We start from the raw sequence: 131,462 nt of genomic DNA, 5'->3' as shown, positions 1-131,462 counted from the left end.
GTCCCACTATCACCTTGCAGGAACTCTGTTCACTTTCAGCAAGGTGCCTGAACCCTTGGTGCCCTGGCTCTCCCCACTTCCCCAAAGGGGCCTACTTCTAGGGTCCCTCCACGCCCCCACCCCATTCCTGGACTTCCTCTTCCGCCTCCCTCCAGCATGCTTCACAGTTAAGTCCCAGCCAGCTTGGCCTTGGGCAAGGCCTGGCCCCTTGCTGGGACTCAGCGTTCCTGTCCCTGTGATGAGGGTGGGCCCTAGATGTCCTCAGAATGTCCTCCCTGCCCAAATATTACATCAACTCTCTGTTCCCACTTTAGTAGTTTAGTGTTTGTTTTTTAGTTCCAGGGCTCAAACCCAGAGCCTTGTGCGTGCTAGGCAAGTGTGCTACCTTGGAGCTACAGGCTCAGGCCCACTTTATTGTTTCATAGGGGTCATTTCCTCTCCTTCTCCTTTCAAAGATGCCTCAAACTCTCTTCCTCTAACAAACTCTTCTTGACCAAACCCACGAACACTGTCTTTCGTGCTCAGGTCTGTTGGCACCATGTAGATCTACACGGATGCTGGTGGGCTTATCCTCCTTTTATCCTCATTGCTCAAAATACCACCCAAATTTTCACAGCCTAAGTAAAAACAGCTTAGACAGAAACAGTTGGTGCTTCTCCGAAGACCTCCGATTGCCCCCAACTCTGCCTGTAACCAGACCTCTCCCAAACCAGACTATCTTGAAATTCCATCTGCCTATGGCTTGCATGGGTGTGTCTGGGTTTCTAGTGTCTGGCCTTTCCTGCCTGCATGGAAGAGAATGCGCCTTCACAGGTGTGCTTTGCTGGATTAATAATATACTTGGTGACCAAGTCATTCTTTCATAATTATTGAGATCTGTTGTGCACAGGCAGGGCACACATAAACACCCCAATAGATGGATGAAGAGACTAAGCCCTCATGTGGTTTTAACACCTTGCACACAGTTAGCCAAGCGAGACCTCCACCACATTTGTGTATCTTCCTGCCTTGCCCCAGCTGCTTAGGTCACTGACTCTGACCTGCTTCGGACGCCAGTTTAAGTCTTAATCTGTTCCAGAGTCAGCGCTGTGAATTGTGGCCCACAGCTGGCCAGGGAGCCAGAATAAGCAGATTTGACTTCTAATCTGATTCATCCAGCTGGTTCAGAGAGCTGCCAAGATGAGGGAATTTGTTGTGCTCCTGCCATGCCTCTTTTCCGCTGGCCACCACAGCTGTCCTCTCACCCCTCTCCACGTGCACCCTCCCTTCTCTGGGAGCCCCCAGGCCGGTTCCCAGGAGGATGTGAGCCAGGGACAGGCAGGCTGTTTTTCCTCCTCGGCATTGTTCTGTCCCTGTCCATTGTGCATGCTGGGAGCAGAAGTCATCAAGTTGCCTGGCAGACTCCCAGCAGAGCTGGGGAAAGTTCCGGGAGGGGACTGACCCATTAGGGATGGTTGAAGCTTTTCAAGAACATTTTGGCCAGACCCACCTGGGAGAGCCTAGAAGGAAAACCGTGGAGATTTTTGGCTCCCTAGGAGCCAGCTTTGAGATTAGAAGGCCCAGGAACCTTGACAGATCATGGCCTACCAAGCCCATCTTGCAGACTAGGCCCGACACCACTTGGCTTGGGAAAACCAAGTGGAAGAGACCCTGAAGGGGAAAGGCCGGTGGATAGATACTCAGCCAGTTGTCAGGAAGCCAAATTTACATTGTCCTTTGTTTAGGATACCTGAGCTTCCCCAGCTTAGATGGCTCATGCCTGAGGATGGAAAAGGACTCAGTCACCTTTAAAGCTTCACTGAATTCATCCCAGGAGGAAATGAAAACAGAAGTTCAAACCTGTTTTGAAACAGTTCAACATGCACGGTGGGTGGGCTGAGTAATACTCTGAATCTTTCCTTGCCACCAGGCTGGGTGTGCCTGGGGCCACTTCCTAGTGCCAGGTGCTTTGCATACATCTGACTGAACCCACTTGGAGATTAGATCACAGCCCAACCAGTGAACCTGCTCAGTGCCTCGCTTCTTACGGTCACCTCAAAGAGGGTAAGCATGTTCTAAACCACACCACTGCTTGTAAGCAGAGCTGAAAGTTGAACTCAAGTCCTGGACCCTCTAAAGACCACTTCCTGCTGAGTGGGATAGTGCACACCTGTAATCCCAGCACTCAGGAGGCTGGGGTAGGAGGATTGAGACCAGTCTGGGCTACAAAGTGAGTTCAAGGCCAGCCTGAACTGCATAGCAACTCTGTCTCAAAAAGACAAAAAAAAAAAAAAAAAAAAAAAAAGGCAAAGTCCACTTCCTACAATAGAAATCCTCAAACACTGCATTACACATGTCTGGGGTGCTGGATGAGGGTACAGATTTCTGGGACCTGTCCCCTCTCCTCTATGCTAATCCTATTAATGGAGGGCAGAGAGGAACCAGTATTGTTACCAAGTTACACAAGTGATTCTAATGTGATTGGGTCACAGGAGAAACTTGCCTTGGGATAAGTTTTAAAACCTTCAACCCAAGAAAAGCAACCTATTCAGGAATCATGACAGCCCCAGGCCACTGCCAGCTCTTAGTAGGTGTCACAGAAGGAGCAGCCACAGCCTGAACCACAGAAGGCAGAAACAATCAACTTGCAGCCCAGAAATCCCCTCCTGTGCATCTGAACATTTTAAAGCCCCAAGAGAGAAGGCTGAACCATGAAATCGGAAACAAAAAGATGCATGTTCAACTAGAGATGTTTAGGATCCCTGCAACCAGTAAGGGCCGGGATGAACATCTCCAAGATGGCGCATGAGCATGAGTGTCTGAGGGTTTACTGTGAATTCATGGCTCTGGGCCCGACTTTGGGCCTCCAGAGTCACAGACTCAGGAAATAGAATCAGCATTTTAAGTGCTCTTCCCCAGGCAATCCTGAAGTATGGTAGGACTGGGGAAGAAAGAGCTGGCACAGGGTAGCTTTGGGTGGAGATCCTGGTAGGAGCCCAGACCCACAGCATTTGCCAAGAACCACCGAGGTGCAGGTGGCTGTGGCTGTGTGGAAGGAGAACCACATGTGGTCACAGGGCTCTGGGTTTCAGTGCTGATTTGGGCCCTCTGTGGTCAGGGGTGAGTGACTTAACCTCCCTGAGCCGAGGTGACACATGCCTAGTGGGGACCACGTGGCCCACCTGTCATATCACCTCCATGAGTGCTATACTCTACAAGCAGGGCTCCCAGCAGCCCCTTCAGCTCAGACCCCTTCACTGTGTTGGGGGGTTAAGTGTTCTGAATTAAGACCCTGGACTCAGATGGGTATCAGGGATCAGGTTGTGACACAGGTCACTGCGGACAAGAAAGTCTTGTGATTGGATGTGTGGAGGGTTCAAATTCCCACTACAGCATTTGCTAGCTGAGCCACCATGAGTCACTTCACCTCTCTGTGCCTCTGTTTCCTATTCATAAAATAAAGATATAATCAATGGACCCATTTTCTTGGCCCAGGGAATGTCTGGTGTATAATTAAGTACTCATCAGCCACGATGCTTTTAATGGAAGAGTTTCGAGTGTAGGGAAGTCCTTAAGAAGCCCTGCCTGTGTCTGTCCTGCAGTGGCTGCTGTGTCCAAAGCTGACCCTGGTCCCTGATCTGGAGGTGACCCTGGAATGGAATCTGACGCCTTGGACTGCCATTTCTCCTCCTGGTAATCTCCCTGGAGTAAGGCTCCCTGGAGAAGAGGGTTCAGTAGTCCAACTGGGGAAGCATCTCTATTCGTGCCTTAAGCCAGAGTTCCTGTTTCCTTGTGCATAAAGGGCAGTGCTTGAAGCGAAGGGGCTGGCACAGGTGTTGAATCAGTGGAGAACCGGCAAAGGAACCGAATTCTCTGCCTGCTCTGTTCTTCCCTGTGAGCTGCTGAGAATCTGGGAGCCACCACCTCCTCCTTCCAAACTGGTGCGGGGGCCCAGCCGCAGCCACTGCCCTACTTCTGTCCCCTCCCCTTCTGCTCTGTGTCCCTCTGAATGGCGAGTGGGAAGAGGGGGAAGGGTCCTGGGAGGGATGTGGAAGTCTCCTAGCCCCGCTTTCTCCAAGGGACCCTAAGAAAAGACCCCAGTTCCTCAGGCGTCCTTAGGGAGTCCCTTCCCTTCAGACTAGGTCACTGCTGGAAGACGCAGCTCTAGGAAGACCACCGCTAAGGGCCTGGGGCCTGGCCAGTGTAAAGTGCCTGCTTACTGCGTGCTGAGTTCCCTCCCTGCTGGTGCACACACTGCAGGAACCCAGGAGGATGGGAAGCAGGTGGCTGCCTGGGCACTGATTCTGTTGGCAGGGGGACGGCACCTGGGGTGGACAATGAATGCCGAATTGAATTTCTGCAGGACTGGGGAGAAGCACCCAGGACCTGCTCAGGGAATGAGAGTTTGTCCAAGTAAGGGAAGGCGGGGAACCATGGCAGAGGCCAGGGAGATGCAAGCAGGGTCCCCCCCAGCACCCAGCAGACACCGGCTTGCGGCACATGCAGCAGGGGGACAGATTAGTTACTGCCTGTTAGAAGCAGTGTATATTTATCATGAAATATAGAGAGGAAACAATGAAAAGAATAAAGAAGGAAATTTACATCATTCATCTCTAACTACCCATAAATAATTACTGTTAATGAACATTTCAATGTTTTGATTTCAGAGTGTCTGGAAAAAGATACCTTTTTTTAAAAAGTACACACACAGAGAAACACAAAGTACACATAGCCTGGTGTGGTGACATGTGCCTGGATTCCTAGCTACTCAGGAGCCTTAAGACCATTTCAACTGGGAGTTCAAGACCAGCCTGGGCAACATAGTGAGACCCCATCTCAAAAGTGAACATGATAGAGCTGGGATACAGCTAGCATAAGCACCCGCTTGTGGGAGGGGTTTGGTTTGATCACTAGAACCACTCACACGAGTACATGCAACTTAGACACAAGGTGTAATGTATACACACACACAGATGCACACACACACGCACACACAGAGTGTTTTTGTGGGTAGTGCTGAGGATCAAACCCAGGGCTTGAAGGTGCAGCACAAATATCCTACCACTGAACTGCAAAAGCATATTAATACAGAAAACGCCTATCTTATATTAATGCTATGCTAGTTGATTACCCCTACCTTGAAAGTCCAAAATCTGAAATGACCCAAAATCCAGAACTCTGGAGCAGTAACATAACATTGCATGTGGAAAATTCCACACCCTACCTCCTGTGACAAGTTGAAGTCAAAGATTCAGGTGCACTAAAAATGAGTAAAGCTACCTTCAGGCTAGAGGTGGAGCACAGGGACAGAACATATGTTCAGCACATACAAGAACTGAGTTTAATTCCCAGCATCCAAAAACAAAAACATCTTTAGGCTATGTGTATAAAGTATGTGTTTCATACGCTTATGTATGAAACATAAATGAATGTCAAACAGATCAGGATCCCTTCCACAAGATATCTCATAGTTAAACAGACTGGCTGATTTCCAGACAGATAGATATTTTAACATCTGAAATCTGTCTGGGAGTGGTGGCACACACTTATAATCCCAGCACTCTGGGAGGCCGAGGCAAGAGGATCACAAATTCAAGTTCAGCTTGGGCGACCTAGTGACTTAGTGAGACCCTGTCTCAAAATAAAAAATAAAAAAAGGGTTGGGGATGCGGCTCAGTGTGAAGGCCTTGGTGTCAATCCCTGGTATCACTAAAAAAGAGAAGAAGAAAAAAAATACCGGAAATTTTTAATACTTCTGTTCCAAACATTTCATCTAAAGCATATTCTGCCTATATTAGAATATATTCTCAATTCAGAACAAATATAGATTAACATACAGGTTACTTTAAAATTACATATAGAAACTAAATTGAGGAAACACAAAGGGGGGGTTTAAGTTTCTCTTATTAATTTAAATAGAAAATAATCATTTGCTCCACAATTCGAAAGGTACACAGCATAGGTAGTAAAAATGTCCCCTTTGCTTTGTTTTCACCTCTAGTTTTCTTCTTGGACCTAAAGGAACATTATTGCAACATTCTGGGAATTTTGATGGGTGCGGTGGAGACAAGGTCTCACTATGTAGTGCAGGCTTGGCCTCCCAATATCAGGAGGCTGATGCAAGATTGTTGTGAGTCTGAGTCCAGCCTGGGCTCAGTAGTGAGTTCAAGATCAGCCTGAACTACATGGTGAGACCCTGTCTCAACAAAACAAAAAACATTCCAGAAATTCTATGCATAGACAGGAAGGGAGATGTATATTATTTTTCCTCTTTTATAGAAATGTTATGTAAATAGCCACCATTTATTCTGTACCCTTCCATTTTTACTTAATCTTAGATTTTATTTCTTATCAACTTACACATCTCTCTCATTTTTTTTTTTTTTATCGGTACCAGGGATCAAACTCATGACTGCCTGCTTGCAAGGCAGGCACTTTTGCCACTGAGCTAAATCCCCAGCCCCTAGCTCTCTCATTTTTATAGCTATATAATGGTCCACTATATGAGGGAATGTATTTTAACTTATTGAATATGTCCCTACAAATAGACATTTGGGTTGTCTACAAACTTGTACCGTTGTAAGCAATGCCAAAAGTAGTTAAATCTGTGCATGTCATTTTGCACACATAAAACTTCTTGAACAGAACACCCTAGAAGGAAATCTATAACTTAAAGGTAAACATGGTTATAATTTTGCTGCGTTTCCCAAGTAGCCCTTCACACAGCTGATACTTACTGCTGTAGAATAGCCCTGTTGTGCTGGGAAGGAGGATCAAAATCAGGTCTGAATTTGAGGCCTGTGGAAGCAGATTAGGGCAGGGGAAGCTGCCGTGGCTGGACAGAGAAACTTGCCTGCAGCCCTCCGTGCTCCAGAGCCACTGGGCCGAGGCAGCTGACGATGGCTGGAAGCTTTGCATTCTAAGAACACGTAGGGTTTAATGAATTGGCATTTGGAGGTGAAGACACAACAGTCTCTCACAGAGATGACCAAGAAAGCCACCCCTGAAATGAGGAACTTTGGTGAAGACACAGATGAATCAAAAGCAGGGCACAGAGGAGGGAGACGCCCCCATTTCCCAAAGGAGAGAGATTTAGAGTGCTGATGATACTCTCCTGTGTCAGGAGCATGCCCTTCACCCGGGAAAGGGGAGGAAGACACAGCTGAGGGGATGCAGGCTTCCATTTGAGGTCAGACTGTTGCAACGCACCTCAGCCCTGTCTTTTCCTCTGCCCCCCACTAGAGTTATAATAAAAATGAAGAAAAGTGGTCTTGGGATTTAGCTTAGTGGCACAAGCACCTGCCCGGCAAGTGTGAGGTTGTGAGTTCGATCCCCAATACCAAAAGAAAAAAAAAAGAAGAAGAAGAAAAGTACATTCCTTTAAAGCTGGAGGAGATGGGGCAGTGATAAACCACTGATAAAGATTTTTAGCACGTATGCGTTACATGGAACACAATCCCCAAGCAGCACACAGGGCAGCCAGGGATCCAGGCCTAGCTGGAGGCTCAATGGGCGGAAGAAGTGACTTCCCCTCCTAGTACAGAGCTCCCCACCTCCCGTGGTGTTGCTTCCTGGCCCAAATGAAGTAAAGTCTGCCAATTGGCCAGCCTAGCTCCTCTTAAATACATAACCAAAAGATCATCAGACACTTGAAAAAAGCCTTTAGCATGAAGAGCAAAGAAACGTAAGTCAGAATAGAAGGCTATATAAAAAAATAGAAGTAAGCGAGGAATATACTTTTCTTTCCACAGTCCACACCTGTAATACCAGCATTCAGGAGGCTGAAGCCAGAGGATCACTACAAGTTTGAGGCCAGCCTGGCTTCAATCCCTAATATCATTAAAAAGAGAGGGAGAGGGAGTTCAAGGCCAGTCTAAACTGCATAGCAAGAGCCTGTTTCAAAAAACAAATGAATGAACAAATGAAAGAAAATATGGGGGCTGGGGATTTAGCTCAGCGGCACAAGCACCTGCCTTGCAAGCAGGCGGTCGTGAGTTCGATCCCTGGTACCGATAAAAATGAAAAAGACACAAAAAAGAAAGAAAATATGGAACAAGAAATAAAAGTAGAAATGGAAATAATTTAGAAAAGAAGAGATAAAAGAAAAGCATTTTAAGGTCAGGAAAAAGGCAGGGAAATGGTACACTGGTGGCCAGATTAAGCAGGGGGAGCACAGTGGAGACCCCCCACAAGACAGGGCCTGCCACTTGTCCAGGGGACGATGACGAGGGGTGTATTGGACCCCATTGCCACTGATTTTAGCTGCTTCTCCACTACCACATCTTCAAATTCCCTTGCATTAAATCTGAGAAGTCCAGGACTCAGGAGACTGAGGCAGGAGGATAGCCGTGAGTTTGAAGCCAGCCTGGATTACATAGTGAGTGCAAAACCAGCCTGAACTGCATAGAGAAATCTTGTCTCAAAACAAAAACAAGAGAAATCTCCTGATGGCCAGGTTCTTGCACTTGGCTCTGTGCAGGGCCTTGGTCCTTGTTCCACGGCTGCTTGTTCTGCACACTTGACCTGATGCACTGGCCAGCATGAACCATGGCCATCTTGCCTTGGGACTTCCCACAACACAGCACAGCACCTTGGGAACAACAGTCCAGGATCAGAGGTGCGGGCATCAGCTGCAAAGTGTGGTCTGGAAGTCGCTTGGGGAAATCACACATCAACAGGCCAGGCGGGCTGTATGCACATGGGGCTTTTATGAGGGAAGGCACTTCGTGGGTTTAATTGAAGGTAGGAAAAGATTTTTTGTTATATTTTTATTTCACTTTATGTTTTGAGATGAGTTCTTATTTGTTGTCAGCAGGATTTGAAGTCCAGAGCTCAAGTGACCCTTCGGCCTTAAGCTTCTGATTGGCAGGTACCATCCCTGCACCAGCTTGGAAAGCTTGGAATAATTGTTATCATCAGGGAAATCTGAGAAAATAATGAATGTCCGTGAGAAAACAACAATGGCACATAGTAAGAAGAAAAAAATAGAGGAAGAGGAAAGGGCAGGGAAAACAGAAGGAGGAAAGAGAAAAGCAATTCAAAACACTGAAAAATCACCAAAAGGAAATCAACAAAGGATATTGTGTGTGGCTGCGCAATAAATATTTACACTGTCACGTGTAGCACTGTGGATTGGATTTAAACTTTTAGAGCCAACCTGTAGGCAAAGCATAGAAGACATGGTTATAGTTAGAAAATGAAAATACAACGTTATCAATATTGAGGTGGTTTTTGTTTTTTATTTTTGTTTTGAGACAAGGTCTCACTATGTAGTGCAGGCTGGCCTCAAACTCACAGAAATTCTCCTGCCTCAGCCTCCCAAGTGGAGAGGGATGACAGGCATGCCTGGAGACGCCAAGCATTTAAAGGAAGCCAGAACTTGGGAAAGGAAGGCATGAAGGGAAAAAGTGATGGTGATATTCATATCCTACAAGATGGGAAAACACAGCTACCATCAATAGCCAGTGGAGTGAAAAATAAAGATGTAAATATGTCCCTTAAAGCAACAAAGGTAATCAACAGATTTGTTTTTATCTTACTAAATAAAAACAGCTATGTAATCATATTGGGTGTAGGTGGGGAGGGTTGTTTGGACAATATATAATCCTCATTTTTCATAGCTATAAATCAAGAGAGAATGTTTGAACTTGAAAAACAAAGAAAGTAGCATAAGCATGTTATGCAGAGATCTGGACACTGCTCCCAGAATAAAAAGCTAAAAGAGTTAGGAGCAGTTGTCTCTTGAAAGCAAGCGTGGAGGTGGGTAGGGATGAAGTAGGAGATTCATCTCTGTATGCTTCTCTGTTCTGGACTATTTTTAGCCATGTGCATGTATTATTTTGATGGAGGAAAATGTAGGTGCCTCACAAGACAGAGGAGAAGGTAGATGGCATGAGCTCTTAGAGCTGCAGAAGAGTCTGGGGGCCAGAGTCAGAAGAATTAGACCCCAGGGTCAGGAAAGACCTTACAGATAGGACAGAAAAGCCAGATATTCATAGGGACACTGGGCATGAGCACATGTTCTGATTTTTACAAGGAGACAGAATGTATTTCTGGAAACTATAGACCAAGTGCCTCAATATAGAATCCTGGCAAACTTCTAGCACAGATTATTAAACAGATGGCTTGGGAGTGCTTTGTGATTTATTTTTATTTATAGTCTGCCTCATACCAAAAAGAGGCCTTTGCAGTGGCTTGCAGAAATATGTACAAGAGAAAAAATTAGTGAGGAAAGGGACTCAAAAAAACTAAGTGAGGAGTTACTATATGATTCAATAAACTCCTCCTAGGTATATGCCAAAGAAAACTATAAAAACTTGCATATGGGTGTTCACAGCAGCATAATTCATAACAGTCAAACAGTGGGAGCCCAAATGTCTATCAACCAATAAACAGTTTCGACACAATGTGGTACATCCATACAATGGAATACTATTCAGCTATAAAAAGGAACGGAGGCATTGATACTTGCTACCACATCAGATGAACCTTGAAAACATGATGCTGAGTGCAAGAAGTTAAAAGTCACACAGCATATGATTGCATTTATATGAAATTTCCAGAACATGCAAATCCAGGAGACAGCAAGTAGGGCAAGGGGGAGAGGGAATGGAGAGTGACTGCTAATGGTGTGGAGTTTCCTTTCAGGGTGATGGAAGTGTTCTGGAATTGGTAGTGGTGAAGGATCATAAAGTCTGGCAAAAATGCTAAAAACTACTAGATTGTAATTAATCCTAATTAACCACTAAGAAGGGAAAGAGGATTTTTAAAAAGAGAGTGGAAAGGAAAAATAGAAGCAGGGAGGGGAAGGAGGGTTGAAGGGAGGGGAGGGAAATGAAAAAAAATTTAAGACATAGCGTGCACAGATACAAATTCTATGTAATTAATAGGATCATTATGTGTGGCAAGTACACACTGATAAAAATAAATATTTTTTAAAAATAAATGTTTTTTTCAAAAGTAAAATATTTAAAAATTTTGTTTTTTTCAAAAATAAAATTTTTAAAAATTTTAAGGGTGAATTATGGTATATGAATGAATCAAAAAGCAGTATAACAACAAAAAAAGGTGAAGCGGGAGGATGAGAAGCACAGAGAACAAAGAAGAAACGAGTGAATGCAAAACACATATATCATAAAATTCTACACAGGTGGAAGCACAGACCATGACTTGGACCATGAGCTTACCAGCAGCTTCTACAAGCTTAGAAAGGGAGGTGAGTGGAACAGAGCCCAGGGTCGGTAAGCTAATCCAGGACCACTGCCACGGTGGTCTCCACATGTCCTCAGGCTGATGGCCAGTAGGAACCTCTCCTGTGCACTTATTAAAGGGGGGCCTCCTGACAATGACTTGCCCTGTAACTCCAGGAACACATCACTTGTCTGTGTCCCAGGGACGCTCAAACCCCAAGCATAACTCAGTGAAGACACTTGCTATCTTGGTGGTGCAGGATAGGGAAGCCGTTGTCTGGGAAGCAAATGAGAATTCTCTGGAAACTTGTTTACCTGTACAATCGCTCACCTTGGGCGCATTTGCAAAATACCAGCAGAAGACTCTACCAATCAGAGATTCTTTTTAACATTTCCAAATGGTTTCAATATACAGCCAAGTTTTAGGAGTCCTGGTTAAATAGGCAAATTGTACGTCATTCCTGGAATCTCCCATGAATATTATTCTTGCCTCAGAGTTTTGTAATTCAAGTTTCATGTAATTAAATGTGTATTTTCACAGATAATGTTTTCCAAATAATTACTTATGATGGGCAGATGTTGTGCCAGCCCCGTCCCCTGGAGGATGAGTGTGTGACCCAAACTTTGTCCTCAGTCTGTCTTATAGACAACTCAGCTGGCCATTGCAAGGGAAGGCAGAAAGTGAGAATGTCACCAACTAGTGTGGGTCCCTAGCTGCATGTCAGACATGGGTGTTTTTCAGCCATTTCTCTATCACTGACCACCTCCAGCAACATCTATCCTTTTTTTCAGGGCCTTCTAAAATTGAGGGTCCTTGTATGGACCACCAAGATCTTACTCATCAGTTGAGGGTTCTTTTGCTCAAATCCTATAGAAATCATGAACTGTCAGCACATATCCCTTTTAGTGTTAATAGCCCTGAGCTTTGACCCTAGTGGCTATGGGCTCGTAGTGTCTGTGGTCTTCCCCAGGCTCAGAGAAAGCAGCTACTGCCAGGCATCAGGAGCTCTTCTATCACTGGAATGGCAACTCCCATACTTTTCCATTGCTCTCAGTTGTTTCTGTGGCTGCAACCTGGCTTCAGAGTTATCAACCCAGCTAGCTGGCTGCTTTTGGTGCCAACAACCTTTGATGTTAGCAACTGTTAGTATACCAGTTTTTTTTGTTTGTTTGTTTGTTTTTGTCTTTTTCCTTTTTATTGGAACCAGGGATCAAACTCACAACTGCCTGCTTGCAAGACAGACGCTTATGCCGCTGAGCTAAATCCCCAGCCCCAGTACACCAGTTCTGCATGCTCTTCTCTAGATAGCAATCATGAATAGGCAAAACAATACCTTCCAAAGAGGCTTTATTAGAACTTATGCTACAGCAGAAGGGAAAATGGTGCAGGGACTGACCTACTAAGGATATGGAAAGGTTGCTTATATGGGAACCTTGAAGACCTGATGGAGGAGGGCTGTGGAGTCATCCTTAGGAGCTGCAGGGTAAAGTCATTTGGAAAAGGTCTGTGGCCAGAGTTTGCCACAACTAAAGCAAATGTTGCCCAGAAAAGTCATCATACCTGGGCTGGCATTGGAGGTGCTGGGAAAGAAAAATAATTAGTACCTTTATGGCAGGGTTGGGCCTTCCCCCCTCTCAAGGTGTAAAGGGAACACGAGGCAGGCACCTGAGTTGCCAGTGTTGGTGGGCAGGGACGCCCAGCAGAATGAATGCTTACCTGGGCCCTGAAAAGTTAATCAGGAAAAAGGCAGCTGGCAGAATGTTCCAGAATGTTCCACCATGTTCCATGGTGTTCAGTGTTATCCTCAATGACTCGGATGACCATTAGTAACATTGCATACAAGTGTGAGGTGACTCCCAACAGCAGGAGGGACAGCACTCTGCTAGAATAAGCCAGGCCTGGTGGCTCACAGCTGTTATTCCAGCACCTGGGAGGTGGAGGGAGGAGGATCATGAGTTCAAGCCAGTCTGGGCTACATAGTGGAATCAAGGTCAACATGAACTACACGGTGAGACCCTGTCTTTAAAAAGAATGAAATAAAATAAAACTACAGGTAGAACTCCTGTATGATATAGCCATTCCATGCCTGAATACATATCCAAAGGAGAGGAAATCAGTAAGTTGAAGAGAGAGCTACACTCACGTGTTTACTGAGGCACCATCACAACAGCCAAGTTATGGAACCAATCTGGGTGTTCATCAAGAGATGAATAGATAAAAAGTACAGTAAACATACACAGTGGAGTATGTTCGGCCATAAAAATGAAATCTTGGCATTTGTGGCAATTTGAATGGAACCGGAGGACACAATGTTCTGCAAAACAGGTCAGGCATGAGGGACACTGGATGGTCTCACTTCCAAGTGAAAAATAAAAAGGCAATGTGGCGCTAGGGAGATGGCTCAGTGGTAGAGGGCTTGCCTGCTCTGTGCAAGGACCAGGGATCAAGAGTAGTAACTGAGGCTGGGGATTTAGCTCAGCGGCATAAGTGTCTGCCTTGCAAGCAGGTAGTCGTGAGTTCGATCCCTGGTGCCGATAAAAAGGAAAAAGACAAAAATAAATAAATAAAGAGTAGTAACTGAAAAGAGAAAAAACTGATCTCATAGAAATAGAGTAGAATAGTGATTGCCAGAGGTTGAGAAGTGTGGGTGGATGTGAACGAAAGAGGGTGGTTAACAGCTAGGTGGGAGGAATAACTTCTAATATTCTGTAGCATAGTAGTGATACCACCCGGTAGAGCCAGCAGATGGATTCGGGCTGTCATGTACAGCGAGCAAAGAACTGCAAGTGTCCATCTGATGGTAAAAGAAAAAAAGCTGCTACATTTCTTCAAGATAATGGCAAGAGTCTGCTCAGGTGGGAGCAGTCTGTGCCAACAGAAATAAGAATGTGGCACGAACAGAAAAGTGGTGTTGGGATGACAAGAAAATAGAAAGCACATAGATAAACCAGGCTTTAGGATTTTAAGAGATTTGCACACAAACCAGACCCTTTGGGCTCTGGATAAGATCTGACCAAAATGATTGACAAGGCGCTCTCAACACCATACCTATCCCGGTATCCTCTCTGATTAAATTATCCACGAGATGCAGTCCATGTGTATGAACCCTTAACAAGGCTTGAGTGAGGAAAAGTTTACTTGAAGGAGCCAGTTTGGGCTGGGAGACTGTATATGCTCTGGCCTGGAGCTATGCAGATTTTTCTGCACCTTTGTTATTTTATTTCTGCTTCACTGAAGACCGTGGAAAGGAGAAATAGGATATTGGCCAAATTCAGGTGGGTAGAGGGGGAGTGGTCTTCCAGTTTCGGTTGTGTACCTGTACTTCCCCCAGCCCAGTCACCTGGTCCCCCCAAATTGTTAAGAGGTGTGGAAGGAGGAAAGTCTGTGTTTCATGGCTACTTCCTGTTGAATACAGGCCCTGGCCCTACCTCCACAGAGACAAAGAAACTCTTGCCCTATCTGATCTAAGGGGTCAAGGGAGCCACGTTCATCCTCTGAGGATTTCTTGATGAGGCAGGATCATGAAGGCAGGTTTTGATCCTGGGCGTGGACCGTTCCCAGTAGTTTTATCTGTCAAACAAGAAGAAACAAATTTGACTAAGAGATTAACTATGTGAGATCTAAACAGTAAGGTTTCAAGAAGCATTAATAAAGCTCACATCCAGGACAGTAAACAAGAACCCCAATTCCAGATATTTGGTCAGGAGACTCATGATTCAGATGATTCCTGATGGATCTTAGAAACATGGTCAGCCAGTTTCTGTGTTGTGTCTCTCACTGTTTCAGAACGATGTTCTTCTTCTGGAGGCAAGCATAACCCTTTGTTTCAGGAAATAAGAGATCTGGTCTCCTCTAGGATTGTGTGGCTCTCACTGTGAGCGAGCCTGCTTGCTCTTGAAGGATGGCCATAGTCTGAGCAAGCTGTCTCAGCTCTGCCAAGTTCTTAGGTAGTTGTTGATGATAGGAGGAAGATGTGATCAGCTTTAAGGTTTTGTGTAAGGAACTACTGTTTATTAGCTCCATTAGAGGTAGTTTTTGAATCATCCAAGGGGCTTCTAAAACAAGCAAGAAATGAAACCCAAAAGAAGTCATGGTGTAACTTAGGGCAAGGACCTTCAGTATAGCAAAAAAGAGTAGCTACACAATTTTCTTAGAGGAAACAAAAGTGTTTATTTATTTGGTTCAACAGGCTGGTCATTTTGGGGTTGGGGTTTTTGGTTTTTTTCTGAAAAGAAACTTGAAGTTGCCCATTGGTTCCCAGGTATGCACAGTTGGTGTTTTCTGTTTTCTAGTGTCTCAGGTGGGATTATAGGAATGCACTACCACGCCTGGCTCCCTGCTTCTTTCTTAAGGTAACATTATCTTCTATGAGGTTGTAGATTGGGGTCCTTCAGCTGAACGATGACTGGAATGACACTGACAACCCTCACCAGGGTATCATCATACCATGCTTAGAGATCAACTCCTAGTAGAGACATCAGGCCCCATGGGTTCAGGATGGCCAGTTCCCTAGCAAGTAGGACACAGGTTGCAAGAGATTTGAAGGACAGAGTGGCCCTGAGTAGCAAGAATATATCTCTTCCAGTTACTAGGATGGAGCACTCTAGTATCACCATAAAGGCAGCTTGGAAAAGAAAATTTTCCAACTGGCAGTTTAGAGTTGACTGTCTAACTCCTTCAAGGCCCACAACACCTTAGAAACTAGCCAAAAACTCACCTCAGGGCCAGGGATTTAGCTCAGTGGCATAAGCGCCTGCTTTCCAAGCATGCGGTTGTGAGTTCAATCTCAGGTACCAAAAAACAAAACAAACTCACCGTAGTAAGAAATTAGGGTAACATTAGGGGCTGGAGATACAGTTCAGCAGCACAAGCACCAGCCTGGCAAATGCAGGGTCCTAAATTTGATTAGAAACCGGGCATGGTGGTGCATACCTGTAATCCCCATACTCAGGAAGCTAAAGAAAGGGGATCACTGTGAGTTTGAGGCCAGTTTGGGCTACCAAGTGAGTTCAAGTCCAGTCTGAACTGCCAAACTGCATAGTGAGATATGTCTCAAAAAAAAAAAAAAAAAAAAAAAAAAGGAAAGAAAGAAAGTAATTAGAATTAAATAGGACAGTCTGGTATTACAAAGGAATATAATCTGTTAGCTCACTACTTCTAGATTCTCGAAGGCTCCTGTTAAGACATTAAGAATATGGGGCTTGTGCAGAAGCCATGAAGGCTGCCTTGGGCACCAAGCACTCTTCCCTAGCCACCAAGGTGTTGTTGGATGACTTCATCTCCATGGAATGAGGGCAGTCCCCCCTCTACTGCCAAGGGTCTTCTGTGCTCTGATCGGCCTGACAAGGCTTCAGTGGCTTTCAAGGACATGCCTTTGTCCAGTGTGCTGGTCACTTGCACTTAAAGCACTCTGACTTGCTTCTGTCATTCTGGATTACCTCGGTTTTCCCTTGGTGCCACAGGCTTTATCCTGAGCCTTATCTGTTAGGGTGACCTATCCTGAAGATAAGGCTTTAGGCTGCCTCTTTTCCTGTCCTCTTCTTCCTCATGTTTTTATTATTAAAGACCGAACTAGCAGGGGCTGGGGATTTAGCTCAGTGGCATAAGCGCCTGCCTTGCAAGCAGGCAGTCGTGAATTCGATCCCTGGTACTGATAAAAAGGAAAAAAGACAAAAAAAAAAAAAAAAAGACTGAACTAGCTATATCAACCAGTGACTTATGCCAGCTTGCGGCCCCAGTTAGAATTTCTGGAGCTTCCTCCTAATATCTGGAGCTGACCGACTAACTAGTGTAACCTTTTCTGAACCCAGGTCTAAATCAGTGTGTTTACAATGTGCCTCTTCAAGCTGGATTTAGAAAGCAACTGGATTTTCATCAGGGCCTTGACTGTTAATCCTGAATTTATTGTGATTGAAAGGCTTGGATATCCCAGGCACATGCCCTCCAAGATGGCCCATAGATAGAGCCTCCATTCAGCTTTCCAACCTCAGTGTGGTCATCTCACTTAGGCCCCTCTTGAGTCCAAACAATGCATCAACTTGCTGATTATCAGCAGTTGAAGCTGTAAAGTCTTCATTATTCGTCTGTCTTGTAGGTCATATAATCCTTTTTTTTTTTTCACTGTAGCCGGAAACCAGGATGAACCAGGCCAGATCATACTTACATAAACCATCAGCAAACTTTTAAGAGTCCTCGAAAAATCTACCCAGTTTCTTTTTGGATTGCTGAATATCCATAACTGAAATAGGAACTTGTTGAGAAGGCATTTAAACAGGAAGGGGGGGGGGGTGGATGAGGTATGCCCCAAAATGGATTTTGTGGGTAGGAGGAGTTGTGAGAAATCTAACAGGCCTACCCCTAGGTCAAATTCCCATCCTATTGTAGGGACCTTACAGGGCACCTCCTGGTGATTTCTAAGCCATTCAACTCCAGGATGGACGTGACCTGGTAGAGCTGAACTCCTTGGGATTTGGTCATAGAAGCCTTAGAGTATCTTTCCCTGAGATACTCATGAGAATCTTATGGGGCATCCTCTGGGTCTGACCTTGTCCAGATACTGTCACGTGCTCCCTGAGAAAGTAGGACTTCTTAGGAGCCAGGAGTATCTGGCCTTGTGGGCACCAATGCCATTTCCTTTTGAACCCCCTATCTCCTGCTATGACCATACTCCACCTTCTGGACAAGGAGTTTGGAGCTGGGATGTCCTAGTGGTTGAACATCCCAAGCCAATACAAAATCACCTAACATAACAATATCTCTGTCTAAAGAGGGAGGATTAGGGGCTTTCTTTAAGAACTCCCCAAAAACCTGATAATTTTTCTGCATTCTTGCTAGATCAAATCACCAAAAGGACAACACGTCTGGTGACAAAAGGAAAATCTGCACAGTGCAGCAACCCTAAGTTACACACTCATTTAGATGGGGACATAAACTTGCAGCCGGCTGTCACAACAAAAGCAAAACCACGTAGAATGGAGAGAGAACTAGCACTAGTATTAGAGGAGAGATGCTAGGAAGGGACAGCTCTGGTGTCCAGAAGGCAGCCTCTGCCTCGGTCACCTCTGTTGCAGCTACTGGTGTGGAAACTGCATTTTTAAAATGACCACGAGCTTTTCTTTCTGTTCTCTAGAACAAACTGTTCACTTAATGCCTGAACATGTTAAGATACGTGAGGTTTTGTGGTTTTTGTTTTTATTTTCTGTGGCACTGGAGACCGAACCCAGGGCCTTTGAACTGAGCTACATTCCTAGCCCTTTTTATTTTTAAATCCAAGACAGGGTCTTGCTAAGTCGCTAAACTGCCCAACCTGGGTTTGAACTTGCAATGTTCTGGCCTCAGTCTCTCAGTGTTGGGATGGCAGGAGTCCACCATCACACTCAGCCTAGTGATATATGTAAGTCTAATTTCAATAAAGAGTAAACAAAAAATTATTGTATGTCATGGGGCTGAGTCAGAGTGGGTCCTCAAGAAATAGTAGTCAGAATCTTCAACACAAAGCAGGCAGACAAGCCCTGCTGCTCACAACTTGGGACGCTGGGGGCTGTACCTGGGGCCACCAGAAAGGGTCCCTGACCTTCAGAGCAGAGTGTGCTAGCAGGACAAACAGGGGAGGAGAACCACTTGGGGCTGAGGAATAGTTGGAGGAAACTGAGATGATAATGCTGGGAACAAAGAACACGGAGTGTTTTCAAACAGCAAATGGCTCTCTGTAGAGAGGGAATTAGACTGTTTCTTTGTAGTTCTAAAACAGTAATTCTCAAATCTTAGCTGCCTCTGAATCCCAGGAGAGCTGTTTAAACACAAATTACAGAGCCTCACTCCCAGAATTTCTGACTCAGCAGGTCTGGGGCAAGACCCAGAGTCTACATTTCTGAGGAGTTCTTGAACAGCCTTCTGCTGTGGTCCAGGGAGGAACTTGGTAGCCCCTGCCTTAGTGGGCCAAGCGCAGGACAGCCGCTTGTGTCGCTGTTACTAATAACAACAGTGAGAAGTGACGGGGAACAGGGAGCAGACCTTGCCAGCTCCTTCCTGCTTGCTGCGGACACATTCATGTGAGAGAAGCAGGACTCCCCCCACTTTAGCAAGGCGCAAAGCTGTTTCCCTCAGGACTCACTGCAGGCCTCAAGCACGCTTGGGCTGAGACTGAACAGCTCCCTGCAGGGATGTTGGAAATATTGTCTCTCTTTGTGAGTGAGAAATGCTGCTAAATAATTTTAGAGAATCTTCTGGACTCTCCTGGGTTAGCCTCAGCAGGCAATTTAAGCACTAGCACACCTTATTAAACACCAACGAAAAGCCAGGTATTATGCAGGAAGACGCTTCTGGGTTGCCTCACTGCCCCCTGCTCTTCCTGTCTTCCGTGGGCATCTGCAGTGACCACTCCCCTCACCTTCCAGGAGGCTGAAGATCCGGATATTTGGTAAAGGAGGCTCACTGTACACACACCTATCACTGCTCTGTTTGCATTCACGTACGGTCGAGTACTCAGGATATCCAGGTACACACAGTCCTTAGCACTAAGCTATCTGCAGTCCACCCCATGCCAATCTCATACAGAACCTGCCGATCTAGCTGAGAAGACAAAAATCCCAAGGTGGGGAGGGGTGGCGTCAGGTCCCCAAATGGTCTGAGAAACTGCAGGATGTGCTTGTTGACCTTGAACTGGAGATGCCACTGTCTTGCTCCTGCCTGGCCTCCTGAGAGTACAGGCACGGAGCTACAAGGGCCCTGGGGACAGAAGGTAGTCCTATGGCCCCTGAGAGGATGCTGCCAGCCAAGATAATGAGCTCATGTCCTAGTGCCTCCCCTCTAGGTTAGTAATAATCAGATCTTTTCTCTTTTTAATGTAATGTTTTCTAGTCTAACAGAAAAAAATAGGAAAAACAAAATTAGGCCAGGGATATAACTCAATGAATGGTACAAGTGCCTGCCTGGCAAGCGCGAGATCCTCAGTTCGATTCCCAGTACCAAAAAAAAAAAAAAAAAAGTACAGCTGGCTTTTGTACTTAAGGAATTCCCAAAGCAGAGATGCACGTGTGCATTTCCAGCATGTAGATTACCAGAAGACAGTGGGAGACCAGCCATCAGTCAATTGCTTATCAACTTCCATGTATAAGCTCAGAATTTTAGGCCAGTGCAACCCCCGAGCAAGGAGCCAGAAATCTGGGCACATCAGCAGTAAACAACCTCATGGGTTTTGCCTTGGAAAAGAGACAATAGACAGATGAACCCCAGGACATGTCACCAGTTGCTAGAGAACCCCTCACTTTACAGATCTAGGGTTGGGCCGTCCCACCCTTGGGGGTCTCAGACTGCTTTCCAGAGCTTGTGAGAGATGGGGACAAGTCCCTCTCTATTTAGAAGAAGGAAATCAGAGAGTAGTTAAGGGAGCATCCAAGGCTGTTGTGTTTTATTTGTTTTTACAGTACTGGGCGTGGGACCGAGGGCCTTGCGCATGTTGAGTGGCTGAACTGCGTCACCCGCCACCACCCCATGTTCTGTCTGTCTTATTTAGGAATGCCACACAGTGCCTCGCTGAGAAGCCAGGGCCCCTCCTGAGCTGCAACATGAGCCCCAAGAATAGACACTTGAAAGCACAGCAGGAAGGAAAACTAGGGCAACCTCTGCCCTTGGGGAGCTTGTTTTAATTGGGAGATAAGATATGTAAATGTAAAACCAGAAGTAATTGTAAAGGTTCTGTGCAAATAATCTCTGTTCACCCGATATTTACCCAGGACTTGCTGCTGGTCGGTTAGTGCTGATGTGTGGCCCTGGGTAGGAGTGGAAGCCAGAGCAGTGACAAATGCTCCCAGGAAGTCACGGGGTAGCTAGGGAGGGAGATGGCTGAAGGAGGAACTGTTGCCAGACTATGAGAGGCCAAGAGGCAGGTCAGGGTCTCTCTGGCACGGAGGTGGGGGGTGGGGGTGGGGGGGTGAGAGGTGGGGGAGTATGAGGGGGGGTTTGAAAGAATTTACTGGGGAAAGTTCACAGAGAAGTGTGAAGTGTGAAATAAAAAGTAAGTAGAATGAAAGTAACTTTTGAAGAGTGTTTTAAAATGGAGTCCGCAAGTTCAAGGCCAGCTTGAGTTACATAGGGAGCTCAAAGCTAGCCTGAACTCCATAGCGAGACCCTGTCTCCAAAAAACCAAATAAAATTAAAAATTTTTTAAAAAATAAATAAAATAAAACGGAGTCAAGGGCCCTTAAGACACCAGGGCCTACACATCCTGCTGTCTGGGAAAGTAAATTCTTAAACAGGGCCACAGGAATGAGAACCTTTGAACGAGACCAAGACCTGCAAAACTACTTACGCTTTTTATTGGAGGCCACGGCTGTAACAAGCCTCACAGGGACAACTGACCTTTACCCCGAGAGCCCAGTGATCAACCGTGAATAGCCCAAGGATGTGTGCAGCTCCCAGCAGGACAGCACCCCTTCCCCACTCACCTGTTCTTCATGTAACTGGTGGGACTTTCTTTGTCCTCAGTTTCCCCTTCCCCATAAGAATCCTGCACAAAGTGTGAGCCTCTTAAGAGCACTCAGTCAGAGCTGTCTGATAATGTGTTTTCCTAAACAACAATTCTTGGACTCCCAAATAAAGTTATTTCAATTTTGGGTTTTAAGTTGATCAGAAATAGGTGGGCAGTGTGTGTGTGTGTGTGTGTGTGTGTGTGTGTGTGTGTGAGAGAGAGAGAGAGAGAGAGAGAGAGAGAGAATATGTAAGACTTTCCCCTATGGTCTCTTCCAGGTCCAGCTCCTCGGTCACATGCTCCTTTCATCCATTCCAGGCTGATCCCGACACCTCTCCGGGCTCTCAAACCTTCCCCATCACTGAACACACCTCATTCTTGCACTGGACTCTTCCTTGCTTCTCTCAACCCAAGGCCTCGCACAGTGCCAGCACCCAAAATGTCTTAGACAATAAAATAGCTGAGTATTGTATTCACAGTGCAGTGCCTCACATCATTTTTGCTTACTTTTTTTTTACTACTTTATCTCAGTATAACTTACAATAAAATGCCGAAATCTCAAGCGTACAGACTAGTACATTTTTACATGTTTATGTGTGAGTTAATGTAGGGCTGAGGGAAGATTCTCATCTTTCCTCTGAAAGTTTGCTCGAATAAACTGACAAAGATTAACTAGGAAGCTGGAAATTAAAAAAAAAAAAACTAGGAAGTTGGCATAGTGGCACACACCTGTGATCCAAGGTATTTGGGAGGCTAAGGCAGGAGGATCACGCTGGGCAACTCAGTGAGCCTGTCTCAAAATGTTATAAAAGGGTTGGGGACATCCCTCAATATTTTCTGGGTTCAATCCCAAGTACTGAAAAAAATTAAATGGCAGAAAAGATGTATAAATTTACTAATATACAAAAGGGGGAAAATCATAGGAGTATTTTTACCCACATGATTAATGTTATTCACTAATACAGAAGGAGGAGAATGGAGTATTCAGCCTGTTTTAAACTATTTTGAGGGCTTGTAAATGCTGGTTAGGGTAACAGATGGTCCTAGAGACAATCTCTTGGAGTTTGAGGGACATTATCTTGTCTTAGACGTCATCCACATACGCAGCATTCCATTTCTGAGATGGATGATGAGATTTCAGGGTAACAATGGAAGGCAACTGAGTTTCCCTTTTCAGTCTGGCTCTAATGCTGTTAAAGAATTTCATGGAGCCCAGTTCCTACGCTTGAGGGAAGGGGCAGGAAAGGCTGCAGGGGGAGCTGGAGTGTAGCTCAGTGGTAGAGTACATGCTTAGCATGCATGAAGGTCTTCGTGCAAGTCCCAGCACTTAAATACATAAATAAAAGCAAGAAAGGTTACAGCAGGCTTGACTTTAAAATTGGTTTTAAGTCTTCTTAATTTTCATTACAAGTTGCTCGGCATGCCAAGAAAAAGAAATGCACCACTTTAGAGGTATTGTCTGAGTCTCAATGGTAATCACCACCCAGATCAAACTATAAATGCTTCCACCACCCTGGACACTAAGGACTGCCTCCCTGTTCCCAGGTCACTGTCACTGTGGCAGAGAAATTGAGCCAGTAGCATGATGTACCTGGAGGACACCCTGCAAACTTCTGAAAGAACTTCCTGTTTCCAGCTAGGAAAGACAAACCTGCGACAAGGCCATCACCCAACGTGAAGGGTTTACCATGTCTAGAGCAGCAGATGTGTTCTGTATAGGCCTCGGGGAACAGTTTCAGGAAAAACATCTGTGTAGCACAGGACCTTCCTAGCACCCCAGCTGACCCACATTGGAAGCAGGCTTCCCACAAAGGGCAAGTAAGGACTGCAGTGTCCACCAAGAGCAGGACTGGAAGCAGTACAGCCAAGGACCGAGGGGGACTCAACTGGAGGTTGTTCTCCCAACTGTGGTTCTGGAATTCTGTGACAGTAGCAACAAGGACTCAAAAAAAAAAAAAAAAAATGTGATTATGGTCTCTTTTTCCAGATGATGACTTTTTACTTTATTACAAGCACTGTGCAGGCCGACCCTTAGCACCACTCAGCAAGCCCTTATCATCGTGGACCTGGAGCTGTCCTCCTGGTGCAGTGGATGGAGCAGATGCCTGCGTGCCTGTCAGGCAGGACCAGCCTTCGAAAGAGAAGTTGGTTGCTTCCACCTCCCACCAAGCTGTCTTGTGAGCACCAAAATCTCTCCTCAGTCCTCCCTGCTCTGGTCACCCGGGATGGCAAGTGAGCATGGCGTTGTGGCTCCTGCTGAGGTGACATTATAGGGCCTTACTGCTCTGTCTGTAAGGGCCAGGGCAGGAGCCAGGCAGCAGCCAGCAGCTTGTGGCCTCCTGGGGGAAGGAACAGCCTGGGCTGTAAGTGTTAGGGTCTTGGAAGGACTGGCCAGGAGCCTGAGCAACCCTGCGCCCCAGCCCTGAGGGTAGGGTTTTCCAGAAAGAACTCCAGAGTTTTGTCTTCTATTTTCTCTCCTTTTCCGCTTCCTCTTCCCACTCCTTCCTTTCCCTTCCTCCTCTTCCTCCTCTTCTCTTATTTTTTTCCCTGGAGGATTCCTCTACAATTCCTCCCTGGTATCTGGGACGTCTCCAGGTGATTTCCCTTCCCTCCCCGGGCCTCAGAAGGTGAGATGGGGTCGGGACCCAGCCACGACTTTCTTCTGCTTCCCGCAGCAGAAGAGATGGGGGTGCTGAGGAACGAACGGCGCGCGGGGACTTGGCTGGAGAGGATGCCAAGTTTCTGGGGTTTCGTTCTGAAGGATGGTGCACTTAACCCCTTGGGGTTCCGGCGGCAGCCCTGGGCACGCTCCCAAGAGCCTGGGAATCTTGTTTCTACGAAGTCTAGCAGAGCCCGGGGCTCCCGGGAGAGGGTCCACGCGCCGCCCACCCCGGGCGGTGCGGGAGACCGGCGGGAGAGGGGGCGGGAGGCGCCGGCGCGGGCTCCGCAGCCGCGGGGGCGGGGGCGAGCAGCTGTCTCCCCGAGCGGAGGGCGCCCCCAGCCCCGCTGCGCTCTGGCCGGGGGCGGGGCCGGCCCGCCGCCCCGCCCCGCCCCGCCCCGCCCTCCCGCGCGCCTCCCTCCCCGCGAGCCGCCTGCCTCCCCGGCCCCGCCGGCCTCCGCGGGTGGCGCGGCACTGGGCACCCGGCTCGCTCCGAGCCAGCAGCCGAGCCCGCCAGCCCGCCGAGGCCATGGGCTGCGACGGCCGCGTGTCCGAGCTGCTCCGCCGCCACCTGCAGCCCACGCTCACCTACTGGAGCGTCTTCTTCAGCTTCGGCCTGTGCATCGCCTTTCTTGGGCCCACGCTGCTGGACCTGCGCTGCCAGACGCACAGCTCGCTGCCCCAGATCTCCTGGGTCTTCTTCTCACAGCAGCTCTGCCTCCTACTGGGCAGCGCTCTCGGGGGCATCTTCAAGAGGACGTGAGTGCCCCCACCCCCTCCTCACATCTCCCCTCCCGAGAGCTGCCGCTGCTACTCGTACCCAGCTCCTCCCTGAAAACTCTCTTAGGGACTGAAGGTGACTTCTGAATTATTTATTTGGCTTTACTCACCCCAGTGAGAAGGTAAAACCAGTTCCCACCGCTCCCCACCTCCACCCTCACAGCCTACGGGTTGGCATAGGTGGGGGAGTTTGCAAGGGTGGGGGGACCCTTCTGTACAGCCATCCGAGGTTTGTCATACCCTGACTGCCAGGGGCAGAGTTGGCAGCAAGGTGGAAAGGGTGGGGGTGCCAGCTTAGGGGCAGTGCTGGGTGCCAGGGCTGGCTTGTGGTTTCACCAGTTGCCCCGGGGGTGGCACCACTCCTAACTTGCTCTGCATCAGTGACACAGGCTGTCCCTTTGCCTAGGTGGCCACAGGGCTGGTGGGGTCAGTGTAGTGTTGCTCCTGAGCGAATGAGGACAGGTTCTTCTGTCTCAGAGACACACAGGACCTAGTGGCTAGGGCCAGTAGGGAAGCACAGAGCCTGCCATCATAGGTGGGTCAGGTGAGCTTTGGTTCCTGGTGCCCAGGTTCCCCCTCCAGCCATATCACTGTTCTCCTGGCTTCCGCTGAAGGACCAAGCTCTGGACTGTCCCTGGCATGGTGCCCAGCAATGCCCCCTTTTGATACCACTTGCAGAGCCTTATTCCATGGCTCCCTAGGCATGACCACCTCTGTAGGTCCTTCTGGAGGGACAGCGCGGAAACAGAGACCCAGCACCAGGGACTGGATGACTTGCACTCAGAGGCTGCTGCGAGATTTCCCAAGTCCCAGCTCCTAGTTGAGTATTTCCTGGACAGTAGGGACTCAAGCAAGCAGGTGGTCCAAGGACAAAACTAGTTTGCTATCCCAGAGGAAGGGGGAAGGGGCCGCGATCTGAGTCAAGACTTCTTGGCCTCTCACTTGCTCCTAGGTGGACTCAGGAGTCTGAGTATTCACATGCACCTCCTTTTCCAAGTCCCTGGAGAGAGGCAGAGGGACCACCCCCCAACCCCACCATAAGGGAGTGATTATCCTCACTTCTCCAAACCCTCCTGTAACCCAGAAATTTCCCTCTCAGCAAGCTAATCTTGTGTACAGCGTTGTTTCTATGGGTCTGGAACAAGGTCCAGTGTGCACTAGTTAGAAAACCTCAAGAAAAAGCTCAAGATCCATTCTGCCTAGAGATTTCAACAGAAATAAAGGAAGTAACTCTCCATACCAGTGACATTTTATGTGTTGTATTACGTTTCAGTCCGTAGACCTACAGAAGCTCTCTTACCTGGAACTTTTTAAGAACACGTAGTGAAAGCAAATAGGAAAGAGGACAAAGAGAATCCCAGGTGACAGGTTGGCAGGCCTGGCTTTGTGCAGTGAGCAGAGATGGACAGCCGGCTGGGCCATCTCTTCCTGGCTAGCTTTCTGCGTCCCTCTAGGCTCTGCGTAGGCAGCTGAGAGGGTCCTGCAGCAGGAAACCGACTCGCAGAAAAGCCCAGTGATAATGCTAACAGGAATAACTGGGGTGCACTCCCTCTCAGCCAGGCACTATTCTTAGTACTGTACTTGCACCGACCCATTTCGTCTTTACCACAGCCCTTCAGAGAAGCACTAGTAACTCCATGTGTACATAAGGAAGCCAGAGCACAGGGAGGTTAAGAAATTTGCCCCACATCACACTCTTATTGAGAAGAGGCTTGCCAGGAGTGAAGCTAGGCATTTGTCTGGAAAACCGAATCCCTTGGCCATGGCTCTTACTTTATGAGTAGTCAGATTCCGCTCTGCAGATGAGGCACAAGCAGGAGGTGAGTAATCCAGTGATATTCACAGCTGAGTTGGCTAAGATGCCAACTCTGGGCTTCTGTGGTTTCCTGCTGGGATCCTCCAGGGTAGTCTGTGTCCTATGGATAGTTCAGGTTTAGGTTCTGAACTTTGGTCTCCCCACCTTCAAGCAGACTGTCACAAAGAACCTGTTCCCTAGGCGAAGAGCAAAGAAGATTCTCCATGGAAATAGGGGTGGAGGGAGTGGGTGCCCAGGAAGGGCCCTGAGTGTGGGCAAACAGTGTCCCACCACCTGTTTACCTTGGGTAGCTGTCAGTGCCGTCCTGCAACCCTGGACAAACAGAACCCCTGCCAGCCGCGTCACCTGCCTTGGGAGCTTGCTGCTGTGGGCCTCACCTGTCTCTGGTGACATGTTAATCCCCCCGCTAGTAAGTGCTTTTCAGCTTACATGATTACCAGCCAGTGTGCCAGGCTGGCATCCTGAGTGAGGGATTGGTTTAACAAATCTTCAAGGGCCAGCTGTTGTGAAGGCGTGGGGGGAGTGCCGGATGACACATCCCAGGGAGTTGGGCAGTGCCTCTTTCTCTAGGGTTCTGCAAGGCCAAAGGGGCCTTCTGGATGCTTCCATTGATTAGGCATGGAGGGACAACTTGGATGTGAGAATGGGTGGGTGCACTGGGGACCCACGCCCTTCCTCTGTGGCACCCCTCTCCAAGGCTTCTAGCAAACCCACACCTTGAAAGAGGCCACTAGGTATGGGTCTAGAGGGAGCAGTAGGGCACAACTATAGCCAAAAGAATTCGAGCTACACCTTCCGTAGGAAAATCTTGCTGAGCTCAAGGAGGAAATCTTTCAGAGTAGAGAAACAAATAGCCACCTGCTTGGCAGGATAAATAAGTCAGACAGGAAAGGGGAAAGAGTGGTTAGACAAGAGGTGACAGATTTTTTTCTGGCTTCTTGGGGACCTGTCTAACCACCCCGGGCAGTTGTGAGACCCCCTTTATCTAAGTGGCATCTGAGCGGATAAGTGACCCGCGACAGCTTCCCCGTGTCTCTCAGCCTCCCCTGTGTGCACCACCTGAACCAAAGACTAGTTAAGGGCTTTTCTTTTCCTTCTTCACTCTTTCCTTATTTACTTTCTTCCCCTCAAATTACGTCTAGTTGGTAAGTCCTGCCCTGCCCAAGACCCAGCTGTGACTTCCTCCTGCCCCTGTGTCAACCCCAGTCTTCATATCTGGTTCCCAGGTCACTTTCAGACTTGCAAGTTAATGCTTTCCATCATGCCTGGACACAGGGCAAGCCAGTTCCTCTCTCTGAGCTGGGCTCTGGCTGGCCTGACTTCTGCAAAGCCTCTGCCTGTCCATTCAGAAGCTTTCTACCTGAAAGTTTCAGCATGCCACAGACTCATGCCAAATGCCTGCTAGGAGCCCAGGACCAGACATGGTCTGGTTTTCAAAACCTGTCTTAACATGGAGTTACCATAGGACCCAACAACTGCACTCCTAGGCACAAACCTAAGAGACGTGAAAACTTGCCCTCACAAAAACTCATGCATGCATGTTCATAGCAACATTGTCTGTAAGACTCAGACAAAATTAGAAATAAACCATATATCCAGGAATAGCTGGTTGATTAAATAACACGAGGCATACCCAATTCACAATAGCCAAGACAGGGAACCAGCCTAGGTACCCATCAAAGGATGAATGGGTAAAGAAAATGTGGTACATATGCACAATGGGCTATTTATTTCTTTCTTTATTTTTTTGTACCGGGGATCAAACTCATGATCTTGTGCTTATCAAGCAGGCACTTAAGCTGCTGACCTAAACATCGGGCCCTACACAATGGACTATTATTCAGCTATAAAAAAGAACAAAATGATGTCATTTGCAGAAAAAATGGGTGGAAGAGATTGATACATTAAACAAAATAAGCTCAACTCAGAAAGACAAATATAATATGTTTTCCTGAATATGTGGAATTAAAAAAGAAAAGATAATAGAAAAGCTCTTATTGAACAGGAAGTAGTGAAGAGGGCAGGGGAAGGATGTATAAGGCAGAGTTATGGGGGGTGGATATGACCAAAATGTGTTATATGCATGTATGCAAATGCTACACTGAAACCTTATATTTTGTTTAGCTTGTTTTGTTTTTAGCTGGTTCAGATAAAATTAATAAGCACTACTGGGCGTGGTGGCACATGCCTGTAATCCCAGAACTTGTGTGACTGAGGCAAGAGGATCACTGTGAGCCAGCCAGCCTGGGCATAGTGACTTCAAAGCCACCCTGAACTGCATAGTGAAACCCTGTTGCAAAAAGACAAAAAGATTAACAAGCATACTTTCATAAATAAATAAAAGATAAAATGTGGCATATCTATACGGTATGCTATCATTCTGCTACCTTACAAGGGAAAGAAAGCCAATCACAAAAGACCCCAGAGTGTGATTCCGTCTCTAGACTATCCAGGCAAGAGGAAGCGTAGCTATGGGAAGTCCACTAGGACCTGCCCAGGGCTGAGGTGGGATGAGGGGGCCAGGGAGTGACTGCTAATGAGTACAAGCTTTCTTTCCTGAGGTGACAGAAAGGCTCTAAAGTTAGATGACGGTGATGATTTCACAATTCACAATATGCTAAAAAAAATTTGTACATTTAAATTTTTTGGTCTATAAATTATATATCAATGTTTAAAACTGAAAAAAATCTTAAAACTTGCTAGGTATGGTGGCCCATACCTGTAATCCCAGTACTTGGGAGGCTGAGAAAGGAGGATCACTGTGAGCTCAAGTACAGCCTGGGCTACATAGTGAGTTCAAGGCCAGCCTGAACTATATGGTAAGAAGAAACCATTGACCAACAATCAGTCAATCAATCTTTTTTGGCAGGGGGGATACCAGGGATCAAACTCACCTTGAGTTTGCCAGGCAGGCACTTATACCTCTGAGCTAATTCCCTGGTCCGGTCAATCTTAAAGCTCATTGCACTCATGAACTCCCTCATTTAACAGCTATCCCCTAAGCCAGACCCCACATGCAGGGTGGTTGTGCCATCCAAGGCCTTGACCTCATAAAGCTTCCATTTGGAGGATGACTTTACATGGTGGAATAAAGGGAAGGAAGTGGGCAGGAATGCTCATAGCACAGTGTGTAGGGAAGTCCTGTCTGCACAGGTGATATTAGAGCTAGCTCCTGTGTGCCAGGAGAGAGCCAGGCATGCCAAGAGTACGGGGACAGATGTCTAGGCAGACGGGAAGTTGGCTAAGGCTTCAGGTGGCTCCCTGTGTGCCCTGCACTTCAGTGGGCCCTGGGGAGGTCTTTCTGTACAGCCTGAGGGTTAAGGGTCATCCTGCCTTGGATTGGGATCCCCCCAAAGCCGAGCCTGTCTGGGTGACCCCAGCCTTGACAGGGGCCCTAGGAGAGCTGAGGTGTCAGCATACAGCCTGAGGGCACCAAGCTGCTTCCTCTTCCCGGAGCTGGCTCTTCCCTGTCAAACTGGCTTCAGATGGGATTGCTAACCTGTCCTCACTCTCTGGGTGCCCTGTCTTGTGGTGGTGACTTGTCCCAGAACCTAATGCCATCTCACCCAGGGGCTACCTGCTTTCTGGGTGGACAGGGTTTGGAACCACTTGCCCCTGGCGTTTCTCCAAAGTTCTGTTCCCTCTCCTCCCCTCTGGTCCTTCAAGGAGGCTGTGCAGCTGGGTGGGGAAGGAGGGAAAGATGTCCTGGGTATCCCTGCTGCATAGGGAGTTCCTGAGCAAAAGTGTCCATACCCCAGCCCCTGTGCCCACCCCATGGGTAGGCCTCGGCAGCACTTTCCATCTGGGGGTTGGAGGGCAGGAAGTGGTTTGTGGCATTTTGCTGCTCAGGCTTTTGCTGCTTGGCACCATGCGGTCTAGGAGAGCAGGTGCCAAAGGCAGGGCCAGGTCACAGTGATCACATGTCACCTGGGCAGGGCAAAGCACCAGGGCTGAAAGGGGTCAAGGGCACACAGCAGATGTGGTGGGAAGGTGACAGAAAAAGTCACAAGCAGAGCGGGGGAGGAGGACCTGGCTGCTGCCTTTCTGCTCCCCTATGGCACCTGCTGCGTGGGGCCATTAATAGGTAACTCAGTCATCTCCCAGGCACCTTGACGCAGACACCTGTGCTGTTTTTTGGGCTTCTCTGAGCCTTTCGGGGGAGTGAGGCTCCTTCTCTAATAGGCTCGAGTTAACCCATGCAGTGGTGGATACCCCTCCTCGTTCATGGACCAGCCTTTCAAGGTCACCATAGAGGGTGTTGAAGTAGAGATCGGAGTATGCCTGGGGGCAGGGAACCCAGGAGCCCTGGCACTGGCTTCTGCACTCTTCTGTTGAGTATGGTGTTCTGGGCCCAACATTGCTATTTTGGGGGAGCTCAGGGCCAGCAGGGAGGGATGAGCATGGAGGTAGGAGAGCCGTTTGGCAACTTAGGGAGTCAGAGCTTCCCATCCCCATTTTACAGTGGCAGAAACTGAGACTCAGAGGGACTGAGTGCAAGAAGTTTGCCCCAAGCCACATCACAGGAAGTGGCAGATGTGGGCGACAAGCCAATCTTCCGATCACAAATCCCATTACCTCCTTGATGCCCACACTCCTGGCAGTGTTTTTTCCATAATTTCCAATTACCCTCATTCTTGGAAGAAACCATTGACCAAGCCATTTAAAACAGGCAGTCGTTGTAGTCCAGTCTGGCTCAGAGATATATCTGGAACTTCATTCTTTCTTGGCAACCACATCTCATTCTAGGGAAATTTATTCAGGATGGTTTTTGGAATGCCCAGGCACCGCCTTGCTAAAGCAGCTGCAGAGAGTGGGCAGCCTGGGAGCCAAAGGAAAAGACTTCCTGTGGTATAAATGTCCCCATTTGCTGAGGACAGGGCTCCATAGCCCTGGCTCCAAAGAGCCCAGGCCCAGGATGGGTGCAGCCTCCTGCCACTGGCTGTAGCAGCAGGCCCAGGTCACAGCCATGGAGTGGCCTGGCAGGAGGCGCAGGGAGGGATTCCCTATGCCTGACTCCTTCTGTCAAGGGCTTGGGGCCAAAAACCAAAACAAAACAAAACAAAACACAAAGAAACCCCCTGTAGGACCCACTGTTCTTCTCAAGGATGACCAGGTAAAAGGGTAGAAATGAGGGGAGGCCAGGGCAGGGATGCTCATGGCGGCCCCTGAGCCCCTTTCCATCTCCCAAGTCTCCTGTTCCTCCACCCGCCTTCTTGCAGGCCACCTGCACTTTCCTCCTCTGTCAGAAGCACTCGCATCAGATAATCTAGCAAGACTCCCACGTCAGCCTCCTCCCAGTCTCCAGTACCTTTGCCCGAGCCACCCCATGTCACTGGCACTGTCCGTGAGCTTGGATTGGTCACCTACTCAGGCCACATATGGTGCCAGTGAGGAAACTGGCAGTGGAGCCGGGGATTGGAGCCTCAGATGTTCAGGCTGTGGTCACCAGCAGGCACATGATCTGGAGACCACAGCCGGCTCTCCACTGCCTCAGTCCTGCTGCTCAGGGCTGTGCAGCTCCCTGCCGGCACCCCTGGCCGTACAGTCAGAAGACAAGGGTGGGATCCAGGCTCTGCGAGCTACTTTCTTAACCCTTCCTGGGCAGAGTTTACTCATAGAAAAATGGGCACCAAGTCTACCACACAGCTCTGTCAGGTGTGAAAGATGCGTGGGACATCACAAACAGTAGTGCTTCTGCCTGTAAACTGCGATGCTTGTTCTTATCCGTCATTTTCCTCCCCGTAGTTCCTGCCCATCCTAGTTTACTGATCCTAGATCCTTTGCTGCATGACTCACTGCTGTTTTTGTCTACTTCCCCCAGGATTGTCTTGTTCTTTGGGGTACTGGAGGTGGAACTGAAGGCTCACGCTTGCTGAGTAAGAGTTCTACCACTGACTACACTTCCATCCCAAGTTTTTTAGGGCCATAATGAGCATGTGTTTATTCCTCCACAGTGTATTTGCACTTGATATGAGGCATGTCTGTGTTACTGTGAAGTGCAGAGGTGGTAAAAATGTCAGGTCCCAGTTCCTAAGGTCAGTGGGGAGGGGGATCCTTGAGGGTGCTTTCCCTGAAGCTAGACTACCTTGTGCAGAGAAAAGAGAAAGAGGGGCTTGTTATGAGAGGTTGCCATCCCCTCTGTCCTGGGTACCCGCCCGCCTCAGGGCGACAGGCACAGTAAGCACCAGGGAGAGGGGCTACAGAGCTCGGAGCAGGTTCACCAGGGAGAGCCTGATGAGCCCGGGGGGGCCCTGAACAGGCCTCCCCGCGTGGCATCGCGGCCTTCCTTCCCTCCATTTCCTTCCAACCCAGGTCTCTAAGCAGCCCCTCCTCCCGGTTCTGAGCTGGGAACAGGCTGAGGTCATGGACAGTAATCTCCCCGACAGATCAGCCTGGAAACAAGAAAAGAGAAAATGAGAAAATAACGAACTGCTGCTACCAGCAGAGCTCCCTGATAAAGGATTTAATCAGATGTGGGGCAGATGAGATAGATGGTAGAGGGAGCCACAGGCAAGCTCTGGAAGAGACACAGTCTGCAGGGGCTCGGGGGCCTGCGCCTCCTCTCCAGTGTGCTGGAAGCTCGGAGAGGGTTCCCGGTGCCCACCCCACCACCCCGCTTTTCATAATCTGAGAAAGTTCCTCCAGAACCACAGTGCTGCCAGGCTCCTTTCTCACCCGACCCTACCCCAACATTAGCCCTTCAAACTGGTCCCAGAAAATACCAGTCTTTATTTTATTTTTTATTTTTTTAATTTTCAGGCTGGGGGATAGAACCCAGGTCCTTAATCAGAGTAGCCAAGGGCTCCACCACTGAGCTCCACCCTCGACCCAGAGAATACAAGTCTGTAATCTTATCTCTGAGGGTTTGATGGGGCAGAAGGTCCCCAAAAGACTGATGAGCCTTAGCCACCCCTTCTGTTTGTCCCTCACAGGGAGACCTGGACCTTGGCCCTCTAGGGGCGCCACCACATTGACCCAGTGCCAGGCTTTGGGTTTTGGTGCTTGTGGCTCAGGCCCCTTTGCCCGTTCTTGGTGGGAGGGACGCAGTGACACTCCTCACCCTTGGGCATACCTCATCCTCTGCTTGGTGATGTGGGGTTCCATTTCCACCCTTGGAGGTGATGGCAGTGTCCTAGAGATGCCCCAAGCAGCTTCCAGAGACCACAAGGAAATGTTTTCTGTACAGAGTTGTTCATATGGAAAGAATTTAAGGTCTAACTGTCTTGCTGCCAGGTGACTCTGAACCACGGGTGGTACACTCGTGACTTCATCAGGCGGCACAGGACAGCCCCATCGGGTGGTTCAGCTGGCAGGAATGTGTTAATGCAGCGAGGCGTTGAATAAAATAATAGTGGTTAAGCTTTATAAATGCCTGATCCCATATAGTGCCCCCGCCCCAGCATCTCTCTCCCTTTTTAGTGTTGTTTTTTGGCAGTACCGGGCATTGAATCCAAGGCCTTTGCCCACAGCTATATCCTTAGCCCACTTTTTAGTTTTAAAATTTTGAGATAGTCTCGCTAGGTTGCTTCGGCACCCAGACTGGATGAGACACTGCAGTCGTCCTGTCTCAGCCCCCAGAGTGCTGGGATTACAGGCCTGTACCCTGTACTGTCATGCCTGGCTCATGTTGCACAGTGGGAATTGTCCTCTGAGGACACAGTCGTGTTCAGCAACCTGCCACCACTACAGTTAACAGGGGCTTCAGAGTCCCTCAGCGCCTTTCCCTTCCTCCCTGCGGGCCGGGGAAGACAGGAAAGGGTGTCTGTCCCACCAAAAGGGCCCAGGCCGCTCTGCTGACGTTACCCTCCCCGCTGCAGCCTGGCGCAGTCGTTATGGGCCCTCTTCACATCCACACTGGCCATCTCCCTGGTGTTTGCCGTCATCCCCTTCTGCCAAGATGTGAAGGTGCTGGCTTTGGTCATGGCGCTGGCGGGGCTGGCCATGGGCTGTATTGACACAGTGGCCAACATGCAGCTGGTGAGGATCTACCAGAAGGACTCAGCCATCTTCCTCCAGGTGAGCGTGGGCTGGGGGTGGAAGAGCAAGGGGCGCTCCCCAGCCAGGCTCCTCTCCTCTCCCAGCCCCTGACCAAAAGCCTCTTCTGGGCCAATATGGTGACTCAGCCCAAATGGGCCACTTCCCAGGGGGGCCACAAATGCAGTCACTCGGGACACTGGGTTTTAATGCTTCCTGTCCCCATCCTGCCCACAGAACCCCAACAATGAGGAGAGAGTGTTGCAAGGACGCGCTGCATGTGGGGTGTTAGCTGGTGGATGCCCTGGCTCTGGTGGTGGGTTAAGGCCAGGGAGAGGAAAAGGAGGGAAGGGCTTCACTCCTCACCCTCCCTCACCTCTCCTGCTTCCTGACACCCTCCTCCAGCCCCTCGGGACCAGGCAGGGGCATGCAGTGGGGTCAGAGGAGAGGTGACTCCCTCAGGGCAGGAATCTGTCCAGGCTACAGCTTCCTGGGCCGGAAGACTAAGCCAGACCCCTACCATCCCACAGGTGCTCCATTTCTTTGTGGGCTTTGGTGCTCTGCTGAGCCCCCTGATCGCCGACCCCTTCCTGTCTGAGGCCAGCTGCTTTCCTGTCAACAGCACAGCTAATGCCTCTTCTAGAAATCACCTGTTCCACGCCGCCCGGGTCCTAGGCCAGCACCATGTGGGAGTCCTGCCTCAGACCAACCAGACCCTCCCTGGATCAGCCCCGAAGGGTGGGGCTGAGACCCACGTGTCTTATGCCTTCTGGATCATGGCCCTCATCAATGTGAGTATCACTGGGCCAGGCTGGGCAGAGAGCCAATGGACAGTCCACACTTACCAGGCCATCCACCTCCCAAAGCAGATTCTTCAGATTCTGAGAAATGTGGCCCGGAGGCTGGAGGGTGGGAGAGCCACCCTCTTGGGGGTCATTGATAAGGCCCCTCCACAGGGACCTCTGTGACTGTAGTTTTCAGGGAAGCACGCAATGAACAGGTTTAGCTCAATGAAAATCAGGGCCCACCTGCAACTCTCTCAGGACTGGGGGGCACCAGCTTTTCCCCTCCACTGCTAGACAGGCCATGGCACTGTCAGGTTTTTCTCTTGTATCATCCACTGGGGGTCTCTTGTGCTCTGCTGCTAAGAGGCTCCGCTGGAGGCCAGGGATTGACAGATGCTCTTTGGGGGCCCTCCTTGCCATGGCAGCCTGGGTGCGGGCAGAACAGAAAGAATAGCCACTCTGTACCTGGTTCAGATACCAAGGTCTCCTCTGCAGTCCCGGTCAAGGCAGCAGGGACTCCGGTCTCCATCTGGAATCCTCCACTGCAACCCAAGTGGAGTTCCCTGTGTCAGCCAAGCCTGGTGTGGCGAGCCCCTTCAGGGGACCCCGACTGCTCTCTGGGGACAGTGCTGCTTTGGGGCATGTGTCTCCGAAGGAGGACCTGGGAAGGGAAGGGCACTGTCCTGCAGCATCAAGGCTGAGCCTCTGCCGCCAAGGGGCACCATTTAGCCCATGGCCCGTGCTTTCTTGGCCCATGACAAGGCACAGATTGAGGGACTTTGTTTGTCACAGGATTTCCGGACCTTTCCCACTGGTTTGTGTCTGAGAATAAACAGTCCGCTGAGAATGCAGCTGTACCTGCACACGAAGTGTACTCATGCACGTGTGCACACACACGCATTCACGCACACACACACGTCTAAGTTGGGGGTAACAGATTTTCAAGGTGGTATTGCCTTCCCTGAAAGATGGGGCAGGTTTCTGACAGCGGTGCCAGCCAATCCTCTGTGAAGTGTTCCCCACCACCCACCTTCCTGGAAAGCCGCACCCCTGACGCTCACGCCTAGCTTACAGCTGTTTCCCCTTGGCCTTCGCCCAGGCATTCAGCCTCTGTAGGCTTCTGTGTTGGGGGTTTCCTGTTCCCCTAGTGGACAGCAGGAAAGGCTGTGTCTGCCTCTTAGGCCCTGGACTCCACTCAGAGCCCATTTGTGACTTGGTAGCTGACAGGGGCTCACTGACCTTGACTCATTGAGTGTGTAGAAAGGCCCTCAAGGTCACCCACAGAGGTCGCTCAGGAGTAGGTGGATTTTGTCTTCCCACCTGGTGTGTGCTCACCTGTCTAGGAGAAGGTGAGGGCCCAGGGCTGTCTACCTGCTCAGCTTCCATCTGCCCTGGCCATTGACTGACCCTACTTGCTGGCCTCCTGGAACTTTCTACAGCTTCCTGGGCCTCCCTCTTCTTCCTCGGCAGAGGGCTGGAGGCAGAGGCCGCAGTGGGAAGGGCAGTGGTTAGACTTGATAAGGAACTTCCTGGCCTCAAGGGTGGTTAGGCTCTGGCAGTGGCACCTGAGGGAGGTGGTGGCAGCTTCTCTAGGCAACAGCAGAGCAGGAGACGGTGCCCATTGCTCTGGGGATCTCAGAGAAGATCAAGCAGCTTAGTGAACAGGATAGGGAGCTGTGTGTGAGCACAAAGCTCGTAAACACACATTCATCAGTGGAAATGAGTGTATGCCGCTGGCTTCCAGTATATCTGCCCAAGCCAGCTATGTGAAGGGGACGGTTTGCTTCTTGCTTCTCTAGCTGACCTTCTGATTCTAGCAGGACAGGACTGAAGGGTCACTCTGAGCCTCAGTTGCCACATTTGGAAGATGGTTCTCATGATCCCACCTGGCACACTCCATAGAGCTGTGATGGCCAGAGGCTAAGCTGCTCCATCTAGCTTGGCATGACAGAGTGCAGGAGGTGCCAGGCTGTGGCATTGCTCAGAAGTAGAATGTTAGAAATCAATTACCATGGCACCTTTCTGGGTGCCCAATAGAGGCACAAGAATGAGTCAGACTTTGAAAGACATCTAGTGAAACAGGTGTGCTTAAGCCCAGGGTTGGGGACAGCTTCCAGTGAGGTGGGCATCTTGGGGAAGAGCCAACTTCTCCCAGGACCCTGCACACTCCGTGCGTGTGTGCACCATGCAGAGGGGGAGGGATGGGGACAGCACGGCTGCCCTGACCCTTTGCTGCCCTCCAGCTTCCAGTGCCCATGGCTGTGCTGTTTCTGCTGTCCAAGGAACGGTTGCTGACCTGCTATGCTCAGCGCAGGCCCCTCCTGCTGTCTGCAGATGAGCTCGCCCTGGAGACCCGCCCTTCTGAGAAGGAAGACACCTCCCTGTCCTCAAAGTTCCAGCCACACTCAGGTAGGGCTGCCAGTGAGCATCCATGCCCACAGCCTGGCCTGGAGGCTTCCCTGGCTACCTGGTCCTAGACAGGTGATCCTGGTCACAGGTGATAAGGGTAAGAAGTACCGTGGCCCTGAAGTCCAGAGGGGCAGGAGAGGGGTAGCGGCCAAGGAAATGAGGAGCCAGACCCTGACTGTGACCTCCATTCTATTCATCCCTGCCTGTGTGGCTTCAGGCAAGTGACTTGATCACTCTGGTTCCACCAGGGCTGTCTACCCCACCAGGGTAGACAGAGGCTGCTTTTGATAGGTAGCTGGAAGCTACAGAAGGTAAAGGACATTGCCAACCAGCAGCCACCTCCCTGGCTGGGCAAAAGGAGGGGAGCAGAGGGAGACTCACCCCTGCCTTCCCACACCTCCCCAGGGCATGAGGACCTCTTCAGCTGCTGCCAGAGGAAGAACTTCCAGGGAGCCCCTTGTACTTTCTTCACCATCCACATCACAGCTGCCCTGGTCCTGTTCATGACGGATGGGATGACGGTGAGCTGCTGCCTGATGCTCCCTCTCGCACCCTCACACCCAAGCCTGAGACCTTGCTGTAGTTTGTTGGTACAGGACGCCGAGTCCTCGGGGTGGGCTCTGTCCTGGCTCATTATGTTTAATTCTCTTATCCTCTACAAAGAGGCCTGTTTTTTACTGATCACAGATGACCGCCAGTGTATAAAGGGACAGAGCCCGGCTCTCCCATTACAGTGAGTGCCAGGGTGTGGGACTTTCAGGCTCCCAAGCCCATGTTGTAAACAAGCAATAGGTCAGACTCGGGCATGCTGCTCCTGCTGGGAGTGACCTGTTATGCTGTTTGGTGCCTTTTCCCAGAAATCTCTTAGGATAAGTCAAGACAACCTTGAGTGACTGAGTGCTTGTTATCAGAGGGATACTCCCCCACCCCCACCAAAGAGAGTAGGTGCTAAAAACCTAGGTGACCCCGTAGAAAGTACTTGCAAAGCCTGGTTGGCTTCCACCTCTCGGGTGACCTTCGGTGAGTCACCCTACGCACTCATCTGTAAAATGAGATGTTTGTGCATACTTTTTTCAAAGCTAAGGAACAGTGTGTGTCTGATATTCCCCCCAAGAATACGCCCCATAGGCACCCAGTGACACCTTTAGGGAGCCCCTCCATCTCCGCAGTGCAGTCTGTAAGCTGCAGCACCTGGATTCTGTCTGAGCTTGGGCTGGAGTATGCTATATGGTCTTGGGGGCAGGGTTTGGGGACAGGGCCACCCTCCTCCCTCAGCCCCTGCACTGCCCAGTGTGGACAGCAGGTATGCTCATCGGGGCCTGGTCTCTTGGCAGGGGGCGTATTCTGCCTTTGTGTACAGCTATGCCGTGGAGAAGCCATTGTCTGTTGGCCACAAGGTGGCCGGTTACCTCCCCAGCCTCTTCTGGGGCTTCATCACGCTGGGCCGGCTCATCTCCATTCCTGTCTCCTCCAGAATGAGGCCAGCCACCATGGTCTTCATCAATCTGGTGAGTGGCAGGGTGGCCTCTGTCCCTTCTCAGTACCCAGAGTGCTCCTGGCCTCTGGAGCCAGGAGCTCTCCAGGCCTCCACCACTGGCGCAGGGCATGTGCTCGGGACTAGATGCTGCTGAAGTGCAGGGAAGTTAAATGAGAGGAATGAACAGTGAGAGGGAATCTGGGAGGTGGAGCCTGTCTGTGTGACCCTGGAAGGTGCCTGCCCTTCTCTGGGCCCCTGACCTTGTATCCTTACAGGCATAAGTACCATGGTGTAGGCTCCAGCTGACAGCTGCTGGGACACAAGAAGGTATTGGTCATGGTCCTCGTGTGTTTACCACGGTGCCAAGCTGGTCAGAGCCCAGTGGTAGCCCAAGATCTCCCAGCCTTTAGAATCAGCACCCTGAGGCTGAGGCTGGAATATGCTCTCTCAGTGCCTCGCTGTCACATCTGTGACCTTCAGGGACTGGTCTGCCTGGCACCAGTAGTGGGCCTGAGTTTGGGTTAGGATCCTTCCCTGATGTGCATCCATGGCACCACGGTAACAGACAGGTTCAGAGTGCAGGGTCACCCGCAAGGTCACCAGGCCCAGAGCCCACCAACACCTGAGGTAGCTCTGGGACAGCCTCTCCCAGGACTGCTTGGTCTCTGCTTAGACATCTGCAGTGACGGTGCTCACTACTTCTCCAGACAGCCCTGTTCATTGTGAAAGTGTCCTTCCTTTTCGCGCTTCTCACTGAGAAGGGGTTGTAGCCAGAATGCAGGAGCCACAGAGGTAGAGACCATGAGACCTTGCATTTGGCCTGTGCTAGCTGCTAATCTGCAGGGAAGAAATTTCAGCCCCCCGTAATAGAGGTGGATGGGTAGGAGAATAACCCTGGAGGCTTTGGGTCAGAGAGGATGGGGCATGGAGGCCACATGTGGAGTCCACTCTGCAGGCGACTCTGAGATGAAGGGAGTTGCTCAGCAGGACTCGGACTCAGAGGCCGAAAGGAGAAAGGGAAGAGGAAGGCCGAAGGAGAGGCCTCTGGGAAATGCCAAGGATGGAGAGGAACTGAGCAAAGAAGGCCCTGGGAGGCAGAGGGCACAGAGGGTGGGGAAGAGCTGAGCTCCAGGGGGAGAGGGAGCTGGGGCAAAGCATGCTGAGACGAGAAAGATTCTAGACATCCCTGAGGAGCAGCAGAGGAAGGGGTCAGGCACTGACAGTGGCCAGCTTTAGTGTCCCCCTCCAGAGAGGACACAGGACCTATTGCTCAGGGAGAGGCCAGTGGGAGAGGGGGTCTGGGCTTGAGGGAATGAACAGGGAGTGCAGAGTCTATGTGTTAGGCACTGCCTCTGAAAACCCACCTGAAGCTGGGTGTAATGGCACCCTGGAGGCTGAGGCAGGAGAGTTTCAGGTTTGAGGCCAGTCTATGCTACATGGTAAGACCCTATCTCAAAACAACAATAAACCAAACAAACACCCTACCCTGGATGCTGGTTTTAAAAAGGATAGTCAGATTCCTGGGCCCAATAGACTGGATGAATAATGTGCAGAAGAGGGCTGGCCATCTAGAGACAAATGCTCTGGGGGGCTCACATCATGGAGCGGGTGTGGGCCAACACCGTCCTAGCATTAACGGTGACATCTTGTAGTCTGCAGTCACTTTTGCCACCGCCAGGCATTGCCTGGGAACCACAGCTGCCGAGTCCAGTGAGTCTCTCTGCATGGCTGCTGTGAGGAAACGGTGGCAGTCACTGTGACCACTAGCCAGTCACCCTGCCCTAACAGTTGCTATTTCTGACTCAGCACCTGCTCCCTGTGTGGGGCAGCATGGGCATGGCCATGGGTTCTGTAAGGCTGGGCCCACCCTCCGGGTGCGGCAGTCTGCTGGGTTGGAGGGATCACTGACTGAGACCAGGGACCCCACAGTGAGGGAGGAAGTCTTCAGCAGAGTACACTACAGTTTGCCAGGGACAAATTCAGTCTTCTGTCACCAAAGCTAAGGTAAGGGGGGTGGTGTCTTTCAAATGTCCCCATGGTGTGACTTCTGGCTCTGCAAAGTCAAAATGACCATGAGAGAAAAAAAAAATTTTGAAAAATGACCATGAGGAGTGAAACATTATAAATCAATTCAGAACATGAAGCAGCCATGACAGCACTATTAAAGACACTCATGAAAGAGGACTCCCAGAACTGCTTCAGAAAGCTACAGGAACAATGGGATAAGTGTGTTTGAAGACGGAGAGGGTATTCTGAGGGGAAATAATGGCTGTGCATTTTCACTGCAATAAATTTTTAAAACATTCACTGTATTTTTCAATCACACCATATGCAGGGGTGGTCACGTTGGTTGGGGGAGGTCCAGCCCGGCCTGAGTTGTACCAGCTCACTGAAAATCAAGCAGACACAAGCCCTGGGACACACAGAGAGTCCTGCCAGGTTGAAGGCCCCAGGTTGGGGCAGTTAATGGCCAGAATATGAGGTACAGGAGACAGCATGGAAGGCAAGGCTGGGAAGTAGACTGAGGCCGCACCCCATGACCTATCGTAACCCTGGTTTTGGACTGTATTCTAAGTGAGCAGAAACTGTCATAAGTTTTCAGATATCTTTTTTTTTTTTTATCGGTACCAGGTATCGAACTCATGACTGCCTGCTTGCAAGGCAGGAGCTTATGCCACTGAGCTAAATCCCCAGCCCTGTCATAAGTTTTCAAATAGTGAACAGAGTTGATCTGCAATGCCTTTAAACAGTGCCCTCCTGTTCATGGGAGCCACTGTCGGGTTAGGGTAGACTCAGAGACCACCACACCTCTGCTGAGCAGTCCAGGATTTTTTTTTTTTTTTTGCCATAGTCCTTAACCATTGTGTAACAGCATCGAGCACTGCCGAGTTGGCCCATCCATAGGTGGATGTGGGGCTTAGCAGAAAGTCATTGACAGGCTCGTTGGACACAAGGGTACAGTGATGGGCTCCATGCTTGTCTGAGGTGTTGGCAGCCTCATGGATCCCAGGAGCTGTGTTATCAGGGCCAAGGGTAGACTTAAGTGCCTCCTGTGAAGCAGTATAAATGTCCATTACATCCTAGCAGTAATGCCTTCCTTGGCCAGGGTTGCAGTTGGAGCCAAGTCTTGTTTTGTCTTGTTTTGTTTTGTTTTGTTGGTACTAGGGATGGAACCCAAGACCTTGCATATAATAAACTTGTACTCTACCACTGAGCTACATCCCACTCCTAGAGCTGATTTTGTATACACCAGAGCCTCAGCCCCCATGTGACTCATGGGCAGGAGGGAAAGAGTGCGTGGGGGGTGTTACTTGCTGTGGGAAGAAGCAGACTGGTGGTAGAAATTAAATGTTCAGTTGGGGCCAGCCCATTCTTCTCCCAGTGACTTCTGTAGCAGAGAAGCAGTTTTATATGTAAATTGAGAGCTCTGGACACAGACAGGTCCTGACGGGTAGCACAGCTGTGAGAGGCCCTGGCACAGAGATTTGAAACCAAGGAGCTGGATTAGAGGGTACTAGAGATAGAGAAGGACCAGAATAGGATTCTGCATTGCCCCATTATAAGGAGACTGAACAGAGGAGGAAGAAAGAGCAAGCAGAGCCATGGGACCACTTTGTATGCCATAAAAACACACTGCCTTGGGGATCACAGGATGACTACTGCTCCTGTGGTTTTGTATGTGGAAGAAGTCTTCTGTGTTGCCTCTCCATGGTACGGGAATGTGCTTCTCCCTTGAGCCATGGCTCTGTGGCACATCTTTCTCCAGGGAGGAGTCTGAGTCTGGTGTGTGATACCAGGAGAGCGGCGGCAGAGGTGGAGGAGCTGGCAGTGGGGTATCACGGGCTTGTGGATCCTGACTTTGCTCTTTCAGTTGGAGAGAAGCCCCCAGGCTCTGCTGTGATGCCCTGGGTGAAGGTCTCTTCCTTCTTCCCTGGCCAGCTCTGCATCTGCAAAGCTGAATTGAGATTGGACTAGATGTTATTTCATGTATACTTTCTAGATTGTTTTCTATTTTTTCCTAGGTATAGATGACTTTACCCAGGATATTTCTGCATATTTCACGGTTTAGGGGATCAAACTTAGGGCTTGGTACATGCTAGGCAAGTGCTTTACTACTGAGTTGTACTCCTAGCCTTGACTCAATGACATTTTCCCCTCTAAGCTAAGAGTTGCAGCCAGGCATGGTGGCACACAGCTGTGCTCCCTGTTATTTGGGAGGCCGAGGCAGAAAGATCACAAGTTTGAGGGAAGTACGGGCAATTTAGTGAGATACTTTCTCAAAACTTTTAAAAAGGATTGGTGGGGGCTGAGAATCTAGCTCAGTGGCGCAGTGCTTATCTGGCAAGCGTGAGGTCCTGAGTTCAATTCCCAGTACCAAAAAAAAGACGGGGGTGGGGTGGGGAAAAAGCTCATCTGGGACCTGTACCAGGCTGCCTGAGTTTCTTCCCTGATGCATTTTGTATAGAAACTACTTGATTTTTTTGTTTTGTTTTTTATTTTGGAGACAAGTTCTTGCTATGTAGCCCAGACTGCCCTTGGACTCAGAGTGATCCACCTGCCTTAACCTCCCAAATGCTGGAATTACAGGCATGTGCACCACACCTGGTGGAATTACTCAATATTAGGATAAAAACATGTAAGACTGGAGTGTGATTTAGTGGTAGAGTACTTCTCTGGGATTTGTGAGTCCTCAATTCGATCCCCTGCACCAGAAAAACAAAAATTTTTTTAAAGTGCTCAAAAACAGGGTTACTTTAACAACAATATGTTTGTGTGCAGAGATCCTTGCTGCACCAGAAAGATTTCTGGGCATGGCAGGAGAAATCTTCGGCAGGGATCCCCAGCCATAGGTCGGCCTTCCCCCATGGGGATCTAACCCTAAGAGGCTGGCTTCATTTCCAGAGGACCCCGTGACCAGCACCCTGTACACCTCTTCCTGGTTATTCTCTACACTCTTCACAGAGAAATGCAGGATTGTCACACACACCTACATACCTGCAGGGCAGGGTGCACAAATGTCTTTGATGGGTTTGCCGTCGGTGCTTAGAGCAGAGACTTTGGAGACAGCATCATTCACTTCTCAGTACTCTTCAGGCAAGTACCGCGGGCTGTTTGCGTAGATGTCCAGGTGGGCTAACTTTCTAGTATTACTGTCAGGGGTCCTTCAAGGATGCCTGACCAGGAATGCAGCTGCTCCCAGATAGGCCAGTAGGTGGCGCAGCGATCCCACTGCCTTGCTTTTGGGCAGGAGGAAACTGGCTCTTGGTGTCGGGGGTGCCCACTTTCTAATCACCTGCACTTCTGCTGCGACAGGTAGGCGTGGTGGTGACATTCCTGGTGCTGCTTATTTTTTCCTATAATGTCATCTTCCTGTTCGTGGGGACAGCGAGCTTGGGCCTGTTTCTCAGCAGCACCTTCCCCAGCATGCTGGCCTACACGGAGGACATCCTGCAGTACAGAGGTGAGGGGTGGACGGGGCTCCTGCACCCTATCTCCATGGTGCCCTGGGCTCTGTCTTCCGAGGTGGAAACCATGGGTGAGTGGGAACAGGTTCCCCACGGAAGGGTCCCAGCCTATGTGGCTCCCTCTGATCAGTATTACATCTGAATCTATGTGATTTTGGGGTTCGCAGAGGCTGCGTGGTCACCTACCTCCCCACTGTGGTGTCTGCAGACCTGCAGCAGGTGGTTCTGGGGCCATGTGCATGTTGGAAACCCCAAATTCAAAGAAAAGCAAAGACACCTAGGAAAAGTTAGGGCAGAGGAGAGGAACTGTGTCATTTAGTAATACCAGTGCTTTGCCTTGTGGTCCGGGACGTTGTTTGAGTGAAGAATGTAAGATCAGAACAAGGGCTTCTCACCTGGTGTGGATTGATACCACTTCTTTGATGTCAGAAACCTCTGAGTCTCAGCTGACGTGCCAGTTTCCCTAGCCTCCCAGGGGTATTTAGCAAAGATCTTTTTAAAGACAAGTTAATTAAAAATAATTGTGTTTTGAACACTAAATGTCACCTTGGAAGTAAGTAGCAATGCCCTCGAAGCTGGAAAAGGAGGTGGGTAGTGTCTGCACAGAGGTTGGGGAAATCGGCTGTAGGGAGGTGGGCGCACTCTGAGCTATACCCAGCTCAGCCACAGCTCTATCAGACCGGAAGTCCGTGGAGAGCACCCCCCTCCCCCGGCTAAGTATCTGACGTCACCACTAAGGGGTAAGAGAAAATATTTCCTGTGATAAATTTGCACGCACTTTGTTTTCAAAATGGAAAACTTTATTATGAGTCATGTATGTTCACTGCAAAAAAAAAAAACTCAAAAGAGAAGCATTATTATAAAAAATAAGCAAAAGTTGCTGATAATAACCCTCTCAGTAGTTTTCTCCCAGTTCCCTTCTGAGCATGTGTGTATTTAAATCCAAATGAGACTATACCTATAGTTTAATTTTTGTAATTTAGAGGACAGAGAATTCATGTGACAGCAAGAATCAAAGAATCACTTTTCTTTTGCCTTCTGGCCAGCCCCTCTGAATGGGAGATCATACATGACCAGAGACCCCCCAAGTCAGGATGTGCCTGGTGACTGTCCATGGAACCAGGACTCTGATATTGTCCTAGCCTTGTGGGCAGCAGCCACATCTACCAGCTGATCACCATCCACCCTGATCTGAGCTGTGCAGGTTGCATGGTAGGGGACCCAGTGGAAGCCCAGGGACACCTCCTCCCAGGCCCCAGCCTGAGTGCTGTGGTTACCACATGCCACACAGTATATGCTACAGAGCTTTAAGCAAGCAACAAATGTTAGTTTAATAACGATTTTATGTGGATTGATGCTGCCTGCAGATAACCATGCAAAAACATTTCCTTGCATTTCTCACTCTTCCTGCCTAAGTTCAGGTCTTATCATTCACTAGTTTGGAGTCCTGAATGGTGCCTGCTTTCCCCAGTTTCAAATCACTTGTCCCTGCTTCAGCAGGGCATGGCTTGTCCCCTTGCCTTCCATCTTGCACCCCTAGCCTGGCTGGCTCATCTTTGAAGTCAGTGTGAGCTCTCCTAACAAAAGCATGGACTGGGCCTCCACGGATGGGCGTTTCTAATGTACAGCCAGGCATGAGGCCCTTTCCAAGCCACCCCCGCACTGCTGCAGGAGACTGGGGACTGCAGTGAAGCACGCGCCCACAACTTCCTGTCTTCCTACGGAGCCCTTTCTCTTCCAGCCTCCTGTCTCCCTGGGGCTTCCCAGAGCCAACGTTCTGGCCACGTGGAGTCACTGGGATATCCTTGATGGCACAAAAACCGATGTACCCCTTCATGCTCTGTCACCTCAGTGCCACCCCCGCCTGCACTGGCCTCTACTCTGTCCTACCCCTTTGCCTACCTGCAATGCCCTCCCCTGTTCGTCCAGGAAGGTTCTTTGATCACCTGGACAGATATGCCCCTTCCTTGGTGCCCCACTGCAAAAACTTGAGCAGGCTCAGACAGGGAAAGGAGATGGGATTGCACGATATTAAAGAAAGGAATGTTAGGATTGTAGGATGTAAGCGTTCCCAGAGCAAAGCCCAAGAAGACTTAAGAATCCAGAGTGGCTGGAATATAGCTCAGTGGCATAAGCGCCTACCTGGCAAGTGCAAGGTCCTGAGTTTGATTCCTGGTACCAAAAAAAAATTCAGAAGTCATCTTTCAGAACTTTCCCAGGATTATGACAGCTGATTGCTGTGCCCTCAACTCCCATTCACCTAGCCAAACCATTCTCTCTTTTAGGCTGTGCAACCACAGTGCTGGTGACAGGGGCAGGCATTGGTGAGATGGCCCTGCAGATGCTGGTTGGTTTGGTATGTAGGGCCCTCTGGTGGGGGGACAGGTGGGGTGTGCTCCTCCAGGCAGGTGAGAAGTTACAGCTGCCATTCCCAGCCTGCGCTGTGGGCTTCTTAGTCCTATGGAGCCTGCCCAAGAAGCAGGGCCTCCAAATGTGGGGTCTAGAGACACGAACAGACATGTGGCCAAGTCCAAAGCAAACAAAGGCTGTGTCTGGGACCAGGGCCAGAGGAGACCCAGGGGAATGCGGGTTGGCTCTCAGAGTCCAGGACAGTGTGAGCTGCAGCCTGAGTTCCTTTTCCATGCCCTCCCCTTGTCCACCTCCAGCCTGCAGCCAGGCTGCAGAGGACCCCACCTCCTGCCCAGCTCCTGCCCTGCCCAAGAGCCTACTCTCCCACCTCTGTCCCAGGAAAAACACAAACACACAAAAAACAGTTCTGGAAATTACGTTCATAGACCTTTTTTATTTTGAGACAAATTCTCACTATGTTGCTAACCTGAGCAGGCTGAGTTTGAACTCACAATCCTGCCTCACCCTCCTGAGAGCTGGGATTGTGGGCATGTGCCACCACGCCTGGCTTAATATCTACTTTTTCATGACCAGTGTAGATACTATTCCCCTTTTCACAAAAAGAGACATTGAAACCCAGAGAAATTAGCCCCACCCTAGGTTAATCGCATGCATGATCAGTGGGGATGACATCAAACACAGTTCTTTCAGTCTCCAAAGTCCCCCTCATCATTTGGCGATTCTCCTCGCATTTACCTTTGCCCTGCTGGGTAGAGGGGTGAGCTGCATTTCATGATGCCCCCTGGCCTGAAATGGCACCAAGTCTAGGGTGGGCTTCAACATGAATCTAATGTAGGGAGGAAGTAGAAGATCACAGATGAAACTGGCCCCCATTGATAAAGTTAGGTGATAGCTGCCTATGAGAGTTCCATGTGCTCCTCTGACATATGTTGTTTTCATAATAAAAAGTTAAAAATCTATACTCTGTGCCAAGTTCAAGTTAGGCCTATGGGTATAGAAACATCTTGTGTACTGGCATTTCAGTGGTGATGTGGAGATTTTCAGAAAGCTCCAAAATACAGAGCTGAAAGATTACAGTGGGACATCTGGATGGCCTGCGACACCCCTCCTCTTTGTGTGCCTGTCCACTGGCCTGAAGCCTCGAGTTGTAGAGGAGTGGCTTCCCCCAGAGTCCCTCTGTGTGGAGCTTTAGTGGCTGACACTTCTGCTTTCCCCCGGCAGATATTCCAGGCCCAGGGCAGCTATAGTTTCCTGGTCTGTGGTGTGATCTTTGGCTGCCTGGCTTTTACCTTCTATGTCTTGCTCCTGTTTTCCCACAGGATGCACCCTGGACTCCCATCAGGTAGGCAAAGAATCACTTTCTACACAAGAGGAGGAAAATGGAGCCGGGGGGAGAGGTTGTGATGTTAGCATGGCAGAAATACTGTTCGGTTCCAAATAAAATGCGAGGAAATGTTTATTTTTCTCCAGCTTCCTTTCCCCTCTTCCTGCCTTCCCTGTGATTGTCCTTGCTGGCTTCCTAAGGCCAGCGAGAGTGGAACGGGCTGGCTCAGGCTTCCTCCAGGAGCAGAGGGGCACGAGGCTGTGAACTTGGCTTCCTGCATCCCACTGTGCTGTGGAACCACGGGCCAAAACTCTCTGCAGCCGTTCAGGCACTGCACAGCCTGCCTCCCTGCTGGAGCTCTGCCCAGGGCCTAATTGGCCACCTCCTTGCAGTTGGGGATTTGACTCTGGCCCAGATCTCTTTTTCGAAAAGACGTCCTTTGGGCCAAATGGCAAAGAAAAGTTTCTGCAGGGCAGATATTCCTCCCAGGAGTGGTCTCCTTCTTGGACACCCAGACAGGGGGAGTCCAACGCTATTTTCATAGCCCTGAGCCCTCCCCATCCCTGCCCTGGGCCCTCAATGCCCAGGCCCATCCTTTGTCCCCACCACAGCCCTCCATCTCATCGGAGAGCCTCCCCCTCACACTCAGTGCAAGGCCAGAAGTGCAGGGGCACCCTTGAAATAGCAGCAAGCATAGCCAAGCTTCTGAGGTGGCTGGAACTGATCACTATCTAGCCTACCAGTCAGCACAGAGCTTCACTGAAGATACATGTTCAGCCCGATGAATAGCTGCTGAGTATCAAATGATTAACAGTAGTCTTTGTGTTCCTTTTTCATGGAAGGCAAAAATAAAATGCAGATTCCTCAACCCTAGTCACTGGTCTCAACAAACTGTCCCCCCAACCATCACCACCAAGAGTCAACAGGGCTAGTAGTCCTGACCTTTCTGGGGGCTCCCTAACCAGCCAGGGCCAGGGGAGGAGCAAAAAGTTGCACCAGCTCCCACAGTGAATCACTGCTGCTAGCAGTCGGAGCTGCCAAGACATGCTGCCTGTTCTGTATGGCTCTTTTCTTTTTTTTTTTTTTTTTTTTTTATGGCTCTTTTCTTTTGTAGTTCCTACCCAAGACAAACCACTTGGAATGGAGAACTCTGAGTGCTACCAGAGGTGAAAACGGCTGCGAGGACTCCAGCCTCCGAGCACCAACGCAACCACACTGCTGCAGGAAGCCAGAGCTCATGGGGAGGCCTCTCTCACTGCCTTTGCTTGACTCTTCTCGACTCATTCTCGGTTGGGTAGAAGACATTAAATTGAGTCTGGGTACCCGGGTCTTTCCCTGGCAAATCATTAGATGCCTGCCTACCTGCTGATTCCAACTGCCTTTGGCTCCCTGGTTTGGCTTTGGAAAAAGCTGTCCAGGATACCGAGCTGGAAGGGCAAAAGGCAGCTGTGCATGGACCACACCCTAGGTTTGAGATCACTCTTAATTGAAGTTTGAAAAAATAAGTTGAAATTACAAAGCTTAATAATGATCATTGCTATATGTAGATATATTTCAAATCAATCAAAACAAACCCCAAGTTACTCCCTGGCATGTTCAAAAATCTATGTGTTTTTTTTACTAAGAGTCCGGAATCCCTCCCATTCCCACTGTGGAGATCCAGCAGCTCATTCGTTTTGGAGGACATCAAAACAAGAGGCTGGGCTGTCCTTTCTGAGACACCACTGCAGTGGTGTCCCTGGCTAGCTCAGGCCAGCTTAGAAAAGCTGACTGGTCAGTTTTCATTTTGAGAACTGGTTGTCTAATGCAGCCATAATTAAACTTAATTAACTTATAATTAAATTATATTAAATAGCCAGAATGTAATTACTTCCTAATTTCATTATAGTGACACCCTTGGAGTTGTGTGTGGCACCTAGGAGTGGCATGCTGCTGGACCTCTGTTCCCAGGCCTCTTGAAAAGCATGCTGGTAGCTTGAAACCCACTGTGGTGGGAGTACTGATATCACAGAAACTGGCAAGGGCTACAAATCATATGCTGATGGTCCTAGAAATCATCTAGAACGAGATGGCTGCTCTGCTTTCTTGACTGACACAGAGTAGCATATAAAAGGTATAACCAGTACTAAGAATTTCCAAAATTACCTGCTTCAAGTTTTACATCTTTTATAGGGGCAAAATATTTTTATCGCGTCAAGGTCTGAGACTATTCAACAATTCAAGGTATACCCTATACCAGAAGTAGCCAGGACTTTCAGCTCCCATGTAGTGATGAGGGTGGTTACGGAAGGCAGATGCCCCAGCTCAGACAGGACTAGAGGGCTGAGGCTTAGGAAGCAGGGGAGTGACTTGGAGCCATAGACAGCAGTTACAGTAATTGGGTGACCTGCACTTTATGTATATACCAGTGTACATGTATGCATCAAAACCTGAGATCGTGGTTCCTATCAACCTCGCCTGATACCAAAATGTTTTTCCTGGATCTGTGTTAAACTAGCCCTTGCTGACCACACCACCAGACCGTTGCGAGGATAATCTGGCTCAGGAGGCTGGCTCTGGGCAGTTTGGTTTGGCTCTGGGCAGATCTGTGAGGCTCCCAACCTCACTTTTGTTTTTTCAACCAGTAAAGTAATATTTCTAAAAGCACCCTACCTCACAGGAATTGTAAGAGAATTAAGTGAATTTGTATAAACTACTTACTATATTCCTGACCTAGAAATTAATTAGTAAACTTTAGTAACTTTTATTTTTAAAACCTCCTCAGAAGTTTAGAAATTGTTCATATGTTTGATACATATTTATTATATGTAAACAGATCCAACCTGTTAGGAAAGCTGGTTAGTGACCTAGGGGTATAGATTTAACTATATAAATACTTTTAAAAATATTAAATGCTAATCAAATTTTAAAATGCAATCTAATGGTAGCAACTGGCCTGGGCGTAGAGAAAGCAGTTGTATTCAACTTGCAGTTTTTCAAGAAAATACCCTTTTTATACAGATTTAGAAAGAAAATCAATGGTATATCTAAGTTGATCATAATTTGTTAATACAGAAAATACCAAAACAAATCTAAGAGTACCTTTCCTAAAATAAAGTATTTTACATCTATGAAGTGTATGATCTGTTATGAAGGACAGCTGACTCGGGTATGCAAGCAGTTCATATGGTTCAGGTATTTTCTGTTTTGTTTTAGTTTATGCAGTGCTGAGGGTGGAACATCACTGAGCTACAGCCCAGCCCTCATGGCCAACTCTCAGAAGGAAACTCATAGACCTCAGGCTGAGTTCCTATTCTTTCCTCTGTGTAACGGAATAGGCAGAAGGTTCTCACACCACAGTTCAAAGTCACTTACAAAGCAAGAGGGCTTTCTCCCAGCATCTCCTTCCTTATAGAAGTTCAACATTTCAGAGTGCTGTGAGGCCATCCTGTTCCCAAATTCCCTCTGCTGGCTGAACTAGGGGATCTAACCAACAGCACACAGATGAACTAAATGGAGACACTGACGTGTAGATGCACTGCAGAGAACACTTCTATTCATTTGAGAATACCTGACCCAGCACCTACTATGCTCAAGGCTTTACGGTGCCATTTCAGCTGTTAGAAGTCCCTGCCACACACGGATGACACTGAGGGTGAAAAGAGGAAGACAGTACACAAACACCTAATAGGCCAGAGGGTGAGCAGTAGTGGAATCCCATCCGAGAAAGCAGCGGAAAGTCACGATATGCATGGGAGGCCTGCCCAGGAAGAAGCAAGCCATCAAGGACCTGGGAAAGAGCCAGTCAGGCACAGCATGAGGGCCTAGACTGGAATACATTCCTAGAGCTGGAAAAGCAGCAGCAGGAGGTGTGAGTGCAGTGAGAAAGGACAGCTGCAGGAAGGAGGCTGCATGCTGACTGGGACCAGCTGGGATGCCTGACTGGTAGCAGTGTGGGTGGCCCTGTGTGAGATGTGAGGTTACTAGGAGAACTGCTAGGCAGGAAGTGACATGGTCTGGTGCTCGTGTTTCACCAATCACCAGGGTTGTTACATCGAAAAGAGACTTCAGGGTAAGCCTCGGCTTGGGAAACCAGCGCAGGTACTGCAAGACTGAACAATGGTGGTCTGGACCAGGTTGATAATGTGAAGTGGTGACACCAATTGGACCAAAACTGTATTTTGAAGGTCAGGCTGAGAGAATTTGTTGAATTGAGTGTAGGTATTGAAAGAAAGATGAGCTATGGTCCCAGCACTCAGGAGGCTGAGGTAGGAAGATTGCTCAAGGCCAGCTTGGCTACAGTGAGTTGAAGATCAGCCTGAACTACACAATGACGTCTTTTCTCAAGAAATAAAACAAAACAATGGAAATCAAAAATGACTCCAAGGCATTTGGCCTGAGTGAATATATGAGACCATGTAACACTGGAGCTCTCAAGAGTTCTGTTTTGCTTTATACATGGTCATTTTAGGATGCTATCTATAGGCATCAATAATACAGATACAAACACCTAAAGGCAAGTCAGAAGTGAAGATCTAAATGCTGTGGTCACACACATATAGTGAAGAAAACCATCTAGGGAGTAAATGCAGAGGTCGGAAGATTGAGCCCTGGGCTCTTCAATACCTGAAGATTTAGAAAAGAATGGATTCAACAGAGCAAGGGAAAGAAACCAGGGGTAGCAGGATGTGCAGGAGAAAATGAGGTTTTCTGGAAAGTATGTGAAAAGCATCTTAGGAAGAAGAAAACGAGAAGCCGACAGGAGCTGAAAAGCCACCTCAGATGATGACAACCCTGACTGGAGAGGGGCTTTATAAACCATAGTGATGCATTCAAAACACACAGGAGTCACAGGGTGACCTCTGGAAGGCTGGGGATTTAGCTCTGGCTCAGGCACTTGCCTGGTATATACAAGATTGTGAGTTCAATCCCTGGTACCAAAAAAAACAAAAAAAAAAAACCAAAAAAAAAAACCAGGGCAGCCTCTGGCACTTCAGCAAACTCCTAATACCAGGCGTTGCATCCAGCCTGTACAGCAACCTGCACAGCGGGTTAGAGATTTTTGCTCCTTTTCCTTACTATTGTATGCTGCTATCTTACCTCAGTGACTAGGGTCACTTTCATTGACTCCCTTCTGTTACAGTTGCAATGCAGTGTAAGGACACTGGATGTGAGCTCTTAACGGCTTTTCATCATCAGCTCCTATCTGATGATGCCAGCCCTGGAAAGTAATATTGTTGAGGTGTAAGCGTGTCACTGTACGCATCTATTAAACCCAGAAAACATTTGTGAATTAAGCATGCCTCTCGAAAGACAAAGTTGGGTCAACAGTGGAAAGGTTAGAAAATACATAATGGCTTCAACAAGCTAGCTAGCTATTTTGTTTCGTTTTTTGTTGTTGTTTGCTTATTTTGGAGACAGGGTCTTGCTATGTAGTGCAAGCTGCTCTTGAATTTGTTTATGTAGCCAAGGTTGGCCTTCGACTCATGGCAGTCCTACCTCAGCCTCCCAAGAGCTGGGATTAGATATGCACCACCACGCCTGGCTGAAAAGGCCTATTTGATAAATCAACTGGAGTCCCCTATTTCAGATTTCAAAAAACCATACAAAGAAACAGTGCTAGAAAGAAAACAAGGAAAGGCTGCTCCTTTCAAAAGATATAATAAAGCCACTTAATTAATTATTTTTTAAAAACCCCTTTAAAATGCTAATATTTAAAATAAAGGAATTCGGGCAGAGGGTTTAGCTTAGCGGCCTAAGTGCCTGCCCTGGCAAGCGCAAGGTTGTGAGTTCAATCCCCAGTACTAAAAAATAAAATAAAGGAATTTTGCATGATGAGTAATTTTTCTAGCCAGTCAGTTCTCTTTTTAATTCCTTTTATGCCAATAATCATTTTACAGCTGCCCCCTTCACCCAGCATTCCAAACTAGGCTTTAAATATTTTCATGTAGATACATAGCAGAGCAGCTGACGACCAAGTTTCCACAACCAATCCTGGGAAAGCTCAATTCTTTCCTGACCCCCACACCAGTAGTATGTCTGAAAATGTACCCAAAGAGACTACTTCAGTGGATGTGAGAGAAGGGAAATGAATACTCTATTCAGAAAAGCATTTTGTTAAAAATATTTATTTAAAAAAATACAATTGTTGCCCGATCTACTGACAAATCTGTATAACTTTGCATTCATAGTCAATCTGCTACAGTGCTTTCTTAAAGCCAGCTCGGCTTGCATTATACAAAGCAAATCCCTCTATCAGTTCTTACATAAAAGTTTTTTTTTAAATCCTCATTTTTCTTAAAAGACACATATCACCACTACAGACTTTTAACAGGATTTTTTTTTGCATACAACTTGGGAAGCGATAGAAAAAGAATCACCTGATTGGTTATTCAGAGCAACCCTTACAATGTCTGGAGATGCCCTGAGTGTCGACTATGTTTTTTGTTTTAAAGCAGCATATTATAAATCGGTCAAAGTGCCAGCATATCCTTTCCCTCAAAGACCTAAATTATGAAATTTCTCTGCCACACACACAGGAAAAACTCAGGACTATAAACATCCTGTAATCAACCTTAAAATCCTATAATAAACCTTAAAACAATATCCCTTTGTTCCCCAACAGGTAAGGTGAACTGCTTAGCTTTATCAACAACTAATACGAGTTTCAGTCACTGTTCAGTTACCATTTTAATTGCTTTTTCAGGAAAAAGGGGAAAAATGATGATTTTGCTACTTTGAAGTTCTCCCTAATATAAACTGAAATTAATTCAAACAAGTTATTAAAAACACAATCATTCTTTTGGACAGGTGTATACTTGCACTGTTTCTTAATACTTATAAAATGATCAATACTAGATATCATGAGAGTTTAAAATAAACAAGGAAGTAACTGTGTTCTCAATTGAGCTGAGTATGTGGAAAATTCTTATCACACACTCCAAATTAAGGCATGCACAGGAAATAATACTTGCTGTCCTGTGCTGGGGGAGGGATATACTGCAAGAGTACTGTAAGCACTGTAAAAGATCTAAGCTTTTTTTCTGAATTAAAGACTAGTTAAATGAAAATTAAAAGTTTGTTGTTTAATATATCTCTTAATTTTCCATTTGGGGTTGTTTTTTCAGATAGGATCTTGATATATGCTATATGAAAAGGAAAATTATTAGTTTATTCCTTAAAATACAAATTTAAGCTGGGACCAATAGTGCATGCCTATAACCCCAGCTACTCAGGAGGCTGAGACAGGATGGCTTGAGCCCAGGAGTTTTGAGGCCAGTTTCAGGAACATCGACCTAGGCTCAAAAGAAAAAAGAAAAGAAAAGAAAATTTATACACATTATACACCTTTCTCTTTTAAGGCTAATTTTATTGGTGAATAAAGGGAATAATATTGAGAAACTGTAATTAAAAGTTTCATACTTAATCTCACTACCCACAATGAAACCTGCTAGAAGGCCAAAGTGAAAAAATAGATATGACTGTGATTAGAAAAGATTCAGGGCCAAACCAAATAAACAGGCCTCCAGTAAATAAAAGTATTAATGGTATTAATTTTTTGTCCTTACATATATGCATTTTAGTTAATTTCACTAATACTGAACAGAGAAGTTCCTGAAATATGCTACTTTACTACATAAAGAATTAATGTATATACAAAGGCCACTAGTAATACTGCCCCAAACAATGAAAAACTGAAATGTCTCAGAAGGAACTGTCTGGGTTCCCTACATTACAAACAGTAAGTAACAATGATTAAAGAAGAAAAGGGGGGCTTATTACATGGATAATTTTCAATTTCAATGTAACTTATCAATTGCAAATTTTTAAAAATCATAAATTTTTGTGAAACACATTAAAAACATAAATGACTGTAAAATACCCTAGCCAAAAAACATACCTTACTGAGCCTGGAAGAATGGCTCATTAAGTAATCCATTTATCCCTTTCCAAACACTCTTCAATTCCCCAAAACATAAACGAGAAATCTTACTTCCCAGACCCTCAATATCAAGTTGAAATTAAACAAAATAATTAAGTGCTTCCAGTTATTAAAAACAAAACAGTGCTAATAATGGTGCCCAAGAAAAGTGCCAAGTGATTTAACACCAGTAAATGGCATTCCCACCCTTGAACTCCAGGCAGACTTGAATGACTTTATAGCAAGAACTCCAATCCAGCCACAGGGCACCCCCCATCCAGAACGATCCCAGGCTGGACAGCACGGCTCATATTCTTTGGAAGGAACAAGAACCAGATTAGGCCTTTATGAGATGGGAAACAAGGCAAACTTGAGAAGACTACTCAGTGCCAGACACACTTTTTTGAGGTTTCTGCTAATGCAACTTACATACAGTTTAAAAGGGTAACATGTCACAAAGCTAGAAATCCTCCACTTTTATAATAATCCATGGTCACATTTCTGTATTTTAGAAATACTGGTTATAGTATAAACCTCCTCTCTTGAGAAACAACCAATGTAATAAAGATTTTACACAAAAGCAAATAAAAACAGGATTTTTAAGAAAGGCCATCTTACATGAGAGAATAGTTTAAGATGACTATTCAGAGTATGTCACATTTAAGTGCTATACTTCTAAAGCGTTGGCAAACAGTTTTTAAGGCCTATGATTCTATACATTTACAAACTGAAATGTGCAAGGTATTAATCTTTAAAACGTAGCAACTACAAAGTGCAGCAAAAGTTTAGTTTTAGTATAAAATAGCCTAAGAGCCATCCTAGTCTAGAGGATGAATATGTTCCCTCTGAAAAACACACACACACCTCTCAATCAATATATCACATATACATGAGTATACACATGTACATATATGTACTTGGCCAATAATAAATCAGAATGACTTAGAAATGTTCTAGTCTCCCAATTAAATGTTATCAAAGTATGTATTTAAACTTCATAAAAACTTCCTGATGTTTATTACACTCCAAGATTACCATTCAAAAGATTTACTAGGTTTTGCAACCCTCATGAATTTCCTTGTTAAAGGTTCCATCTTAAATTATGGGGGCTGGTGGTACAGCTCAGTGGTGGAGTGCTTAACCTAGCTCGTGCAAGGCCCTGGGTTCCATCTCCAGCACCACAAAATAAAATGCGAACAATACCTTCAATGTCCTGGTTTCTGCAGAAAGTTTAAAGCCCGCATCTGCTGTCACACAAAGCCCTCTGGATTTCCATCTTTCACAACGGCAGCAACCTAGAAATGGCTATTTTTCTGCCAGGATATGTAAAAGTTACCCTAGTTTCAGAAAAGCAGCTTGAAGAACCAGACAGCCTCCGAAACTGCGCTTGAAGGACACTTGGCACTACCAGCAACAATTTACCTTTGGACCTGTTGTATTTATAGGTCAGAGCATGACTGTGATGTAACAGGCTCCACCGACCACAAGGATGAAGTCACACACCTTCTCTTGTTTAATGCCACACCACCCAAAAGGAGTCTAAATTCCAGATTAAAATTTTACCTTCAGAAAGCAGAGTTCTGATGACCTAAGGAGTAACAAACAGGGCACCTCATTTCCGGCAATGCCAGCAATGAAAAGAAAAAACATTTGTTGATTCCATAACATGATGATTATTCAAAAAACAAACAAACAAAAGACTAGAAAAATACTTCCCACAGAATTCACTCTGGTTCAGACCACCTGCTAAACAAAGCCAGTTTATGTGACCCCTATTTCATTTACTGCTATAGACCAACCACCTCACTGCTCAATTCCTCTTCAGAAACAGCATCTCCTATCACACTTTCGTGCATCAGGAAAAGTCTCTAACATTCCTGCGGCCCAGGTTTATCCTGAGATTTAGAATGGTACTACCTCAGCATGATTCTAGATTTCTGGCATGGGTAAATAAAAGGCATAGTAAATAAAGGGATAAAAAAGAGACTATCAAGAAAACTACTCCTTCAGATACTAAAGTGTCAGCCTCCAAATTAAAACTTAGAGCAAAAAAGTGTAAGCTGTATATTTTGGCATAAAACAATGTGAAATAATTCTGAATTTCTTGGTAATAAGGCTAAAAGAAGTCCAAAAGTTTACTAACAAGATAAAAATAGTCACACCTAGTACAAAGATGACAGAGACAACAGGCTGTTAAAAATAATATGCATGAAGATCTGGCAAACATTTGCTAATGGGTTATTTGGCAACTTACAAAAAGAATTTATACAAATTTCAAAAGCTGACAAGTTCTTCTGGGATTTTCCTATATATCACACACACATACCAAATCACACCTAGTTGCCAAGATCTCACTGAGAGGCAGTATTCTATCTGTGATCCCAATAGGGTATGTGTTTCAAGGCGCACTAGCCACCACCCTGACCAAATACCCTATCCTTCATCTCCATGTGCACATTTTGTATTATTCATGCTACTTTAATAGAAGCACTACAAACAACATATACACACATGAATTTTAACAGGGAAAGTTTTTTTCTTCAAAAACTTTTTCAATTTAAGGTGTGTGTTCTAAAAGCCTGGGGGCAACTTTTCTGATATACCACTGGTTACCCCTCCAGGTGCTCAACTCATCAGAAACATAACCTGCTATTTGAGATGTTTAGATTCATCACACAAGTTCTGACATCAGGGTGTGACAATGCTGCTGGTGAAACAGTGATACCCCAGTGCTGGGGTACACAGAGCCTCCCAGCTCCTGGCCACCACACCTCTGTGTTATGGAACAGCCTGTAAGTCCTCATTTTATTTTAATCTGTAATTTAACATGCAGATCTTCAAAGAATGTTCCAGTTAAAATTCATGGGTTTACTTTTGCCATCAAAATTTGAAGGAAAAAAAAATTATACCTATAAACTGTCATAATTGTTTTCATGGGGGGGAAGTAAACCTGTATTTTAACTCTTAAGAAGAATAAGGCTGGGTTGATCTTTTCATTCTTCCAAGTTGATCTCTAGATTCTTTAATTATGTGATTTTTTTTAATCCATGAAAATTCCTCTTTGTTCTATCATAAAGGATGTCTTTTAGAATAGCATACAAATAGTACAGCAAACCTTTTTTTAAGACTACTCAAGTCAGATAGGAGATTTTCATTTTTAAAAATCAGCATATGAATGAGAAAAATACATTTTATAACTCAGGTGAAAAGCTACCCTGGGTGGAGTACTGCAGTGGTTTGCTGGCACTGGATCTGAGCACATCCCTTCTCAAGTCACAGGTAGGGACTGAAAACAGCCACAGAGGGAGTGGCGTGCATGGCTGTCCCCCTCCATTCAAGATCCTGGTTGTTAAACATTTCTTAGCACATGACTGAGTGAAGAGCAGCCAAAATGCAAGAAAAGCTGAGGTCTCACAGGAGACACCTCAAAACACCCTACAACCTGCTCTGCTCACCTCAGGCGAATGCCACCCAACCACGCCCACCCTGACAAGTGCCTGGGGACAGTATCAACTACATAGTGAGCCCAAGGGAAGTCTCCTGGGAAACACAGACGGTAAGTGGCATGTCACCTTTTGAAGCTAATGAGAAGTCTGTAACTGTTCAAAAGAATATGAAGTTGAAGCTTTTCCAGGAAGGAGGTAGTCTACAAATAGAACTGTCTGCCTCGTATACTGGCTAAGGCTGTAAACTTTGACTTAAGAACACACACACACACACACACACACACACACACACACACACACACTCTTGTACACTTACCCAAATTAGCTGACCTCAAAGAGAAAGAAGATCATCTGCCTCCTAAGGCCTTACACCTCTCAGAGGCTTTGGCTCCAGGCTTACAGAAAAAAGGAATCTAAAACTGCTTCCTAGGAAGTTGCTCTGACTGTTTTAACAGTGCCCTTGGTTTCAAAGCACTTCTGTACTGAGACAGTAAACCATCAAATGTATCACCTGTGAAAACAAATCAATGGCTTTCCTCCTTTAATTAAAAAAGATAAAAATACATTTTTGCTTTCAGAATTTAAAACATCTAGTTTAGTCAGTCAACAATATTTATTTACTATACAAATGTTAACCTAATAAACTTTACAAAGTGCTGCTAAGGGGTCTAATTCCAAACAGGTATGCAGCCAGGTGTGGTGGCGCACTCCTGTAATCCCAGAACTCGGGGAGGCTGAGTCAGGAGGATTGTTGCAAGTTCAAGACCAGCCTGGACTACAAAGCGAGCCCAAGGCCACCCTGAACTGTATAGTGAGACCCTGTCTCAAAAAGACAAAAAACAAAAACAAACAAAAAACAAGCATGCAAAGTCATTCAACAGGGGAAAAGACAGTTCACTGTGCCTGCTCCCATCACTGCTGAACACGACCTCTCCACACTACTATTGCACATCTTGGGAACAGAACTGCAGCTGACAACCACAAATGAACCAGTAACAGGTCTCCAACACTACACATCAGAAGAAAGCTCACTGAGTATCCACTCCACTACAAACGACTCATCTTAAATACCTTACCTAAGAGCTTCTCTACTATTTGTAAATAAATTTGAAGTGAGTATTGTTATTCAGAAGATGCTGGTTTGCCTCAAGTCCTTACCACTTAGCTCATGTGACTCATTTACAGTGTTGAGAAAGAGTTTAACACACCTGCCCAGTAATGCCATCAGCATGCAGACTGATGCAGGCAGAAGAACCTCCGAGAGGCTAGCGAGATGGATCAGATTTTGAACTTTCAGTCTCCAAAGCTATGAGCTAAATAAACTTCTATGTAACTTAAAGAAAAACTACTTCAGTAGCATGGTGGTAATGGCAGTATATAATTTAGGCCCGGGCTTAAAAGCCAAATTTTTCAAAAGATTCCAATGTGTAACTGGTACCAATTCAGTTTGGGGGAATCAAAAGATCTGTGTGCACCTGGCACTGATTATAGTACTATATGGTAATATTTTATAAATTAGAGCCAATGCACACCTGTGATCCCAGCACTCAGGAGGCTGAGGCAAGAGATCACCACAAGTTTGACATCAGCTTAGGCTACACTGTGAGTTCAAGCCCTGCCTGAACTGCATAATGAGACTGTGTCTCAAAAAACAAATTCAGAAATTTGGTAACATAGAGATACAGGTCTACATTTTCCAATGTTAATTAAAACATTAATTCCTATGTATGAATATTGCCAAATGAACTGATTCTCCGTAATTAGACCTGAACATCTCTGTCACATTATTAACTGAAGGTTTCACTTACATTCCACTTTCTGAATGGCATGTAATACTGTCATAACCCCTAATAGCTTTAGATTTAGAAGGAAAAGTGATGACCATACAGAAGAAAATGGGGTAAAATGAGCAGGAACATGGCAGAGTCCCTCCCCAACTCAGTGTCTCCTAACTGGAAGAAACCCTTCATGTTGTCCTAAGGTATCAGTTGAACCCAAGTCCACTCTTCTAAAAGTCATCACTAACTATGCGGTGCCCTGCAGGAATACAATCATACCAAACAGCACCATTTCATGCTAGACACAGGATCCTACAGTCTCACAGGATGGTCTAAAACCACCTTAAATTCCAGGCTTATGTTGAAACAGACTAGCTCCATGTGCTCGTCAGGTGAAGAAGAGATCATGTATGTGGCTAAGAGACCTGCTGCATACATGTGTACGTGGAACTGCTTCCACACCCACACAGTGCAGTTCACTGCAAAACATTCTGCACAACTGTACTGCTGCATCTTCTTTTGTACGAACAGGAATGAATTATTTTCTCCCACTGCTTATAAACAGCTCACTTTTACTTATTCAACAGAGCACACTCAGTCCTAAAGGCACAGCCAATTTCATTTAACTAGTATTTCTTAAAATAATAAATTCTAAGCACAATTTTCTTCTTAGCCAAAAGATCTCAATAGTCAGGAGGAGTAACTTTGTTCTTAATCACTCTTGCTAAGTACAGCTGCTAAACCCCACCAAAATTACTTTAGCACTTAGCGCCACATTAAAAAAAAGACAGGGATGTGGTAGTGGACTCCAATTAAGGCATTTCACACAGTCGTAACTTGAAACCTATTTAAAGAGAATCCTGAAAAAGGTGTTTCAGTGGGAAATGGCAAAAGTCATAAAGTCAGTCTCTCACTCCAATGCTGTCAGGTTGAATGTCTCTCCATTTCTATGTCCCTTGAGTCTCTCACACCACAAGGGCACAGATTATGTCTTCTGCAGGTCCGGGGAAAATGGGCCAGGAGTGGAAGGTCCATCCAGGCCAGACAGGGTGAATGGCCCATGACCGTTCAATACAGAAGGAAACTGGGAAAGAAAGAAAAACATGCCATCATCCTGTTACTCCGTCCCAACTTTTACTTTCTTCCCACTATACTCCCTGAGGTAAAATATGATAGCCTTCCAAAGTGACTCAAAAGACAAATGCAATAACCATTTGTGACACAAGAGTATGATGGTGTAACACAAACTTTTAAAAAATGTTGTTTGCCCTGACATATTAAATTAAATATTATCTCTCTCCAACCTACTCAATGGAGTGGGAACACAGAATCATCTTTTACCTTCCACCAAATCTAGCACATAGGGTTAGTTCACTTCAAAGAAGGTTGCAGAAAGTCCAGTGAATGGCAACACGCACTAATGGTATTCAATGATAAAGCAAATCATGAAAAAGAAGCCCACGAAGGTCAAGTAGAGGGTCCTCATCCTAAAAAGGGCTTCGGCTTCCCTGTCATGTATCCTAAGACCCCCTGAATAGGGCAATTCCAGGCGGAAGCTGCAGTAACATTATAAGTCTGCCTAAGGTCTAAGATCAGACCAGCACTCAAATATCTGTTCGGGAGAGACAAAATATAAAAAAGAAAAGTGAAATACAGAAAATCTCACCTCTTCCTGTTTGGTAATCTAGAAATTTCTTTCAAGAAACAAAAAGGACAGATGTGGAAGGAGGGTAGCTCAGCAGACCACATCCCTAGCAAACCTAAGGCTCTAAAGTCAATTCCTGGCACCACCATTAAAAAAAAAGGAAGGGAGGAATAACACACCTATATCCCTACCGCCCCACCCTGGGAGTTCTGGGGACTGAACCCAGTGCCTTCACACTGAGCTACATCCCTAACTCCTTTCTTCCCCCAACCCCTTTCCTAATTTTTCTAGACAAGGTCCTGCTAAATCACTAAATTCCCCAGACTGAACTCAAAATTTGTAATCCTGCTGCCTCAACCTCCCAAAGTGCTGAGATTACAGGTATGAACCACCATGCCTGGCCACTACATTGTATCTTTTTTTTTTTTTCACATACTGGAGATCGAACATGCACTTGCCAGGCTGGTCCTTACACCGCGGAGCTAAATTCCCAGCCCTGCATTAGCTGGCCTCATACGCTGGGCAATTTTCCTGCCTCAGTCTCCCCGTGCTGAGATTACAGGTATGTGCTATCACACCCAGCTTTTTAATTATTATTCTGCAGTGTACCTTTACTTATAAAAGGTTCATTGTTTGTGCCACATCATGCCTGCCAGCTTTATATACCTTGTGCTTCTTGTCTTGTGTACCTTGTCTCTTGACTATATCATTTTCCCTTGTGTTTACATACATATATGAGATGCCCCAGTTATGCAATAGGTTAGATCATATAGGTTTGTATAAGCACATTATGATGGACATGCAATTACCAAACTACCTGGTAACAAATGACTTTCTCAGAATGTGTCATCACTAAGGAATACATGATTATCTGCATGTATGCATTTGGCTATGTATACAGACACAGTCATTGACTTACAATGGCTTAACTTACACTAAAGTCCTATGCATCCAGTAGACACCATGCTGTGAATTTTCCTCTTTTCCCAGGCTAACTACATGCATAGGATGTTCTTGCCATGCTGGGCAGCAACAGAGAGTGGCAATTTCTAGTCCACTGCTGCATCACAAGGAAAAGCATCAACACTACACCACCATGTGTTATTCAGCAAGACAATCTCATAAATTAGGTATACAGACTTCGTGTCCACAAGGATTCATCAGGGCTAACACATAACCCTGTTGCAAACTGGGTTGCAAACATGTACATGTTTTTTGTTTTGTTTTTGTTTTGAGATGGAGACTGATTATACTGTCCAAACTAGCCCAAAGGTTCAAGTGATTTTCCTGCCTCGGCCTCTCAAGCAGTCACTACACTCATATTACACACACACACACACACACAAATTTTTTTAAAATAGTGGCTTTCTAGAGTTATAGGTGGCTGAGCTCAAAACTCTAGCTAGTACTAAACAATTACTGGTCATATAATATACTTGTAAACGAGGAAAAGGAAACTCGACTGTATATATTTATCCAAGCTCTCTGCTGGCAAGAAGATTAACATTTAGAAATGAAAGATAAAATTCAAAGAATATTTAATAAATATAGTTGTATAATGATTAAATTGAAGAGTGGGGACCAGGGATACAGTACAGCAGCATAGCACCTGCCTGGCAAGCACAAGGTTGTGAGTTCGGTTCCTGGTAATAAACACACACACACACACACACACACACACACACACACAACACACACACTTAAGAAAGGGACACTGGCCCTCTGCCTGCTTCCTTGTTTTACCTCCCCCAATTTAAAGAGACAAGACGCTGATGAAATTACCTGGAAAAGTGTGTTAGCACCTTGCAGTCTGGCTGGACTCAGAGGAGCCACAGGGCTGAGCGTGCTCCAAAAGTGGATGCTGGAGAGCAAGGGGCTTGGAGTCAGCAGGATGGGTGTCTGCAATACGCAAAAACATCCACTTACTGATCAGCAGGGTTCTGCTTTATCCTAGCAGCTGCAGAGTCAGGTTATACATAAATCTGGATACAAAATGAGCCCAAATACCATGCTATTCTCCACTTCAAGCATCTCTAATTTTAGAATGTTATCATGATGAAAAGCTTAGACCTCATTTTGTAACCTAAGAAAGGTAAAGGTCAAAATAACTACTTTTTAACCCAACTTTTTTTTGAGACAGGGTTTCATTATGCAATTTAGATTGGCCTTGAACTCATTTTGTAGCTAAGGCCGGCCTCAAACTCATAGTAATTCTCCTGTCTCGGCCTTCCAAAGTGTTGGGATTACAAGTATGTGCCACCACACCTGACCAATCCAACTTTTTTAGGGTCTTATCTGAATTTGGGTACAGAGGAATAAAGGGAAGCTGAGTAAACAATCTGGAAGTAATCTATTTCTACAAGATGAGCAAGTTAATAAATATCTATTGTAACTAACCAAACCTGTTACTCAACATTACATGCGTCCTTTTTTTGGAAGGTTCTTAGGACCTACTGTTTTCTAATATCACTGCTGGGGGTAGGGAAGAACTTTATTCAGGATGAAGTAAAAACCCCAATATATTCATTTACTTATAGGACAATGAACTTAAAGACAACACCCCAAGCCTTTTATTTTGGCAATCCTAAATGAGATGAGGATTAGATTACTTTCACGGGTTACATTTAACCTTTCTAAGACAAACCTATGTAACAAAGAACAAACACGTAAGTGTAAATTCTAGATCTGCTTTAAAAGCTGAATGAATGCAGAGGACTAGAAGCAGCTGAGTTACCTGTGAAAACAGCGCTGGGGTAAGAGAAGCTGTAGGAAGAGATGGGCTCAATATGCCCAGAGGGCTTGGGTCACTGCCTGTGATCACAAGGGTAGGTGCCAGTTCTAACCCTTTGGGTTTCTTGGATCTCGATGAATTACTTGTTTTGTCCTTTTCTGGCAGAGGTGAACCCTGGCTTTTAGGCTCCAGAGACAAGTTCTCTGGAAGTTCCACTGACTGAGAAGCCACTGAGTCAATGTCCGTGTCGATGTCTGGGTTGGAACTCAAAGGTGGAGAGGGTGTCCTGGGTGGCTCCTTCAAGGAAGGGGGCATAGGTGGAATGGGAGGTGGGGTAAAGCTGGCAGCTACGCTGGACACAGAGGCTGGGGCTTCCAGGGAAGGCAGTTTTGGGGAAACCAATGTCTCTAGTGCTTGGATAGTTTCTTCGGAAGATGAAGAAATAGCTGGGTCAGTTGAAATGGTGGCAGCAATTGGTTCAATGGGTGGCTTTTTTGAAGGTGTTGTTATAAATTTGATGACAGATGGTGTTGGTTCCTGAGACTTTTTCTCTGCCAGTTTCTCAGCAGGATTCTCCATCTTTATTGACTTGAAAAGCCTTTTATTGGAGGTGTTCAAAGAGTTGAGAGTAAATGAAGAATACAAGCCAGAGTGTATGTAGTCATTGCGGCTGGACGTCTTGGCACCAGGCTGAGGCTTCTCTTTCCCCCCATTCTCCACATCTTTCGAAGCACTGCTAATTTCACTGGAGTTCAGAGTTTCACCATCTCCCTCGATCTTGCCCACTGTCATTGGATCCATTTTCAAAATCTTTGGATAAGAGACAAACTTGTACACAAACTTCTGACCATTCACTTTTTTGATGATATTCTGTAGGTAAAGAAAATAAGCAATCATGTACTTTTTTGTAAACTTATATCCCACAGCTCATGAAAAAGCCTACATAAGGCTTTCTATTTGAGAAGTATAGCTTACTTAAAAACTTCAAAGTCACCTACATTTATCGAGCCAAATACAGCCCGTGTTATGGAAAGGTAAGGCAAGAACATGCAAAATTAGCAGCTAAACTAATATGTAACATAAAAACTGACAGTTTGGGGATAGTGATACAGCTCAGTGTTAGAGCACTTCTTGTACAGCATTCTTAATGCCCTACATTCCATCCCTAGGACTGTATTTAAAAAAAAAAAAAAAAAAAAAAAGCTGGGCTGGGGATATAGCTCACAGCCACAGTACCTGCCTGGCAAGTGTGTGGTCATAAGTTCAATTCCTAGTACCAAGAAAATTTTAGAAATTAAAAAATAAAAAAGCTGAAAATTTTAATTGCTAGACTCAGTCAACCAAGTATCTGTATTAAGTCAGAAGTCACTGAGCTGCGATCTTAAGTAATTCCAAAGGTACAAGCCATAAGCATCCCCAGTAAGCAAAAACGGATGTAGAATATTAACTGTAAGGTTCCTACTTTCCTCAGGACTTCTGGTGGATTTCTCCCTCTCTTCCTTCATCCTCTTTTTTTGTTCTTTTCTTTTGGCAGTAATGTAGATCGAATCGAGAGCCTGAGTACTGAGCTACAGTCTCAGCCCTTTTTTGATATTTTATTTTGAGACCAGCCCTAAGTTGCTAAGTAAAGCAGGCTGGGCTTAAAATCTCCTATCCTTCTGGCCTTGACTTCCTAGAATTCTAGGATCACAGCCATGTGCCACCACTCAGCTTGACTCTTTTTTTTAATGCTGTTATTCATTCATCTATTTATTTGCTTATCCAGCCATCCATCCATCTACTCATCCATCCAACCATTCATTTATTTTGAGACAGGGTCTCTGGCTTCATTGTCCAGTTAAGCTTCAAACTCCTGGGCAAAGAAAAGAGGGGTTTTTTCCCCTTCAGTTTCATACATGTGCACAATATAGAATGTTCACATGCTTTATGGGGAATTGTTATATGTACGTAAGACATCCCAATTCCTTTTATTCATCTACTCCCCCTTCCCTCCCTACACTTCTTGATCTCCTTCCTCTTTGGGAAGGGGAGATCTCTACTTTCTATTACCTATCTTTTATTTTGCTCCCCAGCTTGACTCTTGCCTCTTATAAAGCTGATAAGATCAATTACCTAAGGGCAAAAAAAAGACCTCAGCTTCCTACTCCCAATCTGGAGCACTATTTTTCTTGCCCAAGGATGTATCCAAAATAACACCATATTAATAGCTGGCTGTGGTGGCACAGGCCTGTACTCCCATCACTCAAGCTGAGGGAGAAGGACGGGTGTGAGTTCCAGGCTGGCCTGGGCTACACAGTGAGTTCCAGGCCAGCCCGCACTGTACAACATGAAGCCCTGTCTCAAAAACAAACACAAAAAGACAAATTAAAAAAATATGGTGGGGAGGGGAAGAGAGGAAGGGGATGACAGAAAGATGTGTAAACCACATCTCATACCAACTCCTCATGAGGAATATAATCATGATAGACTACAAACATGTTCCAATAAGTGGCCTTTTCTGTATACAATTCTTGTACTTTTTCTTGTAAAGACAACTGCAGTGAGAACTAAAATGTGTGATGAGAGTAGGTTACTGAAGAAAAAGAGCTGGAACATTTACATCTTATGTCCGAATTCCCAACTACTGAAGCTATACAATAAACTGGATTAAAATGAACCAAGACAGCAGAACCTATAGCTGCAACAGCAAAGAAGGAATACTGCTCATCCTGAGGCTCTCTGTGGAACACCGAGATCAGGATGGGTGTTACCTTCACATAATAGTATCTGAGGGCTCGGCTGAGTTTGTCATAATTCATGTTGGGCTTGTTCTTGCGAATCCCCCAAAGACGAGCCACCTCTTCTGCCTGCAGAAGCTTGAACTCTCCATTGTTAGAGGTCCAGCAGATCATGTGCTCATTCTGAGGCTCCTGCAGGAGCTGAAGGAGGAACTGCCACAGGGTGATGGCACTGTCCATAGCAATGGGCTGAAAAAATACAAGATCTGTGATTAACCCTGTGTGTCAGGCAATTTCATAAATGCTCTAAGTGTACCGATTCCTTTCTTATCCACAGCACTCCTATCCTATAAGAGATACTGCAACTTGCTTTATATATGAAAATACTGATTGGTAAATGGGAAGTAACTTGTCCAAGAAGATGGTGAAGCTGAGATTTAAATCCAGGAAACCTAGGTCTAGAGTCCAAATCATAAACCTGCCACAATGCTTGGGAGATCTCAGGCAATGAGGAACTTGCAAGGAAGATAAAGCTAATTCCATAAACTACAGGGGTAGTACCCTGAGAGTGTCAACCTCTAGTGTATCAGTGATTAAAATCTGCCTTGGGGCCGGAGACTTAGCTCAGTGGGTAAGCATCTGCGTGGCAAGCATAAGGTCATAAATTCGATTCCTAGTACCAGAAAAAAAAAGCCTTAAAATCTTATCATCATATCCTCCCCGAAGACCATCATTTTAGTATGCCTACCTAAATCAGCCTGATTTGTTTACTTGCTGATACATGTCTCAGGGTGGGGGTTGAGGCTGAGGTGTAGGGAATAATCAAAACTAAGTTTGTTCCAGTTGGTATTTCTCCTCCAAATAGTATACACTATTGTAAGTGTAAGTGCCACAAAGTGGCAGCTCTGAGGACAACAAAATGTTTCTCTGATTTAATTTACAGTTCTGTCCACAGGGATTCTACCTGTAATATATTCTCATTAGCAATCCTTATTTGACTATCAAGACATGAACTGAAAAATCCTTCAATATCTCATGTTTCCAGATCTCTCCTTTCAGGCTAGTTTCCAAATTTCAGCATCACTGATTTTGAGGACGGGTAATTCTTTGTTTTGGACATTGTCCTATGCACTGTAATTTGTTCAACAGCACATGTGGTCTCTATCCCTGGGTGCCAGCAGTACCCCCTGCCCAGATGAGACAACTGAGTGGCTCCAGTCACTGCCAGGTACCTGCGTTGATAACCTCTTGCTTGGCAATGGATCAGCAAGGAAATGCTCTCACAAGAGCACTTTCCTCACAGAACTCCAAAATATTTTGTCTACTAGAAAGAATTCTTTAAGGGCAGAAATTCTGGCCCAATATATGTAAGCTCATCCTAAGAAATATACACTAAACATCTTCATGCATAAAAACAAAACAAAAACCTTCCTTCTTCTAAGAATGAGATCACAATAGATCAGAATAGTTTGAGGGCCAGGCATAGTGGTGCATGCCTATAATTCCAGCACTTGGGAGGTTGAAGTAGAAAGATCACCGTTAGGTCAAGGCCAGCCTGGGCTACAAAGTGAGTTCAAGACCAACAGAACTACACAGCAGAACTTTGTCTCAACAACAAACAGAAAACAAAGTAGAACAGAGCTTCATTAAACCAAATTAAATCAATTCTATTAAAATACCATAGGACTGGGGTATAATGCTTGTCTAATATGCCCTAGGCCCTGGGTTGGATGGGGAAGGGGAGGCTACAATAACAGGTAACTTAGGCTGGGGATTTAGCTCAGTGGCACAAGCACCTGCCTGGCAAGCACATGGTCATGAGTTTGATCCCCGGTACCAAAAAAAAAAAAAAAAAAAAGAAAAGAAAAGAACAGGTAATTTGTGCTGTAAACAACACAGCAAGTGAAAAGACAGTCCCCAAAATGGGAGAAAATACTTTCTAATTATGCATCACAAGAGGAACATGTTTCTAAAATATACAAAGAACACTTACAACTGGAAAAAAACTTTTAACTAGGCAAAGGAATCGAAAAGATGTTATCTCCAAAAGATGCCAATAGCCAGTAAATACATGAAAAGAAAAAAATGTTTAACATCAAGTGTTGGCAAAGATGAAGAAATTAAAACCCTCACACACTGCTGGTAGAAACGTAAAATGGCATGACCAAATCAGTTTAACATATAAACCAGCAATTCCACTCCACGCTATATACCAGGAGAAGTGAAAACAAATGTCCATACAAAAACTTATACAAGAATGTTCACAGCAGAATTATTCATCGAATCTAACAAATGAAAATGACTCAAATCCCTACAAAGCAACATGGCATCACTCTTAAACAACAGGGTTATCAGTCATAAAAAGGAGTACTGATATAACACAGGCAACACAGGAGTTCATCCAAGAAGCCAGCCACGAAAGACGATGCAATGCATAACCCTATTTACACAAAATGTCTAGAACAGGCTAATCTACAGATAAAGTAGATCAGTGCTGCTTAGGGCTAAGGGGTAGGGATGGAGGAGAGCAGGGAGACGAATGTGGAATGACTGCTAGTGAGTACATGGTTTCTTTTAGGATAGCTGAAAATATTCCAAAGCTTCATTGAGTAGTGGTAGTTGTACAACTCTATATTAAAAACCACATAACTGTATATGCTACCTATGTGAATTTCACAGTGTTTGAATTACATCTCAATAAAAATGCTTAAAATAAAACTAACACAATAAATAATACAAACGTTAGGCCTAAGAAGACTAACAACATAATTCACAAAGGAGGGTCCTTACGGGCCAACTCTGTCCTTCCAAAAAGGGCAGAGGGAAGGAATTCTAGCAAAAATATTTTTGTCTTGTAACTTCTCTGAGGCTCAAGAAATGTCTTCCAATAATCTTCAGTTGAAGTAAATCACAGAAACGGTGTCTTCCAAAAGATGGGAAAATAATAAAGACTGGAAAGGGGAGATGCCTTCTACCGTCAAGAGTTCTTGAAGAAGCTGAGGCCATTAAGCTAAACTTTCTTCTTGAGTCCTAGACTCATGTATTTGCCAGGGACCCTCTTTCCTGAAAGGATGAAAGCACACCAGTTGATTTTAAATTACTATTTTAGATGCTAAATGGTAATACACAAATGAAGAGCTGCTTAATGCTAAATCACCATGTTTACTGGAAATCAATATACTATATTCTCACTTAATGGAGTTAAAATAGTGGGTTATCATATGATACCTTTAAATGTGAGAGGGAGTTTCCAGTTATTTTTCTGAGTTTCCCAGATGAGTTTCCCTGATGTCTGTTCATGGCAATGACTTTTTTTATTATGCAGTTTTCCCATTTAAGCAATTATTTGCTAAGCAAAGCTGGTTAAAACCTAGGGCCTGGTAAACACAGCCTTAGCTCTGGAGCTCAATTTCCACATTTCCAATAATGAAAAATGTTTGTGGGGTAGGAGCAGGTATGTATTGTTGAGGACTACAAATTCACAATGGCTAATTCTGCAGACTTCAAAAAGGGATAAATGGAGGCTTGGGATTGCTGCTATCATCCTTTAGAGATTTCCCATCCTCTCCATCCACTAAGACTAAGACCACTAAACCTAAAGACACTCCAAGACAAGATCGTTCTTGGCAGAAGTCAACCTGCACCCGAGTCATCTGATAATCTCCTCCTCAATTAATAAATCCCAAGTCTCTTGCTGCCTCATGGCCTTTTGTTTCTCATAAACTACTAGTCATCCCTGATGGCCACTATACTGCCATTTTGTCTCCTGCTTTTTCTCTCTCTTGCCCTTGCCGGAGACTGGAGCCCAGTATAGGGGTTCTCAATAATGTATGATTGTGAAGGATGGTGAAGGAGAGACAAAAACTTAAAGCACTTGGGGCTGTGGGGTTTAGCTTGGCAAACGAGAGGTTGTGAGTTCGATCCCCAGCACCAAAAAGTAAAAGACTTAAAACCACTATACTACTGCAAATATGGTGATTACAATTCTACTTGTTTTTGAAAAAAATTCTAAAACCCAAATCCTAGCATTTTGATACCTACCCTGCAGATTGTATTTGAATCTTACAGCTTTATTAACAGACAAGCTGTAGAAATGAAAAGACAAGGTGGAAAATACTAACATCTCCACAAGGATCACACATGTGCCATTCTGAGCGAATGAGAGGGACTCAAAATCATGGGCACCCCAGGGTGGTGCAGATTTAACTTCCATCCTACCCCAATGGTCACTGGTACAGCATCATGGATGAAGTCATGCACTGCTGACCTGCTGGACCCATGGCAACAGATCCTGACTGCTGTGGAAAGTGACGCCATCTCTGGTGCAGCAGCAGTGCACCTGGCAGAGAAGGGTGCTCAGAGGAAAAGGCAGAGGGCACTGCAGCAGTGACTGAGGTACTGGAAGTCAACTTGCTTTTGAGAAAAACTAACAGAGACATAAATCGTTAATTCTTCAGGGGATAGTTTTTTTAAAAACCAGCCCATTATTTGTGTGTGCGTGTGGTGCTGGCAATCAAACATCACATGCTTCACATGCTAAAGTGCATTCTACCTTATCCCCAATTTTTTATTTGTTTTGTTTTTTAATATGGGGCCAACTTGTGTAGTTCAGGGTAGCCTGGTCTCAAACTCCCATCAACCCTCCTGCCTTAGTCTCCTGAGTGCTGGGATTACAGGTGTGTATTACCAGACCCAGGCTTCCAATTCAATGTTTTTTTGGTTTTGTTTTTTTTTGTTTGTTTGTTTGTTTTTTGGAGACAGGGTCTCAAATTTAAATATGTAATTTAGGCTGGCCTTTAATTCACTATGCAGCCCAGGCTGGCCTCAAACTCACAGTGATCATCCTGCCTCAGCCTCCTCAAGTGCACCAACCACACCTGGCCCCAATTTTTACATCAGGTTTTCCCTCCATCAGGAGTATGCAGTTAACCTGAAACTCTTCAATTTACTAGTATTCATGAACTCAAGGATTATCTCAGCCACAAAAGAAAACTAGAGAGAAAAAATTCCAGAAGGCAATTATTAAAAACTGCAAATGTGAAAGTTAAAAATAAGATTTTTTATTCTTGTTACATGTAAGTAACATGTGTACTGTATCAGAAAATACTTTTCCCTCACACGAAACCCCAAGTTTACAATTAGTTTTACAAGTTTTTCAGAAATATAATGGAGAAAAATACTTAACTGACCTAAACAAAGGAATCTGACTTTTGAGACGTTAAATTCTGAAAACATAACTGATTCTATTTTAACACTTCAAAGAGTAATTCCTGAGCTAAACTGAAAGACAGATCTGGGAGAGTAGCTCTGTGGTAGAGCGCTGGCCTAGTCTTCTCGAAGCCCTATTCAATGGCCAAGCCCTCCAACCCTATTCCACACCCCAAAAGGAGGGAGCCATGTTGAAAAAACTTGTTAAGAGAAAGAAGACGCCATTAAATGAAACTCTTCCACGCTAAACATGTTTATAATACACATAGTCCAGTTGCTGTGGTGACCCACGGCCCAACTATTTTTCAGACAGTAACTAAGACCTAAAAAAGTCTCCAAATTCTTCAGCACACTGTTTAAATGAAACCAAGTTATAAAATGTATCAAGACTAGCTTATCAACACAACTAGCTTATCAACAGTCATCATTATCAAGAAATAAGTAGGTATACCGAGCTGCTGCATAATATTAAAGAAAATATTAAATGTGTACACTTCTTTTTCCTCTCTGTTTTTGGTGATGCTGGGGATTGAACCCAGGGCCCTGCACAAACACCCTAAGCTACATCCCCAACCCAAAAGTCTATTGCTAAATCCAACAAAACCTGAGACTTTTTCCCAAAGGACGTAAAGGACTTCACTTACCAAGTTTTAATGTTTAAATGAAATCAAAGAGGAGACAGTTCCCGAGGGGGTAAAAAATTGAATCACACATTTTAACGACGGAACTGCCAGCCTTAATTACTGAAGCACCAAGCTTTCCACGCAGAGTGGGGTGGAGGTGGGGGCCGGAGATCCGCTCCATCAACCAGATGAGCTTATCCGGTGAAGGATAAAGCTCCAGAACCGTTAAATGCCCTAAACGTCAAAGAACAATAGCTGGAGAAAACGCTAACCGTGTACCTTCGAACGACTTCTGTCAATAATACCCCTTATTTCCTGCCAATGCGTGCTAACATTCCGCCCCCGAATACTGTACGCTTCCAATTGGGCTTCCGAGGCAGGAATGAAGCCACGCTCGGCCTGGCCGCAGCTGTGTACCAAGCGGAAAGTAAAGGTGGGAGGGGGGCTGCTGGAGAGAAGTAGAAAAAGAAATGAAACTTGACACCGGATGAACAGCGAGCTTGGTGAGAGGAAGAAACACCGGTGACCTGCGCCCCAGAGGAGATCAAAGTCCGGGGGAAGAGGCACAACCTCACAGGCCTTTGTAAGCACTCAATGACTGTACTTTCATTTTCCAATTTCCTGTCACTACTGAGTCTGAACCGCTCCCCTCTGAACCACCCACGCAACATAAACCGCCACCACCGTTGCGCCAGGGACCTCGCGGGACTCCAGGGACACTGCGCGCGTATAGGCGTGCCCCCAGTCTCCAACTGCGCGCGGCCGGGGGCGGGTCCCCGGGGAGCGCGCTCAGCCCGCGCCACGGCCGCGCGTGCACTTCCTGTTGTGCCGCGAGCCCTCCGCCCTCGCCCCCGCCCCTAGGCCCAGGGGTGGCGACGCGGGACCCCGACGGCGCACGGGCGGCTGCTCACCCAGGCCACGCGCGGGGCTCCTTCTCGATCCTGGCCTCCAGCGCGATGCTCCTACCCGCCACCAACTCCTCCTCACGCTGGGAACTCGAGGGCGGCGCGACAACTACTGCGACCCCCGCGACGGACCCAGACAAGGCGGCGGCGGCCGAGCCAAGCCCGCCGGGTGTCCGCAGCCTCCCGCATCTCCCGCCGCCGCGCACAGCTCCTCGAACGCCCGCCTTCCGCCCCCGCACGCGGCACTGGCAGCGGCGCGCAAGTCGTCGGGCCGCTACCCGCCAGGCGCGTGCTCGGGGCGTGTTCGTCGCTGCGGTCGGGCCTGTCCGTCGCTCGGCGGCCGCCGCCACTCTCAAACCCTCCCGGCGGCCGAGAGGCCCCTCCCAGGCTCCGTAGCCGCCTCGCGTCACTTCCGGGACAGGGAGGGCGGGGTCGTGATTCCGAGGGGGCCGTGCGAGTCTCGACGGCCAGCAGTCCGGCTCTGGGGGGGCCTGTGGCCGGCCTGTGCGCGCAGCAACGGCGCCCCCTGGAGTTCCCCACTTGCTCTGTCCAGGCTCGGTGCTGTTGCTTTCAGGTCCAGGCGGTGGCCGTAGAAACCGGCTTCGGGGTCCCCAGGCTCCTCCAGACGACTTTTCTCGGACCCAGGAAAGAGCACGGTCGTCCGCATCTTGTCGGGACGGGAGAGGACGCTGCTTTTTTGCTGAGCTGACCAGGGAGGCGGTTCCCAACCGTCTCTATAGTTCGTGGACCGAGAAGGTGGTTCCAAGGGTTTTGCATCGACGTGCCTGATCCCAGGACAACCAAAACTTGATAACTGGTAGCTCCCTGGGCCGGCTGCTGACTGATGGAAGCTCTAGTAGTGTAGGAGCAGCTGGTTCTGGCCATGGAGGTGGAGACCCGGAATCCAGTCATAGCTGTGTCACTCACTAGCTGGAGGACTTAAGCGACTTTCTTAGCCTGTCTGAAACACAAGTTCTTCAACTGTAAGATGGAGGGAGAGAAGCCAGTCTCCTGGAGTTGTAATGATTAAAAGCGATAAAATGCATAAAGTTTCTAGCTCACAGGTTCTCATTAGCATAATTCTACTAGAACAACTTAGCAGTAGAAGGAATATCGAATCATTAATCTGGAACTGCTAAACCTTAAGAAATAGGTTGTATATTGTTTCACAGGAAGCGAAATGGGTCAGTGTCTGAATTACTGGTTGTCCCTGGCCATTTTCTGTGTGTGTGACCTTCAGTTAATTGAATGTGACTAACCTCTCTAAACTTATATAAGATATATTTTTATAAGCATATAAAATGACAATGATAATGAGGTATATAATTCAGTGGCACAGCACTTGCCTAATATGCTCAAGGACTGGGGTTCCAACCTTAGCACTATACATACATATACACACGTTTTAAAAGGAATATCCTGTATCTGAAAAGTACTAGTAGTCCACACACACACACACACACACACACACAATACAAATTTTTCCCTGCAATGACTTCCATCTTAGGAACCAAGAGGAAAAAATAAGATACACATTTTTAAAATATCCTTTGGGAGGCTGGGGATTTAACTCAGCAGCATAAGTGCCTGTCTTGTAAGCAGGCAGTCGTGAGTTCGATCCCTGGTACCGATAAAAAGGAAAAAAAAAGTACCCTTTGGAAACATTTGTTTATAGAAAAATACAGAATTCTCCCAAGAACAGTTAAGGATTACGAGGTCTACAAACTTCCCTCCTGTGCCCAAACTAGCAGTAAACATCTGATTCAGCCTCAGGAGCAGGAGTTGTGTCATTGCTTTTACACTGAGCCTACAGTATTGTCAATTACAGTGTATTTTTGGAAAAGAGCCTGCTTTGGGAGTTCTTAAATTAGTCATAGCAAGTCTGTCTGCTTTTAAATTGACTCCTATTTTTCCCCCCTAATGCAATACATGTTGACAGCAGAGAAACCAGAAGAGTGGATTTCAAATTAGAGAACTGGAGGTGGGGGAGTTGATTAAGGTAGCTGTTTTTCCCACTCAGGAGTCTATAAATACTGAATCTCTCCATGGTTCCTCACACAACAGATGGTTCTGTTTTTGCAAACCGCATGATGATGATGTTGGTCAACCAGAAAGACTGCTTTTTTGTTATCTTGTTTGGTCATTTTCCTACCAGAGAGAAGGATGGATGCCTTACCTACTCAGGGCTATACCAGATAAAATTTGTAGACTTTATTAAAACGTTAAATATAAGATTTTCTGTCTGACTTTCCCTAGATGGTTTCTTAACCATTGCAGTTATCCAAGTCCTGCAACATCTATTCCCTAGTTTGGTTACATTTCCTATCTCAACAACACTTAATTATGATCATTTCTTTTCAAGTCACTGATTTTCCCTCTTTTCGACTTCACTGATCAACATTATCCCCAACTAGTATCCTTTTTTGACTGAGCAAGCACGGAGCCATCTCATTGCCTGGTAAGCCTTTCAGGTGATGCGTTTGCAGCATATGACACACAGATATCTTTTAAATCAAAAGGAACACCAGCAACCGCTGGTGGGGACAAGTGGGGAGCACACTGTAGTATGACTGAGACAGCAGAACAAAGGCTGAGGGTTCTAGTGTAGCGGTAGTAAAGCCTGAGTCTCTGTTTCTCTAAATAGAGGAATAAAGTTGAGGTCAAAGGAGGTAAACAGGAGAAAAGTTTATCAGGAAAAGACAAATGGCTCCTGAAAGTCAGTTGTTTGTTTAGGAATTTTTATACCAGAACATGACCAGGCTCAAACTGCCGCAAGTCAAACTAAGGTCAAGCCATAGGACCAAAACAAGCTCACTTAATTAGAATTGGGCTATGAGGAGTGGAGGCACATAACAAGTATATGTCTGCAGGTACCTCTTGGCCTCTCTCCTAAGTGGTTTAAAAGAACAAAATGGAAAGCAGAAAGGATTTTCCAGATAGGTATGTATCTTGGTTATTTTTTCCCTCATGGCTGGGACAAGATACCTGACACCCAAATTAGAGAAAGATTTATTGAGCTCACGGTTTGGGAGGCTTCAGTCTGTAATCAGCTTTCTCCAAGATAGGGTCACCTGGCACAGGGGCAACAGCTGAAGGCAGCAGAGGACAGAAAAACCAGCTAGCAAAAGGGGGAAGAGAAAGCCTCTTCCCCTCCCTCACATTGTGTGCAGGCCGCCCACCCCAAGGGAGTGTAGCTCTTACACCATCTCCCTGCCCTCCTATTCCACAGGCTCAGGATGTTTACAAAGTGAGGACCCTAGCCCCCTGCTAAGTCACTTAGTTAAGCTTTTAGACTTCTCAAGTTGACACAGTGTGTCAACCATAACAAGTAGTAAAAGTTGTAGAGTGGACATCCATCACCAATTGCAACCTTATCTTGTTTGTGATACCCTAGGACTTAATTGTCCATCTGCCATGTGTTAACTGTTGACCTCAGGCTCCTGCTTATCTGACCCAGGCCTGGTCCTCTTGACTGTCTTGGACCCAGTCCCTCCCTAGCTACTCTATCTTCTAGCTTTCCTGTCTGTAACTCAGACCTCTAGATCTCCCTACACTCAAAAATTTGATTCTCCTGAGAAAATCTTTATGATATCTGTTCCTATTTTCAACATTGTTAAAAATAAACAAGACTCATATTTGTAACCTACCTCTAATGGATAGAAAAAATGATTATGTTTTGAACTGAGGTGTGATAGTATATACCTGTAATCCCAGCACTGGGAGGCTGAGGCAGTAGGATCACAAATTTAAGCCTACTTTAGGCACTTTATCAAGATCCTGTCTCAAAATAACAAGAAAAGGTGCTGGAAATGTAGCTCAGTACAAAGAACCTGACCACTTGATAAGTAATTCTATATTATATTCCTGTGGACTGAAATCTTGGGTAGAGGAAAGTTATGCTTGAAATAACATGCTGGGAAGCTGTGTGTTAAATCTGTCAGCATTTGCAAACTTCACTACCAGTCAAGGCACTAAGAGTTTCCAAATACAACCAATAACATGGTGGCTAGAAATACCTTTTGCCAAGATACTTAAAAGACATTTCATCCTCAATAATAAAACTTAGAGAATGTTCAGGATCCAGAGAAAATCTCATTAAAAAGGCTCTCAACTAAGGTACTTGTTGCCTCCAGACTATGAGGTAAGTTTGTGGCAACATCTTTCCACCCAACCTGTGATCTCACAAAACATCATTTTCCCAGAGCGGACCTGACAAGACGTGTTCCTGCGGTTACGACCTGGGGCGTAGTAACTACCTAAACATTTAACTGTCACAGAGTGCAGAAAATCACATTGTGTAGTTTTCTCTTTTTTTAAAGAAGACAATTTGTTTGAAGATGGAAAAGGAGGAAAAGAGAGATGACAAAACGCTACTCTGGATGAGTAGGGAGAATCTGGAAGTGAATTGCTTCTACATTTTATAGTTTGAATCTCTGGTCTCCACATTGTTTTCCTCCCTTTCTTCCTTCTTTCCTTTCTTCCTTTTACATTGAAGATTAAACCCAGGGCCTTTGCACTGAGCTACATCCCAACCCTTTTTTATTTGAGACAAGGTCTCTCTAAGTTGCTAAATTGCTTAGGCTCAGCTCAAATTTGTAATCTTCCTGCCTTAGCCTCCCAAAGTGCTGGAATTACTTCACCCCACTACATTCAATTTACTTCTTCTTCCGTGTGTGTGTGTGTGTGTGTGTGTGTGTGTGAGATCTTGAGACAAAATCTTGCTATGCAGTTCAAGTTGGCCTTCAACTTACTTTGTAGCCCAGGCTGGCCTCAAACTCACAGTGATCCCCCTGCCTCAGCCTCCCAAGTGCTAGGATTACAGGGATGTGCCACCATGTCTGGCTTCCATTAATATTTTTAATCCAGTTCTCTAGACCTTTAAAAAGTAGTATGTACTAGAGGAAGAGAATGTATCACTCTACTTCAGATGAGATCAGGTGTATTCAAGGTGGTATGGACATAGACATCACTATTTCTAAAGGCCTTTTGGAAAAGATGGTCTCTAATCGGTAAAAATTTGTGAGATCAATGTGCCAGTGTTGAAGGTTTTGGGTGGTTGAACCAACTTCTTGCAAGATACATATTGCTCTGAATTTTAAGCCAAACAATTTTATTTTTGCCTCTTGTATGTCTAATAATCACTAGATGGAAATTTTTTCTTCAATTAAAAATTCAGGAGCCACCAAAATATGATACTATCCTACACTTGATCTTAGAAAAAAGACTGAGCAGTTATAGGATATGATACTATATTGTTACTGTCACTGGATTGGGTCTGAAGGAGGTTCCCCTGAGAAGAAATGGGGACCCCAGTTCAGCCCATTCAAGGATAGGTTATAGGTTCATTGACTTCCATTGAGAAAAAGAATTTAAGACACATTAGTAAAAGGCATAAGGAAATTTATTAGACACACTACCAATAGAGTTAGGGTCCTCAAGAAAGAAATAGATTATGGTCTGAGGCTTGGGGTGTTACGTGGTCTTGGGGATGTTTTCTAGATGAGTGACCTAGGATGTGTGCTTCCTGTCTGCCGGGTTTCCCATCCAGTGGGCTACGTTAGAATGCAAAACATGACAAGCGGCCATGGTGGCACACACGTGTAATCCCAGCGCTCAGGAGGCTGAGCCCGCAGATCACTGTGTGTGCAAGGCCAGCCTGGGCTGCATAATGAAACCTTCCCCCCACAAAAAAAGAATCAAAACATGTACATTAAGTTCCCTATTTATAAAGATTTGAGTAATGAACTTTCACAGATATGAACAGACCTCAAATTACAAACATTCCCAGATGTGAACAAATCATAGAAGTAGCTCGCCTGTCTACCTTACCATTTCTACGTAACTGTAAAAGTAAAACTAGTTAATTTACAGTATTTTTGTGTGTCGGCTTGGTTTTCTTATGCTTTATACTGTATAGTATCAGAGGTATATAAGACTCACTTCGTCAGACGTATGAACGAATCTGACTTACGAATGATTCCGTGGAATAGAATTTACTCGTAAGTCGGGGACATACTGACGACAGTAAAACTTTGACTTGCTTGTAACTTGTTCTGTGACTATTCTACAAGCTAAGTAAACATTTCCAATGATTTTTTTTTTTAATCAGTACTGGAGGTTGAACTCATGACCGCCTGCTTGCTAGGCAGGTGCTTATGCCTCTGAGCTAAATCCCCAGCCCCTTTTCCAATGAATTTTAACTTAATAAACAAGCAATGTCTTGCAATACAAGTAGTACATGACACCACACTTCACATGATCACAACTAAACTGAGCCAATGTTCAGTGGTTTCCTGTCTGTCTCTCTCTGTCTCTCTGTCTCTCTCTCTGTCTCTCTGTCTCTCTGTCTCTCTCTTTCTCTGTTTCTCTCATCCCCCAAGGACAAGAAGTCATGGAGGCAATCTCATATGCAGACAAAGAGTGCAAATGTTTACATTGTGGCATTGTGGGAAACGGTGCAAAATTTTGTAGAAAATCACCACCTGAATAAGTCTATAGCAGTGCAAGTGATGAATCTGTTTAACAACAATGCAATGTCACATTTCTATGAAATCCTCAAAAGCAGGCAAAAGCAAGTGTCATTGGAATTGGCTAGGTTTCTTGGTAAAGCTCCGCAAAAAGAAAACATTTCCACTGAGCCAACAAATATTAGTGATTCCATCCCTCTCATCTCCCTCACCCCAGCCATGATACAAAAGCGAACAGAAACACTGAAACAACACCCAGGATTTGCAGGCAGATTTATTTAACCTTGGATGGGCACTGACTAAGAATCAGTTGTTCCTCAAAATGTCAGGCCTCAAAAGCCCAGGGAAGGAGGTTTGTGTGAAATTGCAGAGAGGTGGGGGGCACAGAAGTAGAGGACTTGGCAGTCTCTGATTTGTTCTTACAATAAACGTCACAGTGACCAGCTATTTCTGACAGCAGCAACCGAACTGCAACAGGAACTATTCCTTGACAACTGAAGTGTATTGGCTGAGGGGCATTTTCTGCTACAGTGAAGGTTTTCAAAGGTAATGCAGGTTAGTTTAGAAATCTCTTTATATTTTGTGATTTCTTTGTTATTTTGTATTACATTACAACAGTGTAATAATTTTTCTGTGAATTTTTTTTGGGTGGTGGAACAAATCACCTGAGTTTCCATCATTCCTCATGAGGAAATTCACTTTGATATCAAATACTTTGAATTACAAGCATGTTCCCAGAGCAAATTATGCTTGCTAACCAAGGTTTTATTGTGCTGTTTGAAACTGAGACATGCCGCGTGCTTTCTATGGAAGGAGGTGCAGTTTACAGATGGAAAGCCCAGGTCCCAAACCCAACTCACAAGCTTTCTGTATCTTTAAGACCCTTTGGAATTTCTTGAAACAAGTTTCCAGAAAGAGAAAAAGGCCTGAGTAATTTTTATTTCATGAGGCTGCAATTTTTCTTAGAAGTAAAAACTTAAAATTATGATTTTTTCTTGTCTCTTTTCTATACATTTTTTAAATACCCTTCCTTACTAACATAGAACAAACTCAGAGAAATTTGTTCTTTTTTCTAGGAATTGTCAGACTTCAAGCAGCAGCACCAATACCCTCAGGAGCTATCACATCGAGATCCACAGCTACCATTTTTCAGAGTTCTTTTACCTTCTCTCTTGACCCGGTTGTCAAAGAACTCACCTAAGGATCCAAAGAAGAGATGAAAGGCAAAGTCAGGCCAGTCAGTGAGGATGAGGTCAGGGCAGTTCTAAACAGGATTTATTGTATACTCAGAGAGGGAAATCCAGGGATTGAGAGAGGGTAAAATTATCATCTCCCACTGCACTGAGAAACCTTTCCTGAAAGAGGTGGAGCTTTGAAGACTTGGTCTTAATTCAAAAATGTAGAACACCGCCTTTTTCTTCTATACTTTCTTTATCCAGCAGCAAAACAAAATACGCTCTAGCATGCCGGCACACTTAGCTCGCGAGCTGTCTGCCCAATTCAGGATGGTAACACCCCACCCACTTCCTCCTTCTGACTCTCAAGGGAAGAAAATTTGAACCTTGTTTAGGCTGAATCTGTAAAATGAGAAAAAAATATTTTTCGTCTTTCTTTCTTGCAGCTTCTCTCTGCTTCTTGGAAAATGCAGTTGTAAATGCACACAACTGATTGACCGTGTATGAGCCAGAATCCAAGTGTTACCCCAAAGCAAAGGAAAAATTGGGGCACCCTCTCCTGAGGGAAAGTGTCCAAAGACAAGGTCTCCTGGAGCAGAGGATCCAGTTACATTTTGTTTGGATTTAGATCCTTCCCCAGCTGTGGACACTTTATTTTTGTTTCTTTGCTTCCTCCTACCCCATTCCCAGCCCTCTGGCTGGTTTTCCTTCCAATGGTTACTTTTAAACCTTGTTTTCCTTCCAATGCTTACTTTCCCCTTCTCTATTTATCTCTGTGCCTTAACCCTGCCAATGACCTCCTAAGAATTTAGTTAGGCATAGGAGTGTTCCTTGGACCTGAGATTTTGTATTTTTAGCTGGGCAAAAAGATATTGCATGCCTGTAATCCCAGCTACTTGGGAGACTGAGGCAGGAGGATCAAAAGTTTGAGGCCAGACTGGGCCATCTCAAAATAAAATAATAAAATAACAAAATAAGAAGACCTGGGACTATAGCTCAGTGCAAAGATTGATTATAGCTCAACATAAGCCCCTGGATTCTATACCCAGTACCAAAAATTTGTTAAAACAAAACAAAACAAAACAAAACAAAACAACATAAACCATGTGCTGAGCACAGTGCGGTGTATTTTAGGAGCTACACTGAGGACTCAGACCAGTCTGTTTAGAAGTTTCAGTAGACAGAGGATAAAACCACTTGCGACATAGGAAGGAATGCTAGGTAGAGTTTAAAACCGCATGCACTGGGGGTTGAAGGAGTGGCGTGACTTTCGGGTTCACAGGAGAGAGCGTCCTGGTACGCAGGGCATCTGGGACTTCGAGGAGGCTGGGAGGACACGCCAAGGGCAAGTTCTCAGGCCGAAGTCCACCTCCCCAGTGTCTCTGCCTGGCTGCCTCCTGCATTCTGTCTCAGCTTCGGAGTCCTCCAGCCCCTGCCTAGACTGTGACTGGGATCTCTGCCAGGTACCATCGTGTCCAGTGCTGACCGTGGCCCTCTCTACACTGGCTTCACGTTCGTATTTGTCTCTTCACACCTGTGGCCCAGACCCAGAGACCACAGCATGTGTCTTGCTGAGCTCTGTGGCAGGTGCCAGCCTGCCTGCCCCTGGGGTGTCTGGGAAGCAACCATCCAGTGAAAGGTCAGGCCAGGGGAGCGTGGCAGCACAAAGCTGCCTGGGACAGTGGCCCCAGCCTGAGCTAGTGCTCTTCTGCCTCCCACCAAGCCTTCCTCCCTCACTTTGCCAAGTCGTAGTCTCTCATCTCCCACCCTCCTGGGGGAAACCACGTTCCAGCTGCACCCCTCCTAGGAAACTCCTCTTAAATCACCAACCTAGCTTTCCTCTTTCCTTCCTTTCAGTATCCAGTCTCAAACAATCATGGTTTAAAATGGAGTGTGTTTGTGCAGGTTTGCAGTCAAGCCTCCTTGGGAGGCTGAGGCAGGAAGACCACGTGATGCCAGGATTTCAAGGCCAACCTAGGCAACATAACAAAACCTTAACTCTACAGTAAAACAAAACAGGCTGGGTGGGGTGGTGCACACCTGTAATCCCAAAACTCGGGGGACTGAGGCAGGAGGATCACTGCAAGTTTGAGGCCAACCTGGGCTACAAAGTGAGTTCAAGTTCAGCATGAATAGCATAGTATCTCAAAAAGACAAATAATAATAATGATAATAAATAAAATAGAATAAAATATTTAGATCTACTGCCCACACAGTCTTACCTCGAATTCACTCTGTCTACTGTCCCCTTTGTCAACTCTTATCAAAGCCTCTGCCCATCCGTGTTGGCCGAGTTTTGTTTCGTTTGCCGTCTGCGTCCCCGCATTAGTTAAAGCTTGCTGACCTCTCTGATATCCTTCCCTATCGCTCTCCTAAAGTCACTGTCCTTTCTACTTCTCTCCAGGTGCCTCATGTCTCTCTTTGGGGGCTTCTCTTCCACCAGCTCAGAAGGATGAGTGCCACCCTGGCGTCCAGCTCTCTGCTTTGGGCTTCTGTCTCTCACGCACTGCATGGCAGGGGACCCAACCTCCCAGCCTGCACCCCACCCACAAGTTAAAGGACCTCACCTTCTTCTGTGGAATCTGGAGTCAAGTTCCCAATGTCCCCTCAGGGTCCTCCCACGTGTCCCCATCACACCTCCCTGTCAGAACCTGCCAGGTGCACCCACCCAAACCAGCCACAGGCGGAAACACCGCCTGGGTGCCCAGTATCCGCCCACGTCCCCCTGGGAACATCAGTCGCTGTGGTTCCGTCTGCTCCTCGCACCTGTCCTCTCCTCCTGTGTGGCGTGCGCCTCCCTGTCTCTTGCTAGGGCTATTGCAGTTAGCTCCTAACAGACCTCGGGTAGGCAGGGATTCTGGTGCTTCCTCATTTCCACAAGGAAATCTTTCTCCCTTTCCCTCTCTGCCCTCCCACTTCTTCCTCCTGCTTTTTTTTTTCTCTTCTCCCCCCTCCTTCTGCTTCTCCTCCATCCTCCTCCTTCTCTTCCTCCTCCTCCTCATTATCATCCATGTTCCTGTAACCTCCCCAGCCCCATTCTGATCCCTGGAGACTGAGGAACAGCTCCTCTCGGCTGAATTCACTGTCCAGTCTAATGGAGTCACTGCCAAAGGAACCCATTTCCGTTTCCTCATCCATCCTCCCAAGACAGATTCCAAGGGCTTCACCATCCTGCCCATTGTCCTTGCTCTAAATAGGAAAAACAGTGCCGGTGATGCCCAGATTGGACAGAACACGGCTCTTTCTTGCAAGTTATTGACCCCAAATGAAAACTCAATTATGTTTTTTTTTTTTTAATCATAGGCTTTATACAAACAAGAAACAAGGAAGGAACACATAAGTTTGGAGATGGGCTGCTGGTCGCTTTGCTGCTCCAACCACCCCACTCTCCACACAGCACAGCGCTGGACCCAGGAAGGAGCAGCACACAGAAAACTGTGGGTTGTGGTTGTGGTTGTTGTTGCTGGTGTTGTTTTCTCTTCCTGCAGAGCTAGGGATTGAACACAGGGCCCAGCAAATGCTAGGCAAGGACTCTGCCACCACACTGTAGCCCCAGTAGAATGCAGTTTTTAAAGTGACACATTTTATTGTGTCCACCTGTAGTCCCAGCTATTCAGAAAGCTGAGACAGGAGAATTGCTTGAGTCCAAAAGTTTGAGAATTTCCTGGACAACATATGGTGACCCCATCTTTTTAAATTAAACTGCTTTTTAAGAAAAATTCCATCTAATATTGTATGTTTTCATGCAAAGTCATGTCAGCACATTGTTTTCCCAAGGACATTTGCATTTGAAGTCTTCTAATTATGTTCTCCAATGAAGGTAATTCCAAGCTTGTGCTAGAAGAGAGGTTGGTGGAACGTGCAGTACAAAGAGCCTTGTTTCTTGGATCTTTTTTCTCTCATCTATAAACTGAGAGGATTGGCTTGATCCCCAGCTCTGGTATCTACAGGTTGCTGATTTGCTTGGTGTTAGTAGATCCAGGGCCCTCCACAAACTGCCCCCAAATGGAGCCTCTTGTCAGGACTCACAGGAGAAGCTGAAGACATACTGTGTGTGTGAGGAGATGTGGATCACACATTATGGAGGCTGACAAATACCAAGATCCACAGAGTGAGACTGCAAGCTGGAGCCTCAGGGGAGCCTCCAGGGTACTTCCAGTGCAGGCCAGCAACTCAAGACCCAGGGAAAAGCCAACATCCCTGCCCAGAGGCAACCAGGCCTTCTGCTGAGGAGCGAGGCCCATCCGCACTAGAGGGCAGTCTGCCGTGTGGGCTATCAGTTTAGATGTTTATCTCATCCAGAATCAACCTCACTAAGATACCTGGGGTAGGGTTCCACCTGGTATCTGAACAGCTCATGCTCAGCCAGAATTTACCATCTCGTCCCCAGAGCAGGGTGATCGTGGTTGGCAGATCTGATAGAGCTGTCATCTGAGCCCACACTTTGAACTGCTGGACAGAAAATTGCTTCTGTTTCCCCCAGCATCCGGCCCACTTCATCTGATTTCTTTTCTTAGCCCTTCACAACTTCAGTTTTTTTTTTTTAACTAGAAATTTTTTTTTTTTGTCTTTTTCCTTTTTATCGGTACCGGGGATCGAACTCACGACTGTCTGCTTTCAAGGCAGGCGCTTATGCCGCTGAGCTAAATCCCCAGTCCTTAACTAGAATTTAAAGGCATTTTAATAAAATATTACTGTGCAGATCAGAGGCTCATTAATTAAATAATTCTGAATATACTGAAACAAAAACCACAAACTCATTCAAAATAATGTGAAACCACTTACTACTCACTCAGGGCAGTGGTTCCGCCATCCACAGTTTCGCTTTCTGTGTTCCTCTCAGTCAACCGCAATTCAAAAATACTAATGGAAAACTCCAGAATTAAAAATTTCATGTTTTTAATTGCTGCCCTTAGCAGTGTGATGAGATCTTGTACCATCCTGTCCATTTTGCCTGAGATACAAATCAGTCTGGTGTTCACAGTCTCCACAGTGTATATGCTACCTCCTCCTGTCTCATTGTAATTTTTATTACAGTATATTGTTATAATTGTTGTATACTACTAATAGTTATTGTTGTTCATCTCTTACTCTGCCTCATTTATCTATTTATTGCCATTTTATTTTTGAACACAGGAACTTTGCACTAGACTATATCTCCAAACATTATTAAATTTGCTTTAAAATTTTGAGACAGAGTGTCACTAATTCACTGAATTGCCAGGCTTCAACATTGCAATTCTCCGGCCTCAGTCTCTTAGAGTTCTGGGATTACTGGCATGTGCCACCACATCTTGCTTCTGAACAATTTAAAAACTAAACTTCTTGTTAAGTATATATGCATAGGAAACAAACATATTAGCTACATAGAGTTCAGCATTGTCTGTAGTTTCAGGCATTTGTTGGGCATCTTCGAATACATCCTTGATAGGTAAAAGGTGAGTATTATATTTCAAAACTGAGTCTAAAGGTTAAAAAAAAAGCCCTGCAGTAAACTGTGTTGTGAAAAGGCAAATGTACTCTGTCTTCACCCCTGCCTCAGATATTAGAAGCCAGAATGTTAAACTGAGGTTGTCCACTTGCTCAACATTTTACCTGCTATTCATTTTATTTCTCAGTAATAAACTTAGCCAAGTAAGCCAATTATGTGTGGAAATAGAGGTAGACTTAGGGTGGCACAATAACAAGAGCTGAGTGCGATGGTGCACACCTATAATGCCAGTACTTGGGAAGCTGAGGCAGGAGGATCGCCATGAGTTCAAGGCCAGCCTAGGCTACATAGTGAGACCCTGTCTCAAAAAAAAAAAAAAGAATAAGATGCAGCTTTTGCCTGGGAGGATCTTGGCAGGGTACAAACTACAAACCTCTGCTTGGGCTTTGGGTCTCATTTTAGCATTACTCCTAGAAAGCCTTCTCTGGGACCCCCTGTGCTCTAATCTGGTTCTGAGCCCGTCAGTCCCGTCACATATGCTGTAATGGCATCTGTGTATCTCTGAACCCTGGGATGGAGACATCCAAGGTGAGGTGCCTGCGCCTTCACTCTGCCACAGCCCTGGAAAGCGATCAGTCTACCATTCTTGAAGTCGGCCTCCTATACGCAAAGCACAATAGGCGCCTGAGGAGGGAATGGCCAGTGCCCAGGAGCCAGAGAAGGTGCTGTCTGAGCTGAGAGCAGGGGAAGAGCTGCCACCCAGTGGGCCAAGAAGAGGCAGCTTTCCACAAAAAGCAGCAGCGAGCAAACTTTGCTTGGGTGTTGGGAAGCAACTCGTGGTGGCTGGAGCAGGGTTTCAGGGTCCAGGCAACCAGGGAGGGGTGGAAATGGATGGAGCTATGTGCAGAAAGGAGGCCCAGAGCTTGGGCAAGATGACTTAGGCCACAGGACCGCATGGCTCCAGCAGTGGCAACCGCAGGAGGACAGCAGGAAACAGGTACTGGCAGCCAGGATGGTGGTAGAAAGGTCAGCGATTAGACAATCGCGTGAGGGGATTTCCAGGACACGAACCAACAACTTGGTGGGTTTCTTTAGGAGGAAAGGGTAGAGACTGAGAAAATGCGTGTGCCATTGACTGAGGTGCTCACATTTTTCACGAGCTAAGTGAAAAGAAAGGGAACTCATTTCATAAAGGAAATTGGGGGTGGGGCTTTTGGGTCTCAACCTCTCTGGGACAGGCATCCTGTTGGTGACTGTCCTTCAGTGTCACAGCCTGAGGGTTGGCCATCTGGGAAGAAGGAGAGTGCACCAAGCTGGGACTGTAAATCCCTAACCTATCCTACAGAACTGGATCTGTGAGCTGACCCGGAAAGGACTTGCTGTGCACACAGCAAGAAAGCCAGCCCTGCAAGGTCAAATCCAAGACAAGGTTAGGCTGAGGTCAGGCCACACTGTCACTAGTGCTATCGAGTTGCCGCCACAAGTGAGGGGAGATCCAGTGACAGCGCTGGAGGTCAGAAAGTCCCAGCTCTCAGCAGCCTGTAACTTAGGGGCTGTAACCAAATCTGACCTTGGAAACCAAAGCTTTTTTACTCAGCTGCAAAAGAAGTCATGGAGATTGGATTGGCTCATCTCATCATAAATGGTTCTGCAAGGGCCAGAAAAGAAGATCAAGGATGTATTAGGACACCAGCTACAGGGCCCCAGCCAGCCCTTTTTTCTACAGCCTCAAACCACAAGCCAGGATCAGGGTTCCAATCCCACCTTGACAGACAGCATGAGAGGAGGAGGAAAGTTCCACTTGAGTCTGGTTTGTTTTTTGATTTGCCCTTCTCATGTAGTTCAGATTGGCGTCAAAGTCATCATGTAGGTCAGGGTGGCCTCAAAACTCATGGTGATCTTCCTGCCTCAGCCTTTCGAGTGAAGGGATCACAGGTGTGCGCCACCACACCTGGCCCTCTTTTAAACTGTTAGTATCTGCAGTTCATGTTTTGCACTTTCCACTGATAACCTACATGACACATCTGTGCACATTAGACTCACACACGTGTTCTCCAGTCAATCCAAATGACAGTCCTTGAGAGCAAAAGCCCACCTGCAAGAGCTTGCTGTGCCTCCGAGCTGCCTCCAGGACACAAGCTCCTGCCTGGAGGGCCGGGTTCGCTGCCTATTAAAAACATGTGCCAGAAATGTGCCCCCAGCTTCCCTGAGGACTCCCAGCATCCTTTGCGCATCCTGTTAAAGCTCAGGCCCAAAATGGTTTGGACAAGGGGGGAGAAACAAGGCCAGGGATCAGGCTGTGTGTTCAGGAGCTCAGACAGACTGGGGTTAGTCTCACCACTTGTTCTTTTTACTTCTCCCGTCACCAGCATGTGCACGCACGCACACTGAGATCTCTGGGCTGGCGGTCACTCTGAACAAATGTGGGAGAAAACACACAGATATAAACAAGATCTGTGGTCCTGAGCACGCCCAGAAGTATCTGTGTAAACTCACAGTGCACATTTTAAAATTGTGTCTTACTTTGTCTCTTGAAAAGGCCCCGACTCAGTCACATCAACCCCAGTGCCTGAAAAGGTAGTTAGGGCCTCCATTTCCAAGAAAAGCAATCAAAGAGTCTTAGAAGAATTAGCTCATTTCTGGTTTACAAGGTGAGTCTGGACATCCAATCATGACAGGAAGCAAAGACACTGACAAAAACCATTGATGAGTGTGTTCGAAAGATTCTGAAATCAACTTGAAGAATCTCCTATTGGCCAGAGATGGGATAATTTTAACTTTTTTTTTCTGAGACAAGGTCACTCTATGTAGCCCAGGGGGGCCTCAAACTCACAATGATCCTCCTGCCTCAGCCTCCTAATTGCCAGAATTACAGGTGTATGCCACCACACCAGACAGATTATGAGTTTGAATAAAGATAACAACTGCAAAGGACTGACACACAACAAATATATTTAAATCCATGAGTACCTCATGATTCCACATGGAAAAAAATCAATCATTAGGGGATCCAGGGAATTGATTTTTTTTTTTTTTAACTGCTGAGGGAAAATGTCAAGTACTTCTTGAAGAAATGATAGAATATTATCACTTTACCATACTAGGAAATACAGATTGCTCATCCCTAACCCAAAAATCTGAAAGCTCTGCAGCACCAACACAATGCCACAAGTAAAAAATCCCAGTATCATGAATCTCACCATTTATGATATTGCACATGAAACAATATTATTTACAATGCTGCATAAAGTTAATTGCAGGCTATATGCATAAGGTATATACAAAACAGGAATAAATTTTATGTTTCAACTTGGGCCCCATCCTCTAAATACCTCAATATACAGAAGCAAATATTCCAAAATCTGAAATCAGAAACATCTGTGGTGACCTGCATTTTGGATAAGAACTCAGCAATCTGTAGTGAATATATGTAAAGATATGAACAATTACTGACATCAAAGAAGAAAGATAGGGCTGGGATGCCATTTGGTGCTGGAGTTTGTGTTTAATATGAACAGGGCCGAATTCAACCCCAGCACCAAAAAAAAAAAGCAAAACATCACCCCAACAGTGAAACAGACATTAGAACCAGATACAGAGATGGGCACCTGCAGTCCCAGGTACACAGGAGGCAGGGGATGGCTTCAGTCCAGAAGTTGGAGACCAAGGCCAACTCCAGCCTGAGCAATCCAGTGAAACCCCATCTCAGAAAAAAAAAAAAAAAAAAAAAAAAAAAAAAAGCAAGCAAAGCATATACTGTCACTGAAAACAAACACCAGACAGTGTGCGCCTCCTTTGTTACAGAAGTACAAGACCTAGTATTTTTGCAAAAACGAATCAAGTCTGATCAGGTCCATGACTTTAAATACCAATCTACAGAAAACATAATGACAATAAAAACATAAACAATCACCATAGGGCTGCAGATGGTCTACAGGATAAACTATGCAGTTTATTTAACAAATTTCAAGAAAAAATAAACTAAAAGTGAGGGGGTACCTGTGGATTACAAGACATGTAAGACACACATTAACTACTGCATGTATGAAATTTACTTTGGTCTCAATCTAGAAAAATGCTAAAACAAATTAAGAGAGGAAAATACATGTATTTGCTTATATTAAGGCATTATTATTTTTAAAATTGGAAATGTTTTTTTTCTCAATTTGTTTTTTGAAATGTGGTTTTTAAAAAAGCCTTTATTTTGGGTTTGGGGGTTTAGCTCAGCCACACGAGCACCTGCCTGTCAAACTTGAGGCCCTGAGTTCAATCCCCATACCAAAAAAAAAAAAAAGCCTTTATTTTTCAGAGACACATTCTGAAAAATTGCCTATTGAAATCTGATGGCTCTGGATATGGTGCCCCAGGCCTGTAATCCCAGCCTTCTGGAGGAGGCTAAGTAAGGCAGGAGGATCACTGAGAGTCTGAGGCCAGCCTGGACTATGTAGCAAGACGGTCTCAAAAGAAAAAGAAGTCTGATGTTTGAACTGCAAAGTTCTGAAGGACTGTGTGGCCTCTGGTGAACTCTGCCGTGGGGATGATCTCAACACTGGTATTCAGTGTCCTATTCTCTCTGCTTCTGTATGTAGTAAACATTATTAGCCAGGCATGGTGGCACATGTTTGTGATCCCAGCATTTAGGAGGCTGAGGCAGGAGAAGGGCAACAAGTTTGAGCCCAGCCTGGGCAGCTTAACAAGACCATCCCCCCCCCCCCAAAATCTAAAATAGCATAGATTATACTTTGGAGCTATCCTAAGGACAAAGACCACCACAAAGAAATCTCCAATTGTACTGAGCAGGTTGTTATTAGCAACAAGATCAGTTATCATTTTTAAACTGTTGCACAGATGGATGAACAAAGCAGATAAACTGAGCGTAGTGTGGCGGGGTACCCCTGTGATCCTAGTTAGGAGGGCTGAGCAGGACTGGAAATCTAAAACGAGGCGGGGCAAGAATTTGTCACACAAATGAATACATAAATAAGCCAGCTGGAGTTGCAGCTCAGCGGCACACTGCCCTGGGTTCAATCCCTGGTACCAAAACAAAACAAACAGACACAGAGGGTGCAGTTGGCCAAATACAGAATGTGCTTAATTCTGTAGGAAAAATGCTACAAGTGCATGGAGTTTAAAAAAAGAAAAAAGAAAAAACACACAGTAAGGGCGAGCTGGGGATTTGGGTCAGGGGAGGAGCTCACGGGAGGGGAAGTAAGGTCCTGGGTTCAACCTTTAGCAGAGAGATAGGGTAGAGAGAGAGATAGGGAGACTGTTAGGAACCAAGAGAAACTAGAGACATTGCAACAAATTAATATTATTTATCTCATTTGGGTCCTGAATGAAAAACTAACAAAAAAAATTTGGGGGGAGTCAACTGGGAGAATTTGCATGGACTAAATAATTCACTGTTGCACGGTGTTAATACTTGTTTTTTAGAGAAACACACTTCGGCATTTATAGCTGGCATAAAGTTGTTTGGCACTTGCTTTAAAAATACCCAAAGAAGGCGTGGAGCAGGAAGCAGAGGGGGAGGAGGAGGAAATAGGTACACCGAGAAGAATGGCAATGTGTTAATTAATGGTAAGCCGGGGCTCACAATAGCAATCTCCCCACGTGTATGAGTTTGAAAATTGCCATGAAAGTTAACATACAGAACAGCTTTAAACAATCAGAAGAACTGTGTGGGGCCAGGCTCCGTTTTGACCACTCTGGAACTTAAAGGGACAGGAAAGATTTAAGGCCTGGGAAAGTTGGGGGAATCAGGGAGATGGCAAGGCAAAGACTCTGACCTTCTCTTGGGCTGGGCCTGGACAGTAAAGAAGTTGGGCCAAGGCACAGTGGTGCTGAAATCCTCACCAGTGCACGCAACCAACCATCAAGAGTGCTGTGCTATGACTCCATCTGCTGGTAGAACCTGGGAACTGCAGGTTCTAAGATTTAAGATTTGAGATTTGAGGGAGATCTGGCCCTTCCTCCTTAGAAAAAAACACATGCAATTAAACATATAAGAAGCCTTTAATTTCATCACCATAAACATTATACTCTGATTGCTCATATACAGTATAAAATATTTACTCCGCTAAATAAATAAGACATAACATTATTATTGCAAACGGCACTTAACCCCAAGCGAGAGCAGTCAGAGCTCCTCGGTCAGGCAGGGGTCTCCTGAGTTGCTGTGAGATTAACGAGTACAGATACGCCCCGGGGGCTAAATGGTCAAAGGCTCAAGGAATCACACTTGTGCTTCTGGTCCTGCAATGCCCCAAACAGGCCTTGGAGCTGGTGGGGAGAGCAGGGGTGGAGGGGGAAGGGCAGTGGGCAGTGTCATTCTTTGTCAGCCCAGCCTCTGGGAGCGGAGGGGAACCAGTAGAGTCAGGCTGGGGGAGAAGAGATTAGGGACACCTGGGGTCTACTCCACTTACCCATGACTCCCCAGGTCTGGGTAAGGACATCTGGGTATCAACTCAGATAAGCAGAGCTTCCAGGTCCTGGTTTAGGTTGTTTAGGGGCCAGACCAGTCACCCCAGCAGGGGATTCTAGCAGTGATCAGTACTGGGGGGCCCAGTTACTGAGGATCTCATTCTAGCCAACTCCTAGATACCAACACAGAAGGGCTAGAAATGGATTTTCTTCCCTTCTACTTTGTTAAATAAATAAATTAAATACTTAAGGTCCTGTGTCCCCCTGATGGCAACCTAGGGACCCCCAGCCATGTCCTAATAACAGGTGGAGGCAGGGGAATCAGCAGAGAGGCAGTGCTGTGTGTTACATGATATCACCTAGCCCTTAGGACTTCCTACTAATAGCTTCCATCCTTTCTAATCCCATAGTGCAGTTTCAACCAGAAACTCCCAAGCAAGAGCCACACTTGGTGGCTGCAGGATGAGGGGGCTTGGAGGTGGGAGGCCAGCTGGCTGAGTGCATTGTCACCTTTTCTGAGGGTATCTCAACTAGGTGCTGGCAGCCTACCCTGAGCCTGGGTGACTCACCTACAGAGTCCTGCATTCCAGTGCATGGAGCTAATCATGCCCTGCCCTCTGGCTCCCAGCCCGCCTGCCAGCCTGCTCTAGAGAGCCCTTGAGACCGGCAAGGCGCTTGGGATGCCTCAGCGCCCAGCTGTGAGGCTATGCACCATATCGCCACAGGGTGGCAGCAGAGAGCCACATCACTTTGGTGGCAGGGAGGTCCGGTAACCCCACCCACCAGAGAGCTGGGACCCACTGAGGCAGGGCCTCCCTCAGAGTTCTGAGATCCATCGATCTACACTGAATATTTGGCCAAGTCACTTTTGTCAAATACTACCCGTGTAGCAAAGTAAATGGCCACGAGACCCAAGCCTGTGGCCGACACCATATAGGCAGTGACAGATTGGCTGAGCTGGACGATGGAGCCCATAAACAGCGACGGGGCCACCTGGGACAGCAGGAAGGCGCTGTCCAGAATGGCGAGGTCCAGGCAGATGCCCCGACCTGGGACAACCCTGGCCTCACTTGGCTCGCCCACCACCACTCGAACAGAGACGTCACAGGCTGAGGCCCCACACAGTGCAGCTGGGGCAGGGAGCAGGCTGGCGCCAGCACCCACATGTCCATTGGGGAAGGGTGCTCCCGACAGCAGAAAGCTGGTTACAAGGCCGTCTTCACTGCCACCACCTCCAGGGTCCCCTCGGTATTTGGGCAGGAAAACCTAGGGGTGAGAAAACGGGGTGAGGACAGGTGTCCAGCCAGGCACTGGGGAACACCTCTCCCCACCCCATGTAAGACCAGGCCCTGTGCTTCAGGGGCTAGAAGAAGCCCAGCAGTCATGGAGGCCCACATAACATCAGGCAGCCTACTTGGGCTGGTTCTAGGCAAGCTCCTCTTCATGAGCAGGAGAGGATGGAGCAGGCAGAACAAAGCCAAGTTAGAAACTAGAACTGCCAGGTGTGGTGGCCACTAAACATCCCTCATCCCCACACTTCTCCTAGGAGACTGAAGCAGAAGAATCAGGTTGAAGCCCAGCCTGGGCAGTGAAATGACCTAGCAAGAGCCTATGTCAAACTAAAACATAAAAAAGGCTGAGAATGTAGTCCACTGTGAAGGCCCTGGGTTCAAGCCCCAGTGCCTGGGGTGGGTAAGGGTGAAAGAGTCATGAGAACAGAAGAACAAGACCTACAGGTGGCCCAAACCCCCAAGGAGAGGCTGTGCCCCCCTCCAGGGTCCCAGGCCCTGGCAGGAGCTGCTGCCCATGATAAGATCCCTGCTTCAGTCTCGGGCCCTCTCTCTTCCTTCCTGCCGTCTGCCTTAGATCAGAGACCCCTTCTGCTCACCCCTCCCCTCCCTGCCTCAGTGACCGGGTCTCCTACTGAAGGACAAGGCCAGGCCTTATCCACACTGTCCCCAGTGCCAGGCAGTGTCTAGCACAGAAGACTGCTTGAGCTGGTTGCATGAGCGAGCTGGGAGCCATGGCAGGGCGCCAACCTGATACCAAGGAATCCTACAGCCCATCGCTCAGCTCAACAAGTGGCAAAGGACAAAGCAGATGGCGGGCAAGGCCAAGCTGGCCGTTGGCTACCTTTGGAATGGGCCTCCAGGACCTGCCACCCCAGGAAGCACCAGGATGGCTGAAGCCTAGAGGCCCTGGGGACAGAGAAGTGGTCCCAGCCTGTCCCCTGGCACAACTACATGTGCTTGGGCCTGGCCCCCAAGCTGCCAGCCCAGAACAGCAGGAGAGTAGAGGTATGAAGGGGCCAGTCAGGGTCTCAGAGACCAGGGTCCTCTTCTCAAGGCTGAGCAAACCAGCCTGTCAGCTATGAATTTCTCTGCTACCTGACTCATGTCCTGCCAGGACAGGAACAAGTCTGTCCCACACTCTGGAAGCTCTCGGGGTGGGGCTGGGGTTGTACACGCAGGACTGTAGACGTGTAGCTCAGTGAGGTCAGGGGAGGGGACGACAATGACCACACTGCCTGGTTCAGGAGGCTTCCCCAATTTACACAGCACCCTGGTGAGAGGAGCTGGTATATTAGGCTGTTAATCTACGGAAGGGTTGGGCAAAGGAGGGAGGCAGGGAAAGAACCAAGAATTAGAAGAAAAGGGGGTCAGAGGGGGCTGTCCCCATCTGAGAATAAATCAGGACACAAGTAGTGTCATTACCTCTCCCTGGGAAGGAGAGGAGTGGCTCAGGTCACCCATTCCCAGCGCTATCTGCTGAAGCCAACAGGCCCCAAAGTCACTCCATGCAGCCCCTGGCCCCTTGGTACACAGCCCAGGCCAGACTGAGGGCGTCTGCTGGCCCGAGTCCTCAGGATTCTTGGTGAAGGATGCTGCGTTTCCTGCAATCATCTACTCAAGTGGTTTATAGTCCCAAAGCCAGGAAGTCATTCCCAGAATCTAATCTGCGTGCTTCTTCCGCAGTTCAAGCCTCTAGCCCGTGGCTAAAATGAGCTTCCTCTGTGCAGAGAAAGCCTCCTGCAGCCCTGGCTGGACACCAGGTCCCCTCACCCCACTGGCTGGCAGCATGCAAGCACCAGCTCCTCCTACCTGCTTCTCTCGGTGGTAGAGGGAGGCCAGTGTGTAGGGCAGGATCTGCAGGGCCGAGAAGGTGAAGCCAGTGAGGGCAGCCGAGGCTGTCACCACAGCCACATTACGGGACAGGCACGTGGCACCAGTGGCCACAGGGAAAGCGACCACGCTGGCTAGGTAGACGGCCCTGGTGCCAAATCGCTGCACCAGCCGGTCCATGATGAGGGAGAAGAGCAGGGAGATGGCGCACTGCAGGAAGAGTCCCAGGCTGCCCATGCGCACACCTGGGGGGCAGAGAGAGCCAGGATAAGGCTCCTGCACCCCACTGGGGAAGGCCCTCGGGAGAGCGAGGGACCACAGCAGAATACCTGCTCCCGAGAGCCCCCTCCACTCCAACTGCAGCACCAGGCTCATCCACTGACCCTCAGCAGATGTGACCAAAGCTGGTGGTGAAGGGAGGGGAGGCTGTTCTTAGGAGGACGCACGAGCTTTGATGAGAGGGACCACAGAAACAATGTGAGCTTCAACACAGTGTCCCAGGGCAGGGGGTGTAGAGTACCTGCCAGGCCAGTGCCAGTCCCAGATTTTGATTCCCTCCACCCCAAACAGCAACAAGCAAAGACACTACTCTAGCATATTCTCAGAGTTATCTCAAAAGTTGGCAGGGAAGCAGGGGCCCACCGGAAGCTGGGACCAGCCAGACCTAAGTCCAGCTTTGACTCTTCCACTCCCTTTAGACCACAATGAGCTCAGCTTTTTCCTTCTGTCAAAGCGGGCCATGAGTCTAAGTAAATGTGGAGCAGCAGCCATCTGCAGAGGGGGTCCCCCTCCTTTCCAGACGGAGAAGTTGGGGTCCAGGCTATGGGCAGCTCCCCACCCTGGCATGTCCCCTTGAGGGCAGCCTCTTTGGGCTGTAAGGCCTCACCTTCGTCATAATGTCTCCGGGCCTCTGTGCCTGGCTCAGCTCTGGGCACACCCTGGTACAGTCCCTCGCCCACGAAGTCCGTGTAAAACAGTGTGAAGGTCATGAGTGCCATCCAGCTACATAGCTCAGCCACAAAGAGTCGCTGCAGCGCACGGGGCATGTGGCAGCAGAGCTGGTGCAGGCGAGGAAATAGGGCGTCCAGGCTCTGGAAGGCCAGGCGGGTCCGGCATGGACAGCAGTGTGTTGACACAGAGGACACCGACAGGCCTTCCACTGCCTCAGCCGGGCCCAGCACCGCCTCTTCGGCCACAAAGAGTGTGGCTGCCATGCAGGTAAGGAAGATGAGTGTGAGGAGGCCAAAGAGGCACTCTTCCTGGGTGCCCAGGTAGGGGGCGAGGGCACTGGCATCCCAGTCAATGGCGGGCAGGAGATAGCCCAGGCAGCCCCCCAGGCTGATCATGAAGGCGTAGACAGAGAAGGCCTGGCGGCAGTGGTCTGGGTCCCGGAAGAGGTCGGACAGCAAGGCCTCCAGAGGTGTGAAGCACACCTGGCCACAGAAGTCCAGCAACCCGACGCCCAGAATCAGCAGAGCCAGCTCCAGGGGCCTGGCATCTGGGCACAGCAGCCCCGCCAGCCAGCCAGCCCTCGGGATGAGGAAGAGGCTGAGCAGGACGCCCAGGGAGAGGGCCCAGATGAAGGGCCTCCGGCGGCCATAGCGTCCACGCCACTGGTCACTGGCTGAGCCCAGGAGTGGGACAGAGACCAGGCCCAGCACTGGCCCGATGCCTGCAAGAAAGGCAAGTAGATGAGTCAATGTCGGGGCCGGGAGGAAGGGCAACAGGCAAGGAAGTCAGAATGGAAATGCTGAGGCAAAGTCACGCTGGGGGCTTTGTCTTCACTGGATTCTCTAACATGCTCTGTACGACACAAGGGCTCTTGTGGTACAAGGGCTCTCGTTTCCAGATGGGGAAAGTAAGACACAGAGCACTGGAGAAGTGACACTTACGCAAAGGCTAGGTGGGAGGATAAGTGGAGGGTGTCCCCAGAACCTGGCTCCGGGCTTTGCACCAGACAGTGTTCCTCGGCCAGGGCTGGGAGATGTCATACATCAGCAGCCACTTGTCAGCTGAGGTTGTGGAAAAATTCCCTGAGCCCACCTCTGCCCTGCCTCAGCAGGGAGACCGTGGTCAAGTGCCAGCTTCATTAATCAGCAGCCACAAACCCAGGCTGAGACGCACCCACGCTAAGACTTACCTCACCTCTCACAGGACTATTTCCCTCTTGGTAAGACAATAACCCCAGAGGGCATTGTAAGGGATAAAGGAGATTACAGGTGCGGAAAAAGGCAAGATAAAGACAGTTTCTCCAGTGTCTCCCAGGACCCCAGCAATGTACAAGAGTATGCAAGGTGCCTAGATTATTATGCCCCTGAACTTGCTGTTTCTCAGAGCACCCTGCAGCATAGGTCACTCTGCTGCCCAGCAGGTGCACAGATAGCCAGCAGCCACTCTCTCACCCCATCTGTTCCCAGGAACTACTGCCTGCCTACATCTCAGCTGCACAGGCCGGCGAAGTGACTCACCCAGCACCATGGTCATGAACCTCTCTTCTACCCCCACTTCCAGCAGCAGGGGGGGTACGTAGGTGATGCCTGCAGCCAGGCACACCTCCAAGCCAAAGGTCAGCAGGTTGACTAGCAGGAGCTGGGTCTTGCGATGCCGCAGTAGGCGGCTCCCCGACAGCCTCTGGACCATGGTGGACCGGGCAACTCAGGCTCTGGGGGCCGGTCAGGGGCATGAGCTCCACGATGGCCTTGTCTCAGCTCTGCTCCAGACGCTGCTGCTGAGGCCTCTTCTTCTTGCTGTCGCCAAAGGCCTAGGATTTGGCCAGGCATCCATTGCCATCAGCCCTCTGGTGCAGGTCCAGTGTCTCAGCTTGCGCTAAACACCTGTTGCCATGCAGCATCTCAGTGGGAACACATCTCATCACTGGAGTCCTAAAAGGGGAGGAAAAACACAGGTACAATGTATGTTATGTCCTGGGGGCCAGGGGTCTCTAGGATTTGTTCTGAATTTTCAGAATCCTGTTCATTCACAGCCCAGTGATGTGGCCCTGCCCCCTTGGTGCTGCTCTGGCTGCCCAGTCAGGAAGTGCATGCTAATATTAGCAGAAAGTTGACATAATTAAATGAGGTAAATGTGAGTTTTAAACCTCAACCCGCCGCAGAACCAAACAGATGCTAGTTACTTTCTTTTTTGGTACCAGGGATCGAACTCACGACCTCAAGCTTGCCAGGCAGGTGCAGTGCCATTGCGCTAGATCCCTGGCCCGCCAGTTACCTTTTGTTTTGGACTATCTCTACAATCACCCTCCAAAATCAAACCAACTCAATTCTTGGTTGCCCAGGCCTGGCTCTCCACGGAGACCCTGGAACCCTCTGCCTCTGCCAGGCCTGGGATGTTTACTCTTCTCTCTCCAACTCCCAGAGCTGGCTGTTCAATTCCCCTTTGTTGAGAGTGAACTTCTGTTTCTGCACCTCCAGGTCCTGGGCTATGTTATATCACAATCCCCACCCCAGGGCAGGGACAGAGGGGAAGGGAGGAAAGGCCGTGGCTTGCTAGGGTGGGTTTCAACCTGTTACTGAAACCTTTGGTGATCTAGGTTGGAATATCTCTCCAGGTTCAGTGTTCATGGGGGCAGAGGTGATCCCACATGCCAGTGACTGTCCAACTTTCACAAAGCAGTGAGAGCAGTGGGGTCATTCCCAGGTCCCCGTCTCCCAGGGACATGAAATTTTACCACCCGGCTGCACCTGTGATGATGCCAGTGACCCCTGAGCTGCCACTTCCTGGGCTTTTTCCTACTGTTCACGGCATTCCGTTCTCAGCAGAGAAGACCCCACACACTCTCCCGTGCACCAGCAGCAAGGACCACACTGCTGTGCCACTGCAGGCCAGCAGTGGCCTCCAGGTGTTAGTTCCCTGCTACCACTCACTGCAGTGTGCTCGGCTTAGAGACGTCTATGAAAGGGAAAACCAGCCAGGTATGATGGTGCACATCTGTAATCTTAGCATGGTAGGAGGCTGGGTGAGGCAAGAGAGTTGCAACTTCCAGCACAGACTGGGGAACAACTTAGCTGCTTAGTGAAACTCTGTCTAAAAATTTTTTTAAAAAATTTAAAAGTCTGGGGTTATGGTGGGCCAGGTTCAGTGGCCACTACCAAAAAAAAAAAAAAAAAGGAAAATTATGTCAGCTATCAGAAGAGGTGCAGAAGAGCCAGACTTGATGGCTCACACCTACAATCAAGCACTTGGAGACTGAGGTAGAAGGATCGGAGGCCAGTGTGGGCTATACTGTGCGGCCCCACTTCAAGAAGCTCCCCTCTCAAAAAAGAAAGAAAAAGAGGAGGAGTAGAGAGAGGAGAGAAGAAAGAGAAGGAAGAGCACACAGGTAAGAGGCCCGTACCCTGTCACTGATTCCAAAACAGAGGCAAAGGACGACTTTCCACCACTGCGGGCTGCAGAGCCTCCCTTTCCGCCCACATCCAGCCCTTAAGTGCAGCAGAGTAGTTACTCTTGGGCAGGGAGCACGGTGGCCCAGGGCTGGTTCTGGTCCCCCACGCTACCATCGCCTCACTCATTCCCTCTGCCCACCTCAGCACTTCCCAATGAGAGGCTGAGGGGCGCGCTGACTCTTTCAGCTCTTCAAGGAGCACTGAGCCCTAGGCAGCCCTGCGCACTACAAAGCGTTATTAAAGCATGCTGCCGACGACGCCCTGTGAAATCAAGTGGCTGTCTACTGCTCCGCTGCACGACCACCTTTTAGAGCTTGACAGCCTGCAGACCAGCCAAGAAGGGACTTCAGATAAAGCTGGGTGCTAGGGACTCCTCCTCCTCCTCAAAGTTCTCACCCTTTGGAAGGAGGAGGGATTCCTAGAGGGGTGACAGAGGAGAAATATAAAATACTGACCCACACAGTCCCAAAAGAGAGGACCTGGAATCAGACCTGGGTTCAAGTGGCCCTCTCCCGGCTGCTGTGTTTCCCAGGATCTGAGCGAAAGTGCCGACCAAGGGGTGGAGCTACGCGGCCTGGAGGGAGGGGTTCTGGCGCACAAGGCGTCCCACCCACTCCACTTCCCACCCTCAGTGTGAAAGGGCAGGGCACACTCGCCTGCACTGCATATTGCAGGGGACCAGGCCCTCCCTGGGCAAACAGAGACTTTGCCAGACAGCCTCACCCACAAGCTGCTCTCATTCTCCAAATCCAGGTTGCTGCTCGTTTAAAATAAACTGCAGTTCTCCAGGGACCACTGATCACAACACCTGCCTTCCTGGTTCCTCAGTCCTCTCCCCCGGGAGCAGGACCCCTGGTAGCCCACAAGGGAAGGCATGCAGAGGAGTTCCCCCCAGACTCCTACAGCCGGAAGACTGTGTTGGAGCAGCTTCCCTCCGGTGGGAGGCCCTTAACCAGGTAACTGGGGGCTGGGACTAGGAAGAATTCATTGAAAGGAGTTGGGTAGGAAGTAGGCAGTCCCGCAACCCTGCTCAGCACCCCTCTGTTTTTAGGTTGCAGAGCCCGTCTTCCCTCTTTTCCTGTTTTCTCTGCCCTGGGGGTACAAGTACTCTTGCCACCCCTACATTTTGTCCTTCTCAGCTCAGAATTACCTGTGGAATTCCCTCTTATCTTATCTCCATGCCTCAGTCTTCTCCACTTCCTATTTCAGGTCCCCTGGGCAGGAGAGGACTCCCACAATGCCAACTCCAGCCACCTGGCCAGCCATTCCCCGAAACGCCTTCTTCCTGGGCACCATGAGAAATATCAGACCCTGCCTGGTCCCCAGGCTCAGAAAGCCTCAAACAAGAAGTGGTGTGTGCCACTGGCCTGGCCATAACTGTTCCTAAGACCTAGGGCACACTTCTCATCCAAGCTTGAAAGTGACAGATCACTGGGTAGCCACTCCACTGCTCTAGGTCTGGGGAGTTCCCCTGGCTTCTGGAGCAGGCAATGGCCCAGGGGACAGAGTCTAACTCTCAGTATTCCCACTCTGATCTCAGAGCTGCTTCAGACTCAAATCCTCCTGCCCCTGCAGCTCCTGGAGTACTCTGGGCAGCTGGCAAACAGAAGATCAACCAGGAGAGCCGCCAGGAATGCTCACCTGGAGAGGAGGGGGCAGGAAGAGGAGGGAAGTGGAGGGGCTGACCTCCAGGAAAGTTAAGGAGAAGAGTGGCAGCCTCCTAGGAGAGCAAGCTCCTCTCAACTTCCCAACCTCTCTGGGAACTTTCCTGGGGCTGCACCCTGGACTATTCTTCCTCCGACCCTGGAGCCTAAAGAGACCAAGGGCCCTGAGCAAAGTCAGGGAAACTGGCTGTATCTGCCCAGCTCCAGATACCCCAACACATAGCATCCCCAGGGCAGGCCTTGGGCACCAGCCCCAGTAAGTACGAGGACCAGGGACATGTTAGTCTAATGAATGAATGGATGGGAGAGTAGATGTGTAAGAGATGGGAAAAGATCTGAGCTATCCTTCTACTATATAGGCAGCTACGTTTGATAGAAATTAATACACAGTCAGAGAGGGACAGGGCTGTCAAGGAAGTCAACAACAGCAACAAAACAAAGACATGAGAATTGTAGCCAGAGGCACATCTGAAGACCAGGTCTCAAGATAGAGATGCATCCAACACCTCCCCTAAGGGATAAGCAGTAATTTGGAATTACACTGTAACAGGCACCACTTGGTCCAGTAAAGTCCAGTTAGAGATCAGTCACCCACATGGGTGACCAAAGCATCTGGAATCATCCCTTCTCAAAATGCTTCTGTTCTTTCCATGTGTTCTTGCTATGTGATCAGCTTCTCTTTTGGATCAATCTTATGGAAGTGGTTATACTTGTAATCTGATTGGTTAATCACAGTTTGACCATGTTGTACTCAGCTGGTGAGTTTGTGCCCACCTCGAGATTTTGCTCTAAAACATTGTTGGGGAAGTAGTCTCAGTGGCAACCCGCTTTTGGGTCCCCTCTTGTCTCTCAGGAGCTATCTTTCAAATATTTTCTACTCAACACCTCCCTTGTTCCTTACAATTCATTCTTCCACTTCAAAAGTCAGATATGCTCAGTTCTGACATTTATCTAGCAGTTATCAGCCCAGCCCTACCCCAGGCACCAGGAAATCCTCAAAAGTGGCAGGCAGTTGATTGGGCTGGAAGGTTGAGAATGGCTTGGACAGACCCTGCTGGCCTGGAACACCCCCTCATCAGATCGGACCCCAGCAAGCAATTTGGGAAATGAAACTGAGCAACAGGAACAAACTTGGCCTGAACTTTGTCCAAAATTCAAAAGAGAGAGTGGAGGAGGTGGAGAAAAGGCATAGAGAGCCCACTCCCCAGTAGCTCTCCAAGGAAGGGAGGGTCACAGAACGCATAAAGAGGCTTTTGAGGGCTTTCAAAGAGGCTCCTGCCACCCCTTGAGGCAGAGGTGGGGCTGGGGGGGCAGAGTTCCTCCTGACAGAGGCCAGAAGGAGCAGGCTGCGGCGCCCCTGCCCCGGGCCAGTGTCAGGCAGCAATTCTATGGCCTCTTTATGCAGGCCAGCGTCCCCCACCCCACCCCGCCCAGGCACATCAAACGGCCGCAGCCCCCGCCCTGACCCTGCGGGCTCTGGGACCCCGAGTCCCCCTCCGCGCTCACAAAGGCTGGTTGCTTTCTCACACGCTCCCGGGAGCACGAAGCACGCTCCTCCACCCTCTCCAGAGGGGGAGATGACTGAGAATGGGGGAGGGCTGGCCTCAGGAGCAATGTCTCAGCTGAGGAAGGTGTGGGTTTACTCCTGACAGCTTCCCTAGCACCTCAACAAAGCTGTCGCACCTGGCCAGGCATGGATGGATCGCAAGCAGGGCTCTCCTCAGCTGAGGCATAGACGACCACCACTCGGGTAAGAGTTTGCCAATCAGCATCCTCCAGCTCACCCCTGAGCCTCAGTGCCAGGGCTCTTCTGGGTCATCCTAAAACATCCTGCCCTAAAACACCCGGCCCAGAAGGCCAGTGAGCTTGGAAGCTGGAACCTTTGGTTCCCCATCCTTTTAGAGCCCCTGTGTTAGGGTGGCTGAACTGCTGGGAATTGCTGCCTGGTACCTGGGCTGCTAAGAGGGGAACACAGCAGGAGTCAGAGGCTGGGGCCTCCCACCCCTTCAGGCTTTGATTTTTTGTACCCAAATATTTCCAAAGCAATGAGGCCTCTGCTTTACTCAAAAGCAAAAATCTAGTAACCACTATTCGAACAAGTAGTTGAGCCCCATCACCTCACTGGGCTCTGGGACCACACCTGAGGACACCCTGCCTTGCGCTTGTCCCATCTCCAAGGACTCATTGAAAGAACAGAGCCACATTGCAGAGAGGGGGCCCCAGCCTCAGCTCCCACCTGGAGACTTGCTCCCCAGCTCTAGCCTCCCCCAGGCCTGGAGGCTGGGGATTTAGAGTTCACCCTGCTGAGCAGCCTTTTCTTCCCCCCAGACTGGAAGCCTTCTGCTTAGCAGCTTGTCAAGAGAGAGTGAGGGGCTGCAGGCCAGGACACAAAGGGGGATTAGGGAGAAACCTCTGGGCCTGCAGAGTAATCCATCAAACTCTCTCCCGGCTGCCAGCACCAACCCCTTCCCACTCAATTCCCCTTCCAGCTGCTGCTGGCCCCCACCCCCTCTGGCTCCTGAGCCCTGTCACTTGGGTAGCAAAGAGAATCTCAGGCCCTGGGGGGGCAGAGGGGACACACCACAGACACTGGGAAAAGGCCAACGGCTGCCTCCCCCGCATTCACCCACAATGTGTGAAAACCCAACAGGTGGCAGTGGCTTGGAGGAAAGTTGCTTTTGTTGCCCTGTCTGAGAGCCCCCATCCAGCTTCAGAAAGAAACAAATGCTGGAGGAGGTGGGGGCAGGGGAGGGAGAGGGACAGAGCCACACCACACTGGTCTGTCTTCCTCCCCTCCCAGTCAAGGGACTGGGACCCAGGGTCTGGCCTGACCCTCACCTTGGCCAAGGTCCCAGCCAGTGTAAACTAGGCTAAAGCACCCATCCCAAGGTCACCTGGCCATCCTACCCTGACAGTCAGCACAGACACATTCTGATCCCAGGCACCTGGGCTCTCTAACCAGACTTTCTTTCTGGAAATGGCAGCTACCCAAGGTCATTTGGGGCTTCTGCACAGAGACAAGCAGGGTTCCTCAGCCAGGAGCCTTCTTCCACCCAGCACCACAGGCCTCTGAGCCCACGCAGATTCCAGGGCTGGAGTCAGGCAGACCTGCATTGGCATGCCAGCTCCGCCACACAACGACCGCGTGACCTTGTTACTTGACCTACCAAGCCTCAGTTTCCTCACCTACAATTAATAACAGCATTAGTAGCAATGTTTACTCTATGCGTGCCAGGCACTCTTCCAAGGGTTTTAATCTTCCAACTACCGGATGAGGTGGGTATGATTAGTGTAGGCCAAGAAACTTCAATTAGTAACATCAACTTTGGGTTGGGGTAGGGCAGAGCACGTTTCATCCCCAGCACAGCAAAAACAAAACAAACCAACAAAAATCCCCCACCAATTTATTTTCTTTCCTTTTTTTTTTTTGATACTAGGGATCGAACTCACAACCTTGCATTTACCAGCCAAGAGCTAAATCCTTGGCCGACCCCCACCAATTTCAAGGGCACACAGAATGTTTGGAATCAAGAATGGGGTATGCTGGTTCCTGGGAAGATCTCTCCTTTCCAAACTAGAGGTTGAGAAGATGACTCTGCCGTCTCTGCTTTCACATTCCTGCACCCACATAAGCTGCCAGTTCACCACCCCCAGAGGCAAGAGAAACCCAAGGTTGCCCCAGATGCTGGCCCCAACAAGTGACATCACTGCCAAGAGTGGGAAGGCTGGGGGGGGTAGATATCCCCTAGGTGTAAGACAGAGTGGTTCCACCCTACTGGGTGACTGCGCAGGAAGTATGTAGCCCATGTTAGGAGCTCAGTGCTTTCTAACAATTCACACAATGCCCAATGTCTACAAGGTAGATATTCAATATTTCTTCTTCATAACGATGAAAATTTTCATCTCAAGGAACTTTAATTAGCATACCCAAGGTTGCACAAATAACAAAATTTGGAACCATTTGAAAATCCTAGAATGCACTTCAAACTGGGAGCCAGGGGAGTCTAGTTGTGTTTCAGCAACACCTAGAGCTGTGTGGCTTGGACAAGCCATTTCTACACATATAAAATGAGAGCTGGTCTGAGGTTCCTCAGGTAGAATGCACTCCGAGCACAGGTGTCCTCCGACAAGCCTCGAGGCATTAGAGAGGGGTTTCCAGGTGGCTCACCAATGAAGGCCACGTGGAATCTGGTGCAGAAGAGCTCCCCAGCTGCACCTCCCCTACCCAGGACAATGGAGTGCCAAGGGTCACCTGAAACCGAGCCAGTGAACAGGATGTCTGGGGACAGAACTGCCCTCTTTCCTACTCCCTCCCAGGACTGGACTCTGTTCCTGGCAGAAATTAGTAACTAAATTCTTCCTCTCCTTGAGTCACAATAAATTCAGAGTATCAAAAAATCCTGTGTTCTTGCGCGGGGGGGGGGGGGGGGGGGGCGCGGGGGCCGGGGGGGGGGGGGATAAAGGAAAAAGGGGAGCTGGACTCAGACTCCAGGCAACTAGCAAGTTCGCCCAACCTCCTTCCACGTCTTCCTTCAGCCCCTGCACAGTGAAACCTGAGTGGCCTCTCTCCTGGTGAACTTGACCCTTGCCAGTCACCAGGCTAGACTGGTCAGTTCTCCCCACCCATGTGCAGCCAATCTTGGTCCTCTCCTCAGCTTCCCTCAGGATATAAGGTACATGGGAAAGATGCCAAGGGCTTGTCTATGTGGGGCAAACCACAGCCAGCAGTGCCCATGGTGGATGGCCACACTGGGTGCTTGGCCCCAGCTATGCATGCTCTGCCTCCAGGGCGGCAAATGTGATGATGACCTCTGGGACTTTTATCAGCCCTAACATCCTCAAGTGTGTGACCAGCGTCATCTCTAGTCAAAGGTCCCAGTCAGTTCTTTGGAACTGTCTCTCAAAAAAAAAAATTTTAAAAAAATCACTTCCTGTTGAGCAAGGTTACAGTCCATTCCACAAAGACTCCATTAAGGAGCTGGAGCTGACCCAACCTTGGAAGAAGTACCCTCAATCTGTGACCCAGCCTCACCTAAAGGAATACCCAAGAGCACCACCAACTACCCGCTTGCCTTCACTGAGCCCCAATCATGTGCAAGCCTACTGTAAAGACCATGGTGACATAGAAATAATTGGCTCTAGCTCCCCTTAGCAAAACAGAGAAAATGCAATAAATACAATCAGCGTGCCAGGAGGGGATGAAGGTGCTCACATCTACATCCACGGAGTCTGAGACTTCCGGTGGGAATACGCTCAGGGCTTCCTAGAGTATGCAGGTAAAGAGTATGCAGAAGGGGCTGGGGATTTAGCTCAGCGGCATAAGTGCCTGCCTTGCAAGCAGGCAGTCGTGAGTTCAATCCCTGGTACTGATAAAAATGAAAAAGACAAAAAAAAAAAAAGAGTACGCAGAAAGGGTTGATGTCTATGAAGCAGAGGCAGGGATTTCCAAATTCACCTACCCCCTCTATCGGCCCCTCCCCAGTCAGGTGTGCCAGAAGAATATGGGATCCAAAATGATAGGTTTGGGTTCCTCTCTCAAGTCTGGCTGGGCTCCTGTGTCCTAGATGAATCCTCACGGCTTCTTGAACCCAGGGTGTGGGATGCATCCCCTGGGATGATTTTTGCTTCCTAAGGGATCACCTTCCCTGGTTACTTCCCCGTCCTGAATGGTGCTCCCTTGCACCTGAGGCCAGCTCAAGTCCTGTACATCTTCTACGGCTTTGTGGCTTTTGACCAGACAGTCAAGTTCATATTTTTTTCTCCCCCAAATCTCTACTGCATGAGCCAGGTACAGTCTGGGCTGCACACTGCGCATGGCCCTCCGGTCTCTGTTTTGTCGTCCTTCCTGACTACCTTCTCACTGACTAGCCTTTTGGCTCCTGGAAAGCAGAAGACAAAGGCCCTGCCCAGACCCCAAGGAGATGGGGTACTCAACAGCAGACTGATGGGTAGGAATAAACCGGAAGTCCCACAGACAAGGCCACATTCCAGGCCTCCGGGTACTCAGCTTTCTCCAGCAACACAGGCCAGCGTGGAAGTCCACCCTGCTGCATCCCTAGGAATGGCCTAAGGTGCTCTCAAGCTTATTTCCATTATTTGCCAGCTCAAAGTACACTTGGGATTAGAGAATTTGGGGGGTGGGCAGAAGGCTGACACAGTACACACTGGGGAGAGAGAAGCTCCTGCTGTGGGTGGCTGCTCCCAAGGGCTGGGCAATGTCTGGCCTGGATCTGGTAAATGGGGTGGGGGGTACTGAGAGCAGGAAATGGCCTCCAACTCACTTCTGGTTGGCTTGTCCCAGCCCCCTAGACAGGGTGACATCCAGTATCCAGAAATAACAAAGAAGGAAAGGGGAGCAAACAGCCATTAAATACCTTGTCAGTATAGGCACTGTGCTAAATATACACATCCCATTTGATTCACAACATAACCTTGCTAGGTGAGTAACGTGTCCATTTTACAAAGAAACCAAAGCCAACAGAGGGATGGGTCAACCCCAAAGCCAGACACGCCACTGTCATTCAGAGTTGGTGGCAAACTATAGACCTCTCCCATGGGTAAGGAAACACAGACCACATAGTACAAAAAGGGATTAAACAGGAAGTTCTGGCCAGAGATCAGGACCATCCCATGACGGCTCTGTCACCAGTCCCTGCTGCCTAAGCAAGGATACTCAATACACTGGACAAAGCCCAACACTCTAGTGCTGTGGCTGGGAATCAAGTGGCCTCAGCATTTGAGCCACTGGGCCTGGTACCAACTGACCCAGTCTTCACTCTTGCTGTCCAGCAGCTGAGCTACTGACTGGCCAAAGAAAGGGAGGCTGGGTTTTTCCACTCCAGACCCCAAGAGCAGCTCAAAAGAGCCCACAGACTGGAAAGGAAGGACAGAGCAGGGTCCCCTCTTCAGGGCACTCTCCCTAAACAATTTTCCTAAAAATAACTCCGAATAACCACTCCATATACAAGCTCCTTCACCTTCCAGGTGGAGATTTGCCCCACCTCTCTATCAGGCCTCCAAACTGCAGCGTTCACTCCTGAGAGGTAAGCAGGGCAGCTTGTTTCAGACTAACTACAAAACAAAGCAGGTCACATAGTAGTGACAGGGACAGGGCAGAGTCAGATGTCCAGTCCTAGGGGTGCTCTTCACACTGGACCACAGTTTCACTGTGGATGTCACCCAGAGCTTACATGTGGTTATATGTGGCGTAATCCTCTGGGAAGGAACTGCTTTCTAAGTTAAACCACAATGATGGCCTTCCTCATCACCAAATAACAGCAGCTGACATTTGTCAAGCTCTTTTTACAAGCAGCTGCTCAGAGGTTTACCTACATCAGCTTACTTAATCCTCAAAATACTGTGAGGTAGGTACTAGTTTCCTCATTTCACAGAGAAAAAAGTTGGAACCCAGAGAAGCCATAAAACTTCCACAAGACAAAACAGGGATTCAAGAAGTCTAGGGCAGGATTTTTTTAAAGAGCACGGTCCCAGAATAGTCTCAGGTTGGGGGCTACTGTGCACCGCATTACAGCTGAGAGATCTAATACAGTTAATACTGCCTGGCATGGTGGCTCATGCTACTAACCCAAGCGCTCAGGATGCTGCGGCTGAAGAGTTCAAAGCTCATTTGGGCTACATAGTAAGTTCAAGCCCAGCCTTAACCACACATTGTCTCAAAAAAACAAGGGGGCTGGGGATTTAGCTCAGCGGCATAAACACCTGCCTTGCAAGCAGGCGGTCGTGAGTTCGATCCCTGGTACCAATAAAAACGAAAAAGACAAAAAAAAAAATAATAATAATAATAGAGTTAATACTAGCTGGCACATATTGAGCGACTACATTTCAGGCATATGGTTAAGTGTTCTATACTAATTAGTTGTAAGTTTTACTTTAGTTATATGTTTACAAATATTACTTATATGTGTCACAATTTAACAAAATAACAAAGCTATACAGTAGATATGATCATTATTATTACCATCATCTCCATTTCACAGCCAGGGGTAGGGGGGTTTGGAAGAGGTTAAGCAACTTGCCAAGCTGGTGGAGGAGTCAATAAATAAACTCATCTTTCTGAGAGTCTGACACATTATCCATAATGTGTTGTCAGGTCCTAATGGTTCAGAGAGTAGTACTTAAAGTTCACCTCACTTCCAGAGTCCCCTGACTATCTCTCCCTGCCTTTCTGCCTTTCTGTCCAGACCCTGAGCAGGCTGAGAGCTCCCTTGGGACCTGCATACCATCCCTCCACCACCCAGTGGCCCGATGGGTAGGGTGGACCACACAGGCTCACTGACCAGCTCTTCCTCCCACAGGGTTCGCTAGACAGAGAGAAAGGGCTGGAGAATTCACTCCATGAGAGCATAGGAAATCTGCCCCTGGCACACACTCACTAAATTGGGGCCTGTATCTCCACAGCTGTACCTTCATCCACAGCTGTATTTTTATCTTCAGACTCATCTGGCTGACTCAAGCTCCATTTCTAGGCATTTTTAGAATACAGTCCTGCTGTAGGACAGGCATGGGCGAGGAGATAACAGAGGAACGAAAGGGTAAATCGATCCTACTGAAGGACCCACCTCAAATTGTGCCTCATTTGCGCCCTTGGACAGTGGCGGTGAACCTATGGCACGCGTGCAGCAGTGGGCTGTTTGCATCACTGACAGCTCCAAAAGGCTCACCATCACTACCCTAGGGTAGGGTGCTCCAGGGCTTTCCTCAGGCTTGCCACTCAGGCTGTAGCTTCTCGCCTGCCCCTGCTGCCCTGTAGGCCAGCCTGTCCCCCACACCAAGGCTGCCCACACTCTGAAAGATCTGCTAAGGGCTCTAGGGAAGGGGACTAGAAGCCCTAGGGCTTTCCCCCAACCCTGACCAAATCCCCCAGGAGCCCCAGAACATTCATTTTCCGCTACAGGCAGTGCCCAGTCACAGACTCCAGGGCAGCTGGGCTCTATTGAAGCTGGGTCTGGGCAACAGCACAAGGGCAAGCCCCCCATGCCTCCGAGGTGTCCACCAAGCCAAACTCCTCCTCCCCCACCACTCTGGCCCCTAGGGAAAGAGGAAGCACCAAGGAAGGCCTCTGGCCAGGGAAAAAAGCTGAATAGATCCGGCAAGTGAGCAAGTGAGTCGGGAAGGAGGCCTATTTGGAGGTCAAGGGTGAGAGCAACTCCAGGGTCTCCGTCGCCTAAGGCAATAGGTGAGTAAGAAGGTCTGCGCCTGCGGGTGCCTTGGGGCTTCTCCAGTGGCTTGCCTGTGCCTGAGCCTACAGCTAAGAGACTGCGGGGGACGCCCAGGTCGCCCTCACACCTGTCTGCAGAGAGAACTCGAACTTGGAGGGGGCACGGGAACACACATTTTCATTCCCCAGTGCCCATTCTGTCAGAATCTCGTCCTACGAGTAATGTCCAAAAGAGTCCTGTCCCCTTTCCTTCCTGATTGCTTCCTCGTTCTTCCCCTCGAAAGCTGGCGGACCCGGCGCACCCGCGGCGTCCCGGCCGTGGGGCCCTTGCCCGGCTCCCCCAAGACCCGATCGGGCGCGCCGCGGTGACTCATCCTGCCCCTTTCCGGCGAAGTCCAGACAAGGGAAGAAAATAAATGCAACTTTCCAAAGAAAACTCTGACGCGGGAGGCTGCAACAAGAGCGGGCGGCCCATCCTCCCGCCGCCGTCCAGCCTGGGGCTCCGGGGAGGGATCCCCTCGAGCTCCCGGGCGCCACGGCACAGCGCGGCCCGCTCTCCACGGAAGAAAGCTCAGCCCGGCGAGGACCAGAGCCGGCGTCCCGCACTCGGCACCCGCCCGCGACTGAGCGGAGACCGCGCCTCGAGGCGCCCTCAGCCTCGCGCGCGGTTCCAGGACCCCTGGGGGGCTGGCGCGCTCAGTCCGGGACCCAACGACGCGGCCCCGTCCGGTGGGACGCCCAGCACTCGCCACCGCTGAACCCTGCGCACGCCTCTCCTGCCCCCAAGCCAAGACCCCGTCCCCAGAGAGGGCAAGAAGAACGAGCTTACCTGGCCAAAGCGTGCGTCTGTCACCCTAGCTGGCGCTTGCAAGCTCGTCCCCCCAGTGTGTCCCCCCCGCCGCGTCCCCCCTACACCACCACGCGCGCCAGTCGGTGGCTTTTAAATCTCCAGGTTACTCGGCGGGGGGGAAAGAGAGCATGCGCGCTGGGGCTGCCAGGAGGGGGGCGGGGCAAGGCGGAACGGAGGTGGGGGTGTTGCGAAGGGGGTGGAGGGGTGGGGCTGGTACCCGAGCGAAGAAAGCGGGAGGTCTCGAAGCTGTCTTTGTAGGCGCGGTCGCAGCGCGCAGCCCCCGCGTGGCTCCTGGGCTGCCCTATCATTATCTAGAGCCTTGCACCGCCCCCTCTGCCACTGCCACCAAAACATTGAGGTGAAAGCTACCCGGCTCTACGGGACACCTCCTTTCCTTTCCTTTCCTCTCCCCTCGCCTATCTGCCTGTCTGCGAGCCCTGCCAGCTCGAACGAGCCGGCCACTCTGGCCAGTGCTCTCTCCAGGCACAGTTGCATGCGCGCGCACGCGCGCGCGTACACACGCACACACACACCCCGTGCAAGACCGTCCCTTGAAGGGAAAGAAAGATCTTATTTTTCCCGATTGGTTACCCTCCCTGCTGCTTGCTTTTTTTCGACACAGAGCTAACCCAGACCCTTTTTCTGCAGTTTTGAAGCCAAACTCCAATTTTTTTTCTCCTTGAGGATGTATATGGGGAAGAAGGGATACTGAGTTACCCAAAAGATGTTTCCTGCCTCTGCCATTGACCCTGTGACAGGCATGTAACTGCAGGAGGAGAAGATGGCAGGAGTGGTGCGGTGGGAGCACTTTGTGTCTTTCTCCCGTGGACTTTTATTAGGGTGGAGAAAAATCCAAATGAAGTAGATTGCTAACTTGAATACCACAGTGCTGCCCTGTCTGAGGGCGCAGTGCCTGGCCTGTACAAGCAACCACAACAGCATTAGGAGGAAAGTGCTGTGTTGCTGCCGCTGAGTAAACACGTTGTATTTTGGAGGCCTAAGGTGGTTTTGCTTGCCTCTGTATGAACATGTACAAACTTTTTGTCCCACTCCCTAAACAATACAGTATAACTGTTTACACAGCGTTTACATCATATAAGGTATTATAAGTACTCTAGGATGATTTAAGGTCTCCAGGTGCGGATTGATATGCAAACATTATGTCATTTTAAATAAGGGACTTGGGCATAGGTGGATTTGGGTATGGGTCCTGGATCCAGTCTACACTGCAGGATTCCAGGAAGATGCCTTGAAGAGGACTTTATTATCCCCAGGTCTAGACTGAGTATTGGGGCTACCTGTTCCAGTGCTGACATGCCTTAGGCTGTATGACACAGGCCAAGTCCTTTCCACTTTCTGGGTGGGCCTGGGTGAGAATGACAGTTGGCCTCATAATCGCCGTAAGTGCCCAGGGCCAGTGGGAAGGCAGAGGGAAACAGAGCAGAAAGCAGGCAGGTAAGAGAGGAGACAGAGGCCCTGATGGTGTAGGAGAGAGCAGAGAAGAGAAAAGTCAAGAATCTATATTCTGGGGCTGGGAATTTAGCTCAGTGGTATAAGCACCTGCCTTGCAAGCACGCAGTCATGAGTTCGATCCCTGATACCAATTTAAAAAAAAAAAAAAAAGAATCTATATTCTGAGTCACTAAACAAGTTGAACTTGAAAACTGTCTCAGGATGGCCTGCCTGGGAGCCTGAACCTCCACCCAGGAACTTGATGTCCCAGTCTTAGAGCAGCAGGACACCAGGTGGAGTCCTGGGTCTCTGAACCGGTATGCTTTCTACCTCAGGAAAAAGGGCAGAAGTTGGGGAATTCCAGGTCAGCTGGAAAATTACAGAGCACAGAGAGTGAATGTTGGTATTTTCCAGACTTGGGAAGGAACACTGGGAATTGGAGCCAGTGGTGCTCCCTCAGATGACGGGTATCATCCTCTCCTTTGCCTGCACCCCACTTCTTGCCAGGGGTCCATGTGCCTCATGACAGAGAAAAGGAAGCAGGCTTCAGAGAGCATGTTGTGAGATCCTGGACCCCATCCAATGGCCTGCCACTTGAGCAACAGCTCAGTCACCCTCCCCGGAGAAAATGACTCTTCCTTTCCAAGCCAGGTGGATGCACAGCCCCATCCAGCACTTGGTGCTGTGGAATCCTCTGTTCTGAAACCCCCTCCACTTCTGTTGCTGTAGTCTTCAATCATCATCATCATCATCATCATCATCATCATCATCGTTAACCATTACTGATTGTGTCTGGCACTGTATCTAGGAGCTTCTCATGTATTACTGTAGCCCACTCAGTAATTAGGACAACCCAAGGTGGGTACCTTTTTTCACATAAAAAAAAAAAAAAAACAGAGGCATTGACCCCAAATCCCAACCACACAAATGCTCCAGAAACAAGGCAGAGGGAGCCATCCCTTATCCTGCCTGGCCAGTGATTTCAGGGTCTCAGAGAAAGTCGTGACATCCATGACTCCCCAAGATGCCCTGTCCTTCTGGACAAATAACAACTTAGCGTTTTAACAAATTGCAGTAGGAAAACCACCACATTCCTTCCTCCACACACACGCGAGCGCACACACACACACAGGCACACATGCACACATACACACACCCCTACTGTCTAACCACTTCCCATTTATAGGAAATGGAGGATGACGTGAGGAGCAAGGCCATCCTTGGGGAACTGCTAATAGTCTGGCTGGATACTGGAGAAACCAAAGATGCTGGCAAAATGCATTAGCGATGCTGCCCTGCCCCCACCCACAGCCGGTCCCCATTACCTCAGGCCCTGAGCAAGCATCTTCCTCCTCCTACAGAGATAAAATACCCGTGGGGGTCAGGTTGGTCTCCTGAAGGCTGAGGAGCCACAAAGGACTTGAAGTCTCTGGTGCTCGAGTCTTTCCTCACCGTTCCCTTCCTTGAGGGCTGTGAGGGCTACCGTCTACCTGGAGATCTCTCATCCCCTCCCTCCCGTACTCCCTCAGGGTGAGGGAGTACAGTCTCTTTCAGCATCAGGACCACTCACAGAGCCAAATCCCAGTCCCTTGGGCTTGGAGAGAGGAGGGATGGGTCCATTGAGCAAAGACCTCAAAAACCAGAGGCCACAGTTATTCCCAAGCTTTGGGACTTTTTGAGGGAAGATGCAATCTCCAGTTCTGCTTTCAGTGGTTTCCATCTTGCCCTCTTCTGTTCCCATAAAATATCTCAAACCTTGGGTGCATGCACTGGTGAAACAAGGAGGGTTTTTAATTTCTAGAATTTCTTTTGTAGCAAAATAATCAGCAATAATAGGTTCATCTCATCTGTAGGATATTGAAAACATAGTTTAAAACCCAGTTCCCTTGCACACAGCTACATCTCCAGCCCCTTTTTAATGTCTTATTTTGAGACAGTGTCTTGCTGAATTACTTAGTTGTCCAATCTGGTCTCGACCTGTTGATCCTCTTGCCTCAGCCTCCAACAGTATTGGCATTTTGGGTGTGCACCTGTGTGATTTAAGTAGCGAATAAGCCATTGGCTAAGCAAATGATGGCAGTTCCACACAATGGAATGCTATACTGCTATTAAAAATGATGGCACAGGAGCCAGGCATGGTAGAGCACTCCTATAATGCCAGCACTCTGGGAAGCTGAGGGGAAAGGACAGCAAGTTCCAGCCCAGCTTTATTTAAATTCCAGGAAAACTTAGCTAGCGAGACCTGCTCTTAAAAAGTAAACAAGGACCAGGGATGTTGCTCAGTGCCAAGGCCCTGGGTTCAAGCCCCAGTACCAGCAAACAAAACAAAACAGAAAAGACATAGAGCTGTGGATGCAGCTCCATGGAATAGTGTGCTTAGCATGCTTGAGGCCCTGAGTTCAACTCCCAGCACATAGAGAGACAGACACAGCCTCAGCATCCTAAGTGCTGAGATTACAGATATGTGCCACCATGCTCAGTGGTAACTAATTTTTTTTTTAATAAGGAAGGATGATTTTGATTTTGAGGTGGAGGCATGGAGCCTCTCCAAGTTTTCTGTGTGGATCATAAATTGCTTTTTGTGGGGGCCGGAGATATAGCTCAGTGACACAGTGTCTGCCTGGCAAGCACAAGGTCCTGAGTTCAATTCCTTGTACCAAATAAATAAATAAATAAATTATTTTTGTAAATAGAAAAGAATCAGTGAATATTATATTTTTACAGGACAAGAAAGAATGAAAAGAAATGAAGGAAGGAGGAATAGAGAGGAAAAAACCATCAGCACTGTAACTGCCCCCCCCCCATAGACTCCATGCATTTCTGTCTTCAGGGCGAGAGGTGGGTGATTTCAGGAACAGAAAAACAGGTCCATCTGGAAGCCTCCTGCTCTAAAGGGCTGTGACAGTTTAGGTCAAAAAGCAAGACAGAACAGAGCTTGATTAGAAAAACAGCAGAGCACTGAGGTGCATGCCTGTGACCACATGACTTAGGAGACTGAGGCAGGGCGATTCTGAGTTTCAGGCCAACCTGGACAATTTAGTGAGACCCTGTCTCAAATGAATAAATAAATAAGTAATTAAAAAACCCTCCTTGTTTCACCAGTGCATGCACTCCAAGGTTTGAGATATTTTATGGGAACAGAAGAGGGCAAGATGGAAACCACTGAAAGCAGAACTGGAGATTGCATCTTCCCTCAAAAACCCCCAAAGCTTGGGAATAACTGTGGCCTCCGGTTTTTGAGGTCAGTGCACCTCATGACTGCTATTAAAGATGGGGGATCTTCAAATCACTCATAAATGAGTCTTGCACCACACAGCTGAAGACTCTCTTATCGAGGGGCTCCCAAGCAGGGAAGATTTAAAAACAACCACAAGCTTGGTCTTCAAGGATACTCTCTGCAGGTGGCCTAACCCTAACCCTGAGACTACAAAACCCAACTACAGTAGAGACCCTGTCTCAAAAGAGAGAAGGCCTTTCTATGGGCAAAGTCAAGATGAAAAAGAAATGGCCTCAGACGGCAAACACTTCAGTGTTGGGGTGGCTGTGGGGTCCTGGAGCAGGCCTGGAAGAAGAGGTCTCTGCGGGGAGGGAAGAAGAGCGTGAGCTTACCTTGGGGGAAGTCACACATGGCTGACATGGCTGCCCGCGGGAACTTAGCAGGGTGGGGACACCGTGAGCCTGAGGCTGCAGGACCCAGAAATCCTTTTAGTCCTGAGGTTTGAGCAGTCTGCTCCGGTCTACTCTCAGGGGCCAAAGCTGGGTCTCTGAGCTTCTCCTATTTTAGGAGCATCAGCAGACTGCTCAGATGCAGGCAGCCCTACAAATGGAATCTGCAGCACTCTGGGTTTTTTTTTTTTTTTTTTTTTTTTTTTTGGTCTTTTTCCTTTTTATCGGTACCGGGGATCGAACTCATGACTGCCTGCTTGCAAGGCAGGCGCTTATGCCACTGAGCTAAATCCCCAGCCCTAGCACTCTGGTTTTTCATTTTTGTGTGTGTGGTGCTGGGGGTGGAACTCAGGGCCTCCTGCATGCTAGGTAAGCCTTTCAGCAAACCAGCCACACTGTCAGCCCAGTTTGCTCTCTCCCTCCCACCCCTGCTTTCTCCCTTTCCTCTCTCTCTCTCTCTCTCTCTCTCTCTCTCTCTCTCTCTCTCTCTCTCATTTTTTTTAGAAACCAAAGTAACAGGACTATCAGGACTGGGGCTAGGTGCTTGACAGAACTCATTCAAGGCTGTGAGACAGAGGCATAAAAGATAATGAATCTGTCTCCTTCCCCAGGGGTTTCAGGAATGAGCCAGACATCCTCAGTGAGTTCCCAGGTGGGAAAGCACATGACCTGGGGACCCCACCCCACCATCAGTCGCAGGGCAGAGGTGATGGTGTGAATGCCGACTTGTCCACTGGAGCTCAGACCGCCTGGGGGCTTCCTACTGCAAGCTGGAGAGACAGCCTGAGGCGACACAGTGCTACCAGCCCCACAGAGGGCTCTAATCAACCATTTTCCCAGAGCTTGGTGTGACAGTGATGGCAGTAAAAATGTGGGCTCTAGAATGCAACAGACCCAAGGCCACTCACTCTGCTTCATTTGTCATCCAACAAACATGTATTAAATAAGGAGTGCAAATCAGGCTCAATGCTAGGATTATTCTTTTTAATGGAGAACGCTTTTTTGGGAGGAATTCAGGCTACTGCATAAATTACATATTTGCAAAAGGGGTTCTGAGACCCCTTGTGCTGTTTGGTGTCTAAATGGAATCCCAATGTGACCTAGTGACATGTGAGCAAGTCAAAAGATCTCAGGGCTGGGCTGGGCATGGTGGTAAATGCCTGTCATTCCAGCATTCTGGGAGGCTGAGGCAGGAGGATCATAAGTTTGGAGCCCAGGCCAGGCCATTTGTTGACTTAGTGAGACTCCTTCTCAAAATAAAAATTAGTAAATAAAAAAGAGCTAGAGCTATAGGTCAGTATGAATACCCTGGGTTCAGTCTCCAGTAGTGGGAAAAAAAGGCTATGAAGTTTGAAGGTAAAAAGCAATCAGATATACTGGGATAAAATCAGGGGAGCTGGGCAAGGTAGGGACAGCTTAGATCAGAGCAAGGGTTTTAGGGCTGGGTGTGTGGCTCAGTAGTAGAGCTCTTGCCTGGCACGTGCAAAGCCTTGGGCTTAGTTTCTGAAACTGGAAAGAGAATTTCAAGCTGTGATTTAGAGGGTGCTGGTGGTAAAAGCTGCTTCTGAGCTTCTGGAGACCCCGGGCTGGATTCTTACCAGTTCCCAGAGGGAAGGAGATGAAGGCTGAGACCAAATACTAACTGACCAGGGGGCAGGACAGAAGACAGTGAAAGCTGTGGCCTGGCCTGTGTGTGCAGAGAGCCCTGGGCTCTCCCTGCAGCATGGGGAGCCTTCTGTCTGCAGTAAGTCAGTCGGTCCCTTAGCATGTGTCCAGGCAGCCACAGGCCCAGACCCAGCCCAGCCCAGAAGACTGAATTTGGTTGTAGGCAGCGACTCCCATGTTTAGAGTGGGGCAGACAGGGGTGCCACAGAAGGGGCAGGAGGACGTAAAGAGAGGCCCCAAGGTTTCACTCCCATTGACACCTGGAGGGCAGACTCTCGAAAGAATAAAAGAAGGAAGAGTCTTTGGTCCCACCATTGAGGTTTCCCACCATGGTATTTACCAAACCAGTGTGACAAGGAAAGCCAAATAAGAGGGAAACACTAGACCTGTAGGAAGAAGGATGAGAGTCAAAGGACAGGAAGGACTTCCCAGAGGCAAGCTATAGCAAGATCACTACCGTCTCCTGAGTCTGGTGCAGTGCAGCCCAGGGGTAACAGGTGGGAGGTAGCCTAGGGCAGGCCCCATCTGGGGGTCCGATGATGTGGAGGATCCTGGCACGTGAGCAGCTTTCCCATTTTGGAAGGAGTGATGTGAATGTGGGCAATAGGGTGAGGCAATGCTCTTGGGTGGACCTGAGAGTGTACGCCTGAGGACGGAGCAGGGCTGATACCAATTTAAGTGGCTATAAAGCCATTCTCACGGTCTTGATGCAACACTCAAGATAATAAGCAAGCTACTAATGAATAGCTAGATTGTGAACTAACCTCTCACCCCAGGATAGCACATGACTTTTGCACAATCCAGCCCCAGGAGTCCAAGAAGGAGTGGCGGTGGCCTGGGTCCCATGTCTGAGAAGCTTCCCACCCTAGACTGGAAAGCTCTGGGGGCGCAGAGCCCTGCTCCTGAGCACCAGGGCCAGGAAAAAGGTATTGGAGGGGCAGGGTGTTACAAGCACCTCCTTTGTCTCATGAGATGTGAAGAGATGCCAGACCACCCACCTGTTACCTGCTCTGCACAGTGCACCATCCAGCAGATGAAAAGTCACCAAAATTGCCCAGACCAGGCTTGAATTTACAATCCTTCTGCCTCAGCCTCTCAGAGTTACAGGCGTGTGCCACCATGCCTGACTTCTTCTCTTTATATTCTTTTTCCCACAATCATTTCTTCTTTTTCCCCACACCTAGTATATTTGCTTGTTTTGTTTTTCTTTTCTCCTTTCATTAATTAGCTAATGAAAGAATGCATTCATTGCCAAGTCCCTCTCAGGTCCACTTTGAGCATTCAGACCTGGTCTTCACATCACAGAACAAGTAGCCTGGGATGGGCCCATGTCTGCTTCTTCTAATTTGCAGAACAGAACTGTGTTGTGCCCTGGGATACTGGCACTTTCTTGGGTCAGGCCCCTGGAAATACTTCCTGTCTCCCACTCCTCCACCACTGCTGGCTCTTCTGCTCCATTTCAGTCTCCTGCCTGCACTCAGGACTGGTACTGAAGAACCCTTCGGCAAGATTGGCTCAAGCCAGCAGGCCAGCCTGGCCTTCCCAGCCATGAACTCTACCCACACAACCCAACTTGGCTTCAGAAGTCTCAGGTCGCTTCTTCTGTAGGATGGGACTGGGCTGCGGGTGACTCAGAGAACACTTAGTGAATCCACATGGAACCCCAGTAATTATCTTCCCCTGTCCTTCCATTCCCTTTCTCCCCTCTGTTCTCCACCTCTTCTGTCACTAGGGTCCAACACCTGCCTCTGTCCCCGTTATTCTGCTGGTCTGAGTGCTCCCACATGCATTCTGTCATCTGAGGAGTCCTCGGTTTGTGATGATGCTCTTTGTGCGTGAGCTGCCTGAGCTCCACCATGATGCATAGAGATCTGTTTTCTGGAAGACGGGAATGCAACAATAGAGGGTTACACGGACACACAGTTGGCAGGGCTGGACTGGAATTTAGAGCCCTCATATTCAGCTCCCCAGGGGTCACCATCCTCTCCTGAGGATCGAACCTGAAGCCCATACACCCCCCATTCCTATCCATCTGTGTGAAGCTGGAGCAGTCAGCTTGTAGGAAGCCACTATCTCAGTCTAACAACTGCTCAGGGCTGAAACAGGAAGGCTGGGTCGCGTTCAGAGCTCAGACCACAGATATGGGGGGCTGACAAGGGTGAGCTGAGCCTCTGTGTGACAACATCACCTGTCTCTCATGACTGGAAGGCATGATGATGTGTGGGGCTCCTGTCATGCACATCTGGAGTGGACACCAAAGCCTCTTGATGACAGATACCAGTCCTGGCCCTGCACGGGGCATGCTGTGCTTAGGTTATCTGCAAGTCACGGGGCCAGTGCCACCATTGTATCATGGGTAGGTATGCTTTGTACACTCAGGGGTACAGAGTCATGGCTCATTCCTATGAATGTTCCTTCCTAGGCTTTTCTTATTGTGACCTTGGGAGACAGGTGTTTTCTTTTGTTTTGTTTGAGACAGGTTCTCACTGTGTAGTTCAGGCTGACCTGAAACACACTATGTAGCCTAGGCTGGCCTGGAACTCAGAAAAATCCTTCTGCCTCAGCCTTCCAAGTGCTGGGATCACAGAGGTGCCTCACCAAGCAGGAGACAGCTGTTATCATAGGAGGCAGGTGTAGAAGCAGTAAGTGTTGGAGCCTGGCTTTGCCCGCTAGTCCCCTGACTAGTGCTACTTCTCAGGAAGGGGACCCAAGGGGACAGTGAGAGAGGACAATGTTCTATTCCTGCTCCTGAGAAGTCTTTGGTGAAAGGGACCTTTTCTTCCTTACAGGGCACAGGGAGAGAGATGAGGTTTTGGCTCCAGATACCCCAGACTCCCTTGACTGCACCTTGAAAGGACGAGGGAAAGGGGAGATATTCTGATGCCAGGCTTGCTGCAAAGCCTCGCTTCTGCATCAGTGGCCTCCTCGCCTCTGCACCTTGGATGGCAGTCAGCATCCCCTCTTGCCTTCAGGGTCCCATTCGTCCCTAACACTGTGGCTTTTTCCAGGACAGAGCATGGCTTTTGCCTCGAACCCTGTCCCAGCCCTATGTGGGCCATGCATGCGCACACGGCCCCGCCCAGTCCCATAGCAGGGGCTCAATTGGTGCCTAGTGTCATAGGCTCCCGTGGCCGGGCCTCTGCCACACAGAGGTGATTATAAACTCTCCTGGGAGAGAGAAGCCTGTCATTAGGTGCAGACTTCCCATCTCTCTGAAACTACCGGCTCTCCTGTTTTCCCCAGAATAACCTCCTGGCTCAGCTAGGGGGCTCACAGACCGCTGCCCACAGGAAAATGTGGAGCAGCTGCAGGGTCTTCTAATGAAGCTACATCCTTCATCCCTTTTAAAATTTTCAACATTTTTCTTGTCTTTTTCCTTTTTATCGGTACCGGGGACTGCCTGCTTGCAAGGCAGGCGTTTATACCGCTAAGCTAAATCCCCAGCCCCAATTTTCAACATTTTAAGATAGGGTCTTGCTAAATCACTAAGTTGCCCAAGCTGAGCTCAAAAAAATTTTTTTTTTTTTTTTTTTTTCTTTTTCCTTTTTATCGGTACCGGGAACCGAACTCACGACTGCCTGCTTGCAAGGCAGGCGTTTATGCCGCTGAGCTAAATCCCCATGCCGCTGAGCTAAATCCCCAGCCCCATGAGCTCAAATTTTTGATACTCCTGTCTCAGCCTCACACAGGGCTGGGATTACAGGCATGTGCCACCATGCCCAGTGAGTTTCATACAGTTTTCACGTGCCATAAAGCAGGTTTTTTTTTTGTTTTGTTTTGTTTTTTTTAAAGCAGGGTCTTACTATGTAGGTCAGGCTGGCTTTGAACTCATTATGTAGCCAAAGTTGGCCTCAAACCCTTGACTATCCTTCTGCTTCAGCGTCCTGAATGCTAGGACTGTAGGTGTGTGCCACCAGACCTGACATAAGACAGCTCTATTTTTGTGGGGTAGGGGTTGGAGCCCAGGCCCCTATGTGTGCTAGGCAAGTGCTCGGTCACTGAGGTACACTCCCTGCCCAGTCTTCCTTTGATTTTTCTCCAACTCCTTAAAAATGTGAAAGCATTCCTCCCTCATGGACCATGTGAGAACCAGCAGCAGCCCAGATGGGGACGGGGTGGTGGTTTTGTTTATCCCTCTATCAGGAAGCCTGTGTCTCACTTCCTTAATGAAAAGCACGATTACAGCTGATGAGAAGAAGGGAGACAGGATTAGTGGGTGCAGCACCCGGGCTCTCTGTCACTCTGGATAACCAGAGGGGCTTATTTTTAAACCAGTGCTTGTTCCATATCTATTTTGTGCTGCTGGTCCTCACCACACTCTCGTGGAGCCAAGCATAACACTTTTATTTTGCAGATGAGGAACATTCAATTGAAAGAAGCTAAGCCAGCCGTAGGGTTGCACAGCTAACATCTGCCGCAGCTGGCATGCAGCCCTGGCTCCCTCGCCTTGGAGGCCAGGGCTCTGCCCACACTGTGGGCTCTTCCCAGTCCCACTGGGATGGCAGAGGGGTTCACTTACCCACAATGAAATAAAGTATGGGATAGCCCCTCTAGGTGCTAGGCATACGCAGGAAGACAGAACAATTGAGGTCCCTGTTGTTTTGCATATAGGTCATACTGGGGGTGAAGTCCAGGCTGTGCTGCCACTGAACCTCACCCTCAGCCCTTTTTTTTTAATTAATTTTTTTTTAGACATAGTCTCACTGTGTAGTTTCGGCTGACCTTGTACTCACTGCATAGCCCAGGCTGGCTTTGAACTCAAGGTGACCCTCCTCTCTCAGCCTCCCGAGTGCTGGGAAGATAGGCACAGATCATTATGCCTGTCTCCTATTGCCTTCGAATATGTAGTCCAGTTGGGAAATCGCAGAGATCCACTGGTGACAGAAGTCATACAAGATGACGGGTGAGGGGGATCACACGGGTCAGGAGTGAGCGCCCTCTGAGAAGATGTGTTCTGGCTGGCCAGGGAACTCAGGCGGGCCTTGCCCAGGAGGACCAGGAGGAAGACACAGGAGCCAGAACTAGCCTGTAAGGTGGGCGAGCACTGGGGAGCAAGAAGGCCAGAGTGAGAGGGAGGCAGAAAGGTGCAGTGGGTGAGAAGCCAGACCAGGTGCAGTGGGTGAGAAGCCAGCTGAATCATGTGAATCTCAGGCTTCCCCAACCAGAAGACTTCAGAGGAGAGGGACAAGGACAGGCGTGACAGGATGCGATTTAGTTTCAAAGACCACTTTGGGAGTTACGAGTTTGGCAGGGAGAAATATTAATACACCCAAGAAAATGATGAGGACAGGGATGATGGTGGTGGTTGGCATAAGGTTTGGGACAAGGTGTATGTGGCGGTGCACACCTGTCATCCCAGCTACTCTGGAGGAAGCTGAAGCAGGAGGGTCCCAAGTTGGATGCTGGCCCGGGTTAGCTTAGAGAGAACTTGTCTCAAAAATAAATAGATAAGTAGATGAATAAATAAAAGGGATGCAGCTTAGTGGCAGAGCACTTGGCTAGAATATGCAAGGCTCTGGGTTCAACACCCCAGTACCACAATAAAAAGGAAAGGATTTGGAACAGAACAGAGGTGTGCCATGATCACTGGACTGGCACAGAAGGTGCTATGTGTCAGGGAGGGCTCTCTGTGACGGGCTTGGTCTAACCCTCCAAGGGGATCCCTGACTCCTTTCCCCCTGTCTTCACTCACACTGTCAGCCCAGCGCAGAGAGGGTACCAGATGTGGCATCTGGAGGGCAGGGCTGGTGTCCTTCAGCACCATCACCACTGACTTTTTCTATTTATTTTATTTATTTTTTATCCTTTTGAGACAAGGTTTCACAGTGCTGTTCAGGCTGGCCTTGAACTCTATTTGTAGCCCAAGAGGGCCTCAAATTTACAACGATCCTCTTGCCTCAGCCTCCTTCTTGAGTACTGGGATTCAAGGCATGCGCCACCATGTCTGGCTTCACCACAGGCTTTGAAATCCAGAGGCTCGTGGGACCTAGAGGACTTTGGGAGCTGGGGAGGTGCTGGAGGCAGGAAGAAGCGATGAGAGCCAGGAACACCAGAGACACTCAAAGGGAGGTGATTCTTGTTCAAAAGAAGTCAGAGTGCAACTATTTGTGGTGGTGAATTCCTGTAATCCCAGCTCTCTGGGAGGTTGAGGCAGGAGGATTACAAAGATTGAGCCCAGCTTGGGCAATTTAGAAATTTAGTGAGGTCCTCTCTCAGAATAAAAAAATTAAAAAGGGGTGGGTCATAGCTCAGTGTGAAGGCCCTCGGTTCAGTCCTGATATGGGGCAGGAAAAGGCTCTATTTCTCCCTTTCTGCCTGCCTGCAGCTGGAGACTGTCCCATGGTGGGATCAAAAGGTTAAGCATCTTTGTCAGATCAAAGGCAGCTCTGGGCTGGGGGGTCGTGTGGGGCCTGGCACTTTCTGGAAAGTGATAGAGGCACTTCAGCTGTCTGGGGTAGAGGGAGAGGTGGTTTGATGGAGGTTCATTCACGCTTGGGTGGGGAAAGCTTCCTGCCCAGTGTACCCCAGCAGTCGTTGAGGGTTCCTTGTCCAGAATGAAACTTCACTAAAGCGAGAGGAAGCTGATCCTCCAGGAAGAAGGTGCAGTGTGTAGAGAACCCAGGTGAGTGGTAGCAGAACCCTTCACCCCTTGGGCCTGAGCCCTGTTTGCAAGTCCCCCTCAGTTTGGGGCCTGTGTCTGGTCCCTCCTGCACCCTGCTCAGTCAGCCTCCCTCTGGGGGTCCTTGAGCTGCTTGAGCCTGGATTCCTCAGGCTTCTTCTAAACCAAGCGCCTGTCCCAAGGTCTGTGACTCAAATCAGTTCCCCTTAGTAGGAGGACTTAGGGAGGAAACCAGCATTTATTCAGGGGCTACTGAAGTCAGAGATTTGATACTTTGTTTTGTGTGTATGTGGCCCGGGAACAAAAGAGGACTGAACTCAGCTACACTGAGCTTTGCAGAGCTACATCCCCAACATTTTTCTTATTTTTTATTTTAAGACAGAGCCTCTAAGTCATTAAGTTGGCCAGGTTGGGCTTAAAATTGAGATCTTTCTGCCTCAGCCTCCCAGGATGCTGGGATCACAGGTGTTATCAGCACACCTGGCTTTATGTACTATTTTCTTTCTTTCTTTTTTTTATCGGTACCGGGGATCGAACTCATGGCCACGCACTTGCAAGGCAGGTGCTTATGCTGCTGAGCTAAATCCCCAGCCCCATATTTTATTTATTTCTTACTATTTTTCTCTTACCATTCTTATGAAAAAGATACTACCTGCATATTACAGATTAAGAAATGGACTCCCAGCAAAATTTGGTGGCTCCTCAAGAACCCACAGCTCACAGGTGGGGCTGGGTTTGATCTCACCCTTGGTGGGCACCCTGACCCTCTGCAGTCATTTCTCCCACCACCCATGTTTCTGCTGGCATCTGCCCTCTTTCACCTGTATATTGAGCCCTGCTGTTTACTCCCTGGGTACAAGTGAGTCCCCCGTGGTCCAGCTGCTCCATACTCATGATGACTGTGTGTCCTTTGATCAATCCCGTCTTCAGTTTTGGGTTGTTGTTTGTGGTAGTGACCACCATCCTCCATTGCTCTGCTTTCCCCCACTGGGGCTGGATACCAACACCCAGGGCGCCTCACTGCTCACACGGATGCCTGCCCATGCATGGGCACAGCAGCCTTGTTTGTCTAGTTCCAAACTGGAAACACTCCAAATGTGCCTTAGCAGCTGAATGATAAGACAGGCTGTGGTACTAACATGCTATAGATTATTAGTAATAAAGTTATCAACTACTTTTTAGGTATATAAACTATTTCCTTATTGATTTTGATGGTTCTTCTGTGAATTGAACCCATGAGTTATGCACCCCACCCCTAGCTGTGAACTGTTTACTAACAGAAAGGCCTACAGGCCCATTTCTTCTGGGACATATCTACACCATGGCCATGGTGGCTGGTGACCTGGTGCCAGCCTCAGACACCAAGGCCCCAAAGTGGTGGAGCTCTGAGACCCCTAACATTCATTTGCTCCAGGTCTCCCAGGAGCAAGGCAGTGGAACCTGGCTGTATCTTCCACTCTTTGCATCCTTCTGTTCGCAAGCACCAAGCTGGGACCTTGTTGTGGTGTAGACACTGCATGATGGTGACCATTGCTCCCCACCTCATCCTCAGTGGGAGGTCACTCTCTGTTGTCCTCAGCACCGTGTAACCGTGTCTTTGCCCCACACTTCTAACAGCAAAGGCTGCTTCTGCACACATTACTGTTGGCGTCAAGTGCTCACGCAGTGTGTGGTAACCACTAAGGAACGAACTCCTGATGCGTGCATCTGCTTGGGGGATCTGTGGGTGACCATGCTGTGAAGAAACTGGTCCCCCATAGTTGCACGCTATACTATCTTTTTAGATGGCATCTTGAAATAAAGCATTAGAGATGGAAGACAGAAGTGCCATCTCTGGGGATTAGGCACGAGAACAGAAACAGGAAGGGGTCTGAGCACCAAAGGGCAGTGTGGGGGGTGTACTGGAACAGTCAGAATGTAGACTGAGAACTGTGTAGAACTAAACACACACACAGCTTGGGGATTTAGCTCAGTGGCATAAGTTCCTGCCTTGCAAGCAGGCAGTCGTGAGTTCGATCCCCGGTACTGATAAAAATAAATAAATAAATAAATAAGCACACACACATACTCACGAGTGAAACAGAAAGCCTGAGTAAGATTGGTGGCTTGCATCAGTAGCAATATCCTGTCTGTGACAGTACACCGTGATTTTGCCGAATGTTATCATGGAAGGAAAGTGGGCAAAGTATACAAAGGCGCTCTCTGTCATAGTTTTTCTTTCTTCCCCTCCCACCTTCTGCAGTGCTCGGGATCAAACTCAGGACTTCACACTTGCTAGGCAGCTGCAGAGTTGCGGCCCAGAAAGTATTTTTGCTTATAATTCATGGGAATTTCCAATTATTTCAATGCATATGAATCTCCAATGATCTCAATAAAAATTCAGGTTTAAAAATTGAGTTGAGCTGGGGATTTAGCTCAGTGGCACAAGTGCCTGCCTGCCAAGCTCAAGGTCATGAGTTCGATACTTGATACAAAAAAAAAAATTGGGTTGAGATGTAGCTGAGTGGTAGAGTGCTTACCTATGTAGTACGGTGAGACCCTGGGTTCCAGCCCCAGCACTGTTTACACATACGCACACATGTACACACACATATGCGCGCATACACACAAAGGTGTAAAGGACCAATTTCCCCAGTTTCAAGGGCTTACAATCTCCACCGTATTTCCTTATTTCTTCTGTTTCTTTATCTAGATGCAAGAATATGACACATAGTAAATGACTGTTCTGTTCTTCCTTAGGGAAGAAACTGCTAACTGGTCAGTGAAGGACCCTAACTTCAAGCTAACCTTCGCTCTTCTTCCTGATTTCTCCAACTCCTGTCTCCTCACTGTTGGCATTTTAGTTTTTTAGAGGAGAATTGGGAGGTGAAGGCACTTAGACCCTCCAGGGTGGCCTAGGATTATGGGTCTAGCTTTTGTCCCATCTGGCCCCTCTCTGTCCTGGTTGGCAGCAGGCCAGCCCCCTTCTCCTGCAGGATGGAAAGAGATCCTGAACCACAGAGAGGTTTACTCTCCCTCCCTCTTTTCCCCCTCTTTCTCTCCCCAGTGGTGGAAAGAGGAAAGGTGCCTGCATCCTGGAATCCTGCATGAGTAACCTCTTTAGGGAAACAGCTGCCCAGCTGTTTCCTGTCCCCTAACGGCTGCTCACACCCCTCACCTACCACCCCACATGCCAGTCTTTTCCATAGCTATACCCCAGCAACTGTGCTAACTAAGGGAGGTGGGGAAGGGGCTCCTGTAGCCTGGTCCTGGGACTCCAGCCAACCTCGCCTGCTCCCCACTGTGGGGCCCCCCAGCCCCAAGCTTGAAGCAGCAGGCTGGGTCCCCAGCAGCTGTACACAGCAGGAGTAGGGGACAGCCACACTCCCTCTCATTCCCAGGCAGCAGCTGAGGGGCTAGGAATAAACAACTTAACTTCCTGGGGCCCTGGAATCAATACCTAATCGTGCAGCATCTAAGTATCCATATCCCAGCTGTGCCCAGTGACAGGTCTGCAGGCTGAGGGACACAGGCCTGGCTTGGCACTCCCTGAGAGGGTGGGGGAGGCACCACCCACCAAGAGGAGCAGCTGCTTCCCTTCCTGTCCTTCCCGTGATACCCACAACTAGGGGGCACCAGGGACTTGAGTTTCCCAGCTTAGCAGAGAAATGATTTCTTTTCATTAAAGAAGCATGTAATTAGCCTGGGGAAATTGGAGGATCCCA

At 47.9% G+C, this 131,462-nt stretch overlaps 3 protein-coding genes and 2 long non-coding RNA genes across 15 annotated transcripts; 3 read left to right on the top strand and 2 right to left on the bottom strand.

Moving 5' to 3' along the window:
• Window positions 1–24,719: 24,719 nt before the first annotated feature.
• Mfsd4a (major facilitator superfamily domain containing 4A) lies at window positions 24,720–51,806 on the top strand. Its single transcript, XM_003474790.5, has 10 exons — window positions 24,720–25,055; window positions 34,710–34,908; window positions 35,397–35,657; window positions 37,895–38,060; window positions 38,466–38,581; window positions 39,395–39,568; window positions 44,851–44,998; window positions 47,288–47,358; window positions 48,594–48,714; window positions 49,811–51,806. Exons 1-10 carry the CDS (start codon window positions 24,826–24,828, stop codon window positions 49,864–49,866), a joined length of 1,542 nt encoding a protein of 513 aa, XP_003474838.3. The 5' UTR covers window positions 24,720–24,825; the 3' UTR covers window positions 49,867–51,806.
• Window positions 51,807–54,787: 2,981 nt separating this feature from the next.
• Elk4 (ETS transcription factor ELK4) lies at window positions 54,788–75,811 on the bottom strand. 4 transcript variants are annotated; one of them, XM_003474789.5, is made up of 5 exons: window positions 75,656–75,811; window positions 68,947–69,162; window positions 66,200–67,066; window positions 65,248–65,364; window positions 54,788–62,904 (listed from the first exon to the last, which is right to left on the bottom strand). In XM_003474789.5, exons 2-5 carry the CDS (start codon window positions 69,151–69,153, stop codon window positions 62,806–62,808), a joined length of 1,290 nt encoding a protein of 429 aa, XP_003474837.1. In that variant the 5' UTR covers window positions 69,154–69,162; window positions 75,656–75,811; the 3' UTR covers window positions 54,788–62,805. The 4 variants fall into 4 exon arrangements, with proteins under 4 accessions (XP_003474837.1, XP_063096044.1, XP_063096045.1 ...); XM_063239974.1 differs by lacking the exon at window positions 75,656–75,811 and adding an exon at window positions 74,766–75,497; XM_063239975.1 differs by lacking the exon at window positions 75,656–75,811 and adding an exon at window positions 71,704–71,976.
• Window positions 75,812–82,353: 6,542 nt separating this feature from the next.
• Window positions 82,354–88,432, top strand: LOC134474024 (uncharacterized). 2 transcript variants are annotated; one of them, XR_010044569.1, is made up of 3 exons: window positions 82,354–82,662; window positions 83,193–84,754; window positions 86,595–88,432. It is a non-coding gene; the product is annotated as an uncharacterized LOC134474024 (long non-coding RNA). The 2 variants fall into 2 exon arrangements; XR_010044570.1 differs by having other exon boundaries at window positions 82,354–82,671.
• A 6,283-nt stretch (window positions 88,433–94,715) lies between these two features.
• Slc45a3 (solute carrier family 45 member 3) lies at window positions 94,716–114,834 on the bottom strand. 7 transcript variants are annotated; one of them, XM_063240254.1, is made up of 5 exons: window positions 114,574–114,834; window positions 100,733–101,146; window positions 99,151–99,936; window positions 98,244–98,509; window positions 94,716–96,408 (listed from the first exon to the last, which is right to left on the bottom strand). In XM_063240254.1, exons 2-5 carry the CDS (start codon window positions 100,902–100,904, stop codon window positions 95,983–95,985), a joined length of 1,650 nt encoding a protein of 549 aa, XP_063096324.1. In that variant the 5' UTR covers window positions 100,905–101,146; window positions 114,574–114,834; the 3' UTR covers window positions 94,716–95,982. The 7 variants fall into 7 exon arrangements, with proteins under 7 accessions (XP_063096324.1, XP_003474720.2, XP_063096323.1 ...); XM_003474672.4 differs by lacking the exon at window positions 114,574–114,834 and adding an exon at window positions 114,336–114,515; XM_063240253.1 differs by lacking the exon at window positions 114,574–114,834 and adding an exon at window positions 106,565–107,767.
• On the top strand, window positions 103,312–107,952 carry LOC134474023 (uncharacterized). The gene is made up of 3 exons (XR_010044568.1): window positions 103,312–103,620; window positions 105,981–106,078; window positions 107,766–107,952. It is a non-coding gene; the product is annotated as an uncharacterized LOC134474023 (long non-coding RNA).
• Window positions 114,835–131,462: the final 16,628 nt, after the last annotated feature.

Source organism: Cavia porcellus, unplaced genomic scaffold (assembly GCF_034190915.1).
Source record: "Cavia porcellus strain 051 isolate PalLab524CR breed Dunkin Hartley unplaced genomic scaffold, mCavPor4.1 scaffold_29, whole genome shotgun sequence".
NCBI lineage: Eukaryota > Metazoa > Chordata > Mammalia > Rodentia > Caviidae > Cavia > Cavia porcellus.
The sequence above is the reverse complement of the archived record's forward strand: the minus strand, read 5'-3'. Positions and strand labels throughout refer to the sequence as shown.

Coding starts and splice junctions, on each gene's coding strand:
- Mfsd4a (XM_003474790.5), top strand. CDS start 24,826: ATGGGCTGCGACGGCCGCGTGTCCGAGCTGCTCCGCCGCCACCTGCAG. Junction 35,658..37,894: donor GGATCATGGCCCTCATCAAT/GTGAGTATCACT, acceptor GCTGCCCTCCAG/CTTCCAGTGCCCATGGCTGT. Junction 44,999..47,287: donor GGACATCCTGCAGTACAGAG/GTGAGGGGTGGA, acceptor TCTCTCTTTTAG/GCTGTGCAACCACAGTGCTG.
- Elk4 (XM_003474789.5), bottom strand. CDS start 69,153: ATGGACAGTGCCATCACCCTGTGGCAGTTCCTCCTTCAGCTCCTGCAG. Junction 67,067..68,946: donor TCAGATACTATTATGTGAAG/GTAACACCCATC, acceptor CTTTACCTACAG/AATATCATCAAAAAAGTGAA. Junction 62,905..65,247: donor GTGCTAACACACTTTTCCAG/GTAATTTCATCA, acceptor TTTCTTTCCCAG/TTTCCTTCTGTATTGAACGG.
- Slc45a3 (XM_063240254.1), bottom strand. CDS start 100,904: ATGGTCCAGAGGCTGTCGGGGAGCCGCCTACTGCGGCATCGCAAGACC. Junction 99,937..100,732: donor GTTCATGACCATGGTGCTGG/GTGAGTCACTTC, acceptor CCTTTCTTGCAG/GCATCGGGCCAGTGCTGGGC. Junction 98,510..99,150: donor CCGGAGACATTATGACGAAG/GTGAGGCCTTAC, acceptor TCTGCCCCCCAG/GTGTGCGCATGGGCAGCCTG.